Below are 144,179 nucleotides of genomic sequence, written 5' to 3' on the forward strand. Positions count from 1 at the left end.
CAGGGTCTGTATTGTGGGCTGGAGATCGAGCCAGTCAAAATCAAGGCGATTCAGGACATGCCATCGCCTACAACCCTGCGTGAACTTCGGTCTCTCCAAGGCCAGCTGGCCGACATTCGAAGGTTCATCTCAAACCTCTCAGGACGATGCAGGCCCTTTTCACACCTCCTGAAGAAGGACACTCCCTTCATATGGGCTAAGGCATGCCAAGCTGCACTTGACGATACCAAGCAGTACTTGTTGAATTCTCCGGTGCTTTCCACGTCGGTATTAGGAATACCTCTTATCCTATATGTGACCGCTCTTGATGAGTCACTTGGAGCACTCCTTGCAGCCAAGGATGTTATTAAGGCAAAACAGGAAATGTCCCAAGGTAAAGAATTCAAGGCTGAGAAGCAGGAGCCTGATTTCTTCGACTCGATATGTGCAAAGGTTGAACAAGTGGAAGACTGGAGGAAACCTATCATGAAACTTCATAAAGCACGGAAGGCTGCCTGAGGAGTGGGCAGAGCACAATGGTATACGACGGATGTCTACCAAGTACACCCTTCTTGATGGGGACATTCTCTTTCGTCGATCATGTGACGAAATTCGCCTTAGATGTGTCGATACACAAGAAGCAATAACGTACTAGAGGAAGTGCATTTTGGTGTCTGCTGGTTGCATCAATCCGGCCCTAAGCTATATGAACGCATATGCTGACCGGCTATTATTAGCCTTCAATGGTGGCTGATGCCCAAAACTATGCTAAAAGACGCCAGGTGTGCCAAATACACTTAAGCCTCAGTCATCAACCCCTAGAGCCTCTCCATCCTACAGTGACATCGTGGCCCTTTTTCCAGTGGGTCATGTCTTTGTCCTAGCAGCAACATATTACTTCTTCAAATGGGCTGAGGCGGTCCCACTCAAGCAAGTTCTAGGGGCCACGATGGTCAACTTCGTGCATCACCACATCATATACCGGTTTGGGGTTTCAGACCAAATAATCTCTGACAATGGCCCACAGTTCAGAAGCCATCATGTTGATGCTTAGCTAACCAGTTCGGCTTTGAGTAGAGGTACTCGACCATGTGCCACCCTCGAGCCAATGGTTTAGCTGAGGCATTCAATAAAACCCTGTGCAGGGTGCCCCAAAAGTCGGTCTTAAAGTCAAAGAAGAATTGACATGAGAGGCTACCTAAAACTCTGTGGGCTTATTGCACCACCACTCGGAATGCTACAAACTCCACTCCTTATTCCCTGATTTATGGAGGAGAGGCAGTTTTACCCCTCGAGGTTCAAATACCCTCAATCCATGTCGCTATACATTAGGGACTGACTGAAGATGAGAGGGTCAAGCTCTGTTATCAGGAGTTGGACGCTCTTGATGAAAAAAGGCTAGAGGCCTAGCAAAACCTTGAGCTCAATCAGGGGAGAATAAAGAGAGCCTTTGACAAGTCTATCAAGCTTCGCTCATTTGTTCGTGGGGATCTAATCTTAGCAGTCAAAAGACCGATTGTCATGCATGGACGCCGCAAAGGCAAGTTCGAACCTAAGTGGGAAGGTCCCTTCATAGTTAAGAAAGTCTCTTCAAATGAAGCCTACATACTAACACATCCTGATGGAGAGGAGGCAATGCCCACTATCAATAGACGATATTTAAAGAAATATTACTCATGATTGTACAAAGAAAGCAAGCAAGAAGGGCCAAACAAGCTTTAACTCTTTTTATTGCATTAAAAGGAGTTACAAGTTACAATCAAAATCCCATTGTTAGGGAGTTTACAAAGCTCTAGCATCTGAGGATAAGAGGACGATTACAAGCCGAAGAGAAGCGCCCTCATCATGCAGAAGAAGCAAAACCACTTGCAAGTCAACTTCAATTCATCTGTCGGGTGTTCTCAAAGAGGATGGTTACAGGCCAAAAAGAAGAAGCCAACCATTTCTGAGTCAGCTTCAATTCATCTGACAAGGCATGGCTAGCTTCCACGAGAGGGAAGAAGTACCCTGATAGAGTCCACTTCCCTGGCAAGGAATTGGCCCATGATGGATTCCCTTCCTCCAAAACAACATGGACTTCACTGTTGTGCTAGAGGACTTGGCTTCCAACAGGCCACAATGATCGGGCCTTCTCATTTGCCATCACTCTTGGCCCCCACGAGACATCGTCGTGCGCAACCCAATGTCATGCACAACCATCGTCGTACGGGACTCAATGTCGCGTTCTACCATCCCCGCAGGCAGGCCAACGCCACTCGCGACCATTGCTGCGAGCAGCATGTTACCAAGCATGGCTTTCACCGTGAGAAGCTTAACATCGCGCGAAGGCAGCACTATATGCTATTTAATGTCCCGCATGCCCTTATGCTTCAGTTCCCACCACCTCCATTTCCCAGGGGCATTAACTCCCACGCCTCTTCGGTCTCCCCAACCGTTGCTCCTTGGTAATGATCAACCTTCCCAAGGCCCTTCGCCTCCTCCACTGATACAGGCTTGCAACGCCTCGGGTTCTCATCGGCATTTCCTCTCCTCGTCGGGAACTCACTCCTACTCGTCGAGAAACCCTTCCCCATCTATTCCCTCCCTTCCACCGGTGACTGAAGCTGACGAATAGCCATCGAAATTCCTGAAAAAACTCCCCTGTGACCCTACGGGTTTCCCTTCTCCCTTCCTTGCACTCCTCCATCTGTCAAAAAAATCGTAGAGTTTCCAGCAGAGCCCCTGCTGCTCTTCCTTCTCTTTCGATAACCAGAAGACTTTCAGAGTCCCCTGACCCAAATGCAACTTGCTAGCGATCACAGAACTACCATAAAATCACTGGAATTCCGGCAAAGGACCGTTGCAACTCTCGCAGTTTCGCCAGAGTCTCGGTGAAGCCCTGAGAGGTTCCATGTTCCCTGCTTAGAAGGTCTCAGCGCTCTCTGAAGAAGTTCGCAAGCACTCTGTGAAGACCTACGACCTGCTGAAGTTTGTTGGAAATCTCCTAAAGGCCTGCACGTTGTGAGTTTTGGTCTGCACGTTGGAAATCTCAGGGGCCACAAATCATATAACTGGTAACTTGCAGTGTCTATCTAACCTAAAAAATAATGAAAATATGAACCATGTGTTTATTGCTAATAGTTCCTTGATTCCTATCCATGGTGTTGGTAAGACCAATTTCTTCTCCAAGTCACAAAACTTTGAAGTTCTTTTTATGCCATCATTTTCTCTAACTTGATGTCTATTAGTAAAATTACTCAGAGCATGAATTGCAATGTTATTTTTTCTTCCAACTCTATGACTTTCCAAGACTAGACCACGGGGAGGAAGATTGGTGAAGGAAGAATATCTCATGGGCTATATTTATTCAATCAAGAGAATAAGGCTTTGTTTTCCAGTAAATATAATTCTGATGTTAATAAAGTGTGGCATTGGAGATTTGAACACCCCTTAGATAAAGTTTTGAAAATCTTAATGCCCTCACTATATTTAAACTTTCATTCTTGTGAAGTTTGTAAACTCTCAAAATAAACAAGACTTCCCTTTCAGTTTTCTATACATGTTCCAACGGAACCATTTTATTTGATATATACTTATGTGTGGGAACCAGCCCCAGTTGATTCTTATGCTGACTTTAAATATTTTTTTACATTATTGATGATTTCTCTTGTGTTACTTGGGTATATTTATTGAAATAAAAACATAAATTTTTCATATGTTCAAAAACTTTTCCAAACTAATTTCCACTCAATATACTGACAAGATTAGAATTTTGCGAACGGATAATGGACCAAAGCATGTGAACAAAGTTTTTTCTGAGCATTTATGCAATCTTGGAATTATACACCAAACATTGTGTGTTGGAACACCTCAATAGAACGGAGTTGCTAAAAGGAAAAATAGACACCTTTTGGAAGCTACAAGGTCTTTGATGTTTTAGAAGCATGTTTCAAAAATTTATTGATTTGAAGCTGTTTTAACTGCTTGCTATCTGAGTAAAATCCTTAAAAATATATCACCCCTTGAAGTTTTAAAAAATAGAAAGATTGATTTGTCCCATTTGCGTGTATTTGGATGTGTCTTATATTCATGTGGTTGGGCAATACCGGGATAAACTTGGTAAATGTTCCAGTAGGTGTATCTTTCTTGGATACTCCTCTACTCAAAAGGGATATAAATATTATGATCCCCACATCCAGATAAATGCATAGTTCCAGAGATGTTCAATTTTTTGAAATAGAGACATATTTCAATGACACATTGGAGAGTAGTTTGAAAAATAAGATTAAGGGGGACTGTTCAAGTGATCGTTTGCCCTTGCCTAATATTAGTATCAGTGGTGTGTCCAACACACCGGGGACAAGTCATGATGATCGAGCCGAAGTTGAAGATACCTCTGAAACTTACCAAGCTAGTTTTGAAAAAGAAGACTCTGATGTGGCCCCACCTGATCTCCCTTTGCCCAGGTCTTCTCGTATCTCTCAACCTTCCTCTAGATTTCAAGATTTGTATACTTACCATGCAGTTTCTTTTCCTATTCAAAATCATATTGCCTATGAAAATACCCCTCCTGTATAGTATACTTACCATGCAGTTTATTTTCAAGCTGTAATTTCTTAACCTGTGTAGAGGAAGGTCCTAAAAGAAAAACTTCAAGCACTTAACAAGAACCATACTTGAGATATTGTTAAGTTACCTAACAGGAAGAAACCAATTGGATGTAGATGAGCTTTTAAAATCAAATATAATAATGGCCAAGAGATTTACTCAAACTTATGGAGTCGACTATAAAGAAACTTTTGCACTAGTTACCAAGATGAATACTATTTGTGGTCTTTTATCTATTATAGTTAATTGTGGATAGTCTCTACATTAGGTGGATATTAAAAATGACTTCTTACATGGTGACATTCATGAAGACATCGATATGAGTCCTCCATCAGGATATTCTAAAGAAAAGGAGAAAGGTCTTGTATGCAAATTAAAAAAAGCTTTGTATGGACTTAAACAATCACCTCACACATAGTATGTCAAACTCAGCCCAGCTTTGACATGTGTTAGGTTTTTTAAAAGTTTAGTTGATTCTTCGATGTTCAACAAAAGGAGAACTTCAGGTACAATAATTTTACTCATTTATATTGACAATATTATTATTACAGATAATGATAGTGAAACTATCATGAAGCTTAAAAATTATCTTGACAGGAAATTTGACGTCAAGGATCTTGGTCAACTAAAGTATTTTATCGGCACACATTAAAAAAATGAACTTTTTTTTTTTCAAAGAAAACATATATTAGTTATGTTGAAAGAAACTGAGAAATTGTGAGTCAAACCCGTTGACACTCCTGTTAATATTAATTGCTAACTTAATTCAACAAATAGAAAACCTCTTGAAGATGTGAGCCGATTTCAAAGACTCATGGGCGGATTAATTCATTTTAACTTTGACACAACCACATAAAATGTATGTGTTTAGTCTCGTGAGCCAATTTATGTGTGCTCCTAGATCATGTCATATGGAGGCTGTCAATAGGATTCTCAAATATCTTAAGTCGTTATCCGGAAGAGGTGTTTGGCTGAAACCAAATGGTCATACTAAGATTCTTGGTTATTCTGATGCTGACTGGGCAGGTTGTTCAATTGACAGGAGGTCCACGACCAGCTATTGTACATTGGTCGGAGGACACTTAGTTACTTGGAAAAGTAAGAAACAGAACGTAGTTGCTCGATCCCGTGTAGAGGCCGAATATAGAGTTATGGCTTCAACTACAAGTGAATTAATGTAGCTGAAATATCCATTTTGAGATATGGGGTTCCCAATGGTCAATCCAATTGAGATATTATTTGATAATCAAGCAGTTATGCATATAGCCTCCAATCCAGGTTTTCATGAAAGAACCAAACATATAGAAATTGATTGTCACTTTGCGAGAGAAAAGGTTCAGCAAGAAATTATTAGTACTCCTTATGTTCGAAGTGACGAGACGTGTTTACCAAAGGTATTGCGAAGAAGATGTCTATTGATATCTACTCACCAACTTGAGGGGTAGTGTTGACAATTACAAGAACCAAATATTGAGTTTCATATCTTGTATATTACAAGATATTAAGTTTCTTATGTTGAGTTTCCTATTTATGGGAATACAATTGTAATGGCATTTGTTTGTTTTCTAAAAAAGCAAGGTTGTAAGTCTATAAATCTCTAGTAAACTAGAGTAATCTTTATTAATAAGATATTAGTTTACCCTTTGTGGATGCAAGTACCATTGCCAAACCACGTATATGATGTGTTGATTTATTTTCTCTCTCTTCTCTTCTTGTCTCTATTTCTTTTATTACAACTTCTACAGAGAGATTTTAGGATAGGCAAGAGAGAAGAAGATGAGAAATAAATAGAGAAACACAATGGACATAGATAATTTGGAGAGAATATCTATCTATATAAATAAAAATGGTCAAATAAAACATTAGTCAATTCCACGGGCCACAAAAAACCAAAATCTATAGATTACGGATGAAACCAAACAATGAAAAAGGGCCACAAAAAACCAAAATCTACAGATTACTGATATAACCAATAAATAAAAAAAGAGTGTAATACATTCAAATAGAGAAGGAGAGATATAAAGGCGTACCTTTGATCCCGTTAGGGTTTCAGTCTTTTAGGCATTCATTCAAAGAGTGTATGAGGAAAAGTGAGTATGATTTTCAGTCAGAGATTGTGTGATTCAAAATTCAAATATCCAATAACTACCTTCATCTCACGTACCTCTTCTATCAAAATTCAAACGACGTATAATTACGTTCATCTCACACACCTCTTCCATCAAAATTCAAATATTCTATAACTGTCGCAATCAAACGACCCCTATATTGTTTTTTTTCCTTCATTTTCTCTCTCCTCATTCACTCTACTCTTGCTCATTATCTCTTTACTATCCTTTAATGTGAGAGTTTTAAGGCATCTTTTGGAAGAGGTGCGTGAGATAAAGGTAGTTATAAGACGTTTAAATTTTGATAGGAGAGTTTTAAGGCACCTTTTCATAAACATAGGTGAGGTCCTCTTCTCGCTTTTGATGAGAGAATTTTAAGGCACCTTTCCATAAAAATAGGCGAGGTGCTCTTCTCGATTTGGACGAGTTGCGTGAGATGAAGGTAGTTATAGGACATTTGAATTTTGATTGGAGAGTTTTAAGGCACCTTTTGGAAGAGATGCGTGAGATGAAGGTAGTTTTATATGACGTTTAAATTTTGATGGGAGAGTTTTAAGGCACCTTTTCAAATTTTGAGAGACACGTGTCATAAAAATAGACGAGGTCCTCTTCTGGCTTAATGTTTAGTAGATAGATAGATAGTTGATATCTGGAAGCCTTATACAAAGTTTTCTATTAAACTACAGGGGGAAACAAATCAAATTGTCAACAACTTCCTTGATAGACTCAAGAAACAAGATATTCATTGCATCCTCAAGATTTGCGCATCTCTCAAAGAAACAACGCTCTCAACAAGCCATTTAGTCCTACGATTAATTTTCAAGGACAACGCTAGAGAAGAGAGTTCCAGTCAGGAAAGTATTGCCTCCTCATAATGAAATGGACATTCTGAAGATCCGAGTTCATGCATTATGGTATATATTTCACTATTCACTTGTAAAGGGTAGCTTGGAAAGTATTGCCTCATCAATAATGGAATGGACCTTTTGAAGATATGAATTCGTACATTCTTGTATATATTTCACTATTCAATTGTAAATAAAAACCAATTATAACACTAGCCTAGATAATAATCAATATACATCTATACTACATCTGAAAGGTCTATTGAGTTACTTGCACATAAGCTGTTAGCCTAAAGATGGGCCTTGAGAAATACATTTCAGTGATTAACTTATAGATTTTGTTTATCGTACTTGTGTCTGGTCATAATTTATTTTACATATATGGATCACACTTGAATAGTCTTACTTTCAAGAAATTGTGTCATTTGTTGTGGCCTTCCACTTTAATTAAAGACGTCTTCTTCGTTTAACTTTTATATGACTTTGCATGTATGTTTTCACAGATAGGAATCATCTTAAGTACATACTATATTCAAAAGCTTTATTGAGTTACTTGTCAAAGAGTAGAGTCGTATTGGATACAAAGGAGAAGGATATAAAATATAGTCTTTTATAGCTTAAACTTCGAGGTTAGCAATAGATCTTGAAAGACCTATTTGATTTTATTCTTCTTTCTACTCTTTGGTGTCCATTTTGGTTCTTGAAGAAATTGTGTCATTTATTATGAACTTTTACTTTAGGTAAATATGAGCCCTTTCTCTAGCTTTGTAATTCGATATTTCTCAGCATTATCGTTCCGAATTGTATGCTTCATACTAGGGAGACAAATGATCCTGTTGCAAACTGTTGGTTTGCTATTTATAAGCTAGAGCTTGAGAGAATCTTGTTTTTCTCATGCTTGAAATTTATTTTTGTGTTCTAATATGCATTACATTGTGATACTATATAAATTTTTTGTATGATATCAATGCGCAAGATAGCTGTATGTGCTCAAGTAAGCATATATCATCATCATCTTCATAGTCTTTTCCCAATTATTTGTGGTAGGCTACATGAATCCTGATCCGCATTCTACTCTGTCAAGGGCCATACCCTCAATGAGGCTATAAATCCCCATATTTTTTCTCTAGGGGTGGCAACGGGTCCGGTATGGGTTGGATCATACTGAACCCGACCAGAAACATTACTTATGGACCCATACCCGAAAAGATAGTAAGGACCCAAGACCCCAACCCACTTTATAGCTTTCTTTTATGGGTCTACGTGTTTGATCATGAACTCTCGTGCCCTTTTTATAGAGCTTACGCCCCCATAAGTCTATTTACTTCTTCGATGTGGAATTAATCCCACACACTCATGGAGAGGGAAGGAAGGAGTTAGAGAGAGACACAAGTATTATATTCATTTCTCAAGGGAGAATGGGTATTTTCGCTATTATAGCATGTGAGCATAAGCAGTTTCAAGTCATATTTACATTTTGGCATGTGAGCTATAATGAGCAAGTTTCTTTTTGTCCAATAAACATGCTGGTGGTAGCAGTGTCAAGCCATAATAGCATTTTGTCTTTTCTCCATAGCCAGCCCTACACCTCACGTGTGTCACTTTATTAGGTGGTGGGTGAGAGGGGCTAAAGAGAGAGAGAGAGAAAAAAAAAAAATTGTGATTACTTTGTGGGTTAAAAACTTTTAGTCCCACATCCAAATATTTAGAAAGATAAGGTGAGAATGAAAAGTAGCTTCTTAAAGAGATGGGGAAGTTCAGGGGTCTGGGACCCCATCCGGTCGGGTATAGCCGTAGCCATACTTGTGCCTAAAAATATTTGGTTATGCACTGTAGGACCTGGACCCTACCCGCGGGTCCAAAACTTGGATCCATACCCTGACCCGAGTTGGGTTCCGGTCGGGTACGGATTCATTGCTACCCTAATTTTTTCATTACCTCCAACCACGTCCTTTTGGGCCTACCCCTTACCTTTTTAGCCTTCCACTTGAACTAATTCGCATCTCCTAACAAGTGTTGTATTGAGCATGTGTTGCACGCTAGCCCACTTAAGTCTAATTTATCGCATCTTATTGCCTATTCGAGCCATACTTAAGTTCTTTCGAATATATTTATTTCGAATTCTATCCGTTCTTATCTTGCCACTCATCCATCTGAACATCATCATCTCAGCTTACACTCATCCTATGAGTATGTTGCTTCTCGACCGCCCAACATTCCCCCCATAAATCAAAGTTAGTCTCACAACTTTTCTATACAACTCTCTTTTGCAATTGGTTTTGCGTCGAACCCTGCGTATGATGAACGGTTGGATTCGGCACACGAAGGTGTCAAATTTGCTACAGATTTTCGCTGCCGGGTTTCAAGATCCGGTCAAATACCCAAGATGACGAAATCTTCGTTCGGGCACGAAATTGAGTTGCGTTTGTTGCAACGTGATTGTGACAGCATGCTCAATGCAATTCAACGAAAAAATCAAAGAAAAACATCAAGAAACAAGCACACTATTGATCAGAAATTTTCAAGATTCATACAAATTTCAAGTTGTGTGATCGTGGCCTAAAAAGGCGATCCGTGATTCGAAGTTGGTATCAAATCGGTTGTCATGTCCAACCCGACGAGAAAATAATAATCTTTCGACCAAATAGGCACCGAAGCAACCCCAAATCATCCATGGAAGATCATGCATGTTCTAGGGCAACAACAGGGACTGTTTTGGAATTTTATGTATTGTTATGCAGGGGAAAAACTGTCATTTTTCACCTTTTTTTAAATTTTTATTTAATTCAAATAAATTTTAATTATCATCAATAGACTAGATTTTGAGCATCCACCCATATTCAAGCTCAATTCTATAAATACATACTAAACCTAATTGTAAAGGGCTTCCCTCAGTTTTCACTCTCATGAATAAAATTTGTGAGTTTCACATTGAAATTGTGAGCACGTCTTGGAGAGAGAGAGAGAGACGAGAGAAAAGAAAAAGTCTGATACCCTTCAGTAAAGGTAACTTTCTCTCTCCTCCTCTCTTCTCTCTCTCCTCCTCTCTTCTCTCTCTTTCTCTCTCCTTCTCTCTTCTCTTTCTTTCTCTCTCCTCCTCTCTTCTTTCTCTTTCTCTTCTTTCTTTCTCTCTCCTCTTTTCTTCTCTATCTTTCTCTCTGATCTTTCCTTTCTCTCTTCTCTCTAGTCATGCATGGTGGTGTCCATCATCGAGCATGACATCCTCTTTCTTCTCTTAATCTCCTAGAACATACACATTGAGCCGGACCTCAACCCGAATGGCGGGCCGAGCCACTGTCCAAGTTCCCCTATCTCCATGTCATGCACGGTAATGCTCATCGTCACGCATGACATGTATCCCTCTATTCTTTGACAAAGACATTGAACCGGGCCCTTTCCCAACGTGATGGGTCAAGTCGTGTTTGAGTCCCTTCTGACACGTACAGTGATGCCAATCACCGTGTGTGTCTTCTCTTTTCTCTCTCTAGTCTATTTCCCTCTGTCATAGACCGCGGAACCTCATCGTCGTTCATGTTTTCTTCTCCTTTCTATCTCCTCTGTCATGGATAGAGGAACCCCATTGTCGTCCATGTTTTCTTCTCTTTTCTCTCTCCTCTATCATGGACGGTGGAACCTCATCACCATCTATGTTTTCTTCTCCTTTCTCTCTCCTATGTCATGGACGATCGAACCCTAACGCCATTCATGTTTTCTTTTCCTTTCTCTCTCCTCTATCATAGACAGCAAAACCTTATCGTCATCCATGTTTTCTTCTCCTTTCTCTCTCCTCTATCATGGATAGCGAAACCTCATCACTATCCATGTTTTCTCCTCCTTTCTCTCTCCTTTATCATGGACAAGGGAACCCCATCACCGTCCATGTTTTCTTCTCCTTTCTCTCTCCTCTGTCAAGGACGGCATAACCCCATTGCCGTCCATGCTTTCTTTTCTCTTCTCACTCTCTGTCACGAACATCAAAACCTCATCGCCGTTCATTGTCCTGTCTTTCTTTTCTCTCTCTTTGTCATGGACGGTGGAACCTCATCGCCGTCCATGCCTCTCTCCCTTTCTCTCTCCCTATCATGGACGGTGAAACCCCATCACCATCCATGCTCCTCTTCCCTCGTCTCTTTGTTTATCTCTCTTCCTTCTCTTTCTCTTCTTGCTCCCTCTTCTTTCTTCTCTTCCTCTCTTCTTCCTCTCTCTGATCCTTTTTTCTCCATCTTCTTCTCTTCTCTCTTCTTCTCTCTTCTTCGCTCTTCTATTCCCTTTTCCTCTTCTTCTTCTCTCTCTTATGTCTTCTCTCTCAATCTCTTATCTTTTTTTCTCTTTTCTCTTCTCTTTTTCTTTTTCTTCTTCTTTCTCTTTCTTTCTTCTTTCTTATCTCTCCTTCCTTTCTCTTCTCTTTTCTTCTCCTTCTCTCTTTCCTTCTTGTTTGACCAAGGGAGACTATGTCAAGCACTGCCATGATGTCGTCGAGCAGTATTTTCGTTGTGCTAGTCTGAGTTACCGTGCCCGTCTTGCTGCCACGATAAGCTAGCCATCGTACCAGGCTAGTTGGTGTTGGTTTTTTCGTCGAGTAGTATTGCCACCGTGTCGGTCTGAGTTACCCTGCCCGTCTTGCTTCCACGCCGAGTCAATCACTTGCTGGTCTAGTTACTGTGTTAGTCTAAGCCACTTAGTCAAATTCTTCTCTTCCCCTTTCCTTTATTATATCTCTTTCTTCTCCTTTCATCACCCCAATCTCTATCCTCTTACTCTTTTCTTCTTCTTTTGGATGTGCGTGCCTGTGTGCATTCGCCCAGAGACAAGGTGGGGTCCCTCGACCCACTTGTCTTGTAAATTAACCGTGTGTGATATCAGAAACTGGAGAGTACAGGTCAAGGGAGGCGATTTCGAACCAGTTGTAGGACTGAAGGACTTTCAAACATGATCTAAGAGGGTGCCCACGTGAGTCAGCCCGAGTGAGTCACGAACCCAAGTGAGGTGTGTCTCACCTCACATTAAAATTCCTCTCTCATAGGTTGGTATACCTGCCCTTGTTATGTAACAAGGTTCCAGAGAGAGTGGTCTCAATTCCCGAGTTCCTTTGAAACCTAAGACACGTGCCACAAGGTCATCCTGACCCAGAATGTGAGATCGAGGCATCTAACCAGCTTGGCGACTCCACCCTTATTTTCTATATTGCACACACATGGCTTCCGGGTTTCTTAACCCATTTATCCGAATTGGAGGTTTTCTCATCCTCGCATTCATGAGCTTCCCCCGGGAACTTCCCAACTTTCCTTTTAAGCGAGGACCCAGTGTCTAGCTCTTAGGTCTTGACTTAGATAGATGTGAGGAGGGACTTAAAGGTCCTTAACTCCTCATCTCCTAACTCTGGTGGAACTTCCATCAAAGCACTTTGAATTGGTAGCACATCTGCTACCATTCACATCAGGCACCCTGTCACCGGAAGTCACTTACTAGTCGTATCGCTGAGGTTCGCCGAAAGGCTGCCCAGTCCTTTTCTATAAAAGGCAAGGAAGTTATCGTTGCTTCTATGGATCGCCGCAAGGCTACCCCCCACATTCTGGCACCACCTCGGGTCTCTATGCATAGAGGCTCAACACATTGAGGTGAAGCCCCAGAAGCCTCCACCTCACGCACACACCCTAAGGCTCATGGATCATCCACTCAACCCACACCTCGGGGCAACCCTCGTGTTACCTTGAGTAAGTGTCCAGGATCAAGCCTCCTTGGGCCGAAAGCTGTACATGTGCATGTGCATCCCACCACTTGGGGCAATGTCGTCACTGCGCCAACCCGAGTACACGGAAGACGACCCCCTCGTCCTCCCTCTCAGCACACACTAACGCACCCTGTAAGGGGCAGGCTTCCACCTGTTCCCTTACAGACACCTGCTCGAAGCTCTTGGCCTCCTAAGGCCAGACCACCTGTTCGAGCCTGGGCTGACCCTCAAGTCACCCGTTATACTTCTTCAAGTGGGGCACAAGCGTCGCCTTCACAGGCCGCCCCTCGCTCCCAACTCAGGCATCGTCATAAGTCGGCCCTTCCTCTGTCTGCACCTTCTCTTTCAAGCAAGCACCTCCGGCCTTAATACTCGAAGACCTTCCCCAATAGTACCATCTTGAGCCAGCCCCGTCAGCTTGGTCATGCATCTGGAGCCCATAAGAGAGCCCGGGGAAAAGACCTGATGGGAGATCAAGTCCTTCGTCCTCCCTGACCCAGGTTGACCTCAGTTCCTGACCCACACCCATTGCTTCACCTAATGGAGACGGCTCTCACTTGTGCAAGAAGGGCCAACCAGCCCCAATCTCGATCACAGTTCTGACATGAGGTCCATCAAAGCCTTAAAGCCAAGCACGATATGGGTCTGCAAATCCTCACCAGAGAAGCCACTAAGACAGTTGGGGCACCCAACTCTGATGACCCTCTTCACCAGAACCCCTTCTACCCTCTTCGAATCTCAGAACCCGAAGAGGAGGTGCGAGTATCTTGTACGGTGGTCAGCGTCAGAAAAGATGACCCAACCACCCAACAAGCACAGTCCCAAGACCGCCGAGAAACAGTCCTCACGCAATTGGCATATAAAACTCGAGTCCAGTGGGGGAATGCTAAGCCCTTGCTGACCGATCTGCCTCTCATGACTCGCCAACCTCAGAAGCCTTCAACCGCACCTAAGGCTAACCACCCTAAGGAAATGGTTAGCGTTATGGTTGTGATAGAACCTAACGACAACCAAGAAGAACACATGGATAGGTTCGAACAGATGGTGTGAGCAATGATGGAGAAAATTGTTCACATGGAAAGCATGCGATCTCCAGTCTATGTATCCCATCATGAGGCCGACTCTCATCACTCTGATGATGCAACTCCAAGGCAGCCTCCTCCTCCAGCCGCACAGGACAATTCCGTCCCTCACCCCATCTCACAGGCAGACATCGACACTATGGTAACCCATAACTTAAAGAGCAGACAGATCCCTGGAATGCAGGGTATAATGCTTTACCAGAGGCTATACCCCTCCTACATTGATCAGGTTCTGCTTCTCTCAGACTACAAAAAAAGAAAGTTTCCCCTGTTCAATGGTACGACATCCCCGCACCAGCATATCGAGAGACAATGGATGACGGGAGACTTCTCCTCCGCCAGTTCGTTGAAACTTTTGATGGTCAGGCCTTTCAATGATATACTCGGTTGTGCCTAAATTCAGTATATACTTGGGAGGAAATGGAGAAATTGTTCCACCAACGCTTCTATGAGGTCGAGAGAGAGGTCCAAACCATCGAGCTTCTAACCTTGACCCAAGAACTAGACGAACCCATGGATCAATTCATAGCAAGGTGGAGAGAATTGGCTTCTCGCCATCCTAATCCCATGCTTAAGAAAGAAGCAGTCCAGACTAGTGTGTACTTAAGATCGCTCTACATATTGAGGCCTCCAATCTGACCTCCATGTCAGAGCTGATCTCTAAGTCAGTTCGCATAGAGGGTTTGTCATGTCACCATAGCGCGTCACGACGACAGTCTTCGAGCTCGGGAAATAACCAATGCAATGGCAATTCTCGGACTAACACCCGGGGCAATAAACAAAAAGGGGTGATCAGTGCAGTTATCATCGTCAGTAATCCAAAGAAGGCTGCCTCTACAAAGGGTAGGCACAATAAAGACAGAGCCTCAGGGAGGCAAGCAGCAGCAATCATATAACCGGGTACCCCCACCTGCGAACCTTAATCGAGAAGATTATTGACCCAGGCATAAGAACAAAGTCTACCCTTTTGAAAAGGAATGGGTTCCCGCATTTCTTCGATTATTATTGGAATAGAACATGATCGAGCTTCCTGAGACCAAGTTCCCTTATCAACCTGGACTCGACACCCATGTGAACTACTGTGCTTATCATCAAAGGATAAATCACCCCACAGAGGAATGCTACATACTCAAGGACTTCATCAAGGCTCTAATCCAGAAGGGTCAGATAAAACTCGAAGAACTTAAGAAAGCATTCGGGGTAATTGAGGCTGCCCACGCGGTGACGGTACAGGAGATAATCGAAGGCCCACACTCTTCTGATGAGCTTCCATTAGATGTCCTTCAGGCTTTGTTCGGTATGATGCTCCAACAGGGACTCATCACGCGAAAGCCAGCAAGGCAGCCCAAGCGCCTTGCTCAGGAAATCGAGAATCACTGGTACCTGTATCATCAGATATGGAGCCACAAGCTGAGAAAATGTTATGGGTTCGAAGCCATAGTCACGAAGAAGGTGCAAAGAGGTCACATTGCCTACACCGTCAAGGAAGAACACCCACAAGTCAATGACCCCATCCATGAGGATACTTCAGTGCGAGAATCTCTTGATGCCTCTGATTCTGTTAAACCCTCGACTTCCTAACCATGGAGAGTCTATCACAGGCAGAGCTCAAGTCCTTAAGGCGAGAGGCAGTTTTCCAAGCTAGGGCTGTTCACAAACCTAGCAAGATGAATCAAGCACCTCTCAATGAAACCAAGCGGAGACGCGCGCCAAGGGCTGCTCACCGGAAGAATAAGATTCCTCAACCGCCTGTCGAGCAAGAATTTCTCAAGCCTCTTCCCCCATTGCCAACCTTACAGGCCTTCATCCTTGACATGATTATCCTTACTCCCTCACCTCACCAAGTGGACATCCACGTGCCATCTTCTACTCGGGGCACGTCCAATAAAGGTGATGATGTTAAAAGCACCCCCCAACAGTCTGAGCAAGGGAAAGGCTTAAAAGACTCCCTGCACACGTCCAAATCTGGTGATGACGTAAAATGCTGCCCAAATCGATCTAATAAGGGAAATGACCTTAAAACTCTCTCACCTAATAACCCCTCTTCTTCCTCTTCTTATTCTTCTTCTTCTTCCCCTTCCTCTTCTATTTCTCCTACAGGTACAAATCAAGAATGTCCAGACTTTGAGGCCCTCGACAGAGAACTAGAAGGAACCAATATACGCAAGATGCATCGGAGGAGACTGAGAAAGATGCTAGCTCAAGCGGCTGGATTCCTGACAATCGTAGACGCTCTGGTGGTTCGAATTAAGGTAGAGCCATCTTCTTCCACAAAGAAGCACAAGAGATCAAAACCGAAGAAACCCCAGTGGCCTTCTGAGCTTGGCTTTGACCAGAGGCTGAGAGAATCAAGAGGGCAGACCTTTTATTCTCAAGAAGTCTGTCACATGGTGGAAATCTCAAAAGCATCACCCAGCATGGAACAGATGAGCGTGAGATTGAGGAAAATGTTGCAACCTCCACCTTAAAAGCCAGGCATCTTAAAGTTTCCTAGTCCACCACTTCTTCCTCGCCCAAATACCCCAAACAATTTACACATTCTCAAACTCCCCGGGCTCCTTCCTCGCCTAAATACTCGGACAATCCACCCATCCTCTAATATCCTGGGATGCCTCTTGTCCCATATACCCAACCACCTTCTAAGCCTCAACCTTAAACCTCCACTCCACTTAAACAAATCCTTATCACTCAATCCACTCAGACCACCCAAACCAAGTCGGTTGTGCAACCAAGCTAGCCAGCAGCCCAAAATAAACCTCCTCCACCTAAACCTGAACCTCAACCTACCATATTACCTAGACCCATGGTGGATATAGGGGAACATCAAGAAGGTCCTCATGAGACACTGGGCATATGTACAATTGCTGAGTCGCAGCCATCCCAGGAACCTCAGAGTGAATTCTCTCAACCAGATACATCGGCTCTGCTCGAGGTTGATCCTTTCATCGACAAGCACGATGAGGATGCAAGAACCATGACCCATAGTGAAGCTTGGCTAGAAGAAGAAATGTCGGGAGTGTAGGTTTCTTCACTAGAGGTTAATGAGAGGTCCTCCAAAGCCAATGATGAAGAGTTGCCGGAGGCCTCAGAAGAATGGGAAGAAGGCACTCAAGCCACAGCTGATGAGCTCGATGAGATAAATCTAGGAGATGAAGCCAACCTCAGGCCCACTTTCATCTCGACAAAAATGTCGTCAGAAGAGAAAGAGAATTTTACTGCCTTTCTATGAGCAAACTGAGATGTCTTTGCCTGGCATTACCATGAGATGCCTGGTTTTGATCCTCAAGTCACAGCCCACCGTCTTGGCATCGATCCATCCATCAAGCCTGTCAAGCAGAAATCATGGAGGTTCAGCCTGATCTCAAAATGCAGATAGATGCTGAGGTGACCAAGCTCAGGCAAGAGGGTTTCATTCACGAAGTCAAATACTCAAAGTGGCTGGAAAACGTTGTCCCATTCAAGAAGAAAAATGGACAAATTAGGGTCTGCAATGACTTCTGCGACCTGAATATCTCTTGCCCAAAGGATGACTTCCCGTTGCCGTTTACGGAGATGCTCATTAACTCCACAGCTCACTGCCAGATCTTTTCCTTTATGGATGGATACTCCGGATACAATCAGATACGGATGGCGCCAGAAGATGAGGAAGCCACCTCATTCTTAACTTCAAAAGGGGTCTTCTGCCACATGATGATGCCTTTCGGATTGAAGAATGCCGGTGCCACGTATCAGAGAGCAATGACAACCATCTTCAAGGACATGATGCACAAGGAGGTAGAATGTTATGTGGATGACTTGGTGGTAAAATTTGAAACGAAAGATGCTTATATGCGAGACTTGGAAAAGGTGTTCCAACGGTTACACCTTCGTCAGCTCAAGATGAACAACTGAAATGCGCTTTTGGCATGCATTCAGGAACGTTCTTGGGGTTCATTGTTAAACACCAAGGGCTGGAAGTTGAGCCAGTTAAGATCAGGGTGATCCAAGAAATGCCGCCACCAACAACATTGCGAGAGCTGCGATCCCTCCAATGGCAGCTGGCTTATATTCGCAGGTTCATCTCAAACCTCTCAGGTCGTTGTAAGCCGATTACGTACCTATTGAAGAAGGATACCCCATTCATCTTGAATGAAGCATTTCAGGCAGCCCTTGATGACATCAAGCGATATTTACTCAATCCTCCAGTGCTCTCTACACCGGCGCTGGGAAAATCTCTCATCCTGTATGTGATCGCTCTAGACGAGTCACTTGGGGCATTATTAGCATATAACACTGACGAAGGGAAAGAGACCGAGTTATACTATCTCAGTCGCAAGATGCAAGGAGCAGAGAAGAATTATCCCCCTATAGAGAAGATGTGCCTAGCCCTAATCTTCGCAGTACAAAAGCTCTGCCACTACTTGCTCGGTTATGAAGTAAAACTTATGTCAAAAGCAGACCCCGTAAAGTTTCTTATGACACGCCCATGCTTGTCGGGACGCCTTGCTAAGTAAGCATTATTGCTGATGAAATTCAACATCACATACGTACCACAAAAGGCTGTCATGGGTCAAGCCCTGGCTGATTTTCTCACAGCACATCCTGTATTGGCAGAATCTATTTTGTGCAGAGCTTGTTCATGCGTGGGAGATGTACTTTGATGGAGGCTTCCAATCTCATCGAGGAGGAGTTGAAGTGGTATTCATGACTCCGAAAGGAGGAGTACTGCCATTATCCTTCTCTCTCACCAAAGCAGTTTCCCAAAACGAGGCAGAATATCAAGCCCTTATAATTGGGTTGGAAATAGCCTTTGATCTAGACTTAGAGTAGCTCAAAATCTATGGCGACTCTGAGTTGGTGATACGGCAGCTTAAGGGGATCTATGGTGAGGTTAAACTCGCAAGCTGATGCACTCGTAAAACTCGGGGCTACAAGTCAATTGTCCTCACCACGGCCCACCCTGTCTGGGTGGCAGAGTGGAGACACATTGAACTGAGAACCGAAGTGGACACGAATGATGAGAGAATTCTTTTCCCCGAGTGCCCACCTTATCCAATCGGAGCACTTCTATTAGCCGAAGAGGTTATTAAAGCTGAACAGGAAATAGCACGGAGCTAAGGGGCAGATGTCCAAAAACAGGAACCGGAGCTCTTCGACTTAATATGTGAGGAAGTCGAGCAGGTGGAAGATTGGAGAGAGCCCATTATTAACTTCATAAAGCATGGTAGACTGCTTGAAGATCGTGTTGAGCACAATAATGTGCGTCAGATGTCTACCGAGTACACCCTCCTTGAAGGAGATGCTCTCTTCAGGTGGCCTTTCGACGGTATTCTCCTCCGATGTGTAGACACACAAGAGGCAAATAAGGTGTTGGAAGAGGTACACTCAAGCATCTATGGATTGCTTCAGTTCGGTCCTAAGCTTTATGAACGGATACGAAGATTGGGGTACTATTGGCCTTCGATCACCGCCGACTCCTTAAACTATGCAAAGAATTGCCAGGTGTGCCAAATGCACTCGAGCCTCATTCATCAGCCTTCAGAGCCCTTACACCATGCAGTGGCATCATGGCCCTTTTCATAATGAGGTATGAACTCCTTCTGCAATGGGTCATGTCTTCATTCTAGCTGTGACAGACTATTTCTCCAAATGGGCTGAGGCGGTCCCATTCAAGCAAGTTCCTATGGTGGCACACTTCGTGCATCATCACATCGTATACCAGTTTGAGGTACCTGACCGGATTATATCTGACAATGGCCCTCAATTCAGAAGTCATCACATTGATTGCTTGGTTAACCAGTTCGGCTTCAAGTGGAAATACTCAATTATGTACCACCCTCGGGCGAACGGCTTGGCTGAGGCTTTCAATAAGACCATGTGCAGCGTTTTAAGGAAGTCAGTGTCAAAGATGAAAAATAACTGGCATGAGAAGCTTCCTGAAGCACTGTGGGCCTATCGCACTACCACAAGAAATGCCACTGATTCCACTCCTTATTCCCTGGTTTATGGGGGTGAAGCAGTCTTGCCTTTTGAAATTCACCTTCCTTCGTTGCGTGTCGCCATACATCAAGGACTCACCGAAGACGAGAGAGTCAAGCTTCGGTATCAAGAATTAGATGCACTCGATGAAAAGAGGCTAGAAGCTCAGCAGAATCTCAAACTCAACTAGGGGAGAATGAAAAGGGCCTTTGACAAGTCCGCTCATTCGCCGGTGGGGATCTGGTTCTAGCTGTCAAGAGGCCGATCGTTATGCATGGGCGGTGTAAAGGGAAGTTTGAACCTAAATGAGAAGGCCTCTTTATAGTCAAGAAAGTCACGCTAAATGGGGCTTACAACTGGCACATCCTGATGGAGAGGAGGCAATGCCCCCCATTAATGGCAATATCTAAAGAAGTATTATCCTTGACACGCTCTCAAAAGGCTCAATAGGCGGCAAAAAGGAAGTACGAATAGAAAAGAAGGCAAAAAGAGAGGGAAAGAAAAAGAAGCAAGACAGTCCAAACAAAGTTTAACTTTTTTATTGCATTAGAAGGAATTTCAAGCCAAAAACCCATTATTAGGGAGATTACAAATCTATCATGCAGCTTCGCCAGAGCGCCGCTCTTGCATCTGAGGATACGAGGACGGTTACAGACCATCGCCATACGTGATCATCGTCGAGCACGACTCAGCGTCGTGCACGATCATCTCTTCGCACGACTTAGTGTTAAGCGTGATCATCGCCACGCATGACTTACCACCGTTGTGAACATCGTTGGGCGTGACTTAGCGTCGAGCATGAACATTGTCACACATGACTTGGTGTCGTGTGCAACCATCGTCGTGCGTAACTCATCGCCAAGCATGACCACAGCTCGGTATGACTTGCCATTGTCCATGAAACGATCGTTGAGTGGCCGTGGGGACATGGTTACCGCCGCTCACGACGAGCGTCGTGCACAACCTATCGTCGTGTGTGTTGGCCTGTGATCGATTGGATGTCCTGTGACCTTTCATCTCCCCAGTGACTAGTCAATTCCTTGTGACCTTTTGGTCCCCGTGCCCCTTTGATTATTCGTGCCCCTATGAATACCGGTGACCTTTCAACTCCCCAAGACCCCTCGTTTCCCTAGCAACCATATACCTTCCCTGCGTCTCCCCCAACGACTGTTCATTGCCCTATGGCCTCTCAGTTTCTCACAGGGAAACCTCTCCATCACCGAAACCCATTGGCGAACCTTTCTCGATTCTCCACACAACCGAAAAATCCCCAAAAGCTCTTGGAAATTCACCGGCAAACACCTGCGGTAACTTGGGCCCTTTTTCCCTGCTCTCAAAAACTACTGTCGAAATCTCTACGGACCCCGATGAACTCCTTGTTGTTCTCACCCTGGCAGCAACCCTCGCTGGTAGACTTCTGCAACCCCTCGCGAAAGCCCCTGTGCAACCCCACCAGTGCTCTCTCTTCCCGACCAGAACTTTCTTGCCAATGGACTTCCCGCAACCCTCACCCAAGTACTCTGCGTTCCCACCAAAGTCCTCGTCGAAAAGTTCCCCTCTCTCTCTGCTGACCCCACTTTGTTTTACCTTCGGTAAAATGATGAAATGGGGTTTTATCCCCCTATATAGTAGAAACTTGCCCGAAGTACCCCTCGCAACTGAAAATGCCAGACAGGTCCCCAAATGCCAAATGACGATGGGTCGGACCGGGTCGAGCTCAGGCCTGAAGCTCGAACACAGGTCACCGCCTCCTATGAAACCTTGAGCATCAGTTGTTGAAAGAGTCAGGACCGGGTCAAGCCCAGGCCCGAGGCCCGAACTCAGACAAACGTCGCTTGTGACTAACGTCGCTCGTGAAAGACCATTCAGCGCCATTTGTGCAATTATCACCCACGCTAGCGTTGCGTGTGTTACCGATGCCCATGCTAGCACCGCATGTGTTAATGTCGCCCATGCTAGTGCCGCGTGTGTTACCACCACCCATGTCTGAACCCCGTTACTGCTGTATGTGCTACAGTCATCCATGCTAGCATCGTGCGTGCCCTTGTGCTAGGCCCTGTTACCACCGCAAGTGTTTTATCGGCATCCTCAATAGGAGTTACACTTGTACTGCAGCACGTCATCCGCAGTGGAGTTATGTGTATGCCAAAAAGAGTCATGCTTACCTCTTCAACCCCCAGTGGGTATGTTTTGTACCAAGTTATTACCCTCACTTAGACCCTTTCCCATCTTATCCCCAGGGAGTTGGGTTACTTTCCATAAACCTATTCTCCATATAGTCTTATCTTTTACCCCAAGGGGTCACACTTGCCCCCTAATCCCCGGTAAAGTCTGCTTCCGTTTGTCATCCCTTGTCAGGCCGCTATCTTCATCTAAGCCCTCTACTTGTGTATGGCCTTAACCATTTTATCCCTAGGGAGTTGGATTGTCATCCACAGACCGATACCCTATGGAGCTTCTCCCATATGGCAACCCACACAATGGTCCGTGTTGCATGACCCTAAACTGCACAGCCACGGTCTAGATGCATGACCCTAAACTACATAGTCCAAACTATATGACCCTAAATTGTAGTGGAGGTCTAGTTGCACGACCTTAAATTGCATGGTCTGAGCTGCATGACCTTAAAATGCATAGCCATGGTCCAAACTATACGACCTTAAACTGTAGGAGATGTCTAGTTGCACAACCCTAAACTGCATGGTCCTAGCTACACGACTTTAAACTACATAGACACGGTCTAAGCTATATGATGTTAAACCATAGTGCACGTCTTGGCCGCATGAGGCTAAACTTCTTTGCACAGGTCTCGGAGGCATGACCTTAAACTCGCCCCGACACATGCGCACACCCCTTTATAAGCGTCTTCACGCATGTCTTCCCTAACCGACCCGTTCACGTGCATGCATCACTTTCATCAACTCCCCATAAATCCAACTTCTTTCATTACCATTCATCATTCCCCAGTGAGTCTCACCAGCGCTCACAAATTGAGCCATCTCATTATCCATACTCACCGTAAGTAAGTGGGTCACCACTTTCCATCTTCCATCCATACATCATCCATTTTTCGTAGCCAGTTTCGTGCCATCTCCCCAAAGTGAGTCAAACCACCACCATAGTCACTTTGTGGCCTCCACAGACTACTGTTCATCACCACCATGGTCCATCTATACGACCTTAAACTATAGTATACGTCTTGGCAGCATGATGTTAAAAGGGTTACGCACAGGTCCCGAAGGCATAACCCTAAACACGCCTTCACAAAAAAGAAAAATAACATACACGGTGTATACCTGAACAAGGGAACGCCATGAGTAAAAATGACGGATGGGCATGGTCACGAAACCATGAGTAAAAGAGTTTCGTAAAATAAAAACCTGGGCACGATGAAAACCTCAAAGGGCACCGTGAGTAAAAATAAAAGAATACGGGTGGACATGGCCAAAAGGTCATGGGTATAAGAGCCTCGAATAAAAAGAGGTTGGTGAAAACCGTCTCTACGGCGCCACTTCCCACGTCCAAGTGAAAACCCGTAAAATGTGCTTAGATTAATAAGCAGGTTGATGCAGCGCACCCCTCATGGGTGGCTTCAACCAACATTCAAAAGAAAAATCCCTGGTGTCATAATGCCTTGATACAGAGACCCAAAAAGATGAGCATCAAGGAAATATTTTGACAGCCTGAGTCCATTCACAAAAGAACTCGAACGATAGAAGACTTTCCAAGAAGTCAAGACAAGTCTCATGAAGAAGTGCACGATTCCCATGAGGTCACTAACGCACTTCAAGATGCTGAAGGTGCCCCAAGAAAGCTAAGTCAGTCACACCTTGGACTTGTTATGCAACAACCAGGATTGAGCCCCTAGGGGTCGCCTCAGACGAAGAAGAGAGGTATCCTGATGGTTGAAACTGCTAGCAGTAAGCAGGGTTGTGCCCACAGCTGGTCACCTCGATAAAATGAGGTACCCTGCCCGCCAAGGAAAATCTGGTGCAAATAGGAGACGGCCGCCAACAAAAGGCCCTTCAGCAGACCATCCAAAAAAAACAACAAAACAAAGAAACCAAGACTAAATAGGAAAATTTCCCTTAGGCATGGCACTTGACCGCCAGACGGGCCTAATTTTGACCAACGAGGTCCGTACAAAGTCCTCAGCTATCAGAATCACAAACAGTCCCTTGAGGGCAAGGACTTCAACAGGATCCCTCTTCTCCCTCAAAAGTCTCCACGGATGGACTTGCATAATGCATCCAAACTTCTGAGCATTCTAGTTACAGCATTGCGTGGATATTTCCTTGGCATTCACGTGGTCCTGTGGCTAAGAAGAAAAAAGTAATAAACCCGAGGAAATTTTTTGAATGTTGTTCTTCTTGCTTCTCTCAAAGCACAACATTCAGCAAAGCAAGCTGTTTGAAGACATTTTTTAGCACCTTGGGTCCCCGATTCGGAATAAAGGAGAAGTCGATCAATAAAGCCCTAACTTACATTGAAATTTTTGACAGTCTCAGAATTTCCCCAGAATGGGTTAGAATATTCCTAAGGACTTCAAAAGGCCATATGTCAAGTTTCGTCACAATCTGAAATGTCTAAGGTAGTGAAGACAAAGAAACAATTTTGGAAAAATCAGCCTCTAGCACCCTGAAACAGACCCCATAACTAGAACTCTATTTTTGATGCTTCAAATAGTTGTGGGACTACCACCATTGGATTCGCAACGGTCAAAAAACCCTAGGGGTCAAGTTTTGGCTTAAACTGATGCTCCAGAAAAAAGTTATGGGTGAAACATTAAAAAGGGATAGGATGCACACTATTCTCATGCGGCCTCTCTGCACCAATCTCCATCAAAAGAGACTGGTTTACACACTCACGAGCACTAACTTTAGAGGTATGAGTCAAATCGTGCTCAAATTTTCTAAGCATGTTCGTCTTGTCAAGATGATCATTTTGATATGTGGAATGCCCCGTGATGATGCCCGAGCAAGGACAAAAACTAAAGAGAAGTTGGTGATTCGTGAAGACAGTTGCAGAAAAATCAGCAGTAGCACGACCCACTCGAGCGATCATATCATGGCGCTCACATACCCAATCGACGCCAAACCAATTGCATCATGTACGTAAGGTCCGAGGCTATGTTTGGTCCGAACCCCACGTTTGATGAGTGGTTGGATTCGACACATGAAGGCGTCAAAGTTTCTGTACATTTTGGCCATTGGATTTCAAGATCCGGCCAAAAACGCAAGACGACAAATTCTTCGTTCGGACACAAAATCGAGCTGTGTTTGTTGCAACGCGATCGTGACATCATGCTTAGTGCAATTCAGCGAAGAAATCAAAGAAAAATATCAAGAAACAAGCACATTATCGATCATAAGTTTTCAAGATTCATACAAATTTCAAGTTGCATGATCGTGACCTAAAAACACGATCCGTGATTCGAAGTTGGTATGAAATCGATCGTCATGCTGAGCCCAATAAGAAATTAGTCATCTTTCGGTCAAACAGGCAACGGAGCAACCCTGAATCACCCATGGAAGATCACGCATATTCTAGGGCAGCAACAGGGATTGTTTTGAAATTTCGTATATTATTGGGCAAGGGCAAAATCGTCATTTTACACCTATTTTTCGATTTTTCTTTATTCAAATAAATTGTAATTATCATTACTATATTTTGGGCCCAATTCTATAAATACATTCTAAACCTAATTGTAAAAAGCCTCCCTCAGTTTTCAATCTCATGAATAAAATTTATGAGTTTCACATTGAAATTGTGGGCACGTCTTGGAGAGAGAGAGGAGAGAGAAGAAAAATTCTAGTACCTTTCGATAAAGGTAACTTTCTCTCTCCTCTCTTCTCTCTTTCCCTCCCCTCTTCTCTCTTTCTCTCTCCTCCTCTCTTCTTTCTTTTCCTCTTCTTTCTTTCTCTCTAATCTTTTTCTTCTCTATCTTTCTCTCTCTAGTCTTTCCTGTCTCTCTTCTCTCCAGCCATGTATGGTGGTGTCCATCGCCGAGTATGACATCATCTTTTTTCTCTTAATCTCCTAAAACATACACATTGAGTCGGGCCTCAACCCGAGTGACGGGCTGGGCCTCTATCCAAGTTCCTCTGTCTCCATGTTGTGCACGGCGATGCTCATCACCGCGCACGATATTTCTCCCTCTGTTCTCTGACAAAAACATTGAACCGGGGGTCTGCCTGAGTCACTTCTGACACTACAACAATGCCCATCGTCGTGCATATTTTCTCTTTACTCTCTGCAGTCTCTTTCCATCTGTCATGGACGGTGAAACCTCATTGTCGTTCATGTTTTCTTCTCCTTTCTTTCTCCTCTATCATGGACGGCGTAACCCCATCGTCGTCCATGTTTCATTCTCCTTTCTCTCTCCACTGTCATGGACGGTGGAACCTCATCGTCGTCCATGTTTTCTTCTCCTTCCTCTCTCCTCTGTTATGGATGGTAGAACCCCATCACCGTCCATGTTTTCTTCTCCTTTTTCTCTCCTCTATCATGGATGGCACAACCTCATCGTCGTCCACATTTTCTTCTCTTTTCTCTCTCCTCTGTCATGAAGGGTAGAACCCCATCACCATCTATATTTTCTCCTCCTTTCTCTCTCATATGTCATGGACGGCAGAACTCCATCGTCGTCCATAGTTTCTTCTCCTTTCTCTCTCCACTGTCATGGACAGCGGAACCTCATCGTTGTCCATGTTTTCTTCTCTATTCTCTGTCCTCTGTTATGGATGGTGGAACTCCATCGCCGTCCATGTTTTCTTCTCTTTTCTCTCTCCTCTATCATGGATGGTAAAACCTCTTCGCTATCCATTCTTTCTTCTCCTTTCTCTCTCCTCTGTCATGGATGGTGGAACTCCATCGCCGTCTATATTTTCTCCTCCTTCCTCTCTCATCTTTCATGGATAGTAGAACCCCATCGTCGTCCATGTTTTCTTTTCATGTCTCTCTTCTCTGTCATGGATGGCATAACTCCATCGTCGTCCATGTTTTTTTCTCCTTTCTCTCTCCTCTATCATGGACGGTGGAACCCCATCGTCGTCCATGCTTTCTTTTCTATTCTCACTCTCTGTCATGGACGGCAGAACCTCATCGCCATCCATGCTCCTGTCTTTTTTCTCTCTCTCTTGTCATGGACGGTGAAACCTCATCGCAGTCCATGCCTCCCTCCCTTTCTCTCTCCCCTATCATGGATGGCGGAAACCCATCGTCGTCCATAGTCTTCTTCCCTTGTCTCTCTCTCTTTCTCTCTCTTCCTTCTCTCTCTCTTCTTGCTCTCTCTTCTTTCTTCTCTTCCTCTCTTCTTCCTCTCTCTGTTCCTTTCTTGTACCCTCTTCTTCTTCTTTCTTCTTCGCTCTTCTATTTCCTTTTCCTCTTCTTCTTCTCTCTCTTATATCTTCTCTCTCAATCTCTTACCTTTGTCTCTCTCTTCTCTTCTCTTCTTTCCTTTTCTTCTTCTTTCTCTTTCTTTCTTCTCTCTTTTCTCTCCTTCCTTTCTCTTCTCTTTTCTTCGCTTTCTCTTTTTCCTTCTTGTTTGACCAAGGGAGGCTAAGTCAAGCACTGCCATGGTAGTCTTGTCGTCGAGCAGTCTTACCATCATGCCAGTCTGAGTTACTGTGCCCGTCTTACTGCTACGATAGGCTAGCCATTATACTAGACTGGTAGGTGTTGGTTTTGTCGTCGAGTAGCATTGCCGCTGTGCCGGTCTGAGTTACCGTGCCCGTCTTGCTACCACGTCGGGTCAATCACTTGTTGTTCTAGTTACTGTGTCAGTCTAAGCCACTTAGTCAAATTCTTCTCTTCCCCTTTCCACTATTCTATCTCTTTCTTCTCCTTTCATCACCCCAATCTTTATCCTCTTACTCTTTTCTTCTTCTTTTGGATGTGCACCCCTGTGTGCATTCGCCCAGAGACAAGGTGGCTTCCCTCAGCCCACTTGGCTTGTAAATTAAACGTGTGTGATTACAGAAACAAAAGAGTACATGTCAAAGGAGGCGATTCTAAACCATTTGTAGAACTGGGGGGCTTTTCAACGTGATCTAAGAGGGTGCCCACGTGGGTCAGCCCGAGTGAATCACAGACCCAGGTAAGGTGTGTCCCGCCTCACATTAAAATTCGTCTATCATCAGTTGGTATACTTGCCCTTGTTTTGTAACAAGGTTCTTGAGACAGTAGTCTCAAGTCCTAGGTCCCCTGAAACCCGAGACACGTGCCACCAGGTCATCCCGACCCGGAGTGCGAGATCGAGGCACCTAACCAGTAGTATCTAGAGAATAATTTCTTTTCCAAATCCAACCAAATTAAATCTCAGAGTACACTATCATAAGTTTTCTATAGATCAAGAAAGACAATGTGAAGGTCATTTCCCTTCACCCTAAACTTCTCAATCAATTATATAAGTAGGAAAATAGCCTCAGTTATTGACCTCGATGGCATAAAACTGAATTGGTTTTCAAATGCACTCGTTTCATACGTAGTCATTACTCAATCACTCTCTCCCATAGCTTCATAGTATGGCTCATAAGTTTGATTCCTCAATAGTTCGAACAATTATGTATGTCTACTTTGTTCTTGTAAATAGGTATTATCGTACTTTTCTTCCATTCAGCTGGCATTTTCTTTGTTTTCAACACCTTGTTGAACAATTGGTCATCCAGTCAATGCCGATCTCTCCTATGTACTTACAAGCCTCAATCAAGTTATTATCCGGTCCTAAAACCTTTCATATCTTCATCATCTTCAAAGCTTCTTTCACTTTCGATATCCTAATCCTATGAATGTATCTATTACCTCTAGTCTCATTTATGCCAACAATTATTTTTACCTCTATGTTCTCATTGTGTTCGTCATTTAGTGATTTTTAAAAATAAACTATTTACCTTTCATTAATCATTTTCTTCATTCATTAAGACCTTTTGATTATCACTCTTAATGCATTTAATATGGTCTAGATTCTTATATTTTTTTTCTCTCATTTTTCCTAATTTGAATGCATCTTTTTCACCTTTTCTTGTTCTTATAGATTATAACATTCCTTAAGTTGATCCTTACTTATTATTTGTTTAGTATTTTTCTTATTCTTTTAAGTTTTGATCATTTCTATTACATTGCCAAGTTTTATAACCTGATCATTTTTTGCTAATGGTTTTCTAAACCCCATCACTCAACCACTATGTTTCTTTATCATAATTTCTTTTCCCTTTAGTTTCTCCTAAAACTTCTTTTGTTACTTTTTCAACACAGTCAACTATCTCATTCCATATAATATTGATATATGAAATATATGCCTCATACATAATTGAAAGGTCATAATCCATTTCCAGTTTGCAGCCTATAAAAATGTGAATAGTTGATTGACGACATCCTCTCTATGCATACTAATTTAATTAATTGTGTGCTCCGTATTTGCATTGCCTTGTTCTCTCCTAGAACATCATTATTTAGCAGTGGCAATGGACCCTATGATGACCCCAAAATTTTATTTTATTGAAACCAAAAAATAATAATAATAATAATAATAATAATGATCTTGTGAGACCCTCCCACACTCATGTGCCTAGGACCCCAAAGGATCACCATTAAATTTGGTACAAATCTCTAAAAAAAAGTCAAATCTCACACTCATGTGATAACTTTTCTAGAGATCTGTATTAAATTTAATAGCGATCCTTTGGGATCCTACACATATGAGTGTGGGAGGGTCTCATAGGATCATTACTCTAATGATAATAATAATAATAATATTATTATTATTATTATTATTATTATTATTATTATTATTATTATTATTGTTATTATTATTATTATTATTATTATTATTATTATTATTATTATTATTAATATAATAATTATAATAATAATAATAATAAATAAATATAAATACATCTATAAAGGAATAAAAATTGAATGATGATCACTTACTGAGTAGCCAAACTCATCAAGTTATCGTAAAAAAAATTCAGAGTAACCGCAGCCGCATTGTTCGTATGTACAGCAGAAGTAGTTTGAAAGAAGTTGTAGTCCTGGATGTACACTCCTATGTAACTTTTGTTTTGTCAAAGTTGTATATATACATAGATCTTCATGTTAATTATACGTTATAACTTTTGTTTTGTCAAAGTTGTATATATACATAGATCTTCATGTTAATTATACATTATGAATAGATGTTGTGCAAGTCTGAAAGTTCATGAATGGAAAAAAAAATTATTTTGATACAATATATGGTGAAAATCTTAAATTTGTCTTGTTCTTTAAGAATTGACTGTCACATCTCAGGAATTTTAGTATTATAAAACTTGGGGTGTGACAGAACCGGACCCGACCTAGGAACCGAGGGGTAGACCTGATCCAGGTCTAGGTATGAGTCTAGAAATTGGACCCGCCGGGTCAAGTCTGGGTCCAAATCTTGGGCCCAAACACTATTCGAGTCTGGTTCCGATAATATTTTTTAGGTCCCAATATATGAAATATATTTAAATATAAATACATAAATATTTTACTTTTTGGGTCAGATCTCGGTCTAGGTCCCACACTATATTTTTGGGTTCGAGTCCGGTGGTCAGATCTGGGTCTAGGATCCATATCAATTTTCTAGGTCCGGCTCCGGCTCAACCCATTGCCGCCCCTGTCATTATTTGTTGAGATGTAATTTACCCCATCATAATATGAAGTAAAATGATACTCTATAGCACTTATAGCAGCACATTTGCAAGTAAGAATCAACTTTTCTTCACCTTTTTTATTTAATATCTGAAATTTGTCTTTGAATAGCAAAGAAGAAAAATCATCGACAGGAATCATCTACTTGCACCTTCTTGTCTGTGTTTCTTCTTTTCTTTTGCAAAGGTCGTTCTTATCAACCTTGCTACACGTAATTATAGATCTTCCCGTTCAAATAATTGTTTTTTGGTTTTTGATTGCTAGAAAGATTTTATTGAATGTTTTAGATATTTGAAAAAAAAAATGAAAACATTTATTTTGATTGGAGTCATGATGGATTCTTCTTTCAGGCTGTGAAATTTTCTGGCCTTAATACCAGTTTGATACCATTTTTGGTATTATTATTTGGCTCTCTCCTCCCTTTTATCTCTCTGAAGTTTATGCCCATTCTAGCTTGTAAAATAGGTGTTGAAGCGACTGTAATGGTAGAGAGATGGGAAATGATAATGTGTTTCATTGTTTAATCATGTGAGGATGGCAATGGTGCATTATAAAATTGCAATAATCTATCATTTTTACGCATGATCAAAAGCCTTTCCACCATTATATTTGAGGTATATATCAATGTGTTGGATGTTCTGCATATATTTGATTTTGTACTAAGGTATATTATGTAGGTCGCGCCATAATCACGGTTAAACTTCTGATGAAAAATACATACTCCAGAGCCATTAGATGTAAAGGCTGATAATCAACACTGCAGCCATCCAATTTCTCAGTTGACAACTGAGTAGAATGTCAAATAATGTCTTCTAAATTTGATTCGGTTTTGGAGCACTACTAAACATCCAAATCGCTCCAACCCATTACACATAAAATTTGGTAGTTAAGAACTAGTTAGGCATTTCAAGTGATTTGTAACTTTTCAAGACCCTTTTAAGAGCCCACACCTAGTAAGAAGCTTTTGGGGTAGCTAGACTCGAATTGAGTGTTAGATAGAGAAAGAGAGAGAGAGATTAATGGTATAATATTGGTGTCCTCCTTGCCCATCCATTTACTTTAATGTATATACATGATTAATGTCAAGTACTACGGTTTTTCACTAGCAGTTTTTAAAGCTAGGGTTGAGTTCGGTGCTCATGAGAGAAAAAGAGATAGTCCGATGGTGGACCTTACACAGGAATTGAAATTGTTTTACAAAGCCTAAAATTAGGGTTCATCAAAGAAATCTTCAATTACATCTTAGTAACAAATTGATTTGCGTGCTACCAAATCAAACTATAAAGCTCCAATATGCCATGGACAATCATTTTTATATAGCACTCTCCCATTGTTAGGCCCTATTACAATGTAGACTATCATTTTGTCCAAATATATTATTGTCGTGTTCATTTTGATTAAGTATTCTAATATATTAAACAACAAATTTCCAAACAGCATGAATAAACTATGATAAAAAAATGAATCTCTCTTATTTTCCATTCATGATTCATGCATATTTCCTCGTATATGGTATGTGCTCTTCTCATAACAACTAAAAATAATAGTTATGAACAGTTTAGATTGCTAAATCTTCATAGAGTCGATCAAACTCGATCTGATTATATTAGTGTCTACTTACTCTTTAAACCATTTGTCCTATGATAAGCAACTACCATAAAGCGTTACAAAACTGATATAGTGCCATAATTCAATCTACTTATTGCCATTCTACTCCATTACCATGGTTCTCTCTTTATTTGTCATAAACATATCCCCAACATTTTCATAGAAAGATTAAAAATAAAAAAAAAATGCATAGCAATATACTTTCAATGATAAATCCATACACATGCCACAAATTCTTTCACACACATGCAGAGCACGTGCCCCTCACTAGTTCCCTCTAACCATGAATTTCATGGATTTTTTGTGCTCTCTCTAGGATTAGGCTCTTTCATTTGAGTAATAGTATAGAGTTCTTGATCCATGGAGGACGGACTCAGACTGGTTTTTTTCTTGTGATGAGTTACAATCTGCGAGCACTACCAAGCTTCCAGATAGATTTTGTGACTTCAGTATTTTGAAGCCATTTGATTTAATCGAACGGCTGGGAGTCCCAGCCAAAGATAATTTATATGTTGTTGGGGTCTCACAGAAAGGTTGCAAATGCAAATTTCTCATCTTTAAGAAATGGATAGCATGAGCGCGCACAAAAAATGTAACAGGGTACCATTAGGATCAGCTCCACTCATATGCAATGAACCCTAGAATGGGCATCCCAAGTCGTACAGCAAAGTACTGTTTCAAAAACTCAATTAGAGGATGTGGAGACCTCTTTTTTTTGTTTTTCTTTCCCATTAGGTCAAAGCAATGATTCAAAAGTCGGCGAGTCGAATCGGATTGGGAACTGGTAGACCCGATTCGGTTCCAATGAAATACCAGAAATCGCTCGGTTCTAGAAAAGAACCAGCGATGTCATGCCGTAAATCGCCATGTGACGTCATGATTCTCTCGATTCTTCGATTTATGGCGTCGTAGCCCGCCGATTCTTTAATGGGCATTTTTGTAAATTTTCTTCTTCAATAGGCATTTTTGTAAATTTTCTTCAATAGGTATTTTTGTAAATTTTAAAAAATACATCAAAATACATGTACCTTAAGATCCGCACACCTCATCACGTGACTCTCCTCACTTTGTACACGTTATCCTCGTTAACTACAAAGAGGTATTTATTAGCTACAACTTTCTACCTCTCCGATGTGAGATAATGTGAAGGTATTAACTTGAAACATTAATATATTATATATTTTGTTTGCGCTTTTAATACTACTAAGTAGCACGTGGCTGATGTGGAGGGCGTGGGTTTCATTCTCCTTGAGACGAAAGGGGGTTCTTTTATCAACTATTTTTCTCGTCAATTTTATTTTTTTCTTGTCAACTTTATATTTTTGAGGTCAAATTTTTTCTTATAAATATTTTTCTTGTCTATTTTATTTTTTTGAGGTCAAATTTTTTTCTTATAAAAAAAAATGAAAGGTTTTTTTATCAATTTCGTTTTTTGTCAAATTTTTTTATTACCAAAAAATGAAAGGTTTTTTTTATCAATTTCGCATTTTGTCAAATTTTTTTCTTATCAATAAAATAAAAATTTTCTTATAAAAAAAAATGAAAGGTTCTTATCAATTATTTTTTTTGTCAAATATCTTTTTTTTGTCAAAAAAATAAAAAGTTTTTGTCACAAAAAAAAAATTAATAAAAAGTTATTGTCAAAAAAAAAAAAGTTCTTATAAAAAAATAATAATACAAGAAGTATTTTTGTCATAAGAAAAAAATAAAAGGTTTTTTTATCAATTTCTCTTTTTTTCAAATTTTTTTCTTATCAAAAAAATGAAAGGTTTTTTTTATCAATTTTGCTTTTTGTCAAAAAATTTTCTTATCAATAAAATAAAAAATTTCTTATAAAAAAAAAATGAAAGGTTCTTATTAATTATTTTTCTTGTCAAATTTCTTTTCTTGGTCAAAAAAATAAAAGATTTTTGTCAAAAAAATAAAAAGTAATAAAAAGTTATTGTCAAAAAATTAAGTTCTTATAAAAAAACAATAATACAAGTATTTTTTTTCAAAAAAAAGATCCTTGCTAAAAACAAAAAAAAATGTCATACGACAAACATTTCTTGTAAAAAAATAAAAACTTTTTGTCAAAAACTAAAATGTTCTTATAAAAAAATCATTCTTTATTGTAATCCATGATTATATACTTCATTCATGATAGTTCTATGATTTTTATTTTATATGAAGTAATTTAATGGTTAAAATAAGTTCAAGAAAAAAAATATCTCAATATTCACATATTGATGAAAAAAAATAAAAATTAATAATATAATACCCCGATTTCTTATTAGATTCTTAAAAAACAACATTTATAATAAATTTTAATAACTTTTTTATATTTTTTTTACTACTTAATCTGACCAATTCTCGATCCAAATCGTCGATCTACCGATCCGGATGAGTTTTTGAAGTGTCCGACGTGGGCCACCGATCTGTTTTTTAAACCACAAGGTTAAAAGTATGCATATTGCTTAGCAAAAAAGCAAGCTTTCATGACTGAGGTTGAGCTGAATCGTTGATCATCATCCAGCGAGGGCCATATTCAAAAGTGAGCACAACATATGGAACACGGTACTAGATTTTTCACCATTTAGGCCTCAACTGGAGGAATCCCGGGTACAAAGAGAACCTAGCAAGAGAGCATCATAGTGATGCTACTACCATGGCTCATATGACCGTTGGGAAGTCTCAAAATTCCTCATACACTGACCTTATATCAAACGAAAACTCATGACCTCTGCCGAAGAAAAGCTATCACGAAGCCCCAATAAAAACTGTTGTTAATTTAATATATTTATGCAGGCAAATGTGTATCTCCTAATCAATGACCAGCCCCAGGAGTTCCCAACACATGCTTCTGCATAATAAGGCTGCAACAGAGAAGCCCTAACCATATAATTTTGAGCTCCCTATATCTGACATCATCACATTTGCAATGAATGAAAAGGAGATCAGTCTCAAACAAAGGAGCAATGCGTGCAGTAAGTATAGAGGGAAAGTACACTACAATTCAATAAACTATGGTATGCTCACAATCCTTGAGGTCATCCCTCATAGGGAACATGTTCTGTTCTGGTGGCCCAACCCTCCCCCATCACCCCAGAAAAAAAAAAAAAAAAACTCTCCATGCACAATCCATTGGTTGGAAGGTGATTGACGGCAATCAACTTTCATTTTCCATAGCATACTGGATTATGGTATCATCATCATCATCATCATAGCTTTTTCCCAATTATGATATACTTTTCCTACTGTAACACGGCACAAAATCAACCAGATGCATTCAGTAGTAAGATCTTGAGCCACCACCTCCAGACAAGTATTGGCTACCAGAGTCACGGCTTGAATAGGTGGAACTGCCATAATCATACCGATCTTCTGGTGCAAACCTGAAGGAAACAAATAAATGAAAAACTTTAAGATATCAAGATGGCCACACAACGGGTAGTTAATTAACTGCAATACTTTGCCCACAGTTCTAATCCCATGATGAAAGAAGCCCCCTCCCCCCCCCCCCCCCCCCAACAAAAAAAAAAGGCTCTGGGCTTACCTTGAATATGTCCCATAAGCTGGAACACCATGATGTGATTGACGAGTCACCTCAAGATCTTCACGACTTCTACTTCCCCGTGAAAAAGATCTTGATAGGACAATGTCCCCGTCCTTGCCAAGAAAAATCATAGAATTTCTTGCATCAATAAAACAAAGAATTTTTTTATAGTAAGGAAAGGTAACTATCATTATTCAAAAAGCACAGAGAAACTACTTACAAGGCTGGAGTAAGGGCGTTTTGAACCAGAAAAAGAATAATAATCACGACCACTAGGTTCCCTAAGCTCGTATTGCTCGTAACGAGGATTATAATCATCTTCAGGATACAGCCTATGAGAACGAATTCCCTCACGCGAATCCGAATAATAGTCAGGCTGATGCCCTGAGCTATATGTACCAGACAAACTGTCGTATCGATCTCTATATCTATCTTGCAAATATGATGGACCTAAAAATTTATGACGGAATTCTAAATATTAAAGCTCAACAGATAAACCCAAAAACTCAAAACTACAAAAACAGAGAAGAAAAGATCTGAACTCTGATAAAATAAGAGGCTTACCAGGTATATGCCTATCATCCCTCTCAGGCCTCAATTCGTATGTCCTTGAAACATAAGATGCCTCTTTTCTTGATTCCCTTACACCTGATTGATATTTACTACGGCCACGGTCACCATATCGATCATCATAACTCGTGTCCCATCGCCGCTCTCCTCGTGGCCTAGCTTGGTAAGAGCGGCCAGGTCCCTGGGGTCGTGTGTCCCTCCTTCCACGAAAGCTACTAAAGAATCCTCTCCAACCTCCTGTTACTGAAGGCTTGCGTTTTGGCAAGGGTTTCCTGAGAGTAGCCTTCACTGACACCTAAAATCCACAGAAAGTAGAGCAGAGGTGCAAGGTCAAAAAAAAGAAAAGGGTAAAAAGGAAAACAACCTTGGGGAAAAAAATTAAAAGAAACCAACAGAGCTTAGGATGGATCACTCAATAGAGGCTAGGGGATTCATACTTTCTGCCCATCATCCTCAATTCCATCTCTATTGACACCTTCAATGCATGACAATGCCGCATCCCTAGTTGTAAAGCTGATGAATCCAAAATCCTTACGCTTGGCAGTGGGCATATGACGAGCAAGCTGCACCTTTTCAACTTCTCCATATTTTTTGAAGTGCTCCTCAACTTGCTTTTCATCCCAAGTAGGAGGTAGACCATCCAAGAAAACAGATTTTACCTGCAATGATAAAAAAGACATTATTATATAATCCAGAGGAAAGATCACTAGAACAAACTCAAAACATGAAAAGAAATATTGCAGCGATAGACAAGGGACAGTACAGTATACCAATGGGTGCCACTCTCTCCCTCTGTTACCGTCCATCATTTCATTGGATGGTGATGAGCCCAATCGACCATGGATTTCCGCAGTCAATGAAATTATATTATACTTTGCTCTTTAACAAAATAAGGACTTGCTATTGCATGATAAAATTAGAATCTTATGACTGAGAAACGAAGCCAGTACCTGCGCCATAACTTCCTCATCTGGTTCAACAGCAGACCGAGCGAAAGCAACTTCTGCGTTTATGTTAGTGCCAAAGAAGACATCTCTTTTCTGAAGTTTATTACAGGCAGTAACAGCATCCATATGGCAGCTGAACTCCAGAAACGCATAACCTCTATTCATTCCTTTGTTACTGGGATCATCTATTAGATGAACGTCCACAAGGTTATCCACCTCATAAGCTTTGAGCCTTTCACTCACCTGTAATGTAGCAGGTATCACAATGGTAAGAGAAAAACTCAAGGTCCCAAAGTCTCAGATAGCTTCGATTCAAAAGACTTGCATGGTGTAAGAGTATGTAACAATGCAATGGACTTGTTGGTACTTTTGCCTGATACATAAATACAACATGAGAACTTACAGCATCTTTAGTCCAAGTTTTGCATATATTCCGCAGATATAGTGTTTCATTGTCGTTACTTCTTGTTACTCCGCACACTTTACCTCTCACCTGAAAAAAAAATAGTTGTAGTTTTTCAGTAAAGCGACATAAGTGTATGAATAAGACACAGCAACTTATCTTAAGAATGCATTTTGTTTAGCAATTTTACTCAATAGCATAGTTCTTTCTGTTAAGTACTTTCTAAATAGAAAGTTTCAATATCATGAAATGCCCATTTACCAAAAGTTGGTCTTATACTAGAAGACTAAGTTATACATGGTGTGTAGCTGTGAAGCGATGTTCTGCAACTTGTGCCTGGTGGTGAAATAAAAGACTCTGTGTTATCCCCATAAATGTTAATAAATATAATAAAATTGTATTAGTTGCATGGCAGAGAACAAGTTAGAAAATGGGTGTGAATGTCCCAATTGTCAATGCAATACCTCCATTCCATGCACTCAAAATCACCCCTTACCATTGGCTTCTTTACGAATACAAAGAATAAATATATTTGTATCAAAAGATAGGCGATCTATGGAATCTCATCGAGGACATCCACCAGTTATTAAGGAATGGTAGCAATTTGACTTGTTCATCACCCATGTTTTCAGTGGGTCCCTTTCACTGATGATTGAAGCAAAGGATGACGAAAACCTTTAGCCCAATCAAACGAAACTGTAGCCTTGCTCTGCAAATGCCTTCTGCAATATGCAGAACTCATCACTTACTAGACCCAACAAAATAATAAACGCTCTTTTGCCACTAACAAACATGGTTCAAAAACTCACGGATCAAACCAGAACTCCCCTGGTTTGACCAGGCCACCATGTCAGCAGGTGAAACATATCATTTACTTGGTCTACTTAAATGGCCATGCATTCTCTCAAATAAAATATAGTCTTCAATATTTGTTTTCCCCCAATCAATGGTAGGTTATTAATCGGACTTGCCACTTTCTATCTTAACGCTTAAGAGTATCTATTATAGTCTATTTTGTATCATAAAGTGGGCAGGACTGATCTTTGCATCTAGGATTCATTATCTGCATTCTTCTTCCTTAGGTGACAAATCGAGAGTGCAAAGTCAAGAATTTCATCCATGTATGCTTGAACAAAAAAATGTATAAAATACTTGATCCCTATGGCATTACAAGAAGATACGGTAGCTTTTCAATGTAAATCTATTAATTTAGTTAGCCGCCCTGATAACTACCCTCAAATAAGCAATTATGCACACACAGGCATACTTTAAAAGAGATTGCATACAATCAGACAGTTGCCTTAAAGTTAGATGCAAAATTGGATGGGTAAGGTGTGTCATTGCTCCGCAGAAGACCCATTGAAAATTTATCAGACTTCGAGAGTGGTCAATGTTACACCTCAGCTGCTCCATTTCACATCTAAAAGGTATGCTACTTTTTTAACATGCATTTATTATTTACTTAGCCGACCAAATAAGCACCTTCAAATATTCAATTATGCATAGCTATACCACGTAAAGAGATTGTATAAAGTGAAATTGTTACCTTTCGTACACTAAGGCCACAAACAACTCAAGCCATCAGATGTAAACTCAGACTGCTGGGGTGAGTCATTACTCAACACATAGTCCGAGAAAAAAAATTTTGGACTTCAAGCATGGTCAATGTTACACTCTTAAGTGGCTTGATTTCATATTTGCTTGCTACAGGCAATAGCGATCTTATTGTATAAAGCTAATGGTCCCATAGTATAGTTTTACCTGTTTATAATTCATTTAATATGAAAATAAGACCTCCTCCCTCCAATTCTCGCCAAATATATACAAACATACATCCCTCGGAAAGGCTAGCATACGCCAGCTCGCGTATGGGTTAGGAAAGGCCCACATAACCTACCCCAACTCGCACGGTTAAGTGTAAACTCTGACACTCAAAAACGAAAAAACAAAGGCTGCAATTCTCTCTCGCAGCCACTGCCATTCTCTCTCCTCCCTCCCGCTGCCATTCTCTCTCCTCTCTCTATCTCCAATCTCAAAATGGCTCTTTTGAAGGTGCCTGTATCTCTCTGCCCTGCCGCCCTCTCCCTCTCTCTCTCTCCCATCTCAAATTGGGTCTTTTGCAGGTGCCTCTCTCTCTCTCTCTCTGCCCTACTGCCCTCTCTCTCTCTGCCCTACTGCCCTCGGCCTCTCTCTCTTCCCTGCTGCCCTCTCACTCTCCTCTCTCTCTCTTAAAATGGGTCCTTTGCAGGTGCCTCTCTCTGCCCTCTTTCCCTCTCTCTCTGCCCTGCTGCCCTCTTTCCCCCTCTCTCTGCCCTTTTGCCCTCTCCCACCCCCTCCCGCTGCCCTCTTCCTCCCTCGCTCTCCCCCCCTCTCTCTCTTCACAGTTGTCATTCTCTCTCTCCCTTCGGCTGCCCTCTCCCTCTCTCTCTGTCCCCCCGCTGCACTCTCCCTCTCTCTCTGACCCCCTCTCTCCCTCACACTGTCATTCTATCTACATCTCTCTCTCTCTCACCTCGTCTCTCTCCCTCTCGCATCAAGCAAGCCCAGCCCTGCAGGCAGCCTTTTCCCTTAACAGAGTGTCAAGGCAGTTTGTTTCCTTTGAAAGGGTGCACGGAGTCTCAATTTGTTTTAAGGCAACCTTTAAAATTCAATTACGAAACACAACCGTGATCATTGGATCGGCCCAGATTGTTGGGCTTACACTGTTTCATCAGCCCATGGGCTGACATGAGCCTTTTCCTATATAATAGATATATATGGAATTAATTTAAGAAAAGAAAAACGGAAAAATGGAGTTCATACAATTTAGAAATCTTGGAATTAAAGAGAGATTCTACCCCTAAAAATGTAGGTGAAGAAATAATATAGATATGTTTCCTCTTTAGTGGAACCCTATCTTACATCCTTTCTAAAGATATGGGTTATTATAACTACATTTTTCTCAAATTTTCGAATAAGTAACATATAGTTAAAATAAGTACAAAATGGGTACTTATTCAGAGCACCAAAAATATTTCTCAAATTTTTAGGCAATTATTATAATTATGTTTTTCTAGTTATTAAAAATCATAATAAAAACAATAATATATTTATATTATTTATCATAATTATGATATTAAGTATGGTATTTTAATTAGGTTATAATTATTGCATTGGAACTTGTGTATTTAATTGTAAAATTCATATAATCAGATGGGTATTTCAATTTAATGGTCATCTATTTATAACACATTATAAATTCTAGAACTCAGTTATACTCTTGATAGATTATAAGATTATAAAAAGTAAATTTTCATCTATTTTACATCATCATCATCATTATCATCCAAGCCTTATCCAAGTCATTTGGGATCAGCTATATGAATCATGTTCCTCCATTCTTTTCTATCAAGGGTCATACGCTTAGTATCAATGTTTTAAACAACGGTGACCCGGATCATAACCGGACAATCCGGATCGGATATCGGCTAGGCCGTTCCGTATCCTATAACATATCGGATCCGGCTGGTTCCCACAACTTGGCACTTTCAAAATATCTATACTATATTATTACGCCAGAGTTAAGGGGTGGACGCATGTCAAAAGAATAAAAAATGATCCTATCTTTAGAGAGGGTGTAAGGTAAGTCATCTTTAAAACAAGGAGTGTAGGGCCATTGTTCCATAATGGATTCCATTTTCGTAGGATATAAAAGATATCTTAAAATATATTCATTTCTTAAATTTAAAGAACCATATCTCGCCCTTTCTTTTGTTTGTAAAATTAGTTCCCTTTCCATTAGACCACACCCTCTCTCTCATCCATACCAGAAATTCACTCCCAAAGCATCTATTTCCATAGGAAATATCTAGGGAAAAGATAGAAATTAAAAGATAAAGTTCTATTTAGTATGAAACATCTCTTGGTGTTTCTCTAATAGAATAATCCATATCTTTCGTCACCTACACTGCTTGGGATGGAATCTATCTTTAACACAATAGAAATTAAAAGATAGGGTTCTATTTAATAGGAAACATATCTTGGTGTTTCTCTAATAGCATAATCTATATTTTTCTTCACCTACACTGCTAGGGATGGAATCTCTCTTTATTTCCTAGATTTTCTAAATTATATGAGATGTAAGGTAAGTGACATTTAAAATAAAGAGTGTAGGGTCATTGTAGAATAATTGATTCTATCTTAGGATATAAAAGATATCGTAAAATATATCTATTTCATAAATTTTAAGTAACTATATCTCACCCTTTCTTTTGTGTTTCTAAAATTAGTTCCCTTACTATTGGACCGCACCCTATGTCAAAAGAAGAAAAATGATCCTATCTTTAGAGAGGATGTAAGATAAGTCACCTTTAAAATAAAGAGTGTAGGGCCTTTGTCAGATAATAGATTCCATGTTCTTAGGATATAAAAGATATCTTAAAATATATCTATTTCCTAAATTTTAAGGAATTATATCTCACCCTTTCTTTTGTTTCTAAAATTTGCTCCATTACCATTGGACCACACCATCTCTCTCATCCACATTAGAGAATTCACTCTTACAGTTTTCTATTTTAATGGGAACTATCTAGGAACAAGATAGAAACTAAAAGATAGGGTTCCACTAAGAGGAAATATATATTGGTGTTTCTAATAGAGTAATCTATATCTTTTTTCACCTACATTTCTAGGCTAGAATCTCTCTTGATTTCCAAGATTTTTTAAATTATATGAACTCCATTTTTCGTTTTCTTTTTCTTTTTCTTTTTTTTTCGTTTCTAAAATTAGTTCCCTTACTATATATATATATATATATATATATATATAGATAATCAATTTTGCACGCACACTCCCTTCATCTAAATAATCAATCCCAAAAAAAAGAAAATTTCAATTTGAACCCTAGATATGGTCAAAATGAGTCCCCTCCAACAACAAATCTAGACCATTCATTTGGTGAATTTCAAGATCTTAGCCTCTACAAACTCAAAATCATTTTTTTTCCTTTTAAACATTGTTTATCTAATGATAATAAAGCCATCTAAAAAAATTGGAAAAGAAAAATTCTTCTAAGGCATAGATCTAAACATCTTATCAAAATGGACAGCCTATGTTAATTAGGCTAAAAAAATACTTTCTAGGTTGCATTTTCAAATTTTCTTTTTTGTGATTCTTCATTAGAATGAAAAGGGTGTATATTTGAAATTTTGGATCAAATAAATGGCCCTAACATAGTTTTTTAAAGTTAGAAGAGGTTATGATGGGCGTATTTATCAAAAAGATCATTATTTTTTATTTAAAAACCTATTTTAATGGGTAACTTACCCATTAAACACGGGCAAATTTGAAAGTTTTATAAAAGTACAACGGCATTTTGAAAGTTATTGTCTTGGAATTTTATTTGTAGAGTGCTCTTGTCTTTTAGTAAAAATTTCAACGTTACCCTTTATGAAGATGAGAAAAGTAACCCTTGTCTAGTAGTAATATTTACAAAATTGCCAGTAATATTTACAAAATTGCCCTTACTTAATGATGAAGATATCACAAAAAGTAACTTTTTAAAAAAAATAGACCACAAAATTAGTAAATCCGCCCTTCACAACTCTCTATCTTTAACTTTTATAATTGGAAGGGTTGTGAAGTTTAGATTATCCCATACGCCCATACGAGAATGGCCCAGATTGAATTTGGGCCATTCTGTGGCCGATTTGATGCTCACAGATGTTCAATAGTCTTTAAATTTGAATTTTCTTTTTACAAATCCAAATCACTTGAAATTTTAGGCGTGTGTTCTTCTCATCAAGGCACACCTAATAAAAATATAAAAAAAATAATTCAAGTAAAAAAAATTGACCAAAATACCCCCCCGAAACGTTTTGGAGGTATTTTGGTTAATTTATTTCATGTAAAAAGGTTTTTTGATAGTTTTCGTAGATTCGCCTATTTTTGAAGAAAACACGCCTAAAATTTCAAGTGATTTGGATCTGTAGAAAAAAAATTAAAATTCAAACACTATCGGACATCCGTGATCGTCAGATCGGCCCAGATTCAATTTGAACCGTAGGCGTTTACTGTAGCAGTACGCACCTGGGCGCACAACATCTTTTCCCTATATATATATATATATATATATATGGGTGTAGTTGGCATACGGATGCACCTAGCCGTAGAGGTAAGGTGCACCTTCAAATTTTATCATGGTATATAATTTTGATATAAAATTTTTTTAGGATTATCTCAAAATCTATTTTTTATATCTAATTATAAAATTTTAAATTTCAAAAATGGTTAAAATCAAGGAGATCTATAAACATATGAAAATCTTGAAAATGGACGGTGTAGATAATATGTTGTAAAATGCACTATTTCTGAGACTTAAAATCTTTTTATTTTTCATGGTCATACATCTCGATGTCGAGATGATCAATCAAAGGATTTTTCAATATTAAAACTACCTTTTCCGATGGATTTTTGAGGTGCATCCGTATTTGTAAATTATAAGGTAGCATCCTTATATAAACTTTTTCCTATATATATATATATATATATATATATATATATATGTGTGTGTGTGTGTGTGTGTGTGTGTGTGTGTGTGTGTGTAGGAAAAGGCACCCATAGCTTAGTTTGAAAGTCCCCTCCTCCCTTATATTTTAAAAGATATTTTGAAATCCCAGATGCTCAACGATTATATTTTAAAAGATATTTTGATATTACAAGAGCAATTATGCTTATCTCAAACTAAACAAGTTGCAGATTTTTACAGAAACCCAGATACCACTTTTGAGTTTTATCAAGAATTAAATGCTCATATGGAAATCCCATATTTCACAAAATAAAACATAATTACAAAAAACATGGGAAAATTTTCTGAATTGTTAGCAAAACAATCAGTAAAAACCAGAGATCTGCAAAACCTGTCTTTTCAGATTATTAAACAAATGGACTGGGAAAAAGAATTTTCTTATGAAAAGATAAATAACTTTCTAAAAATTTCAGAACACCTGGATAGCCAATCCAGATATCCTATTTTTTAAAGAATTAAAAGAATTTGCCTTTATGAAAAACTAAAACTAGAACTTCCATATGACGTTTTTCATGAGCATATTGAAAATAGGCTAAACAAGCCCGAAAGAGATATTGTAAGAATACTAACCAAGTTTGATGGTAATCTTATTTATGAATCCAACAATAACCCAAAATCATTATTTTTCCTTAATCATGAAGATTGGGAAATTGAACTAATCGAATGGGGATTTGTGGATAAAATCATTTTTGACAATCAAGATCGGATAAAATTTAAAAAAAATTTGATGATGATCAAACTATGATTTATGAAACTACCAAAAACTGGAAGTTTCACAATTACATTACTTTCAAAATTTACAGTCAATAAGCTGGACTGGCCGAGAAAGGCTTTTTCAACCTTATCAGATTTGGCTTTTGAGAAATCAACCTTGCAATAAAAATCAACCTTGCAATAAATGCCAAGGTACAAGTTTTTCATGTACCCTCTGAAAGTCCACTATGCAAGTGAGACTTACTGTATGATCGTGAGATGGACGACTCGACTGCAAACACTGTTCAGCACACGAGTCTATATGAATAGTAAAAACACTAATCCGTTAAAAATACTATCCATAAATTTTTCATGAGTCACCTGGCCAAACACTATAGCCAATAGTAACCGTTTGATGAGTCATCCAACTGCCTTCACTATAGCCAGTACATGGCTTCACTAAAAACGACCGATGATTGTCCTTCAAATACATTCACGTGAAAGTTATCTGCATAAAATCAAAGATCAAAGGTCATCACCTAGCGGAATTGAAAGTTTTATTTGAAGTCTGAATCGCCCCCTTCGCCTATAAAAAGAGGATCCCCCTCTCAGTGAAAGCCTCGACCTGAGCCTCATTCCAGTTCTCCTCTCTCTCTCTCTCTCTCTCTCTCTCTCTCTCTCTCTCTCTCTCTTTGTAATAGTGTTTTAAATTCTCCGTTCTCATTATGTAAACCCATTCTCCAATAAAAAGTTACTTTTTAAGTAAGTTAATTCAGATTTCCTGAGTTTGTGTTCCGCACCTCATATTGATATCAAAGCATTGCTAATCCACTTCTGGGGAACAACGGTAAACCCTAAAGCTACTAATCAGTCAAGTGTATGGGATTTCAGGAGAGCGAAGACTGAAGCAGATAGTCTCTTTACAAAAAAATAAAAATTTTGGAAATAAAATTAAACAAGCAATTTTATCATAAAGAAAAAATTAGTGCATATGTTCTGGTGCAATCGTAGAGCATACTTAAGCATAACAAAAATTAAAGCAAAACATAAATAATTCAATTCATTCAGAAAAGTTAAGATACTATTACCTCACGCTCTGATACCAATATGAGGTGTGGAACACAAACTCGGGAAATCTGAATTAACTTACTTAAAAAGTAACAACTTATTATAGGAGAATGGGTTTACATAATGAGAAAGAAGGAGAATTTAAAACACTATTACAAAGAGAGAGAGAGAGAGAGAAGAGCACTGGAATGAGGCTCAGGTCGATCCTTTCACTGAGAGGGGGATCCTCTTTTTATAGGCAAAGGGGTCGATCCGGACTTCAATTAAAACTTTCAATTCCACCAGGTGATGGCCTTTGATCTTTGATTTTATGCAGATAACTTTCAAGTGAATGTACTTGAAGGACAGTTGTCGGTGGTTTTTGGTGAAGCCACATACTGGCTATAGTGAAGGCAATTGAATGACTCATCACACGGTTACTGTTGGTTAGGTGACTCATCAAAAATTTATGAATAGTATTTCTAATGGAATAGTATTTTTACTATTAATATGGACTCATGTGCTGAATAGTGTTTGCAGGCGAGTCGTCCATCTCACGATCATACAGTAAGTCTCACTTGCATAGTGAACTTTCAGAGGGTACATGAAAAAAGATTCCTTCTTTTGAATAATATACTGCAAAAAACCCGTACCTTAGCATTTATTGCAAGGTAGACTTTTTTACATATGCATTTAGTATATGCATATATTTTATATAACTAAATCTTTCATTCGATCTTCTTTATCTGGAAATTACTTGTTTAGTCTTGTCCCGGGTCCCATCTTGCTTCCGTGTGTCAGTCTTCCATTATATTTTGTATGTTGGCTTCGACTACACTATCGAAGCTGAAGCTCGACACTGGACTAGCTGGTCCTTCTGGTTCATCAAAAGGAATTACTTATTGTGGGACGTCCAGTTGGTGTTTTATACAATTGTCTATGAACTCTTGGACTTCTGTCAACTGTTGTTTAGTTCTTTTATAGGATACTTTAAAATTTGTTATAAAACAGTCTTCTACCATCCGTAATATTGAACCAGCTTTCATCATTTTCAAGTAAATTTTTGATCTATTAAGCTTCATTTTTTATGATTTCAAGGTTTTTTGTATAGTAATTTTCTATATCAAAAAGTATTTTATCGGCTTCATCCCAGTTTATAGAGCCAAAAGAGAAATCAATATTTGTGGCATTTCTCAAAAGCCAAATCTGATAAGGTTGAAAAAACCTATCTTGGCTAGTCCAACCTATTGAACTGTAAATTTTGAAAGTAATATAATTATGAAACTTCCAGTTTTTTGTAGTTTCATAAATCATAGTTTTGATCATCAATGGAAAATTTTTAAATTTTAATGGATCTTGTGGTCAAAAATTATTTTATCCACATGTCCCCATTCGATTGGTTCAATTTCCCAATTGTCATGATTAAGGAAAAATACTATTTTTGGGTTTTTGTTGGGTTCATAAATAAGATTACCATCATACTTGATTAGTATTCTGCCAATATCTCTTTCAGACTTGTTTAGCTTAAATTTAGTATTCTAAATAGTGTTTTGTTTTGTGAAATATGGGATTTCCATAGAGCATTTAATTCTTGATAAAACTCAGAAGTGATATCTGGGTCTGTAAAAATCGACAACTTGTTTAGTTTGGGATAAGCATAATTGCTCTTGTAATCTCAAAATATCTTTAAAAGATAATCGTTGAGCATCCGGGATTGGAGCAAAATGTTGATGCTGCTGAAAGGCTTGTCTAGGCTCTCTAAACTGAATGTTCCCTAGTCTAGGGATCCCTTCGTAAAGTTTTTCCTTCGTTTAAGGAGGTAATAAGGGTTGTTTACCCTTCATGAGGTGTTGCATTTGCTTTTGAACATGGTATTCTATTTAAGATGCAACATGTTGACATTAAAGCCACTCATCACAAACTAGTAGGGAAGTTCAAACTGATGCGCATGGCATTCACCATATCCACAAGTGTGCAATTTGCCTTTCACCTAAACCATTTTGTAGTGGTGTGTATGGGGCAGCAACTTGGTGAATGACTCCATTTTCTTCACAATAACTAGCGACGTCAGTGGAGTAGTATTCACCACCTATCACTCCAATAACCTTGATTTCTATATATAATTGGTTTTCGACCTCTGTTTTGTAAATCTTGAATTCTCAAATTCTCAAATACTTCATCTTTGTTTCTAATCAAATAAGCATATATGTATCTCGAGAAATCATCAATGAAAGTGATAAAGTATCACTTCTCACCACCAGTTTGTACATCTTAGATCACAAACATCACTATGTATGAATTCTTGATGGAAGTTCTTTCTGCTTTAGGAAATGGTTTCCTTGCGGTATTTGATTCTACGTACACATCACACAAAAGTATTTTCCAAATTCTCAACTTTTGGGAATTAGGTCGAGAGTACTCATTTTCATCAAAGTAAGATACTCCATCATATAATATCATGCCAAGCTGGACTTCGAAGTCTTTGTGTCTGACAAGTTCATCATGTTGAAGAACGGCGTCTGTGAGTGCCCCTACCACATTTACTTCAGAGATCATGTCAAAACCTTTCTTCACTCACAATGGCATAAGCAAGTTGCTTCTTTTGAAGCAAGCAAAAATTCTATGTGACCGGCTTTGTCGCAAAAGTGGCATATCCCAAGTTTCTTTCCTTCGTCTTGAGTTGTCTTTGGCTTAGGTACCCAGTCATCCTCGTTTTTCTTCTTTTTGATCTTGATCCCATTCTCAGTCTTACGTTTCTTTATTTAGGACCCTTGACTATGTGTGCTCTACCCGTCATTTACAACCTCTATTGCTTCACGTCTCGTAGTTCGCTTTCTTCTTCTATTTGCAAATGAGTCATCAATTGTTCCAAACTAACATCTTCTAACTTGTGAATGAGGACATTTCCATAATCTTTCCAAGAGAAAGGCAACTTATCCATAATGGTGGCTACATGAAAATGCTCATTAATCTTCATGCAGTTACACGTTATCTCATTTGCAATAAGTTGAAGCTCGTGGACTTAGGCAAGTATTGGTCTTTCAAGGGTGATATTGAAGTTCAAGTAGCAGCTTACCAAGTACTTCTTTCTTTTGGCATCTTCTTCTTTGTATTTCATTTCCAAAGCTTCCCAAATATCATTCGCCGTTTAGGATACAAGTCAAACAATGGGTCACTGAAAGCAGTTAGAATGTGATCTTTACAAATGTAATCATCTTCATCCCACTATTGAGTTTCTTTGACGGCCTGATCACCAGTGGTCTGATCGTCGATTGTTCCTGAGGTTGATGTGGCAGCTTTTATTCTAGTAGAGGGTCGCAGTTTCTTTAATGCGTAATCTACCCTCAAGTTCCTCAACAAAAATTGACACCATCACAACAATCTAGTAGCCATCTTGTGGGATAAACTCATTAAAACTTCGAAACTGTTAGTTTTTTTTAACTTCCTTGTAACAAAATTTCAGTAGTCTCCACTTAGCGGAAGTCAATTTTCTATAAGTATATCAGTAAGTACTCCTAATTCCAGTTAAACTCCAAAGGTCTAAGTTTGGGCTCGGAGTAATAGGAAGAGAGAGTTATAAATTAACTACTACAAAAATTGTAGGGGATACAAGGAACCTCAAGGTGCGAAATGGTCTTGCTTTCTTCAAAGTGTTAATCGCTCCCGACTCGATGAAAATTCCGAGATGCAATCAGTCCCGGCAAATACAATACCAGGATACAAACAGCCTGGCAATCTGTCACAAAATCTACGAGTTGCACACTTGATGATCTTCTTAAAACACTTCTGAATTTAGGAGTCAAATTGGTAGAAAAATCAATACGCTTCAATTTGACATTGTTTTCATCAAAAGACAGACTCATTCCCAAAAATTGAAGCAAAAGCTTTCCTTCTTCTCTGACGAACTTTCCCAAGCAACAAAGCAAAAATAATTTTTCTGCTCCCTTGGGAAGGAACGACATGGGTATTTATAATAATAATCTTATTTCATACCACCCATCAAATAGAGAGGGAGGTAAAAGGTTCCTGAATAGAAAAATAAGTTTATAAAAATGAAAGGCAATGTAAAATGACAGACACATGTCACTTACATAGGACACGTGGCATCACAACAAAACAAAAGGGGGGCAATACCCCATGACAAACTTCACATGTCACCCTCTTATGATGGTGACATGTGGATAGCAAAGAGGAGGCCTAAAGTGGCCTCAAAATTCATGCAGTAAACTTGTTCATTGCGAGTGAAAAAGTCCTCGCGGTGAATTTGTTCATTGTGAGTGTACAAGTCCTCATAGCAGGAGACACATTTACTTGCGGCTAACCGAATATACAATTTTTTTTTTTATGATGTACAAAAGCCTGATATATGATCATAGGGAAAACTAAATTTCAAAAAGAGAAACCAATAAATTAGGCACAAGCACTATTGTTGCCTCTCCATGTCACCTGCGTAGCTCGCAATGCAAGCATTGCTTAGATTTATTTTTACAAAATAAGTTACTAACAAAGCTCATAATTGTTTCGAAACACAAGTTACACTAAAAATTAACATATACAGGGATGTATGACGAGTCATAAGGACCGAGTCCATCTACGTCACCAAGTCATGTGGACCAATTAAGGTGCTAAGTCAAGTCAATTGCTCTGTTTTTTAACCATGCTGATAATTACCAAACGATACTCCTTCAAAATTAAGCTTCAAGCTCCCAAGAAGAAGGCATACCACATGTCCCAACCATGATCCTTGGAGCTTTGCTCTTCTTCTATTCCACACCATGTCCTCTACTCTTACTCAAAAGCTCTCCCAAACAAGGCTGAAGAAATTGTTTTTTGAGTACTAAATAAATCATATCTAGAGAAAGCTTATGATAGAATACCTCGAGATTTAATTTAGTAGGTGTTGGAAAAGAAAGAATTCTCTACATACTACATCGAGTTGGTGAGAGATATATACGAGGGAGAGATAACTAGTGCACGAATAACTAGTGAAGAGATGAGTGAGTTTTCAGTGACAATAGGTCTACACCAGGGATCAGCATTGAGCTCAAACCTCTTTGTCTTAGTTATTGATGACTTAACTAGACACTTACAAGATGAGGTACCATGGTGTATGTTATTCGCAAACGACATAGTTTTGAGTGATGAGACCCGAGACGGTATCATCACAAAGTTAGAACTTTGGAGGGATGCTTTAGAATCTAAAGATTTTAAAATTAGTCAGACTAAGATAGAGTATATAAAATGCAAGTTTAGTAATAATCGAAATGGAGACAAGGAAGTAGTTAAGATTGACAGCCAAGAAATACCAAAAAGAGCATAATTTTGATATCTTGGGTCGATAATCCAAAAAAACGGAGAGATTAGGGAAGATGTCGCACATAGAATTAAAGCTGGGTTGGTGAAATGGAGATGTACAACCAAAGTTTTATGTGATTGCCGCATACTAATGAAGCTGAAGGACAAGTTCTATAGGACAGTTGTGAGACAAGCTTTGCTTTATGGGGCAGAATGTTGGGTGGTCAAAAAACAACATAATCATAGAGTGAGTGTAGCTGAGATGAGGATGTTGAGATGGATGAGTGGCAAGACAAGAAGAATTAGAATTCGAAATGAATATATTTGGGAAAATTTGGGTGGCACCAATAGGTGATAAGATGAGAGAACGTAAACTTAAGTAGGCTGACCATGTGTGGCACAGACCCAACACAACACCTATTAGGAGGTGTGAGTTAGTTCAAGTTAAACACTCAAAAAAGACAAGGGGTAGGCTCAAAAGGACATGGTTAGAAGAAGTGAGAAAAGATATAGAGACTTATGACCTCACCAAGGGTGTTGCTGTTAATAGAACAGAATGGCAGACCAAGATTTGTGTAGCCAACCCAATTAGGTCGGAAAAGGCTCTAACGATGCTGATGATAACTAAGTAAAAAACATTTTCCAAAATCCTCTCACCTTCCAACCAATCCAAAATGAATGCATGAGAATAGCACAGTGTATGGCAAAATACAATGTTTTAAGAAACAATAAAAGAAACGTATACATATATACATGTATATATATATATATATATATAGAGAGAGAGAGAGAGAGAACAACTTTAAGATTTCCTTAGGACTCTCCTCTCTTTGAAACCACTAAAAGAAAAACCCAGTTAAAGCAGGTTGTTGGGATAGGGATCGGGATCAGGATCGGGATCGGCAGCGCGGGAGCCTGATAGGCTAGAAGCTCCCTATAGTCAGGATTGATATATGTACACCTTGAATTTTAGGATCTCAATCGCAACAAATCAAGAAGCTGGATCCCAACTTTTTGGGATCGCATGATAATATCTAAAGGTTCAAGACCATGTGGTAAGCGCATTCTCTTCTCTTTGAAAAATATATACAACATGATTTTGCAATATAATTACTTCCTTTTTTAATGAATATGCATTGAAGACCCATTTCATTATTAAAGACCAACCTAACATGACTGTGATTTATAATTTCTATCAATTAATCCCTAAGGGATTGGGATCATGTCCCCTCATATGGAAGCGAGACCTGTAGAAGTCCGGCTCTGGGATTGCCGGGATCACCACCAAGTTGGGAGATCCTAATAACTATGATTTGAGACCAGGTTTTGTAATGGAACCTATTCTAAGACAAATGCCGAAATTTTAACGTATTGAAAAGACCCCATCCTATTCCAAGGGTGACAACCATATCAAGTGGTTGACCAAGTTGTACCCCTTCACCCCTCCCTCCCTCGCTTCTAGAAAGTTGAGCACCAAGTCTCAGTCTCAGCCATAGATTCACAAATATAGATTCCTACAATGACAAATGTAGGTTACTCTGTCAAGTAGAGGAAAGGGGTTAAGAGTCGGAGTTTGGAAGTTGGGCATGTGAATGCATCTCAGGTCTATGGCCAAGAGTGGCTTCAATGGAAACAAAAATATTGTAGTTAATGATGGTAAAGGGAAGTAGGGAACAAGACGGAAAACGGGTGGAGTAGAGGGAAGCAAGCAAAAGAGAGAAGAATTCTTTGATGTCCCCCCATGGAATCTAGGCAGTGATATAAATTGGTAAACTCCATGCCCTCCCTCCCTCTTAGAGCCCTAGAGAAGGTTAACAAACCAAACATCTACACGAGGCTAACCCTACTTGAGCTCCTAGACATAATTATGTGAACTCAATCACCCTTTGCAACCCGTTTGTCTCCGAAGATTAGGACATTTGCAAGACCACAAAAAGGTTGTTGTAAACTAGGCCAGCCAAATTATCACCACAAACCACCTTGGCTAGATCAATTAGCCTCCTACCACAATTCTTAACTATCAAAAAAAATAAAAAATAAGAATAAAAAGAAAAAAGGACAAGTCCAATGCCACTTACTTCAAACACGACAGTCCCCATGTCAATTAAAGTTCGCTAAAATCCTCACCAAGATCAACATACACTTAAAATTATTTATTCCCACAAATTGAATCAAAACCAATATTTTTTATATTGATACCCCACAAGAATTCAAGCAAACATAAAAGAAGATTGTTGGGGATATATAGAATCATCGTGCGTGACCAAACAACAGATTTAGAGTAAGATTTCATATTTCCCTAAATTTCATCATTTTTCTGAAAGGTTATCTATAACTTATAGTAAACAAACCTTCTTAGGGTGGAAGCACACTATCCCAATTGTTGTCATATTATTGTATCTTTGGACGTCATTTTGCAACTTTGGAGGTAGGTGTGATCCATATCCATTTGAAATTTTTTATAATCTTTATGTTTTGGATTTAATGAGAGGATGGAAGGAAGTGGGCAATAGCTTGTTGCCAGAGCACCATATCCATCTTTTCTGGAGCAAACGTCCAATTAGGTTCTCAAGCTTAATTTTGATGGAAGCTTTGATGCAAGGAGAAAATAATAAATAAAAAATACAGGAAGAAAAAAAAAACAGTTGAGAGAATATACCCAATCTCATTGCCTACAAGGGAGCCCACGCCAAAGATCTCTTCACCAAATCCAAAAACAAACTATTTTATCTTCACTGAAGTAACCCTCCTCTTATCATGTAGATATTGATGCAGGAAAACTTGAGGAAGCAGTAAAATCGACATGAAATAAAACCAAACATATACATAATTCAAAGAAACCTAGGGTTTCTTCTCCATACCCCAAGTTAGGATTCCAAAAGCTTAAGCTTATCTCTCGATTTCTAAAAATCATGTGGAATTAACCCCCTCAAGGCCCCACATTATCTTATATATTATAGTTCAATGTTTAAAAACATTATATGTCCATAAAATGATTAAAATGACCTATATATTCTAACTTAAACTTCAATTTCGTAATGATAAGTTTACCCCTATAAACAGTACTCATGAATAGTACTTGTGAATGGTATTCATAAAATAAATAAACTATAAAAACCCTTGAATTCTTAAAATCCTAAAAACAAATCCTATAACCAAAATCAAAATACACATCCTTTAAAATTGAATAGAAATTAAGAATAAGTATAATTTCGCCTTCCATTAGATTATCCTTTCTAGCTCTCTCACATCTCTATTCACTTGAGTCCCTTAGATTTAGGAAGCTGCAATATATCTAACGCACTACCTTATCTTCTACCTTCACAAAATATATCCTAGCTAACTCCCATAGAAAACTTCCTTCTTACCCCTCAAATCTCTACAACAATAAAAAACAAAAATAACCCTAAACCTAAAAGAAATCTAAAAATAGAAAAATAAAAAAAATGAAAACTCATTGCATCATTCTCTCATGGTTGGAAAAAGCTCGACCTCGAGCTTTTTGAATTCATATATTTTCTAGGCTTTCTCAAAAGTTGGTAATGCAATCCACCCATTCACCTGGGTACATTTCTTCTTCAATAAAACAATTGATCAAACACTTAACATCCAGCTTGTAATGGACCGCTTAAATACAAACTTGATCTTGATTTCTCTTTCAATCTCAAAGGGTGGTATTTCACATATCACAATTAGCGTATCTTCTTCTTCATAATTGTCAACATATTTTTCACTGAAATTTACCTCTTCATGTTCTTCCTCCTCCTATTGCAATCTACTAAATAGATCTTCTAGACATATCAGGTCTTCTATGATTCACTTAAATTTCTAATCGCTCGAATATTTGTCTATGTGTTCTATAACTGGATCTCTAGATCTTTGTGAAAGCATCATGTTACATGGATCTCAAGGTTGTGATCTATTGCTCTAATACCAATTGATGCAAGAAGAAAATAATAATAAAAAAAAAGACAAAAATAAATAATTGAGAGCATATACCCTCTCTCAGGGTGTGCCAAAGTGTCCACATCAAAGATCTCTTCAAAAGATTCAAAAACAAACTCTTTTATCTTCACTGAAATAATCCTCCCTTCTAATCACAGCAATATCCTTTCTAAAGCTCCCATACATCTATTCACTCGAATCCCTTAAATTTAGGAAGCCCTAACATATCTCACGCACTAACTTATCTTCAACTTAACAAAATATATCCTAACTCACATAAGAAACTTCCTACTCTACCCTTCAAATCCTACAACCATAAAACACAAAAATAACCATAAACCTTAAAAAGAAAAATCTAAAATAACAAAATTAAAAAATTAAAAAACTCATTACATCAAGCTTGTTAGGCAACCTAGGCCCAAAGGGTGAAGGGTGAAGGGTGGGATTAGAGACAGTGTAGGAGAGACTTTGGTTACCTATGAAGGCTGCTGCAGCCCAGAATACTGCTCTCAAGTTTCTCGACAAGAAAGATAAGCTTAAAGTTTACAGGAGGAACCAAAAAAGGAAAATTAGTCATTAAGTCTATCCTTTTATGTATCATGATTAGATTAGATGGATGGTAATGATTAAGTCTTGTTTATGGTTTCCTTTTATAAAGGATGTACTCAAGAATAATGGATATGATTATGTTACGAACTTCTACTCAAAACCCTAGAGCAGCAAGTGCTCCTTCTTTTATCTCTAGTTTGTGAGTCTTTCTCTAATTTTGGATCTTCCCTATTTTCTTCTTTGCTAAACCCTAACCCAAGCTACTAGGTCTGCGCCAGGTTGGTATCAGAGTCAAACCATCAGTACGGGCAGTACTATAGCACAGTACTATGGCATGTACTATAGCACACTACTATAGCACGTAACTATAGCATGGTATTGTAGCATTGATTTTTGTGTCGTAGATCAACAACCATGCTTCCACGTAGAGGAAAAGCGATAACCATCAAAGCCTTTGATGCTAGTTCATGAGAAGGCATTGCAGATCTGAGGAGATTGATTGAAACCCTAGCTCTGCGTTTGGCGTAAATGGAAACCCATCTCAAGAGTATGAGATCAAGGCAAATGAAGAATCCATAAATTCCTTCCATGATCAAGCTCTAAGAAGAGAGGTAGTTGATCGTACAGATAGGGATAGCTGGAGGTGGGAAAACGGTCTCAAGGTCAAGTTTCCAAAGTCTTATTGAACTCTATTCAAGGACAACCATGGAGAAACTTTGTTCTCACCAAATGGTTTTCAAGATCAGCACATAGACTGGGACTCACCGCCAGTCTTTGACAAGTATTTGGATGAAGATTTGGGTGTTAAGAAAGAAGCGGGTGATTATAGCTTTAATGGTGGGAAAACGGTCTCAAGGTCAAGTTTCCAAAGTCTTATTGAACTCTATTCAAGGACAACCATGGAGAAACTTTGTTCTCACCAAATGGTTTTCAAGATCAGCACATAGACTGGGACTCACCGCCAGTCTTTGACAAGTATTTGGATGAAGATTTGGGTGTTAAGAAAGAAGCGGGTGATTATAGCTTTAATGGTGATCCAATCTTTAACAAGGAACCTTTTGATGGAAATCGTGATCATGTCTTTTGATAGTGATCCCATCTTTGATGGCAATTTGATGGGTGACAATTGCTACGGAGAACAACAAGGCAAAGAAAAGGAGGATCAAGGAGATGAAGGTGGCAGTAACTATGTTGCTTGTCTTAATGCCTTGCCTAAATATGGATCATCATGTGAGATGCGCCCCAAGGGTTTGGTGATATTTTCCTATGAAAGTTTTGCTAGTGAGTTCAATATAGAAGGTGGCCACGAATGGTCGCATATATGATTCCAGATGTTGGAGTTCAGCTTTCAACCATCTTTTTGTTTTGAGCAGAGAATATATCTAACCACTATGCGAACTGAAGGAAATCACAGGGGTAATGTATCATTAATCTTGAGCCACTTCAAAATTCATGGTTGAGTATTCTCTGATGTGGTCAGGACCAAGGGGGTTGTGCTTATGTACAAAAAGTATGGCAATTCCCACTAGGCCTAAAACGTGGTTAATCCAATGTCTATGAGGAATGTTGTAAAATGGAACGCTTTGATCCCAAGTCTCGTCAAGGTAGGACTGTTCAAAATTAAGAAGAAGATCAATGACAATGGCTACAAGAACCCATTTTAGGGAGAAAGAAACTTCAAAGAAACTAAATTTTGTGATTTTCATTGGATCGAAATGTTTCTCAAAGTTACGAAAAGCGGATCCAAACATCACCCATGTAGATTAGATTTAGTTTTGGAGTTTTATAATCCTATTACAGGGTGTTTTTTATTATTTTAGCACCTGAAAATATCTCAGAGGTGGGAGTTTAGAGTTCGAACAATCAAAGTAAGTGTAAAACTTTATTTTTAGATTGCTTGCTTTATTTTGATATGTCTTCTTCAGGATCTAGTTGAAGTGGAGATCCGGGTTGAAAATATGGATATAACCCGAATCCAAATGACAAAAATTGCATTAGATGCAATTATTGTGAAAAAGATACAAAAGGGGGGCATAAACCGGTTTAAGAAACATCTTGTCGGTATTAAAGGAGATGTTGCCCCTTGTAAAGATGATCCTGAAGCTATGAGAGAGGAGATTAAGCAATATATGAGTTCTGTAAAACAAAAACAGGAACAAAATCCTTGTCATTTGAATAGATCTATTTTTGCTTCTTCTAGAAGAAGTGATCCGGATTGGAAGTATGGTTATAACCCAAAACCAAACGATAAAAATTATATAAGGCGTAATTTTTGTGAAAAAGATACCAATGGGGGTATTAACTGATTCAAGAAACACCTTGCTGGTATTAAAGGAAATGTTGCTTCTTGTAAAAAAGTTCCTGAAACTATTCGGGATGGGATTAGACAATTTTTTAATTTAAAAGAACCAGAAAATGATGAAAATGAGCCTTGTTCTATGGAAATATACTTTTTCAAATTCTTCTAGAAGTGGTGATCCGAGTAGGAAGTATGGTTATAACTCGAATCCAAATGACAAAAATCGTATTAAATGTAATTATTGTGGACAGGATACTAATGGAGGCATCTACTGGTTAGAAAACACATTGCCGGTATTAAGGGGGATGTTGCCCCATGTAAAAATGTTCCTGAAGCTACAAAGGAGGAGATTATATAATATTTGAGTTCAGGGAAGCACAAAAAGATAGAAAAGGGTAGAGCAGCCAAGGCTCCTAGGGCCTCATCTGTACATACTAATAAGAGAGAGGTAGAAAAAAGGGAGGAAGATGCAGATTCAGAAGAAACAGAGGAGGACGAGTGTTATATTGAAGAGGGAGATGACTTTGATGATGATGGCCTCGAATCTGATGCATATGATGAGGCTTACTCTATTCCTTCTGATGATGATGATGATGATGATGATGACTGAAGACACTTGGTGTTGAGTGTTGACTGCTGAGTGTTGACTGTTGACTATTGACTATTGAGTGTTGACTATTGTTCCTAGACTGTAGTCTGTATATTTTCTGAATTTCTGTATATTTTCTTTTTTTATTTTTAGTTTCTAGTTCTACTATACAGTCTACAGTGTATCAGACTATCAGTGTATGCTTGTATGTTTTACTATTTTAGGCTTTTAGCATTGTATGAAAATATGGATTATCAAAATTCTCTTCTTGACTTCTATCTTTTTTTTTTCAACTGGGATTATAATCTTATGGATTATCAAAATTCTTATGGATTATCAAAATTCTTATGGATATCAGAATCTGACTATCTTTTTTCTTTTCTTTTTTTTCAACTGGACCGCCCAAGTTCAGGGCGCCCGCCTAGGCGATGGGCTGCCAGGACCCCATGGTCACCTGGGTGCTACCTAGGGCTTTTTGAAACTATGCTACAAATTGAAGCTTCCCAGCCATATTCGTACTTCCAATGTTTTTAATGTCATGCATCTCATTCCAAATCATGGTGATATCTCCGATGATGAGCCACCGAATTGGAAGAAGAATTCTTTTGAGCAAAGGGGGGACTGATGGAGCCTCTCAAGTATCTAGGCAATAAAGATCAGCTTAAAGTTTACAGGAACCTTTTGATGGAGATCGTGATCATGTCTTTGATAGTGAACCCATCATTAATGACGATTTGATGGGTGACAATTGCTATGGAGAACACCAAGGCGAAGAAAAGGAGGATCAAGGAGATGAAGGTAGTAGTAAGGATGTTGTTTTTCATGATGTCTTGCCCAAATATGGATCATCATGTGAGATGCGCCCCAAGGGTTTGGTGATATTTTCCTAAGAAATTTTTACTAGTCAGTTCAATATAGATGGTGGCCATCAAATGGTTGCTTATATGATTCCAGATGTTGGAGTTCAGCTTTCAACCATTATTTGTTTTGAGCGGAGAACCTTTATATCTAACCACTGTGCGAACTGAAGGAAATCACGGGCGTAATGTATCATTACTCTTTAGCCACTTCAAAATTCACGATAGAGTATTCTCTGATGTGGTCAGGACCAAGTGTGTTGTGCTTATGTAGTACAATTACGGCAATTCCCACTATGTGCGAACTGGAGGAAATCACGGGGGTAATGTATCATTAATCTTTAGCCACTTCAAAATTCACGGTAGAGTATTCTCTGATGTGGTCAAGACCAAGTGTGTTGTGCTTATGTAGTACAAGTACGGCAATTCCCAGTGAGCCTAAAACATGGTTAATCCAATGTCCATGGGGAATGCAATAAAATGGAATGCCTTGAAATCAAGTCTCATCAAGGTAGGACTGTTCAAAATTAAGAAGAAGATCAAGGACATTGCCTCCAAATTGAAGCTTCCCAACCATATTCACACTTCCAAAGTTTTTAATGTCAAGCATTTCATCCCATATCATGGTGATACCTCTAACGACGAGCCGCCGAACTGGAGGAAGAATTCTTTTGAGGAAAGGGGGGACTGATGGAGCCCAAAATATTACTCTCGAATATCTAGACATGAGAGATCAGCTTAAAGATTACAGGGGAAACCACATGATCATTGAGTCTATCCTTCTATCTTTTATATATTTCTTGAGTCTTTTTACTCACTTAGGGATATAAGTAGTAACGTTTAGAGTCTTTTATGTCTTTTTATTGACTTAAAAGTCTTTTATAATAAAGGGTCATGAATAGATTAGATGGATGGCCAAGATTAAGTCTTGTTTAGAGTTTTTTTATATAAGGGATGCACTCAAGCATAGTGGATGATTATGTTATGTACTTTTATTCAAAACCTTAGTGCAGCAAGTGCTCCTTTTATCTCTAGTTTTTTAATCTTTCTCTAATTTTGGATGTTCCCTATCCTCTCCTTTGCTAAACCCTAGCCCAAGCTACTAGGTCTGCACCAAAGGGCCAACAGGGATTGGATATGTTAATAGCACCAAGGCCCCAGCACTTCTCATAGAACTGTGCATATTCTTCCAATCTTTCTCAAGTCCTCTGCTAGTTGAAAGATGATTTCCTCAAATGTGATTCGACAGGCATCAAGGGAAAGCATAGTATCATGGCAATTAGTAAACACTTTGAAGGAGACATATGACCCATGCCAAGATCAGCAAGTGAGATTTCAGAATGTCTAGAGACTGAGCAATGATCTAGGTAATTCATTAGCTCACATAGGCAGATATAGCAGGGACCCTTTTGTGGGTCTAGGTCCCCCACCAATTTGATGGTTTTTTAGTTTTCTCTCTCCCTCTTCCCCTATTGCTTACATCTCACTCTATAAGCTCCATTTGGAGCAACTTGGAGCAGGTTTATCTCTGTATGACTGAAAAGGAAGAAAGAAAACTTTGGTCTCATATTGGGTTATTTTCTTAGATATGGAGACTTATAGGCTCACTAAGGGCATGGCTCTTGATGGAGAAGAATGGTGGACCAGGATTTATGTAGCTGAACCCCAGATAGTTGGGAAAAGGCTCTGATAATGATGATGATTCGGTTATTTTCTTAGTCATGTAATAGTTACTTTTTACAGCACTTTGGTGTCATATGAGTGGGACGTTTCCATCGTGAGAAAACTTAATAACTATGGTAGCTCATTTTTAGTGAATACATAACTGTAGGATTACTAGGGTGCACAACGTTCTAGAAGTAGAATACAAAGTCCTCATTAATTTTATCACTCCATATATGTATCGTGTATACGTTCAATGGTAGATATGTATGCGAATGCATGTGCCTAGGCACATATGCATTAAAATCGTTTAAAGAATTATAAATGTATAATCATACAATATGGAAAAGACTCTAATTTTGTCTAACCCTGACTAAGAATTATAGGAACCCACTTCATGGTGCTTGGAGCACCTAGGGGTGCAGCTCCTAATTTCCTAGGCACCACCTAATGCCTCAAATAAGATTGTTCAATATTAAGCACATGCACACATACATGTATACAACGAGCCAAGGCACTTACTAGCACCTTAGATGACACCTCGTGTACAGAATCACTTGTATGCATACTTAAGAGACAAACTTCTTTGCAAAAATATCACTAGAATATCTTGTATGTGAGAGAACTTCACATAGAATATTTTTTGAAATGTAATTCAGACTTTCAGTTGCTGTATAAAATACATTGCCTCAAAGTTTCTGAAGTCATATGGAACATAAGAAGCCACTGGTTCCACCCTAGTAAGAAAAAGATGAGATACAAAAAAATAGAAAAGAAACACCAGTTTCACATTCATTCTTAACATAGCACAAAACAAATATAAAAAATATAAAAGCATATAAGAAGCACAACCAATCTTAAGGCTTAATTTCAACGCCCATGAGGGCAATTCTAAAATATAAATGAATAAAATCCATTCATTAAAACCCCCAAAGAGGTACGAGGTTAAAAACAATGAACAACGAAATAATTAATTATATTAGAACCCCCCACTACCCACATGAGCACTACTATAAATAAATAAATGTAAGAGTACCCAACGGAACAATCAAACCATATCAGAAAACATGATAGCACGCTTAAGCAAATTTTAATACAAACTAGATTTCACTACCATAGCAATGAACAATAGCATAGCAATGAAAAGTGAACAATTAAGAGCGAGATGGGAAAGGAGAAACCACTGGGAACTTCAGCTCAGCAGCTGCCTTTTTTGCTTGCTCCACGGTGGCAAACCTCACAAACGCGAATCCTTTGTTCTTATCCGTATGTGGCTTCTTTGCCAGTCGAATTTCAACGACCTCCCCAACATCTCCGAAAACTTTCTCCAAGTCCTCCTCCTCTGCATCCTTGTCAAGCCCACCAACAAAGATCTCATAATCTTTTTGTTTTATCTTTCTAATCTCACTTCTGTGCTCTGAACCACCATCCCCACCATCTTCTTCTTCTTCCTCCTCCTCCTCCTCCTCCTCTTCAATTTCTTCTATGATTTCTTCTTCCACTTCTTCTTCTTCTTCCTGTTCTTCCTCTTTAGCTACATTTTCCATGGCTTGATCTTTCGCCGTGTCCACGGCTTCTTTAATAACAGAGGTCTCAACCACCACATTTGCCACAATTTCGCCCACTCTCTTCTTATTGGACACATCCTCAACAGCCCTGATTTCTAAAAACGAAAAAACCCAAGTTCAAAAACAACAGAAATTCAATAAAAGTTGAATGAAAAACCACAAAAATCATACCAGGAGATCAAATGAAAGAAAAAAAGAAACACCACATTTTGAATCCGTAACGAACCTTTTGTATCTGAATCTTTCACTTCTGGTTCATTTGAAGAGATTTTAGAGTCAATGGATTTAGAAGCTTGCTCTTTAACCGGATCCTTGATTATATGTTGAGGGGTTTTCGCTTGAGAAGGTGTTTGTTGCAGAGAGCGTTTAGCAGGAGACTTCGGGGACGAATCGGAGGGGGATTTTCCTGTTGCTTTCGAGGCAGTGGCTCGCTTCTGTGCAGCTCGTGGTGGCATGGCGGTGCATAAACAGAGCGTAGAGGTGAGAGAAGTGAGAGAGAGAGAGTAGGGTTCAGAGAGGTTAGAGAGAAAGAGGGTTGAGAGGTTTATCGAGAGAGAAATGGAAAAAGAAATGTTTTGGTAAAAAAGATTAAAAAGGGCGATAAACTGCGTGAAAGGTGAAAAATAAGAAAATTGTGCAAAATTCTCATCCCTTGCGCACGATCAATGTTTCGAAACCCCTGTAACTAGGAATATTCATAGCAGAAGTTGAAATTTCTAATTCACTGTAGCATTTCTGTATTAAAAAAATATACTCATCGCCTCACTCTCTCTCACTGTCTGGGATTTGTGGTAGCACACTATGCTACGAGGCGAAATTAGGAAGATTTTATGGGACAATGTTTATCTCAAAATCTATTTTTATATCTAATTATCAAATTTTAAATTTCAAATATAGTTAAAATCAAGTATATCTATAAACATATGAAAATCTTGAAAATGGATAGTGTAGATAATATATTGTAAAATGCACTATTTCTGAGACTTAAAATCTTTTATTTATCATAGTCATACATCTCGATGTCAAGATGATCAATCAAAAGGCTTTTCAACATTAAAACTACTTTTTTCGATGGGTTATTGTGGGGCATCTGTAGTTCTACATTATAAGGTAGTATCCTTATATAAACCTTTTCCTTAGATATTTTTTCTTTTCCATTTTCAAATGTGGAACCCATTTTCCATCTTGTATATGCCCTATTTTAGATTTTGAGCTTATTTATTTACATTTTTTATGATATATGGTCGCATCTTTCCCTCCCTATATTTATGGTCAAACCCATTTGGGTTCCTGAGCTTATTTCGTTATTTGCTACCCGGTCCCAGTTTTATAGGAAGATGAATAGTATTTTTTAGGAAAATGAAGAGAGAGAGATCATTATCATATCTTTTTCCAATTAATTGGAGTTGGCTATACAAATCCTAGTCTACCATTGTGTTCTATTGAAGGTTGTAGCCTCAGTGACGCCATAAGTCCCTGTATCTTTTCGGACTAGTTTCAACCACATTATTTTGAGCCTACTTCTTACCCTTTTCAAGACTTCCACTTGAACTAACTAGCACCTCATAAGAAGTGTTGTACTTGATATGTGTTACACATGACCAGCTCACTTAAGCCTACTCTCTCTCACTATCACCTATTGGTAACACACTTGAAGGGAGAGAGAAAAAAAAAAAGAAGCAAATAACAAATCAAATATATGTAATCGAAAACATCCATTTTGTTAGACTGACCGTGGATGAGCTACGAAATTGAAATATCTCTTTTAATAATTATTATAGTCCCATCAATGAAACTACAATGAATGGTTAAAACTAACTCATTTCTAGATATCCAGGTTTGCAAACTTCCAAGTTCAGCCAAACATTATTATAGAAATTTCTAAATAGGTTGTCAAACACAATATTTATCTATATCAGGTATCCAAATTCCCAGCATCCAAATCTCAAAAGTAGAAATTCTAGCTTCCATTTCCAGCTTTGTAGTTGCCAAGTACCCCCTGTCGGTCGGTGAAAGGGCCTTTTGAAAATTTAGTTTCGATTATGAATCAGTGTTCTAGATTGTTGATCATACTGGAATTAGTCTTACATCCCTTTATTATTGTAAAAGGCAATGTTTTTGCAAAAACTATGCAGAGACCACCTCCACCCCACAGCCTTTTTCTTTTCTAGAATTACCCAACATTTTTAATACCGATCAGGTGAGAAATCCCACAAGTTTTCTATTCTGTTCTTACTAAGGGCTTGTCCAATACTAGGAAAACCCAAGTACTTAATTGTTTGATGTTCTAATATTCGACATCACAATTCCCTTAGTTGTTCAGCGCTAACGTCGAACTTATAAGTAATTATTATTATTATTTAAAATTTAATATTTTATTGATATAATATAATTTATGTAAATTAATTAATTTTATTTATTTCTTATTTTATTTATTGTTATTTGTGTTTGAATGCATTTTATTTTCAATAGATTTTTCTTTATCTATTATTTTATCATTTACTTTTTTACTTCTAATTCCTATTTCTAAATTTGTATTCTATTTCTATTCTATATAGTTTTATATTCTAATTATAAATTAGAAAAAATGAAATAAAATAGAATTATAAAACTAATTAAAATTTAACTTAAATATCTAAAATGATAGAATATCAAAGCAACTCAATGCCTAAGGTGGACACTATTCAAACATGCGTTCAAAATATGTAAACAGATATTTTGCTACATATCAAAGCATTGAACCCCATTACCTTCGCCGACATGATCTCCAAGGCGGTGCGCATTGAGAGCCTACATAAGCAACATGGCGGCACCCACTCACATGCCTCTAGTGAAGTCGAAGTCTCAACAGCAACCGGTCCAATTAGCGCAACAACCAGCAAAGGGACAGAGTCAACGTGGCAGTCGCTACCACACTGACCTGTGCCCAAGTTCCAGCCGAACAAACCCTTATGAAAACTCTAAACATTGATACTTCCTTAGGAGTCCCACAGTTAAGACCCCAAGGGAAGCCTCAGCAAGGGCAGCGACATCCCCAATCTAATAATTAAGTACCTTCTCCAAATCTCAACCGACCATCCCTCAACGATAAACTTAACAAGCCTTATATCTTTGATAGGTCTTAGACCCTGATGATTCTACAGATATTGTTGGATGAAGACATGATATCTTTGTCGGAACCAAGGAGACCCGAGCAAGTTGGGCTCATAGACCGTAAAAAGTATTTTTGTCTTCCACATAATGTTACATAATGTTGGGGCATGTAATTGAAGGTTGCTTCCTTATCAAGGATCACATTATGGCTATGATTCGGAAGGGGTAGTTCCAATTGGATGGTAGCAAAAAGGATTTCGAGGCGAAAGAAGCCTCGCATACGGTCACTGTTGACGAGGAGTAGCAACAGAACATGCAATCAAGCAAGTTGGAACACGACCTTCTTTCCATAATCGACACATGTTCGTAACTGGCGAGTTGCATGCTTACTTGGTAAACCGGATTATGCTCGATGGAGGTTCCACGGTGAATCTCATTTCGAAAAGGGTCCTTACCCGTATAGGGTTGGGGGTCGAGCACTTAATGCCTTCACACCTCATGATCCAAAGGTTCAACCAGTCTGGGGAGAGACCAGCTGGCATCGTCCATGTTCGCCTCAAGATCCGTGATTGAATGCCTATGCTCAGCTCCATGTGATTGAGGGCCAATACTTCCTATGACATATTGCTTGGTCGTCCCTAGCTCCACGACCATGTCCCTAGCTCCACGACCATGTGGTGGTTCCACCTACACTCCATCAGTGCTTCAAATATAGCCGACACTAAAGACAACACACGGCCTATGCGGATAAAAGACTGTTTCCTACCACAGAGTTGCACTATGCAGATGCTAAGTATTACTTCACCAAAGCAATGCAACATAAAGAGCAAAAACAACATGAAGAAGCTATACCAAGGTACACCATGAGGAGAACTGGCGATTCCCACAATGAGGAGGTTGAAGATGTGACGAGAATGCTTGCGAAAATGTTCAAGGAAGAAGTGAGATGTTGAAAAGCAATCCCCTTGACCTCGATCAAGGCAGACTTGCCTTACTCTCCCTTAGAAGTACTACCTTACTACCATGAGGGACAAGCATCATCATCTGCCTACCACTTGGTCTCTCAGAAATGTGGATGAGTTAAGAAATGCGGAATGTTTAAACAAATATTAGACCCCAAATAGAAAACTAGAGGACATCACATTTGGGACCAAATTCACCCATGTTCTTCATATTAGAAACACATGCTTTATTATTTATACTGGGAACTGAGCAATTCTAGATATTTAATCATTTGTTACATTTTACATCGACTTGAAGTATTAAAATAAGTCAAACACATTTGATTCTGACTTTGAAAACTATACATTTATTTTTAAAATAGAAAATACAAACATGTTAAAGAGAAAAGATAATGTCGAGGGCATATTGGCCCATATACTTATAAAAATAAGTAGGACTTGTTATCCTTCGAGTCTGGTCTTCGGAAGAGAACGAGTCTCAAATGAGTCGTAGAAAACGATTATCTCTCTCTTCGTCTCTTGAATATCACTCTTTTTTTTTACTCTTGGTTCTTACCGAGTTAAAACCTTTGAAGAACTCTTTATCTCTACAAGATTGTGTCTACCAAAAGTGCGACCTTTCCTTTAATCGAGAAGTACCCCTTTTTATAGTGTTAAATTATGGTTATTCAAGAGATAATCATGCATTTTTCATCTTCGAATCTTCACCCTTCAGCTTCATCTTGAGTTTATCTATTTATTTGAATCACAGATCTTGCAGGTTGTGATCTTTATCTTCATAATGCACTTTATTTCTCGTATTTATCTTTTCAGATACAATAGCTGGCGCAGATGCAATCACTAAGTTGTTCTCATAAATACAATTGTTGGCGCTTGTCGTTCTCGAACCTTATCATAAATCATACCCAGCGTATGTTGATGTAGTGCCATATCCTTGACACCAACGATTGAAATTCCCAAAGTTTGATGGGCAAGGCTCCCTTCATCAACACTTGGCCCACTTCATTTCTGTGTGCGTGGACTCAGCTATTAACATGAACCTTCTGATGCGACAATTTTGTACAGTCACTATCAGAACCAACTTTCACCTGGTAGTCATGACCACCTCCTGAGATCATATTTACATGGAAGCAAATGCAAGAAGTATTCCTGGCAAGGTTTCACAACACAAAAAGGGTGATCCACTTGGTTGAACTACTCAATGTGAAGCAGAGGAATCATGAACCTATGCACGACTATATCACTCGATGCGCAATATCAGCATAGGGTAGGCAAACCCACTCCCTGAGGACCAAAAGGTGCTTATGTGCATTAAAAACATGAGATCTGACATTGCAGTACACTTGCATGCTTCCAATTCCCAAAACTTCAAGGACTTGGTAACTAATACAGCTAACCTAGAAAGTCTTATGGAAGGTTTTGGCGAAGGCCTGAAGTCAGTAATCATTAGGAAGGATGTGAATAGAGGTAAAGCCAAAGTTTTTCAATCCAAAACTTCCATGAGTACTTCGGTGCTCACCCAAATTGGGAATAGAAAGAATTATCCACCACCCAAAAGTTATGACTCTCCACAACTGATGGGACGTGGATGAAGAAGAGGAGGAAGAGGTGGATATCGCTGACGCATCGATAAAGATTATTCCTTCGTTAAAGACCAGGTTCTTGAGATCTTCGAAAAGCTTCTAGCGGCTGGGACCATTACGATTCCCCACTAAGATACCCCGAGTAGGTCGGTCAAACAGATCAAACTAACTACCGCTCATGCCATCGGATGGGAGGGCATGTAATAAAAGATTGCTATCCCTTCAAAGATACCATCGAAGGTCTCATCAAGAATGAAAATCTCAAGTGTGCTGAGCAAGAAACACCAATGGCCGTGACTGTGATGACCAACATGGTTTCTTTCGTGATGAAGGAACATAGACCCCTACCGGTAGCTGAGAACCTTTTATATCAAGGGCCCTATGACTTTGATAAAGCCATGGTATCGGCCATATATGAGAATCTCCTCATTATGGGAATTATCCCCCTGCAAAAAGGTGGAAAAAATTAAAAAGAAGGTCTCCCATAAAAGGAACTCCTTACTGCCAATACCATTGTTCCCGTACTGATGGGCTGAAAGATTGTTGGCCAATGAAGGATCTAATACATGAGTACATAAATGAAGGGACTATAGTCATCAATATTATCCCTCTTGAACATGAGACCTACCAGGTCCTTGTATTAGAGAAGGTCGAAGGTTGTCCTCACCCAGAGTTGTTCGAGCAATGCTCAGAATACTCTGGGACTCTCAACTCCTTAGTTGATACTGAGGAAGTATCGGATGACGGCTGGACTACTTTTGTAAGCCATAACAAGAAGAAGTACATGCAAGCTGAAGCTCTAAGAAGAGTCGGGTTGAAGAAGCTCGAGATGGGGTTATCCCACGTAAGCATAACTGTGGAGGCTCCTCCCACACCTCGAAATGTTACGAACCGGGGTAAGAAGACAAAGAAGGGAAGAAACGGAGGCCCCCATTCAACAATACAGCCTCATCCTACTTTGAAAGACTTTATGTCCAGACCCTTGATGATGAACGATCTTCATGAGTCGAAGGTACCAGATGAAGTCCTTCTGGGAACTACTATCAATGTGACTTAGGTGGTCGAGGCTGAATCCAAGCCCCAAACCATGCAGTTGGAGTTGAGATCCGACAAGAAGACTGCATAGATTAAACCACCTAAAGCCACTGCTCCTAAGAAGGTTATGCCTATGGCGGAGATGCGGGCCGAAGCATATAATGTTGCTGAACATTCAAAACAACCAATAGATGGAAAGACTAGTGATTACAATGTGGCTTTTCATTTAAGGAGAATCCCAACCGCCATAAGTGTCTATGATGCTCTTTTACTTTCAAAATAACTTCGGGCTGCTTTGATACAAGCCCTCTCATCTCCCGAAAAAATTTAAGCCAAAGTTGACCAGGTTGAACTTGACCCGGCAGTTCTGCTTGGCACTATGCCAGTCACCTTTTCTGACATAGATCTACAACTAGGGACAAAGCCCCATAATCACCCTTTGATGGTGGAGGGAATGTTACACAATGTGCACATCAATCGAATAATGATCGATGGTGGATTAGCAGTAAATCTACTTCCCCTAAGAACGTTGAAGTTTGTAGGGAAGGATGTTCATAACTTGCAGGAAGGGCACATGGTGGTACAAGATTTCAACCAGGCTACTCAATAGGCTGTCGAGAGCATTACATTGAAGCTCAAAACTAGCAAGTTGAAGTCTATGTGACATTTCAGGTCATCGAAACCGAGACATGCTACAATGTGTTGCTAGGGAGCCCATGGTTACATGACAATAGTGTCATCCTCTCGACTTTGCATCAATGCTTCAAATATTTTCATGAAGGGAAGTAGCATTGTGATGACCCTAATTTTTTTAAAAAAAATTGAAATAATAATAATAATAATAACAATAATTTCATATGTTGGTCTTGTGGACCATTTACATAGTTTGGTCCAAAAGGACCACTCTTTCTTTTTGCTTCTTTTAATTTTTTTTTTTTTTTGGGTAAGTCAGTAGGGGAATAAGTAAGAAATAATAAGCTTACAGCTCATTACCGTATAACCCTAAAATAGGGCACCTGTGCCAAATCATGAGTTAAAGCAAGGCAAATAAAATTCGACAGACGCGAACGCTAAAAAGTAGCTCCTTGATAAGATGTAGCCCTCTTTGCAAGAATATCAGCTACCATATTGGCTTCACGATGTGGGAAATGGGCCACCCACACTTAGAAAGACATTGTCAACAATTTACTGCGTATGTAACTTTCATGGAGGTCAGGAGAGTTCATGAATAACATTAACGAGCAATGCTGAGTCACTTCAATCTGAATAGGGTAGCACTGTAGCTAATTAGCTAGGATTAATCCTTCTTCCAAAGCGCAAAATTTCGCATTATTATTAGAAGTGATTCCAAAAGGTTTGGCAAATGCTGCACTAAAAGCACCATCAAAATTCCTAATGACATCACCTCCCCCTGCTTGGCCTAGGTTATGCAAGGAAGCCCCATCAATGTTTATCTTGAAGTGATTAGGGCTAGGAAATGACCATGCCACTGGAATAGTAATTTTATCTTCATGATACCATTTGAATTGTAAGTTATCAATGATCACCTTTTCTAACAAATGAAATGTCGAAGATTTAGCATCAACTAATTCCCGAACAAGAAAAATGATGTGTTTGACTAATTATTCCCTTCTGGTCAACCTACCATGGAAAACTCTTCAGTTGCATCCTGCCCATAAGTACCATATAGTTGTGAAGAATAAAGAAGTCCATATATTGAAGAAACCATTTGATTTGCATATGAATGATAACCATTTTCTCAACATCATAGGAATAGAAATGCCAGAGATGAAGCGCGTACCGCATCGCCAGGCAACCGACTTCCATATAGCCTGCAAAAAATCACAAAGAAATAATAGATGACATAAACTAGCATCAATATTTTTACAAAATGGGGATACATGAGGAGCCATAGCAATCCCACGCTGCTGCAAGAGAGAAGTAACCGATAATGGAGGGCCAACCAAGAAAACCATTTTACTTGGGGGTGACATTTTGCTAACCACAATGATCTAAATATCAGCTGAGAAGTTTCCTTGTTACGAATAAACTCCCAAGCTTCTTTAGTTGAGAACAAACTACTCGTATAATTAATCCATGCCAAATCCCTATGTGGCTGTAGTGGAAGAAAAGTGCTCTGAATATCCTTCTATATCTATGTCAAAAAACCTGACATAGGTAGGCGTAAAACTCAAGATTGAGGAACACCTCCAAAATAATTAGAGACCTTTGGCATAGCAACCTCAAGGTCTTGATGAACAATTGTACCATAAGAGTCCCACATTGACTTTTTGATAACCATGAGTCACAAGCCGATCATCACCAATAACCCATCGGACATTATCCTTCAAATGAGATTAGCCCGAATCGAATACCCTTCCAAGCGTAAAATGAGTATCTTTTGTAGTTTGTCTCCCATATGTTCGAATACCCATCAGACATTATATTTTGCTTCTTTTAATTGGCTTGTTAGGTCTTCTCTTTTTTTACTCTATGATGTGGCAGATTTTTATTCAGGTATGTTGGCTTCTTGACACATCCACTATGATGTGTATGCTATGCCATCTTCCATTGCATGTGTGAAGGACGTATGCACTATGAGGTGTTACCCTCTTAATCATGTTACATACACCCCACCATTCCCTTTACCTGCAACTCACTCTCTCTCTAGACCTGATGGGTCATCTCACCTTCATTCCTCATAAACTTTTCCCTCAATCCAATTGCATGGTCAAATAATATCATCACATAGAGCAATTGACTAGGGACCAAACCTTCTTTTACTTTATGATGTGGCACAATTACCTTATTGCAGGGTAGTACAATACAATTTTTTCTAGGCCTTCTCCCTCACTGATTTACCAAAAAAAAAGAAAAAGAGTTCCGAACTAAGACAAAAACTTGCCCTAAGTTTGAAAATCATAACAACAAACAATATTTATATATCTTGGTTCAAGTAAATTTTAACAATGCCAAATCACTAAAATTTCTTTGACTATTCTAATTTTTAAATCCCAACAATATTTTTTAGTAAGAAAACATTTTTTGGATTTGGAATTTGAACAAAATAATAATGAGGATATTTGTGTCATTTAGTTAAGCACCTAAGTGGGTCAAATGACAATTGCCTTAACAAGAGAGGGTTGCAATATTGGACATGCATACATGAAAGGAGTTTTTAGAAGGGAAAAGTTTATATAGAGCCGAGGCTCTAAACCATCAAATTGGGGCCCATCTCAAAAGGTTCACTAGAAGATGTTGTTTTGATGCCCAAATATCCTCAAATTGATCATCGACATCAAGATGCATGGACATGAGAAAAAAAAATAGATTTCAAGTTTTGGAAATAGTGTATTCTGTAATACATTTTTGGACAGTCAATTTTCAAGACTTTCAAGTTTTCATAGATTTGTCAATCTACAATATTTTTTGAAGCTTAAAGATTTATAAATAAATTTGAAAATATATTTTAAGCTTATCATAAAGATTTCTAGTATTGAAACCATATTTCTTAGCACTATTTGAAGGTAGGCTCTAATTTAATTGTTTAGAGTCTAGGCTCCATACAAACCGCATCCCTGTTTTAGAAAGTATTTGTATATAAAAAAAACATCAAAGTGGTTCATAACTATTTGTTACGGACCGTTTGATTTCTTGTAAAGATGAAAGGATAGATCAAAGTAATCCAGAATTGCTAGATGCAAACCCCTCACTAAAATTGAGTGAGTATTTAGGAACTACTAGTTTCGAAATACATATCTTTTAAAATTTTTTGAAAAAAAACACAAAATAAAAGACATATATGTAGAACATTAAGTAAGCTACTAGGAATTAGGGGTAGCAATGGGTCGGGTCCAACTGGACCTGAATCCGGACCCCAATAGATTTGGGTCTAGGTTTTGGACCTGGACCCAGACCCGAATAGATTTGAGTCCAGGTTTTGGACCTGGACCCAACCCTCCAAAAAATGGACCCATACCCGTACCCTTTGGGTCTCAGGTCTACCTTGTCGGGTCTTAGGTTCATTGTCACCCTCACCATAATCTTCTTCTTCTTTTTTTTCTGCCTATTTTTCTATCATCATATACCTGTATTATTGGCAATAAGGTCACAATCACCCGCAATTAGATTTGAAGACGTGTGATTTGCGGTTTAATAGCTAAAGATGACTATTAGTTCTAATTATGTATGATCCTTAATACACCCAAATGAATAGGGTTTAAAGTAAAATATTTTATCAACCGTTTACAGGTACGGGTACAGGTCGGATCAAGCTGGACCCGGATCCGGACTGATATAGTGTTCAGGTCCAAGTTTTGGACCTGAACCCAACCTATCGAGTCCAAATCTAGAGCCATACCTGATCCGTGTCCAATATACCTTACGGGTACTGGGTCGGGTCTCGATCAATTTCCACCCCAAATAGAAATTAATGGTTCTTAATGAGAGGCATTATGGAAAATGAAAAACAATACTATGAGATTTCACATCTTCCAACAACCATATAAACAATAAAATACCAGCATTAATTTCTTTTATTTTATTTTTTATTTTTATTTTTATTTTTTATGATGTTAAGTAAATGATTTAGTTTACACGCCAATGAGCAGGTGTAAAGTAATGAAGAAAATAGAAGAGCCAAGCACCTAAAAAAAAACGAACAAACTAAAGCAAGATGTCGTTCTCTCCTTTTCACACCCATAGAAAAAGTCACCCAAGCCTCTCCACAGATTAGCAAAGAAGACGAGGCCTATTTATTTTTGCAGTTTTACTTCTCTCCCTGTCAAAATGTCACATTTCTAAGTCCTTCACAGCTTCATCTTCCTCTCTCTGAACCCAAGTTCTTATCTCTCATCTTTCACTTTCCTCCTCTTAATTTCAAGATTCTTGAGTTCTCTTGATTTCCTTTTTGCCCTAAGTTATTCTCTTCTTACTCGAGTTCTTATCTTTTTTCTTCCTTTAAATTCTCAAACCATCTTCTGTTTGGTCTCTCTGGCTCTGAATCACATAGATACAGTAAAATCTCTTGAATTCTTCTGTCAAGTCTCTTGAATTCTTCTGTGACTACAAAGGTTTAGTTTCAGGAAGGCATCCTTTCCTATTCAGTTTCACACTCGTACTGTTTGTGAAAAATCAGGTAGATCCATCATCGCATCCTTCAATTTTGTTTTGTTTCACATTTTGAATTGCTTGGATCCACTCAGATCTCTAGATTGGGGTCAACAAGAAGGGCAGTCAACAAAATAGATGGCAATACAGAGAAGACCAACAGACGCCAAGAAAGATGGAAGAGGAGCTAAGGATTTGTGCCTCCTTTTTTTTGGGTGAGGCATGTGATTCTTCTTATTTTGGGTAATATCTATCTTAATAGACTTTATCCCTAATTGCAAATCCACACTTTCTCTCTCCTTCTCTCTACCATTAAGAGATTCAACCATACCATGGATTTCCGTCTCATTGTTAACTACTAAGAATATCGGAAATGTGCGTGTATAATATTGTCTTTCCTTGTTCATTTGATATCATAAAAGCTATCATGCAGGTTGAGATGGTTGTGATGTAAAGATGATCACAAGAAAACATCTGTCTAAGAGGGTGGCGTTCAAATTGGTGGTCTCACTACGAGCTAAACACGAAAGTAGTGAGACGGATTGCCGATCTGTTGATAAAACCCTATGCCAAAATTATTATCAAGAAGTCTGAAGATTTGCTCCTTGCGATTATTATTGTCTCCAATGAGTAATGGGACAGCGTGTGAGAGTGAATGAACTTGCAGCTTGCATTCAATGAGGTATGAGTAAATACCTACTTATTCTTTTAAAGTTCAGTTCAGGTATGATATTTGGAAATTTAGTTATGTTCATTTGAATGACATGTTGTGATCGTTTGAATGACATGTTGGTGAGTATTATTTTCTCAAACCGCACACTGTTTCCATAGGATTATTTTCAAGGCGGACACATTACTCCTAACGATGCATGTACTTTGATTGGAAGCCTTAAAACTGCATGCATGTTAGAAAATAGTTGCGATGGTGACAAGGTGAAGATGCATGACATGATGCGAGGACTAGCAATATGATTTTGTTGGGGCAAGGTCCAAGTTTTTAATGCATTTACTTGAATGCAATATCTCTAGAGGCCATTCCAACAATTTCTTTGAATGCATACATGTCGTTTGTATACTTCGAGTCAAATAAATGTTGTGGCAATCCCAGTTTTCTGGTCATATTCAGTGAATCTCTTCTGCATGAATATATTTGTAAATTAAATTATAAATACCGGGAAGAGTTAACCATAGAATTTGAAGAGTTCCAACAACTCCAAGTATTGGACCTAAAGAACTCTGACCGAAACTCTTAAATGCGCCAGAATCCCACCTAGGGTGTTTCCTAAACAAGCTAAGAGAGTCGGCCTACTTGATCTGCTTAAAATATGTGAATTTTGTTATGAATCATGCGATCAATGGTGATTGCTTCAAGCCTCTAGTTATGAGACATTTGGAATTAAGCAAATGCACTGTGACAAAAATGCCTTGGAGATATTTGAAATTAAGCAAAGGCTTAGCATACAACATTGTATGTTAGGTAATCCATGACTTTTATGGGTGATTCTCAAAAACTCCTTAACAAGAAAGAAAACTAGACTGTTGGAATAGGGTATGGATGAGATGTTGAAAATATGGAGATGAAGATGACATGGATTAAGAAAAATAGAGCTACAATGCCTCCCCAAATTTTATGATACATGTGACCATTTCTTGAACTGATCATCATTAGAGGTGATGGTTATGGAGTAAAAATCTCCCTCTAGGTGTTAGCAGGGTAGAAAGCCCAGATATTTTTATAAAGAATGGTGGGAAGGACAAAGCAACGACTCCCTTCTCTAACCGAATTATTAGATCATTTTGAGAACCAGGAAGAAAATGAGACTAAATCCGGCTTCATCGGGGAGGAAGAGGGTGAGACTGAATCAGATTTCATCAAGAAGTAACAAGAGAGTGGTCCAAAAGGCAGGATTTTGAAGTGGCAAAAGAAAGGGTTGATGGCCTACAGCCCTCTGATCAAAGACAACCGCGATTCGAGCTGCATGCATTTCTTTTAAGTGAATGTAACGCACGCCAATTGTATCGAATCACCAAACTAGTTTCAATAGTACATTCCATCCTTGAGTTTTTTAATACAAGAATGTTAATGGCCCCTGTTTCATTGCTTTGTAGGAGCTCCTTAATTTTGCAAGTTGGATCTCTCTCTCTATGTGTGTGTGCGGCCGTGGGTAGGGTTCTGTAAACACAAGTACACTACTTTTATTTCAATGCCTAAACATTTCATCTATGTACAAATGATAGTAACATGTATAAGATTTTGGTGCTAACATTTCATCAATGTACAAATTATGGTAACATGTCTAAGAATTGGTGCTATGGAATCCTTGCACAAGGAGGGTAGCATAGAACATGATAATTCATGGAGTACAGATGGTATAAGTCCTGAAAATTTAAAATTCGAATACCCCTTCATGTTGGAAGTAATCACATTTGGAGCTTTGCAAGCTCAATGTGGAAATCGTTTCCTCTCTGTGAGATTAAAAACAGAGAATTCTCTAAAGCCTGAGCACAGGGTCTCCAGAGAGAGCAAGAATAAATCAAAGGTTGCTATGGCCGTGGCCATGGCTTTTTAATGAAGGGGATTCAACAACATTGGACCCAAAAAAGGAAATTGGGAAAAATAGCTGATCGAAGTTCAAACGGAAGATTGAATACTTTCCACTGCTTTTAAAGTCGGCTTGGGCCTTGAACTCGTCCAACTTAGTAACTCGGCCAAGTGCCGAGCAATGTACAGTCCCTGAAAGTAGAAATATCTTTCCCGAACTCGACCAAGCCAGTTCCCGGACTCAACCAAGCTGGTTCCCGGACTCGACCAAGTTTTCAATCACTGGTTATTTCATTCACTTAAATATAAATATCTTTCCTCATTGACAAGCAAGAGTTTTTAGTGGGAGTGTTAAAATGATTAAAGTGCATTTTTTTAAAATCATTTGGTTTATTTTATTTTATTTTATTTTGAATGATGTCGATTATATTTGTAATTGTACAATAGAAAATTATGGACCTAATAGGTGATTAATAGTTATCACAGTAAATAGGTAGTTATTATTGTAAGTAGGTAGTTATTGTAGGAAATTAGATTGTAAAATCCTCTATTTAAAGAAATGTGTGTATTAGGAAAATTGAGTCTAAAAAGTGAGTCTTATATATCAAGTTTGTAATGTTGTTATGTACCTCAATTTTTTTTTGAATAAAAAATTATTTTCTTTCACCTCATATCATGGTGAGTCTTGTCTTAAGCTAGTGTGATTTACAGTAATTGAAAAGCAGATTGTTTTAGTATCGTGTCATCCATATTTCTCGACTGAAAATTCTAACACAACAAGGATTAGTGCTAGGATTATTTTTGCTCTTATAATGTCTAAAGACCTAATTGAAATGAGAGATTTGTGTAATCAAACATCAAGGCCTACAACAATGAAAAACAACAAATGAGTAGCTGATGGGAAATGGGCAAGGGCAAGGGCAAGGTTTTTTCCAAGAAAATCTATCATTGACCGTTAAATCGAAACCCCAAAAAATGGTGAATGTTGTAACATTATGTGAAAAATCAATTATCAATAATTCTTAGATCCGTCAAATCTAAAAAAAAATTGGAGCTTTAAATTTTTAATTAAAATATTTCTGAAAAATTATTAAATTATATATACGATATAAACCATTTAACATTTACCTATTTTTTATTTAATTTTAAAAAAAGCCTATCAAAACACACGACCATAAGTTTGAAATGTTGAAAATAGGCAGGGTGTTAAACAACTGTTCCTAGGCCTTATATAAACCACATGGGATAATTTGTTTTTTACTTCTTCAGGGGTGCGGTTTGTATATAGTCCAGGTTCTAACAATCAACTTAGAGCCAACCTTTAAATGGTGGTGAGAAATGTGGTTTCAATACTGGAAATCTTTGTGATAGCTTTATAATATATTTTTATCTTTTTTTTATAAAGTTTAAAGCTTCAAAAATATTGTAGATCGACATATCTATGAAAATTTGTAAATCTTGAAAATTGACAGCCCAAAAATGCGTTACAAAATATACTATTTTCAAAACTTGAAATCTATTTTTTTTTCACTTCCATGCTTCTTGATGTTGAGATGATCAATTTGAGGACATTTGGGCATCAAAACAATCCCTTCTAGTAAAATTTTTGAGGTGAGATCTAATTTGATTGTTTAAAGCTTAGGCTCTATATAAATTTTTCCCTTTTTTTCAAGCACTTGTAATGACGGTTTGACCTCGTTTTGTTGTCCCTACACTTTCCTACTAACATCCATAAAGTTTAAAATCGATCTATAAATTGCTGACTATAAATTGTTGAACACTTTGCATTTTATGACCCATTTGGTTTCTTGGATTCAGATTTCTAGGAGTCAATTTTTCTGAAAAAACTGGGCACTAATATTTGGTTGGTTTAGGATTGACATTTATGTTGGAATTGAGATTTATATGGGATTCTGAATATTTATTTTAGCCTAAATTTTTAAAATCTATATTTCACCAAATAGGTGGAATTGATATTTCATGAAAACGACCCATTTTGCTGCCGAAGAACAAAAAGAAACTCAAAATTTTACAAAGGGAAACTATATCAAATTTTAGAAAAAAAAAACATATTAAAATTTTAGAGAAAGAAAATATATCAAATTTTAGAGAGAGTATATGAAATTTTTTAAAGAGAAAATATACAAATTTTTTTAGAGAAAGAAACTATCTCAAATTTAAAATTTTAGTAAGACTATATTAAAATTTTAGAGAGAGAAACAATCACAAATCTTAAAATTTCGAGAGAAAATATATTATAGGGAACTTGAAATCACAACAAGATTTCCGTTCTTCATGCTCTTTTTCCCAACTGCTGTATTGGTTCTTGTGGTTTTTATCACTAGAAGTGAGCGTTGAAGCCCATGCATCGGTGGATTGGAAATCAAGTCTTGAAAATTACGCATTGTTCAATGAGACCAGCCATTGCACTTGCATTGGATTGGTATTCGATGCGACGATGGTGGAAGCATTACTGAGATTAGCTCTCGAGTTTCGCGCTCTCTCGAACTCTCAATCATCTTAACTCCGAATCGTTGCATTATGTGTTTCTATTATTTTAATTAAAATATATAAATACTGAGAACGTGCTTCATTTCTAAGTATTTGTTGACTATTACATTCATTAGTCAAAATAAAGCTTTTAAAATGCGTAATCAAATAGATATATAAGAACATAATTAAAAAAACTTACAGCATTGTCAAGTATTAAAAATCGAGTGAAAGCATAGTCAAGTATAAAAAAACAAGTTACTTTACAGAATGACACTCGCATATATATTGAGGCTCATTTAGCCGACCCAAAGATTTGGCCCAACTCACTAAATTATGTGAATATCAAAATGATAAATATTTTATTAAAATTTTCACCATGCCTAGAAATTAAGAGGTCGACGGCCTTTTGATTGTATGATAATTTTTCCTTTTGTTCTCTAGTTTTTTTTATTTTTTCTTAATGTGTTTTCGTGGTGTTTTAAAGAGGGAAATTGCCTGAGTTTATTATTTTTATATTTAATCTTGTATTTGCCTGATGCTCTATTATATGGATTCTGTCTGCTTTTTTTTTTTCTTTTTTGCAAAATTTCGGGTGTGAAATTTTTATGGTGAATAGGGTAGTATCCAGGTTTATTTGTATAGTATTTGGTGAAACTTTTGGTCGTTTATTTAAGAGATTATCTATAAAGAGGTCATTTACTTTTTGTACAAAGATGTCACAACTACTTACACTCATTAGATGTTAAATTGGATGACTTAGGGTGCGTCAGGAAGTTCCAATCATTACACTCTTACGACGACTCATTTTGAAATCTAAGGGACAAGAATGATTGTGACCACTTTGTACAAAAGAAAAACATGGTCTCTTTGTATATAATCCTTTTATTTAATTTACGGGTTCTTATTTTCTCGGATCTTGAAATTAAAAGTAGTAGTAATGATGTGTTTCTTAACAAAAGAAACTATGTATTGAATTCGTTTAAAAGATTTGGTATGGAAAATTGCATACCCATCTCAATTTCCCCATAAACAAATCATAAGTAGATGGCCAATATTTGAAAAGTGCTTTTCAAAGTTATACTGTATAGGAGGACTTTGGGTAGGCTTATCTCCATAATAATTCATAGGGTAATTATCTATTCTATTGTGGGAACCGTAAGCCAATTTATGGAGTTCCCATGAAAACCTCATTTGGAAGAAGAAAGAAAATGTCTTTGATGTGCTAAGGGTTTTAATCGCTTCAATTTTGAGGCATGACTCACCTAATCCGATTCGTGTGACTTCAATTTGGATTAAGCTATATATGAAAATCGCTATTTAAAAATTAGATCTCCGCTCCCAGAATTTTAAGATTGCGATCTCGAAAAATAGATTGCATGTTGAGTTGTCGAGTGTGCCCGTGCCCATGATCCATCAGGGTCTACCCTAACATACCAATCTTGAAATTTATTATTTTCAATTTCATATATCCTTGGTTGTGGTTTCTATAAGGTTGCAACCTTAAACAATCCAATTAAGATGCACCACCAAATTTTATCTATGTCATGTAAATTTGGTGTAAAAAAATTCTTAAGATTATTTGAAAATCGATTTTCATATCTAATTAAATACTTTTAAACTCCAAAAAAGGTTAAAATCATGTAGATCTATAAACATAAGAAAATTTACTGGGGATGTCCCACGGCCCAAATTAAATCTGGGCCAATCTGACGGTCACGAATGTCCGATAGTGTTTGAATTTTAATTTTTTTTCTACAAATCCAAATCACTTGAAATTTTAGGCGTGTGCTCTTCAAAAATAGGAAAATTTATGAAAAATATATAAAAAAACATTTTACATGAAATAAATTGACCAAAATACCCCTAAAAAGTTCTGAGGGGTATTTTATTCAATTATTTTTTTATATTTTTATTAGGTGTACCTTGATGAGAAGAACACACGCCTAAAATTTCAAGTGATTTGGATTTATAGAAAAAGAAAAATTAAAATTCAAACACTATCGGACATTCGTGAGCGTCAGATTGGATGACCCAGATTCAATATGGGTCATTCGCGTATGAGCATACAACAATGAGTCATATATATATATATATGAAACAGCCGGGATTAGCCCACTAGCTCATATGAACATGAGCTTAACGGTCCAGATTGAATTTGAGATGATTTGACGATCATGGATGTTTGTTAGTATTTGAATTTTAATTTTTTTTCTATAGATTCAAATCACTTAAAATTTTAGGTGTGCGTTCTTCTCATCAAGGTGCACCGAATAAAAATATAAAAAAAATTATTCGCAAAAAACAAAATGATCAAAATACCTCCGAAATTTTTTGGGGTATTTTGGTAAATTTATTTAATGTAAAGTAGTTTTTTTGATATTTTTCAAAGATTCACCTTTTTTTTATGAACACACGCCTAAAATTTCAAGTGATTTGGATTGGTAAAAAAAAATTTAAAGTTCAAACACTAACAAACAGCTGTGAATGTCAGATTGGCCCAGCTCCAAGCTGAGCCATGGGGCTCATATGAATTCATATGTTCATATGAGCTGGTGGGCTAATCTCATCTTTTTCCATATATATATATATAATACGAACTAACATAATAAGAAATTTATAACAATTTCATGTAATAACAACTTTATACAAACTGTTTGGATAACATCATTTGAAAGCTAAACAGTAAACAGAAAACTTACATACAACTGCGAGAGACTGATAACAAACTTATAACATACTGTGTACAGAAATAAAAACTTACAGAGTACAAATGCAGAAACTGCAAAAAGACTTCCACTCGGGTGGACAGTGCCTTGATAGAGACTTGTAGTGACAATCACACATTACACATACTAAAACTAATATTTACAAGAGAAGAGAAAAGAAGAAGAAGGCAGGAGAAGAGTATTCTTCTGATGAGCTTGCTAACACCTAGGGATCTTCGGATATCCTGCAAATGAGGAGAGTCCTCGTATTTATAGGCTTCGAACTCCAAGTAATTATCCATTAGGATGCATTCCGGACTTCAATTTATTTGGATGGATGGCTACGGGTGGTACGGCGAGATTCACTTCAACAGATGGATGGCGACAGGTGGTACAGTGAGATTCGCTGGAGGGTGAAATGGTTGGTGGCTTTTATTGCGTGGGAAGCTGATTGGACCGCTGCTGCACGGATGGTCTTCAAAAAGTAAGGGAATCTTTACTGTAGCTATTTGAAAATTTTGTCTTGTATGATGACTTAGGCATTTATTGTCATATCGATGTCGGTGGGGAATGGTGACTAGGCATCAGCAGGCATCTCGAGTCACTTCAAAGGCATCTTTGGTCTTGTCATAGCAGCTTTGGCATCTTTGGTTATATCAAAGGCATCTTTTATCTTTTCAACAACATCTTATGTCATATCACAGGTAAAGGTGTGTATGCTTTATCTGATATGGGCTTAGTATAATGATTGCTTCTGAGACATGCCGTGAGCAGATGTATCTCCTTCAGTGGCATCTGTTTCTATAGCTGTTTCTGCCTCTTCTGTAAAAATCTCATATAGCTGTTTCTCAAGTTCAGCTCTAGTGGCTTGAGGATTGTGTTTTCTTATGTGGGATATATACTTAGATAAATTATTTGGGTTAAAATAGGAAGAAGGTTTGAAACTAGTTGAGACTTGTTTCAGTATAATATGCTCTGGGTATAGATTGTGGTAGACAAAAACATCCCACCACTTTACAGCAATCTGCTTTCCGAGACATGGAATATATTCATAATTATTTATATTGTTATCATATATAGCAAATGACCATTTGAGAATCCAAGGTATTTGATAAAAAGCAACAAAATATAAATGATAGTTTATTTTGGGATCTTTCCCATTATGCTCAATGAATTTTTCTTGAGAGGCTTGCAAGGTGTCTTGCATTATTTAGGATAGAGATCCCAAATTGTGAACCAATTTAAGAACCAATTAGGAGCAGGTTCGGTTACCACCATTTTGAATTGGAGGAACCATGTATGGGATTTATATTGGTTTTGGATAGTAAGTATGTGATGCCAGGCATCAATATAATCAGAGTATCGATAATGCTTATTTGGGAAATCAGGAGATTGTAATTTTTTGAAGCGTGAAGAGTTTGAACCCCATTCACTGGAATTCAATATTTTCCGTATCTGCATTTTTGAATATGATATCATGTTTGAATTCTTATGATAATAATGAGTTAGATATATGGAGCATGTCTCAAGTAAAATCATTTCAAACCACTCTCTGGTTTTCATACCATTAGAGGGGTTCAGGTTATTGCACAGGCAATATTTGGCTACCGTATTTGGGTCTTCTGAAGCATGTATAGCATCTGCAATATTTTCATATGGCGATTTGTTTGTGGTTGTAGGCTTTCTAATAGTTGGAGATTGTATGAATAATGGAGTTTGAGAAGATAATGGTGCTTGGCTAGAATATTGTGGATAATTTGACGGACTATTTAGGATGCTAGGTGAATATGGGGTCAGGCTTCTGTTTGGAGATTGTACAGGGACAATATCTAATGATGTTTCCATGGGAGTCTTCTTTTTGGATCGTACAGTATTAATATTCATGATTTGATTCTCAATCGCATATTCTTATTGAATAATATTAAAGGTAAAGATAATTCAGGTGGATCAAAGTGATCAGTGTTGCCCTCCCTGCAAAAATTCACGAGTGAGAAAATCAGGAAGATGGTTTGCAGAACTTTTTAACTATTTAATTGAAAAAGTCGAATGAAGAGAGAATGGTTGCCAACGAGCAAATATCTGTTTTGATACCAAATTTTGCACATCTTTTTCAAGAATATCTTTTGTAGCTTTGCAATCAGTACGAATAAGAAAATGAGTATTTAATATATCACTTTGGAATTTAGTGACATAATGGACAATAGCAAGAAGTTCTTTTTTAACAGTAGAATAATTTTGTTGAGTAGAATTTCATGCTTTAGATGTATATCGTACTAATTGCTCAGTGGTATTGATTTTTAATTTTAATATACCTCCTAATCCTAATTCAAAGGCATCACATTCAATGATTTTGAAAGTATTTAGGATGGGCTAAAGTCAAGCAAGGCAATTCTTTTGCTTTGAGTTTAATCGTTTTTACAGCTTGAGTATGTTCATTTGTCCATTTAGGTGGATTCTTTTTGAGTCTATCATATAAGGGTTTAGCATCTAATGCTAGATTTTCATAAAAATCAACAATATAATTTAAACAACCTAAGAATCCTTGTAATTCAGCTTTATCTAATATAATATCTGGAAACTTATCAGCAGATTGAATAGATCTTTCTATTGGGATAATTGTTCCATGATAAATATGATGTCCTAATCTTTGTTTGACATATATTAATCTTTTTGGCAGAGACTACTAGTCCTGCATGTTTGACTGCATTAATAAAAACATTAATATGTTTGAAATGTTGATTTATATTTTCAGAGAATACTAAAACATCATCAATATATACAATCATGAATTTGTAATATGGATTGAATACTTCATTCATAATTTTTTGAAATTCTGATGGAGCATTTTTTAGTCCAAATGGCATCACATTCCATTCATATTGTCCGAATGATACATTAAATGTAGTTTTATATTTATCCTCTTCTTTTATTTGTATTTGCCAATAACTTGATTTTAAATCAAATTTAGAAAAGATTGTGGCAGTAGCCAATCGATCTAATAGGTCTTTTTTATTTGGGATTCGAAAATGATTTGTTATGTACGAGAATGATTTTTTTTTAGGGATCCAAAAATGATTTGTTATATACGAGAATGGTATTTTCGTTATAAAAAGATAAACTTTTTATATTGAGGGTATTTGTTAGGAAATATGGTTTTTAGGGGGAAGTTGCCAGAGAAAAGTGAGGTATTTGCTAGGAAACATCGATTTTAAGGGGAAATTGCTTGAAAAAGTCAGGTGGGAGTAAATTGATAGAGAGTCTATCTTGGGGGGTTTTATGCAAAATTTTCAAAATGGTATTGGCTGTGGGGGTGGTTTTCCTTAAAACTACCCATTACATAATTTGTTTTTTGGAATTGTTTATAAAGAGACGATTTATCTTTTGCACGTTATATGTCAAATTGGATGGTTTAAGGTGAGACAAAGTTCGAAAATAAAAAATTTTTCTTTTTTTTTTTTGTTTTTTTTTAGGTTTTTCAAGAACTAAAAAATTACTTGAAAAACCTAAAAAAAAAGGAAAAAAAAAGAAAAAAAAAAATTCTCGGACTTTCTTGAAAAACCTAAAAAAAAAGAAAAAAAAAATTTCTCGGACTTCATGACTCACCTTAAACCATCCAATTTGACATGTAATGTGCAAAAGATAAATCGTCTCTTTATAAACTTTAGTTCTTCATAAATTCACACCACAAACTCATATTTAATATTTTATAGATTACTTATTCGAACTGATCTGGATCGCCAAGCTAGAATACATATGTGGGATGACCGATCACCCCATCGATGTGGGATGTGAAACACTTGCTCATCTACTTACTAGGCTATCCCATGCAGCTTATCACACTCTTAGAAAGGGGATTAGTTCTAATAGGAGTGTAGGGGTTTTTGGCCAGAAAACCTTTGTTGTTTGGATTTTGATTTCCGTCTTTTCTCTTTCCTATTTTTTTTTTTTTTGTGTATTTAGGTACTCATATTTTTGTACTCGGATTGCTGCTCTGCTAGGTTAAAAGAAGTAACTAGAGGGGGATGGGATTGAGGTCGTGGTGGTAGTACCACTTGAGCCTCAACTACCGGTCTAGATTCCCATTACTACTTACACATTAAAAAACCACTAATGATTTCTAAAAATGAATCGAGGTGTGTATTCCCCACTGATCTATCCAAATAATAATAATAATAATAATAATAATAATTAACGTAATGACTATTATCCTCCATATATTGATGAAACAAGCCCTATGAGCGTTACCGAGTGAAAGAGCTATTAGAGCTTGTTGGAGCTAACTTAGTTTGTGACGGTGTGCTGGACCGCTCTCGTCTTGGCCTACAACTAGGCTTTGTCTAGACCATGTGGACCGGCGTAATGACTATTATCCTCCATATATTGATGAAACGGGCCCTGTGAGTGCTACGAAGTGAAAGAGATATTAGAGCATGTTGGAGCTAACTTAGTCTATGACGGTGTGCTGGACCGCCCTCGTCATGGCCTACAACTAGGCTTTGGTTAGACAATGTGGACCAACGTGTTGGGCTGGTTAAGCTTAGTCCCTATTATGCGCATTGCTAAAAGAGTAAGAAGGAGATATTAGAGCTTGTTGGAGCTAACTTAGTCTATGACAGTGTGCTGGACTGCCCTCGTCTTGGCCTACAACTAGGACTTGGCTAGACCATGTGGACCAGCGTTTTGGGCTGGTTAAGCTTAGTCCCTATTACGCGTATTGTTAAAAGAGTTAAGGTTTTAAAAATAGTCAATTCGGATCAGACAGGAAATATCTAGACAGGAAAACGACGTCTCAATGTTCATGTATTTTTGTAAAATAATAAAAATACATAATGTATCATCCCCAATTTTTTTTAAACTCAATTTTTAGGATTTTTTGAAATTCTTTTATGCTGAAACTCGCTGATCCGAATCACTGATCCACTGATTCAACCCGTTTTTTGGAGCGATCAATCCAATTCACCGATATGTTTTTTAACCTTGCTGAAAAGGGTTTTAAGTACCTTGTTGACATCAGTATTAGCCCAACGGTAGATGTGGTTCTAGGATGACACGAATGAGAGAAGTGGGACAAGTTAAAGCATAACCTCTTGTAGGATGGTCATGAGGAAAATTAGTCATTCCTATATTCTAGGATAGTGGCTTTTGAGGATAACTGTCTGAAAACCTTAGCATGTATCCTACAAAGCATTGAGCTGCTAGGAGCATTTGGTCTTTGTGAATCTTGAGATTTTGAGTTTGGTGGTGATCCATGAACATGCATATCCCTAAAAGAGGATTCTTGTGATGGAGAAACTAGACACTCATGTTTAGTACTTGGTCCTTTACCCATAAACTTATCTTTAGGGAGGTCACACAGAATCTATGGTCCATCTATGCCTTGACTAGTTTTGATAGGCCAATCATATATCTCATAAATAGGAGACATGAAGATCATCTTGATCTTCAGTGTGTTTGGTTGATAGGTTGTGGTCATATGATAGTCATGGAACATTTGGTGATATTGTTTCATTGCTAGCTCACTCTTCCAATGGTATTTCAAGTGACTTTTAGAAGTTTTTAATGAAAAATAAAATTGATCTTATTTTTCAATTCGGCCACCTATATTGGTATAATAATTTTTTATTTAAAATATGAGTACTTTTGGAAATTCTTGTTGTAAAATAAGAGTTTTCCTGGGATCATTTATTTGTTTAAATCAGAAACAAGTTGGATGCAATATGGGTAGTCATAATTTGGCATGTCCTTGTATCAAGGGGGCCCACACTTCTTTGATCCTTTGATTAAATGGACCCCATTGGCCATGGGAGCATGTGGCAATCAAAAAGAGAAAGGGGATCTACATGGGGCGCAGTAAACATCCCTAATGCGTGCATGATACTCCAAAATTGGTGTCATAATGCAAATAAGATTCCGAAGTTACCAGCTGGTTAGGCAGTTAAGATTTTGAAAAGTTAAAAGGGTAAAATATATTTGAACCTAGACAAAGAAGTCTAAATCAAATTGGAGCTACTTCCAAAGAATTCTATTAGAAATGAAATTTCCTAAAAATATTTTATTTGACTCTACCTTGAATTGCAATGTTGTTGGAACAAAGATTCCTCTTGAGAATAATTGTGGTATTTCCACCTTTGATCATGATTGTAGGGCAAGGATGCATAGAAGGCTATGTTACTTAGATTTATCTCTACTCCAAGTAGCCCACCCCTCTGCACAACACATGAAAGTTATAAGAGCCAAGAGAGAACATCTTATGAGGGAGCTCCAAGTACCCCACCCCTCTATACAACACATGAAAGTTCTAAGAGCCAAGAGAGAGCATCATATGAGGGAGCTTAAGGCTGGGTCACATTACGAGTGTCAATGGACCTGGACCCGACATGGAATTTGACGACCGACCCGACCCAACCAGGTATGGGTATGTGTTCAAAAAATCAACCGACAAGTCGGGTGCAGTTCAAAATATGGGACTCAAACACTATTCAAGTATGGGTCCGGGTCCATGTGGACATTGACCACGACCTCGATTCCCAGGACGTCCATGTTTCCAAAATCCATGTTCTTGTTCAAGTATGAGTATCATGTCTCTAGCTATCAGTCAATTTTTTTCCTAAATCAATGTTCTTATTTGAACTTTAAATCTTGTTTTTAGTTTACTCTGATTTTTGCTAATTTGTTTTTATTTTTTAACAATTTTTTTGCTTTTTTTATTTTTTAGTGGTCCCTTTTGGCCCATACACTGGAATCACCAAGTTACTTGACTCAAGCAGTGCCTAAGAGAGCTTGAGCCATGTTCCTGGCTCAAATTATCTTACCAATCAGAAACTCTTGACATTGTTGGCAACCACATTAATAGAGACACAGAATGGTGGTGTTGGTTGTGTTGTGAAGCTTGCTTCTTTTTAAAACTCGTTGCTTCCTTTCCCCATTCTTCTTCTTCTTCTTTTTCATAAATTAAACCAATCTCGTACATTAACATAGCTTCATCAAGTTTGGCATTTTTTGAACAAAATAGCCTTCATAATAGTTGTATTACCATAATGACTACTGTATTACGGTACTTTAGACCATGCTAAGCATTACGGTACTTTAAGTACCATAATGACCAAGCTAAGCATTACAATACTTTAAAGACTATAATGCTCTATGGGTCTCTTTCTCCCTCATTTGTCACATCTCATCATACTTCTCTTTTGAAGTAAGAACTATTTTCCCTCTTTTTTTATTGAGCAATTTTCAAGAGCACTTTGTAGCATTTCAACGAATTTGAATTTTAAGCATTACAGTGTGCTTATTGTCTTTAACGTATCAAAATGCTTGAAAATTTGAGTATTACGGTATTTAAAGTACCCTAAGGTTTAGCCTGGTCATTACGATACTTTAAAGACCGTAAGTCCTGAAACACTACTGGAAAACTATTGAAAATTTGAGCATTACGGTCTTTAAAATATCGTAATGCTTAGCTTAGTCATTACGGTACTTATAGTACGGTAGTGCTTAGATTAGTCATTACGGTACTTAAAATACTGTAATGCGATTGTCATTATAGTAATACGACTACCGTGAAGGTTATTTTGGTTTAAAAAAAAATTCAAAATTGAGGAAAAATGGTGCGGACGAGGTTTATGAAAGTTGAGGTTCTTTTTTTTTAATCAAGTGAAAATTAAGGTATATCTCTAATAATTTCCCAAGTTTAAATAACACAGTGAAAAACATTTTTTTTTTTTATAACTCACAACGATCGTTCTTGGCAAGGCCATTTTTGGTTCCCAATATACAACAACCCATTTTTGAAATATAGCCACTCCTATGAGGAACACTTCATACATTCATTGCATCTAGCCTGACACATATAGACGAAATGTTCCTCCCATATTGGGGAGCAATATTCAAAATGCCAAAGGCCGCCACCTAGGCAGGAGCCCAGATACCTGGGAAGCCCTAAAGGCAGGGGGTTGAAGTGGGGGCCAAATGTTGTTTTGTGCATGTGTTTTTGTGAATATGTGTGTGTCCATATACATACGATCGTATGTGTGTATGTAAGGCATTGTATAAAGTTCGTGAAGATCGTCCTTTTTCTTTTTTTTATTTTGGATCCATATTTGTGAGAGAGAGGTCTCGAACACTTAGAGGATGCTCTTCTTTTTCTTCTTCTAATACATTGAGAGAGAGCGAGAGAGAGAGAGTTTATAAGAAGAGAGGGACCTTGTGTAGAACACTTGGAGGTAGTGGTTTAAAAAACGGATTGGTTCCCTTGATTGAGCAGCCCATAGAGCAATCTAGATTAGTGAATTAGCGATTCGGATTGGGAATCTGCCGAATCGGTCAGATTTAACCTTAAAAATCTAAAACATTATTAAAATTCATTATAAATGTTGTTTATTAGGAATCCAATAAGAAATGGGGGTATTCCATTAAGAACTTTCATTTTTTGTATCAATATGCTAATATTGAGATGTTATTTCCCTGTATGAATTACTGTTAACTATTAAATTTACATCATACAAAAAGAGAAGCATATAATTATCATTGATGAAGCTTATCATCATACATAAACTACAATAAAGCATACAATTCGTAAAATACGACCTAATACCAAAATGAAAGACGATGTCATTCTTCATCTTGGTCACATTGGTGCCATTGATTGAATTCGTATGATAATTCATTGACTCGATATAGAAATGAATCATTCAAATTAATGGGCACCTGACTATACCCAAATCTCTGAGTGTTAGTATTTTGTTGCTCTTTTAATCCAAAATCCTCGAAGCTTATCCATCATTCATGCTCACTTATACTGTCGTGCTCGCTCCTACCTTCTTGTTGTTGGGACTCGGTATGTGAATAATTTGGGTAGGATAGGGTAGCCTCAGAATCATCATCTCTTTCATTTTCCTTTGTATCCCCTTCCCACTCTCCCTCATTAGGTACAACCAGTGTTCGTAAAATCGAACTAGAAAGGTTAACCGTACATGGGGCCAGAAGCGGTTTGACCGGCCCAACCAGTAAACTGGCCGATTCAACCGTTCTAACCGGGCAAGTCTTGGGCGGCCAAAAAATTGTCGAAAAAAATAAAAAAGATGCAAAAATCTACTAAAATATGAAAAACATATAAACAATGATTAAAACAAAACACATTCAATGAAGTTGAAAATTAATGAAAAAATAGATTTTAAAAGTGAGTATTAATGACGAAAAGCAATTTTTAGTATTTACCATAATGTAAAAAATATATTACAAATCAAATTCTTTACTTTTTAGATTTTATAAATATTTTTTTAAATTTTTATTTTTTAAATACCAACCCATCACCAAAACCACCCGAAATCGAAATCGGCAAAGGGCCGATTCCAATCTAACCGGGCGATTACCGGTTAGATTGAGCAGCTTTTCAAACAATAGGTGCAACACCACAGACATCTCCAACGAATTGTGGATATGTTGGCGGATTGCTTCCTCTTTCATGCTGCTCATTACCTTCTTCATAATCTTCCTCACCGATAGCTTCAAGGAATGCTCTCTTATGCAACACTTGCTCATCTTCCTCTATACCATTGTTCTACTGTATTTGTGACAAATATTGTGTCCAACTCTATCAGCCCGTAGTCTTCAAGCTTTCTTCTTGTTTGTCGCTCTCGGAGGTTTAAGTTGTAATGAACGTAGACTACCTTATGAAGCCTCTCCGAAGCGAGTCGATTCCTCTTAACAGTGGGCAACCATTAGAACATACTCTAGTTTCGCTCACACCCAATAGCAGAATATATTTGAGAGAGCACCTTGATTGCTATCCTCCTTAAGTGAGGTGCATCAATATTATATATCTCCCACCATTCAGTTGGAAATGCAAAAAGCATTGCAATGGCAAGAACAATTCATATGATTAAAGATATCAAAGAACAAAATATTAGTTAGGGGTTAATCTGGATCCATCATAGTTCGAGAATTCCTGACAAGTCTAGTTTCGAAGGATCCTACAGTATCTCTATGTATAGAAAGAAAAAACAAAATATTTCGTTTTAGTGCATTAGTTATTCTTCACAAATATAACAACTCAATAAAGCTCTCACCCAAATATTAAATCTTACCTCCTGTATTGCCTCTACCTAGTTTCAATGGCTTCTCTCCAACCTAGCCATAATTCATCTGACCCTTTTTGTAATCTTGTTGGGATCTTCGAGTGTTAAATAGAAAAATTTTGGGTTGAATTAGTAACCTAGAAAATACATAAATAGATAAAGGTAATTTAAATGCACATTAAATATATTTTGGAATTAAATATTCTAAGGATATAAATATATATATACTTGCATAATCAATGGGGAGGCCCAATATAGTGCTCAACTTTCTTTTGATAACCTCTATCACTTTATTAGCAAAACTACACTTCTCCCCAATAGCTAATTTGGCCATTTCGATACCTTTATAAAGGATGCCCAAAGTAGCTCTCTTATCAGTAGCCACCATTTTTAACATCGTGATCAAAGGAAGTGGCCTCTACGACACTGGAACATCGAGACTAGAAGTGTACTTCTCGAGGCGGTCTTTTAACCACTCTTCACTGGTTAACAATCTTTTCAATGCAACCAAGTAATCTGTTGCAAAACGGGTTATAACATGCCTAATTACCTCCTTTTTCTCAAATTGTTCTCTAAACAAAAAGAAGATTATAGAGTGGTTATATATAAATCTTGGCATGAACCTCATTGCCTCTAGAGTCTCCTTCACAATTTTGATCTCGCCGATCTCGTCTAATATAAGATTGATATTGTGTGCAGCACACGAGGTCCATACTACATGCTTCTTCTTATCCACTTGTTGCCCGCAGAAACACAAGTACTCGCATGTCTATAATAAATTGGACCACATGCTTATCGCCCACCTCTTTCACTATCTGGTCATATAGTCGTATCAAGAAGTTTGCATCATTCTTTTCCCCTAAGACGTCTTTGTTAGACAAGAAGGTTGTACCTTTTGGGAAATAGGCTAAGAAGTTAAGCTATTCATTCTTGCTAACTTATTCAACCAACCATCACTCATGAGAGTAACGTCTGTTGTTTGCCAACCCTATTTATATTCTTCAATCCACGTCCTAACTTCCTTTCATATCTTCATCCAAGATCGGCCCACTGAGCTCATATACAGTCCAAGGCTTTATGCGGGCCTGACTCTCTGGATTGCGTTAATCATAAGCGAGAAATATGGGCTATTGGCGGCCTCAAAGGGGATCCATTTATCGTAAAACCATTTACTAACATATCTGTCCAACATGTTCTTTGTACATTTCATCATGCTTTTGAAGGTCATCTATTGTGACTTGAGCTTTAAGATAAATAGATCTATGCGACCATGACCTATTGCTCTTAGATAAGCCAGGAAGAATTTTCTCAATGTCTGGTGCCTTTAGATATATATTGCCACTAACCCCTCCATACATATTCGGGCTGGGCTCGCCATACATGCTTAGCTAGGCTCGCTATGCATACTCAAGTTGGGCTCGTTATGCATGCCTATTCCATAACCACCAGGCATTCCAAACCCACTCTCCCTCTAGTACATTTCGTACAAGCTCATTCTTGTAGCCATCTCCAAGTCATGATTATATTGCTCTTCTGGATCCATCCCGTTCAATGACGTATATAAGCCAGCTATCTCCTCACTCATCATCTGGTTTGCGACTTTTTTACCCTTGATAGCCTTGAGAATGACCGCCATTTGCTTTCTTACATTGCTAGGGATACTATTGCATGGAAGATGTGCACAAAAACATCTTCCTTAACCCCAACCAAGTGTTGCTTGAACCTATATACCCTACTACTAATCACTTTTTTGCAATAATTACAAATAATTTTCTCTTTTTTGTTAGGATCAAGTCTGATGTTGCCATGCAGGGTCTTCCTTGGAATTTACCATGGTTAAACTGTTTTAAGATGTAAATAGTTAAAAATGAATCTGACAATTCAACATGAAAAATAATCACCATGTGTAGTGATAATGTATTGGGGTAGCTCAGGAAGTTATCTTTGTTGTTCATGCAAAATACTTCTATTGACAAAAATATTTTAGTTCCTATTAGCAAAAATATTTTATTTATGCAACATTATAGACGAAAATAGTTTGTATCAACCAAACCTAGAATCAAGAAAAAAGAATATTTACAACGATATAATATCAAAAAAAAAAAAATATTTACAATGATATAGTCATTCATAATGCCACGACCTGTAGACTCGTCGCATATCTTCATCTTGAAGATTAAATTAAAAAATACAAGTTTTATTGCATGATAATTATACATTCATGATATACAATTGGATCATAGATTATAATTAGAAGAATAGGAAAAAATATATATTCTTATATTGAGAGGAACAAGAACATACAATCGTTTGAAAAATATATATTCTTACCCTGAGAGAAACAAGAACATACAATCATTTGAAGAATATATATTCTTATACTGAGAGAAACAAGAACATTCAATCATTTGATATGTCAATCAACACTTAATTACATATCTAGATTCAAGAAGATACATTTAGTGCATAAAAAAAATGATGATAAAATTAAAAAATACAAGTTTTTATTGCAATATAGAAATATATTTGATGCATGATAAAAATACATTCATGACATAGAATTGGACCGTTTGATTATAATTATAAGACAACAGAAAGAAAAAAAAAAACAAATTTTTATACTGAGAGAAATAAGAACATACATACATTTGATATATTAATAAAATTTAATTATAATTATAATCACAAAAAAAAGAAAAAATTTATTCTTATACTGAGAAAAATAAGAACATACATCAATTATGTACCTAGATTTAAGAAAATTCATACACAAAGCATTTTCAACAATGAAATCTATTTTTTCATAGAGCATTTTCAACAAAGAAATTCATATAAAAAAATATCAAACGATAAATCATGATACTAATAAATACACGTATTGAAATAATGAGGATCATAATAAATACTTCAATTCAATCTGAATCGACGTATATTGATCAAAATCTTCAGATCCGCGTAAATTAGTCATGATTTCTTCAAAAATTGGTAAACAAAACTTTCCTAATAAAGTAAATAACTTACACAAAAATTTGAAGAACATCATGAGCTTTAAAAACCCTCCAATATTATCGAAAATGGTGTCCAATTTGTGCCAAAATCAACACTTCGACGGATAAAAATTTAAGGAAATGTTGCCGAAGCTCGATTAATAGGTGCTCTATCTCAAAAAATATAACTACAATATTCTGAACAACACTTTAAACTTCAAAACCCCTATGATTTTGATCACAAAAACTAGTTATTTCGCCTAAAATTAATCAAATGGCAAAAATTATATGAAAATTAAGGTTCTTCATGAATTAGTCACAATTTCTTCATAAATTGATGAAAATAATTTGTTAATAACAAAAATAACTTGTACAATGACTTGAAGAACATCATGAGCTTAAAAAACCCTTAGATATCACGCAATATGGTGTCCAATTTTTAGCAAAAATCATCATTTTGGCGGATCGTACTCAGAAACATTGTCAGAACAAGATTTCTTCAAAAATCGAGAAAACAAATTGTTGAAACAACAAAAATATGATTATAATCCTCTCAATAACACTTTGAACTTTAAAACCCTATGTTTTTTATTAAAAAAACTCTATAATTCACTTGTAACTCATCAAGTAGCAGAAATTTTTAGAACTCGGATTAGTTTTTCAAAACCATGAATCCATTCCACTATTTTATAACATTTTGATGCATTATTGTGAGCAATAATGCTCTGCAAAGCTTGCCATGGTTCAATAATGCAACCAAAAAGTGAAAATCACATGATTTTTTCACTGTTCATGCAAGGAGTCGGTGAGACTCACCTCAAAAACCAGAGAATTTCGTTGGACTCAAATGAATCCCATTTTTTTGCTTAATCTAGAACATCCTCGACTATTCCCGATCCGGATCGCCTGATTCCGGATCGGATTGCAGATTGTTTATCCCCGCTTGGGGGTAAAGATGGAACATATGGGTTCATATGTATCGGTATGTGTGAAAATGAGATAGAGAGGGGCCATGTATCAAATACTTGGAGTATCTTTATATGTAGAGTGCACATAGACCCGAGCGAGAGAGAGAGAGAGAGGGCAATACACATGCCTAATTTTTATTTAGTTGGATTTGGTTTTTTTTTTTAAAGGGTGGCACTAAATGGGCACTCAGACCCCAGCCTAGACAGTTTGTCGGCCAGGCCGCCTAAGCTGCATGGCGTCTGAATTTCCGTTCACTGTTGGGGAGATTCAACATGCTTCAAAGTGTCAAGAAATATCGATATAGAAAACCAAGACAAGTATAGTTTTAGATTAACACTACTTCTATGTAAAAGTATGTCAAGGTCCTGAACCAAACAGAACTTACCCATATCCACTTCAAGGGAAAAAAAAACCTTATAAAAAAGAGAAAAGAAACAGGATAGAAAGTAAGTTGGGGGATGGGATTGGAAACAACATAAATATTTCTCACCACTCAAATTTTTTTATTAGAAACTCCAAAACAATCACTTTTGATTCATGTACATACAATATGACAAACTAACTCTAAAAAAGCAAATCACTTAGAGAAAAGGGTCATATAAAGTTTGGTCATGCAACCGGCTGAACTGGTCCAAGAGCTAAACATTTTGATAGGGCCGTCCAATCAATAGAAACATAAACAAGGAGTCCGATAATCCGATACTGGATATTCATAGATCTAGGGGATACAATCTCACGACTTGAACTGCATTGAAATCAACACATACATCTTATACAATTATAACAATCTCTTATTTAACTAAGCTGAATATAACATTCTCGCTATCATGTGACGACAAAAGTCGCATATCAAAACCAATTGCCCATAAAAATGACCAGTGGGATTACGCTGATGAGATTTTTACACTTCGGCTCCTATTTGAATTAGAGAAACAAACAACCTTTTCGGATTTGCTAACAAAATGATAAAGTTGTCAGAAAAATTATGAACTAATATGAAGATGGCAAAAACAAACAGCAAAATCATGAAGATAGTAAAAATATAGTGAACATTCTATTACTTAATTAGTGAACATTGTAGAACTTAATTTATGCCGTCGTAATTCATGTACTTGATCAATGTGGACTGATGTTCTAGCCTTCAGAAAACTCCGCAAACATGTTTACCCATATATCTTCAATTAGCAGATGCTCAGGGATCAACTCACTTGTTGCCTCCAAGGTTGGATGAAGACTCAATACAAGAAAAATAATTACTTTAAGTTGTCTGAGACTTGCCTTAATGGTACATGTGAAAAATAAAGCAAAAAATATTAGAATGAGGATTAACCTCTCTAGAATGAAACCAGTTTATAGATCCAGTAAACCAGGCAACTTATATGGTGTTCCATTTAACATCAATTCTAATTTAAGGATCAACCTGACAAAATAATAAAGAGCTACACTGATCTTACTTATTTCCATCAGCTTTAGCAAGCATAACTCTGTACATTGGATCCCCACGATCAATCACGTGTTGCTCCCAGCCTGACTGAATGCCAAATGGATTATGTTTGAGCCATCCTTCTCCATCATACTCAACACCAATCCCATCTACATCAACCGAAATCTTTCCCCTTCTATATCTTATAAATTGCTATTTCATCCTTGGTGCAACTGATTTTATGTCAGCCTGTAGGAATACCTACATATGGAAAAAAGAAATAACTCCACTTCTGAACAATGGACACCACAGAATCCTGAAATATTTAACTTCCAAAACGGATTTCAAGATTTTCTATAGGGAAATAATATGATGAATAATTGGTTTGTACTCTACACTTTTTATTACTAATATAAGAGAAAATAAGTTGCCATCGGGGTTAAGTAGGACCAAAAACCATGACCCTTTTCTCTTCTTCTTCTTCATGTGACTCTCTCTCTCTCTCTCTCTCTCTCTCTTTCACCTACCTCTCTCTAACTTTCTCTTAATAGATCGTATTCTCTATTAAACTCTTTCATCTCTTACATATTACTTTGTATTTTATCTTAGTACCATAGCAGGAAGTTTCAGGATATTTGTTTGAAACCCTGATGTAAACTGACCGTGTGAGGGTCTCCAATAGCTGTACGGTTAGAAACCCTAAACCCAGTAAAATAGGTATGGATTGAGAAACCCTAATGTTACGGTACGCTTCTTCCCATGGATTTTTTTGATGTGGCTCAAAACCCAAGATCTGATGGTGCATCAAACCCTAATTTCATGGTTACTTTATATTTGTGTCGAGTTTGTGATGTCGAACTGAAGAACCTAAAACTGGCTGGGACTTTTTGGTGCTTCAAAATTGGTTGCTTGGCTTCTATAATATGTCGTGCCTCTGGTCATGAGTTTCAAGACTTATATTTTATCGAGATATCTTGTATGCATGGTCTTGGATCTCTTTGTGAAGTGACGTGTTGATATTGTGTTAATCACGAGTGTTTTATCAAGATATATTGTGTTAATCAGTATCAATCAAGTGGCTGCCTATATTAATCAGTGAGTGTTTTCTGGTGTATATAAGCTATGTAGTGGCTGATATGTTCAATACCAGTGGTTCAAAGCACTCTTCTACCACCTCTTGTACTCTAGGTGTGACCTCTCACATGGGTGTCCCTGGAGAAAATCTTCGACTGCTGATTACAACTGTTAAAATTGATGGGATAAATTATCTGGAACGGTCATAATTTGCTAAAATGTTTATTAGTGGAAGAAGAGAGTTGATATATATCAATTAAAAAATTAATGACAATGAAGAGCTAAATTCCTCCCATCGATTAGTAGGGGTTTTCTATTTCTTCATACTGCGAGAGAGATCTTGGATTCGAAGCCGGAACTTACTCCCAAAGCAAGAACATGTCCCATGTATTAATTGAGGCAGGAGATATGCCATCTTCAATAGGGGGAGTAGTCTCTATCAACGTATTTCTCTTCGCTTTGCTACCTATGGGAGGAGTTGGATGATTATCAAATGCTTAAAGAGGGCAATAAGCAAGATGGGAATAAATATAATGAGCTTGGGGCATACAATCATATCTTTGTGTTTTAAGTTGGACTGAACCCCGAGTTTGAGTTAGCTGGATTTTAAATCCTCAATGAGGATAATCTCCCCTCTATCAATCAATTAAATTCCTAACTCCAAAGTGAGGAAAGTAGAAAACATGTCATGTTGCCTACAAAACCAATGGATCGTTCTGCCCTTGTCCCAACCTCACGAACTCCTAGGAACAACAGGGGAGTGGACCTCAAAAATTTGGAAAAGGGGGTCCCTATCAAGGAGATAAAATTAAGTTGAAATGTGATCATTGTGGTAGAATTGGCCACATTAAAGAGAATTCTTGGGATTTAGTTGCTCAACCAGCAAAATTCAAAATCTCCCTAAACAATTCAAAGCACAGAATGCTTCATCTAATTATGGATAAAAAATTATTAATATAGATCAAGCACTACCCAATGAAGCTCAACCTTCATCTTGTACCCAAAAGGAGATGATAACGGTTCCTAAGGAGGATATTGAGAGCCTCATCGATTGTTTGCATAGTTAGATGGCTCATCTACTACCTCCACACCATCCTTTGCCCACTCAAGTATTCATGCTTCTGCGAATCATATCTCTCTTTATCAGTATGGACAATCCTAGATAATTGATTCTAGAGCTATAGATCATATGATGCCCCCTATTCTATTTGTTATGGTAGAGACAAAATTAAAATTGTTGATGGATCCTTTTCTTCCATTACTTGAAAGGAACTGCAAAAATTTCCCCTCAATTGTCTCCATCATCAGCATCAGTTCTTCATGTTCACCCTTCTTTCAATAGTATTACCAAGAGTCTAAATTGTAGTGCACCTTCTTTCCTTCATACAATGTTTTTCAGGACACGTATAAAAGGAAGAAATTTGGCAATGATCATGAAGCTAGCGTTCTCTATGTTCTTGACTTGCCTACTACTCCTCAAGATCTTTAGTCCAGCATTAATGTTAATAAAGATCGGATTTGACAATGGCATCTCCGACTTGATCATTTGTCTTTTCAGTCACTGAAAATTTTATTCATAAGTTCTTTATTTCGACTAGTGGGTTAAAGCTTCAATGTGAAGTCTGTGAATTTTTAAAACATTGTAGAAACTCTTTTTTTACCAATAATAATAAAAGTATTGTTCCTTTGTTATTGTTCATTCTGATGTGTAGGGTCCATCTACTGTTACTTCTATTTTTCGTTATCGGTGTTTGTTTCTTTTGTGATGATTACTCTCTCTATGCATATAGATCTATCTTATGAAGACCAAAAATGAAGTTCCTAGTATTTTCAAGGTGTTTCATATGATGATCCATATGCAGTTTGATACTAAAGTGATGGTACTTAGGTCTAATCAAGGTGGAGAGCAGTGCAACGGTGACTTACTATCCTATCGTGAAGAATATGGCATAGAATATTAGAATTTTTGTTAATATACTTCACTACAAAATGGGGTAACTGAATGAAAAAATAGACCTCTTGAAAATTAACCATGCTATTCTTGAGTATGAATGTGTCCAAGAAATACTGATAAGAAGTTGTGCTTACTACATCCGACCTCATCAATAAGATGCCTTCTCATGCTCTAGACATGAAATCTCCCTTTACACTTTTTGTGTCCAGATTGTCCACATTTTAGTGTTCCTCCTAAAGACCATGGTTGTGTTTTCTGTGCTCATGTTCTTGATCCAAATATATAAAGTTGGACCCTAATCTCTGAAATATATTTTGATCCAGTGTCTAGGAAGAGGTTTATTTTGAAGGATGTAACCTTCTTTGTGTCCACACCTTTTCTCCTTACCTTTCTTCATGGGGAGCAGAGTTTGGAAGAGAGGCCTCATGTTCCCCGTCATGTTCCCATTTTTCTAATTCTGGAGCTTAGGAGGATAGTAGGGGGTTTAATATTAGGATATTGAAGTTAGAAAGAAAGAACTATTAAGTCTACACTCCACATAAACAAAAAGAAGTGGAAACCACCACAACTGACATGTCTCTAAGCCAGTTACAACTTTGATCCAGGTAATTCTATTTCTAATTCCATCAATTTCTCAATGTGGTCCATTGCAGTACCAAAACATAAATGCAGTTGCACTAATCACCCGATCAACAATTTTATTTCTTATGGGTCCTTGTCACCTTCCTATCATGCTTTCGTGTCCTGTTTATTTATGTTTCTATTCCTTCCAATGTTACAGAGGCTTTAACTCATCCCATGTGGAAGGAGGCTATGTGTAAGGAGATGAGGGTATTACTCAAGAATAAGTCTTGGGAACTGGTAGACCCTCCTAAGGAGAAGAAGTTGGTTGGCTGAAAATGGGTCCACTCCGTGAAGCACAAGGCCAATGGTACTATTGACTGATATAATGCGAGATTAGTTGCCAAGGGGTTTTCTCGGACCTATGGAATAGACTGCCAAGCAACACTTTCCCTAGTAACAAAAATGAATTCCATTTCGGCGCTTCTGTCTCTTGCTGCTAACCTAGAGTGACCCTTGCATCAATTGGATGCCAAGAATGCATTCTTTCGTGGGAATTATAAGAAGAAGTGCACATGATATTCCACCAAGATTTTGTACTCCTGGATGTGAAGTAAAAGTTTGTTGATTGAGAAGGGCCATTTATGGACTAAAATAGTGCCCCGTGCCCTTGAGCTTGGTTTGTGAGGTCCAGTGGTGTTGTCCATAGAATGGGTATATTCAAAGTCATGCTAACTTACCTTAGTCATCAAACATACCTTGTTTTGACTTCAAATGATCTTAAGCAAGCAAGGCACAACAGAAATCTATGCACTATCTTGAAGGGAGTGTTGTGAATAATTAATTTTTTATTTATTTCTTTTCGTATTTAACTCCCTAAGGACTTATTTATCTTTTTCATTACTTAAGGGCAGTTTTGCTTTGTGGGACTCAATGTTTGGTGGTCAAGAAACAACCTACCCATAGGATGAGTATAGTTAAAATGAGGATTTTGAGATGGATGAGTGGCAAGACAATAAAGGTTAGAATTTGAAATAAATACATTCGAGGAACCATAGGTGTTGCTTCAGATGGCGATAAGATGAGAGAAACTGCACTTAGGTAGGTTGGGCATGTGCAGTGTAGACGCAATACAATACTGATTACGAGGCGTGATTTGGTTCAAGTAGAAGGTTCTAAAAGGGCAGGGAGAAGGCCCAAAAGAACATGGATGGATGTAGTTTGAAAATATATGGGAACGTTATGGTCTTACTGAGGGTATGGCCTTGACAGAGAAAAATGGCGAAACAGGATTTGCATAGCAGATCTCAAATAGTTGGGATAAGGCTTTGATGATAATGATGATGAACATAAAAGAAAATAAGCAAGGTGTGGGGGGTCAATAGGATAAAAAACCGTGACCCTTCTCTTCTCTTCTTCACATGACTCTCTGTCTCCCTCACATCTCTTTAACTTTCTCTCTCTTTCTAGATCTAAATATCTCTCTTACTCTTTTATCCCTCACATATTACTTTAATATATTTTATCTTTTATGGCATCACCGTCTATTGCTATGCAATGCCACAAGAAATATCAATAGAATTAGAATTTCAAATTTAACTATAGAAGCAGTTTCAATTGTTATTACTCAATAAAAAATCAAATAGACTTATAGAACATATGATAAGAAAAATTCAAATATAGAAATCTGGATAGGAGTAATGTTTGCACAAGGTTACTAAAAAAAGAAAAATAAAAAACATTATAAATGTAAAAAGGAATATATTGACAGATTGAATGGTAGGGGATGCTGCAACCAAAAGATATTACCTTTTTTTTAAGGTGAGAGATATCACCTTTCCTTCCACAGAAAGCAAGTCAGTGATTGCCTCGATGAGCGCTCTTTGCAGCATTCTCCACCTATTGTCACTTTTGTTGAAATCTGGATCTAGGCACTTAACAAACAAAGTCTAAGTTAACCTTGAATTTGATGCCAAATACTAATACCACAATAGCCTTTAGGAGAAAATTTATGGAGCACTTACTACATGAAAAAAGGCATATGTTCCATATTTCATAATGGATTATGGTAGAACCATTTTTCACACAATGGAAGGAACAATTCACTTTAATATTAACGTTAATTACTAATGAAATGATATGTTCACACAATGGAAGGAACTATTCACTTCAATATTAACGTTAATTACTAATGAAATGATATGTTCACCCAATGGAAGGAACTATTCACTTCAATGCTAATGTCAATTACTAATGAAATGATATAATACCTGACTCAGCAAGGATAAGGGACTTAAAAGTGCTAGATAAAATAGGTATTTTATCAGGCCAATTTAGTCAGCTTATCTGCATTATAGGAAATATGATCAATAGGTGGATTAATTGCATGCATTGAGTTGCTTACTGAATCACTATTTGGTCGTCATGCTTGAGTTCAGTAGTTCAATGTGAATGTCCCAAGTGTCAAGGGTTTTCATACAAATGTACGGGAGATGCTATAGAAATCTGATTTACTTATAAAAGTCAACTTGGGCGTATTTTGTTGCTTACTTCACAGAACTATTCAGCATTAAACTTAAGGAAACAATTCGGAAAGAAGGACATAAGCAGTTAAGGGAACACTCCATGCATTGTATTTCTGTATTTTTTCTTTGAAACTTCTTAAAACTCTCCTTTCCTTTCCTTCTGTTTGGAACTCTTGCTTAACTGGCAAAACTAACTGTTGCATCAATTTTACAGCAACGAAGACAAACATACTTGGATCCATATAATTTGAAATTTCAAGATTTCATTTCACATAGAAAAAGTCAAGGGCTTGTTTTCATGTGCTCTGAAGCATACTTTGGCAGAATTTTTGGGTTTGGCACCCTAGCAGTTGATCGGTTCCCCTTGGTAGCCTTTTTAAGTCCTAAGTAGGCCTCCGTAGTCTTCCAAATACCAAATATTTAGTCAATGTACAAAAATTTCTACTCATATTTTTGTTCCCTGAGTCTGTACCCATATTTAGGTATCTTAGAGCAAAACACTTTCTAGAAATGATATTTCAATTTTTCATAAAAATATCCTACACATATTTGTGGCAACCACTCCTAGTGAACTCATAAAGCCTCCTAGGTCGGTGCCTGATTTAAATCTTCTCAATGTTTCAACACTTCGTCGTCATCATCATCATCAAAGCCTTATCTTAACTATTTGGGGTTGGCTACACAAATATGTTCCACTATGCTGCTCTGTCAAAGGCCATACCATTAGTAAGGCCATAAGTCCCCATATCTTCTTTTACTTTAATTCATGTCTTTTTGGGTCTTCCCCTTGTCATTTTAGAGCTCTCCACTTGAACTACATCGCACCTCCTAACCGGTGTTGTATTAAATTTATGTTGCACATAGCCAACCCACCTAAGACTACTTTCTCTCATCTCACCACCTATTGAAGCCACAATGAAGCTCCCTCGAATATATTCACCCTAAATTATATACTTTCCTGTCTTGCCACTCATCCATCACAAAATCCTCATCACAACTACACTAATCATATGGGTACGTTGATTTTTGACCACCTAACATTCATTCCCATAAAACAAGTTGGCTTAACATTTGTCCTCTAGAACTTGCCCTTAGGCTTTATTGGTATCCAGTGATCACATCAAACTTTGGATGAATATCTCTATTTCGCCCACCCAGCTTAAATTCTACGAGCGACATCTTCCTCAATCTCTCTATTTTCCTGAATTATTGACCCAAGGTATAAAAAATACTCTCTTTTAGGTATTTCTTGGCCATCAACCTTAACTACTTTCTCATTTCTACTCCTAGTATTACTAGACTTGCATTTCATATATTCTATCTTAGTTCGACTAATTTTAAAACTTTTGGATTCTAGAGCATCCCTCCAAAGTTCTAACTTTGCGTTGACGTCTCTTCTAGTCTCATCGATCAAAATTACATCATCCGCGAACAACATACACCATAGTAACTCATCTTGTAGCGGCCTAGTTAACTCATCCATGACTAAAACAAAGAGATAGGGACTCAACGCTAACCCCTGATGTAGGTCTATTGTCACTGGAAACTCACTTGTCTCTAGTTGTCCACACATTAGTTAACATTTCCTCGTATATATCTCTCACAATGTCCATATAGCATTTGGAGACTCCTTTCTTTTCCAACATGCACCAAATTAAATCTATAGGCACTCTATCATAAGCTTTCTCTAAATCATTAAAGACCATGTGGAAGTTTTTTCCCTTCTCCCTAAACTTCTCAAGGAGAAGGGAAAAGACATCCTCCTTAACCAAGGTTTGACCAATTTTAACCTTTATACTTGATCACCCCATAATTCCCTATATTTCCAAGCTGTAGGAAGTCGATAACTTCCAAGAAAATGTTTATTTTAAAATAATAATTGACATACCATAAGCACCCTTTCTCTAGAATAATTGTCACTTGACAAAAGTCACCTTTACTCAGAAATGAAAAGGCAACAGTTAAAAAGCCACAGCTAACCCAACAAAACCATGAGTTTCCCTCAAGTTTGGTGGAGGCTCATGATGGTGTATGCAAGCCGAATTAACTCACAAAGTGCCTAATATCTTTTTGTATTTTTGAGAATGAATCCACGAAGGTGACCATTAAGGACTAATAGCCAACGCATAGCCAACAGAAACTCGTAGGGAAACATTCTCTCTCTAAGCACCATTAAGGCCCAGTTAGTGTGCCGTGATAAGACACACCACCATATCAAAAGATTTTAACGTATAATAAAGAACTTAAAAGATTATAGAGGTCATAATAATGAATCTGAAGCAGGACAAAGCCCTTACAAATTTGCTGCTTATTTCCTTCCAAATAGCCACAAAAAGGGCTAATAGGTGTACCTTCCAACGAAGGAGATCTCATTCAAGCAATCGCATATGGGAGCAAATATTCAGGAGACCTTCAACTAAATGGGACATCACCAAAGACACCTCAATTGATAATATCTAGGTCTTTCATTCACCATTAATGAAACTGAAGTCTAAGAAACCATGATATTCTGGAGGAAAAATATGGGGCCTGAACTCTTATAAAAACACCATTCTCAACTCTAATCCTTTTATGCCTACAAATCATACTTTTCATATTGGTACATTATTGATCTAGAAATTTTCCCAATTTACAAATGTTGAGGCAATGGTCAATCCAGATACATGTCCAAATGAACTTCTGATGTTAAGATCTGGGCAGCTGCCATCTGGATAGCTGCAACAACATTCAAATATATGCACGGAATGCTTTTACACCTAGCCAATTTACTCAATAAAACTTTGATGCAATGACAAATTATTGAGGGTCAATTTACATGAGGATTTTCAACATACAGGGAAGTTTGAGATAAAAGAACAGAGCAAGTATATACCATGATTGATCTTCAAGGAAATTTAGCAGAATAGAAATTGAAAATCAAATTCATATGAGAGATTGAGTTATTCTGAAGTTGGCCCCTAATTCTTAGAAGTGAAGTTACTTTAGAGCAAGAGATAAGAAACGGAAATTTTTTTTAATGCCTTATTAGTGAGATTATGCCATAGATGAATTAGTGAGTTATTCAGAAAATGAGTTAAAGTAAATTGTTGAAGCCGGAATGCCAGTGATTTGTTGAAATAGGAAGGGAAGTAATCATAACTAAAACACGATGATTAAAATTAATAAAGACTCTCTCTGCCCTTGCATGTAGGGTATACAATACCTGAAGTGAAACAAGCAGTAAAAACCCTGGATAACTGGAAACTATAGAGTGGTATTTGTCGAAATAAAGTGTCTGCAAAAGATGGTGCAAAGATCCATTAAAATATTTAGCCAAGCTAACTTATGCAGCAGATTACAATTTACAAATGTATATAATTTATATATCAATTATGTGATGGCCTCCTCCAAAGCCTAGTATATATATATATGGATGGTTTTAGCAAAGGAAATAATTGAACGAAACACCTCATCAAACTAATGCAAACCTTTATATACACGCATTATTTTGTTTCGGATAAATAGAAGACCTCAGTACAAGTAAGGAAGTAAATGAATGGGTCAAAGACCAAACTAGTGTGACAATACTCTAGTGATATACAATACTCTGATGAAATACATCAAAGACTTCACAGCATTTTGCATCCATTCATCTCCAGAAGATGGACATTTTCCTTATACAAGAATGGGAATTGACTTATTGGATCACGTCACTTTTCTGTAACATATGAACACTGGGAGAAGTTACTCCAAGTTTTGGAATTACAGGACGTTTAAAGGGCAAAGTGCACAAAATTTTACTCCTTTGAGTTGAGTGTGTGTCTCGAAGGGTGGATTTTGCTTTACCAGCCTACTCTTCGACCCATTCAAGTGTCATTGTGCTTAACTATTATATCAAATATCCCTGATCGAAATATCCCTGCTGAAGCATCACCAAGCAGATGCTTGAAATCACAGAAGACAAACAACTATGTCTAATCAACTGGAAAGTGGAAGATCTAAGTATCCATACATCTATGAAGATGTCAATAACTTCATACCTTGGTCCCAATCAAAATGATAATCCATCAGTAAGAAACATACTGTAGGGTACAAAGGTAAGTTGCTAGAGCCTCCAGTATCTGACTAAAAATGATAAATAGGAGGCTAAGAACTTGGTAGTTAAGACTCAACTTCCAAATTCTATGGCAACTCAAATTGATATTAAGTTGCTTTTCTTGCACATTGGAACAAAGACATGGGGGACAGTCGTAAACATTGTCCAGCAGTAGCTGGCTACAGCTCTAGGATTTTGCCAAGGAGATTTTGGACATTGTTTATTGGCTGTACCCCACAATAACTAAGCATTGATATTGCAATTAAAGATCCCTTCCACATTCTGGGGCCATCATATGAAGACTCCCTGAGAGCCTCAGTGCATTTCGTATAGCTTGTTTTGTCGCGCAACATACGCACAGCCCCACACTGCAAAGGTTTGCTTTCTTTTATGCTATGATACTGATAGTAATGGTTCCAAGTCTTCCGATCCTCATGATAGAAAAGAAACTCTTGGAAAGAAAGTTTTCTTGGACAAATATCTAGCTCCTCTCCCATCTCTTTATGAACAACACTGGTATCACCCTTCTCTTCCTATGAAGTCTGACGAGACCTCTGGTGAGCCAGATACATGTACTTCATTTGGATGAGACATGCTAAAACCTCGTAAAAGCATATGGTAAAGAAGATCTGTTCTCGCATCATTTTATGAACTCCCCTCAGTTTAAGAATGCCCACTACCAAGGTTTGGGAGTGCGAACGCAACCCTACTCTCTTCTCTTGGGAATGCATTCCCCATCTTCCTAGGAACTCTTTTCACTAATGTTGTTTACGAAGAATCCCTTCTCTCCTTCTGCAAGAACCATTGTGGGAAAGAAAGATGAACGGGCCAAATTTCAAAGAAAGCCCAACAGTCAAAATTGTTTTATTCATTTTTTTAGGTTTCATTTTGCAAATATTTTTGAATATTTATTGTATGGGCACAATGATCTAAACTTGGGTTGGAACAAAATCTCAGGGAAGAAACAACACCTCATCGCAATATAGATATTACATACCTCGTCGCAATAAACATTTCCAAAACATGCATCCTCACAATATACTTCTATTATTGGATGTCCCCTTTCATTTCAAAGAATGGGAATAGGCCAAAGCTGAAAGAAAACCCAACAATCAAGATTCTTTTATAAACTTTTTTAATATTTATTGTACGGGCACTCCCTTTCTAAGGAGCTTCTTGCAAGCAATGATCCGTCATTCGTCATCGCCCTCTTACTCCCAAAGCTATGATCTGAACTCGGGTCATTCGTAGACAAAAAACACAATCTCAGGAAAGAAACGACACCTCATCATTATGTAAAACCTATACAAACTCCCTACCTTGTGGTGACAAAAAGTATTTCCAAAACATGTATCCTCACATTCTATTTCTATTACTAGACATCCCCATTCATTTCAAATTTTAGCTCATTTTCGTTTATGCATTCATCAATGCGCACAGGGCCGTTAGCTCTACCATCGGTTCTCTCTCAACCTATAAAATAGCCATCATTGATTGGTGGCATACAGCAAGGGAAGACAAACTCTCAACCTTAGCAGTGAATGGTACCCTAGTAAGTGTAGCATGAAAGTGGGTCCTGGGTTGTTTTAAATGTACATGCATACATTACAAGACATTGCTACTCAGTTTTTTTTTTTTTTAAAGGAAAGGATAACTTCATTAAAATAGGAAAATTACAATATTTCTAGTCCTAAAGAAGGCAATCCCACAGATTGAGTGCTCAGATAACAAGAGAGAGAAGTAGAGATTGAGAAGAAAAGGAGAAAAAAAGAAAAAACTAAAGAAGAAAAAGTGCGCTGCACCCAATAAATGTATAAGAGATGAGGAAGAAAGAGAGAAGAAAAAACCTAAAGCAAAAAAAAAGGGGCAGAGCCCAACAAAAAACTAACAGATGCGATCACGATTCTAGGAACATAGTGCCTTGTGTTAAATGCGAGAGCCTCCAATAGTGGTTGCTGACAGCGGTGAATGTGAGTCCTCTCCGAGCTATCTGAAGTAAGATTTGGGCCTGAACAACCAAGTACAAGAACATCTGAGAACTTCAGGCCGCTGCAAGATGGTATAGAAGCTGTAATCTCAGATTTTTGATGACTAAGAGGCCACTCCGGACTATCCTAAATGGAAATTGGGCCTCTGCAGTCGAAAGGGTGAACGAGAGTGAGCTTTTGGGCCGCTGTACTATGATGATGAGCCTGTTGTCTTTGATTTCTGGTGAGATAAAGGTGTCACTGAAGATGATGGAAGTAGCCAAGGGTCGCCTAACGTGCATAGCGGAAAGTCCCTCCCAAGTTTGGGTATACCCATTTCTGAGATTACATTTTGATCGATTGCGAAGTCTACAGCTTCTAGGGCAGAGAGTGATGAAGTAACGATCGGGTCCAGAAGTCTTTGTTAGTTAAAGGCCCAGCAGTTAGGAGAGATTAACTAGAAACTGAAAGATAATCTCCTTTTTTTGTTTGTTCCCTCTCTTTTTTCCTCCCCAAATTTTTTTTATTTTTTTGTGGGGGGGAATTTTTTTTCCTTTTTTTTATTTTTTAATTTTTTAATTTTGAGGAGGAGTTGAGAGGGGTAAAGAAGAGAAAGAGTTGAGAAGATCAAGTTGGTTGCTGATTCGATTGACCGAGAGATGCTCCGTAGTCAGTTTTACTTAGTTTAAGTAGTCTGTAGATGAGATTTCCATAAGATGTTTGTTAGTAAAAAGTTTTTTAATGATGGTTCATGTTATATCTACATTCACGTGCATGTTCGTTATCTGTCAGATTAGTCTCTAATTAGTCAACTAAAAAAAGATATAAATGTATCAAGCAAGCATCACATGCTTACTTGGAGAGATTTTGGGCTGTTGTACTTTAAGGGAATTCTAGAGTGTCCTTATTCCATTCAACATGTGACTTTACTACAGTCTAAATGCAAGAAGGCCTCTAATTTAAAGTAATCATCGAACTGTACGTCAAAGATATAGATAAATGTCAGTTAAAAATAAAAGGACTCACCCATTTCCGAGCCCGAACTTCTGAACGGACTCTAGACAACAGTGCACAAGCTGCTTTAAGATAATTTGTCTTTGGACAACCATGTTTCAACAAGATATCAAAAGATGGAAAAATAGAAACAAAAAAAAACTACCTTTTTGTTGATCTCTAGCCCAAGGAAATTTAGGCTACTCCACATTCTGGCCATTCTTAGAAGGAACAAACCATTTCCTATTCATTTCAATAACAATATATGTTACAGATAATAACAACGTATGTTAAGCAAACGACAAGAAAAAATGATACAAAATATAACTCACTACAAAGAAGGGAATTATAAAGGCACGAGATATCTCGAATGAGCAATGATTTCTCAGTTGTAAAGCTTGTTCAAAATGAAAATAGAGATGGGGATGAATTTCTATAACCCACAAATCTGGAATTATCTTATACATGTGTGTGGGTGCACATGAATGAGGACATGCTCTACGAAGTCATTAATTGGGAAACATTAAAAGTATTGTAGGTGAGGGAATGATAAATCCTTGAGAGCTAAATGTTAATATACAAAACAATGCAATGATGGAGTATCCCATCACACCATAAGAGAAATGTATCAAATCGTGCATATTTTCTGCTCCAATATAGGTCTTGATTACTTTATATGATGTTGTAGCATCTCTAATCTCAAGAACCAGCTTTGTTGTAAATCTCCATAACTAGCTCAACTTGTATAAACATTTTTTCCTCATGAACCATGGTTCCAAAATATAGATTACAGGTTCCCCCCCCCCCATACAAGCAAATCACATGCACATATCGCTATAGTGTAATGGGGCCTCTCTCTATGTACATGTACCTGTATCCCTTTGCAAGGTTGTTTCTGGTAATGCAGTTACCATGCTACATGCCGTGCAGAAGTCTTTGAGGATTTAGACCTCACCCCCACAAGTTTATATCTACACATAGGAGACCATGATGCTCTCCAAGCTTATAAACTATCCCTTGGAAATCTCTCCGACCTCATAAAGGGATGACCATCTCAAAAATCTCTTTTGTAGTGCCATATGCCTGGGGGTGACACGACCAAGGCCATAGACCGCCTAACTTAGGTCAGTGAACCAACACATACACTCCCACTAAAGGTAGAATATATTGTAATTCTTTGTTCTCACGGCCATTAAGGACCACAAAACCCAATAGAAAATAAGGCAAAATACAATAGTAAACATTAGAATGTAAACAATAAACATGAAGTCAGAACAACAAGACAAGAATGGTACAGCTCCCAATGTCAACAATCAAAGGTCGAGACAGATCATCATATATAAAATTCCAGTTAAGTACATACGGGTAAGCCTGCAAAACAGTATCTCAGATCTAGAAAGACAAAATATGTGATGCCACTATACAAAAAATACAATGAGATAACATTGAAATAACATGATCAAGGCCCAAAAGTAGTACAAAAAAAGACTTCATGTTTCATGTTATGCATATTAGTTACTAACGTAACAAGAAAATCTTCCATTATAGTGACTTGAATATGAAAAGGCTATTACAATTGTTTGAGATACGAAGCCATAGTATACACTAACGAACATAATTTGAAAGCTCTACACAATTTCAAAATTTATTGGAAAGGAAGGTGATAAATACAAGAAATCAACCTTACCTCAAATGAACTTTTAAAAATAACATCTAAGAAATGCACTATCAAGATCAGCCAGCAAACCAAATTACAGATCAGGAATGAACTTTACAAGAAATTACTAACCAGACTCATAAAATGAGGTTACTTAAAAGGGGGGATTATCTGAAACATATAAGAAAAATGGGAAGTACGAGAGTTCATACTGTCATTGTCTTAACTGTGTAGCAACAACATTTGCAGTTTCGAACTACACTGTTGTTGGAGGATTTCTAGAGTCCAGTGCAAAGATAGGAAAATGTGACTCAAGAGATGCTCAAGCACCCCACCCTCTTTAGATGATTTTTAACTAGAGCTTTCCAACTATTCTTGGATACCTTATTAGTTACATTCACACATCAACTAATGTGGGGAGTGGGAAGGGGGGGGGTGCGGGATGTAAGGTAAAATTACTTTATTTAATTGATTACAGATTAGCAAAAGTTTGAAAGAAAATTATAGTATACTTCCTTTACATATGAAGGGCCTTCTTTTTCGTCTTGATGTGTCCTCCTGTATGTATTCTGTATGTATCCAATGTGTCTGTGTACGCAGATACCTATGTATGTCTCTATGCATTCTGTGTATCTTTTATTAGGAGGCAAGTAATTTTTTATAAACTCACATCGAACTATTATTTTAACATGCCCCAGAATCATGTAGTAGTATTTGGGAACCGAACCCACTAACTTATAACAAGTTCGAGGGTTGATGCCTATCAGACGTCGTCGTTGATGAAGCCACGTGCTGTTCTAGATAAGTCTATATTGGTCTTCATACATAATCCTTTGTCAAGTCTTGAAAACTGCAGGTGGAGGATATTTAACTTTTCACTAGCAGAAAATATGAATTTTGACTAGGAGGTTTCAAAATGTTTGGAGCCTTCAACTTCCCTCTATGATATAGCTTCTTGAACATGTTTTGGCCCTTATGACTAATTTCATGAGAAGTCACGAAACCTATAAAGTTGAGATATTACCAAAGGATGTTTAGAAAATAGCTTATCTTGGAGATTTTGACCAAAGAGAGGTTTTATCCCATTTGCTAGAGTGTAATAAACAGAATAGAGCCTTATAAACACTTTGCCAAAGGGTAAAAGCTACGACAAGGAGTTTTTACCAAAGTAATTTGGGTATAAAAATGGGGGGTGGGTGTGGCCAATGTACTAAGGGCTTCTGGTGGTTTTGTCGAAATATGTTACCATTGGAGATTTTATATTTTAAGTTAGTTTGAACAACTGTATATTTACCACTCCTTATATTATCCTAATCACGTGTGATTTCTCTCGAATTAGCCTAGGGTATGAAAGAAAAACTTTGGTCCTTTCCTGGATAGGCTCTCCAGTAAAGTCTTCAACGGGTGTCAAATTTTCACTAAAACAACTCTCTCTCTTACACAGAGCAATATAAACTATCAACAGTAAAACTATAAGAACAAATACAACAATACTAGAAACATGTATAAGGTATAGATCCATCATAAGCATGAAGATCTAAAACCAAAAACTAAAAGGTCGACATTCATGTGAAAAGTTTGTACAAATTGATTCCTATTTACAGTACAAAAGTCTCTAGGTGAACATGGATTCCGAATTTGGTAGCAAGGAAGATTGCCCCTTAATTATCACTAAACATAACAAGAAAAATTTATACAAAGGTGAGGCCCTAAACAATCAATTTAAGGCACACCTTAAAACTTTACTAACTGAGGTTATTTCAATGCTGAAAAACTCTCAAATTCAATCATCTTGACAAGATGTAGGACCATGAGAAAAAATGGATTTCAAGTCTTGAGAATAGTGCATCTTGTAATGTATTATCTAGACGGACAATTTTCAATTTTTCATAGATCAGGTCGATCTACACTATTTTTTAATCTTTAAAGTTTATAATTAGAGATTAAAATAAATTTTAGGCCATTATAAAATATTTTGCCACTATTTGACGGTGCGCTTTAATTTGATTGTTTAGGACCTCAGTTCTATACAAACCATACCCGAACATAAATGGGGGTTATTTTCTCAACTTTAAGATCCTTGAACAAAAAAAATATTACTTCAGCCTCAACCCAATAGGTAGTTAAGAATGTAAAAAAAAAATCTGCATGTTCCCATCAGAGCATGTCTAGTTTACCTTAGAGTGAAGCAGCAAATTAAAGCTTGACTACTACACCGATATGAAGGACAAAAGACATGATTCATTAGCCTAAATCCATAATGATAGAACCTCATCATCTCTCACTGCCCATTCTCACACTCTTGATGTAAGAGCATCAAATGTGAAAGAGGTAACAGCCATTAGCCTAGAACCTAGAGAAATAAGAGCTCACTTCACATCCGAACTAAGAAACACTATTTTACTATCGAATGGTGCCAATATTTAAATCTTTTCGAAGAAAATGACAATACATAGTATACAATTGAATCGCTAAGCATCTTCCAAGGGTGATGGCTCCACAAGCTAACCTTCAAAATATCTCAAATTCCATCACGAACAAAATGAAAATTCCACCACAATAGCAAATAAGTGGTTGAAATTATTACAAAAAAATTTAGTTCAATATTTATAGACATCTCATCCATAGTTTCTAGAAGCGAGAGAAGCTGTAGAAGGTTCATTGCTAGAACCTAGTTTAAGAGAGCCTATACAATGAATACATATAAACATATTACAAATAATAAATATATAAAATATTTTGAAACCAAAATAACATATAAATATTTATTTAGGTATACATCAAAAAATCCATAAAAATCATGCAAGCTAAATACAAATTTTTGAGCCAGAAGGACAAAACAAATTTGACATCTCCATTAGTAATCGACATCTTTTTTGCCTATCGTACAAGAAATCAACATTTCCTAGAACAATAAAAATACTTTTAGAGCAAGAGGCTATTGCTATCCTCCTTTCATGCCGTGTGTATGTTTATGTTGATATATGACTCGAAACAACCAAAGAGAAAAACAAAAAAGAAGCAACATCTTCGATATATCAAACAATTACAACCCTCGAATCCAAATATAGCAGATCTTTTTAGATGGCAAGATACCCTGATCACACTCCAAAAAGAAAATTGGGGTGGTCAAATGTAGAGATCACAGTAAAATCCAAAGGTGAGGAATATGAGTCTCACCTATCCGGCCCAAAGAATATACGCTTAGGGTGGGAGTATGCCCTTCACATCACACCAGCCAATATACTTTTTGCAATGGAATTTGATCCAACCTGTGGAGAAATGCGATGCAGTTATTGTTGCCTCAAGTTTCATCCAAAAACTCCACATGCCCATGGTGTTATGGAGATTTGATCGACTCAAAGTAATTTACAGCAATATTCCTTTTATTTTGCATTCGGGTTTCAATCAGGTTTTCAATTTTATGAATAAACATACAAATTGTTAAGTTGTTGTTTGGAGGATTGAGTGAGGAGCTTAACTGCAAATTTTCAGCTCCAAATACAATGTAATTTGGGATAAATTGATCAAAAGGAGGGTGGAGATCATGCAATTTGCAAACATCAGAGGCGCATGTCATCCCTACTTTGATCTTGTATCTGGTATCAATCCAAGAAATTAACCCCATTGAGATATATATGTAAATATGGAGGGAATTGAGAGAGGAATAATCCCTCCGCTCCAAATTTTAGTTCATTTCACCAAGGGGCTTGGGATATACAACCTAAAAAGTGTTGAGAGATTATCATGTGTGGTGGATAGAAAAGTCACCCACGCAGTGTTCATGGGCACCATAAGTGTCATGAAGTACCACCCACAATATCCTTTCAAGATCTCTCCGAAAATAGCAACAAACATTATCAAATTAATTTTTTTAACATAAGCTTTTTCAGGGGTCAATCCACCATCCCACCAAGTTTCAGCTTCATCAGCCACCATTTGCCGGTGGTAAATCAACCCACTTTTTAGGCATGAATGGAGCACTGTAAGTGACCTCCAAATTTAAAACATCATATCTTAGGCATCCAATATCATAGTGCCTTGATTTTTGGAGAGTTTCTTGGGCAGCTCTCAGAACTTTAGCCCAGTTTGGTCCATCCGGTTAGGGTTTGGTTGATTTCCCTTACTGACGGCTTGTGTGATAGTTTAGTGCCATGATGGCATCCTGAACCCACAGTTTCTGCAAGGGAGGCCTCATATCACACATCATGGGGATCCTCCAAAATTGGCCCCAGATCTGAGACCATTTTGATGGTTTACTGCAGATTCCAGAAGTTCTGGTGTACACGGTATTGTCTGCCTATTTGACTGGTCAACTATGTGCTTCTGCAGTTTGTGGGTTGCCACCACTCAGATACCATTGTAATTTCTAGATTTGTTGGGTAATACAGGATCCTGATGTTGAGCCTTGGATTTCAATCCTATGTCGGTGGAAATAGTGTAGTCTAATTTAGTACTCCATACTTCAACAAAATTGATTTGATGCCATATATGGTCTTTTGATATCATAGCTTATGTTTTGATATAGAAAGACATCCGAACAATTATATATGCACTATTTTATTTCTACTTGCATCTTGACCCATTTTTTAAGCCTAGGGAATTACATATGATTATTACAATTGCATTTACTTGCTTTCACTTATGGAAAAGTATGCAATAAGACCATTTATATTTGGTATATAGAGGTCACAATTAATCTTGCACTTGGATGTGAAATTGGGTGGTTGCGTTTGTTCCATTGACCAGGCTCAAAGTTTTAAAAAAAAAATTTCACACTGTGTCAAACCCAAGAAGTTAGATTTCACATCTAACAACTAGAGATGATTGTGACGTTTTTGTACCATGGTAAATGGTCTAATAATATACAATTGTTTTACTTATTTTAAATCAAAATGCGTAGAGTGTTGCCACATGGAAGACAAGTAAAACAGTATGATATTAACAAATACTTTTCACAACCACCTAAGGTCCATCATTTACTTAAGAATGCAAATATGTAATAATAAGCCATTTTAACTGTGAACAAATTTTTTTTCCCCCAAATTTATACTTAATGTCTTCCACCACATTGTTTTGAATAAGGACAGAACAACAATTATATCATACATGAGATCCTTAGGTGTACAAAAGCCATGCCATGCAATAGATAATTTAAGAATTTTTATTATTTAATTTAGAATATGCTAAGAACTCATTTTACCCATAAAAAACTCTTTTTCTTCCAAGTATGCACTCACTACTACATTCAAGAACATTTTTTTGTTGAAGTGATGGTATTTTTGTCGTTCATAAACTGTTTGGTGTATAGAAGCCACGTCATGTGTCAAACCAACATCACTAATTCTTGGGCAATCATCAGATCACATCATTAAGGTATGGATGGTCACAAGACAGCATCATTAATGCCTGGACAGCAGTGAAAAATCGTAATTACTATTTTGCCCTTTCTGCTCAAGGAATAATTTTTTAGTAATTGAGGTCAAAATAGTAAGTTTACCGTAATTGCAAGACAACAACATTAACAACTAGATTTTATCCCCAAAAAAAAAAAAAATGAATGCCTGGATTGTGCATAATCTTAATTTCTATTTTTTCCATTAGTTTAATATTGCCTAAAGAATCACTTTATACACCATACAAGGGGAAAAAAAAAAATTTCCACACCCCCCAACCCCCCCTCCCCAAAAAAAGTAAGGACAAAATATGGCAGCATTCCCATGACCTGTGGGAGCACGGTTCCCCTTTTAAAAAATTGTGCTCTGCCTGCAATTGTCTCTCCAGAATGCGGGATTGTGATACCCGAGCGGGACTGGCAATCTAGTAACCATATTTTCATTTCAAAAAGAATAAAAAAATCCATACAACTCTAGTTACACAGGTAAGAAATCCTAAGAATTAAATCTTTCCAAAAGGAATCATTAAATGGCATACCAACAACCATATAAGTAAATTGTGAGATAATTTTTGGCTAAATTAATAATTGCAACACCACTAGTAGAATATCAATTGAATATCAAATTTAACTCCAACTACCATATATTTTAGAAGACAAATAAATCCAAAAAAATAATTGGTCAAGTGCCGCTACACCAGGTGGACTTCGGCCTTTAAGAAATCTCCATACAACTGCAGCACTTTCAAAACAATACTGCATTGATTGTGAAGTCTCTACTTCCTTGATAGCTTTGCAAGCAGCTAGCCCCACAACAGTTAAAAGGCATCCATTTATACATGCTTGACCGAGGGTAAAAGCCAAGCGAGATGCTTCATTTTTATCTTGTGATGACCAAGTTTTACCGTACCAATCCAAAGAACCTTCTACAGAGACCAAAAAAAATATAAAAATCAATAATAATAATAATAGACAAGTCTAATAGGCCCCCAGAGAACATCTAAGTGTTTGGTATTGACATCACAATGTACATGTGCACAAATTTCTAGAAAAAAAGACAGTAATAGAGGGAAAAATTATTCTAATTTTAAATATTTGTTTAATTTCAAAAGAATATTTTTAGGGTTTAAAAGTTTTTTAAAGAATCTAGGAGTTTTTTATATTTTTTAATTACTATTAACTGATTATTATTAACAGGTACTATTCATGAGTACTGTTTAAAGGGGTATTTCTAAAATTTTAGTATTGTTTAGGGGCATTTTAGAGTCTTAAATTTTACTTGGATCTCAAGTTAATTTTTAGGTTTCATAGGCATATAAAGTTTGGATGCCACATTTTGGAAGGCTTATGTTATTTGAAAAGATTCTATTTTATGAAAGAAGAAAGTTCTTCTTTTGGCTTTAGTTACAACCATGTTTTTCTCCATTAGTACAGATTTTTATTTGTTTCAAATTCAGGAGAAAAGTGGATATAATTTCCCACCTCTCCTTCTAGCATCAAATGGTATCGGAGATCCGTTTGAAGACGGTTAGAGATTGCGATGGAGGTCTTAAGCATAGGGATGCCAATCTGATCTAATTGTGCAAGGAAATCAACAACTTAACGGAGAGGGCTACATAGTTGTTTGATAGTAATCCTATTTTTTATGAAGAGTCAGGTGATCCTATCTTTGATAGTGGTCTTATTTATTTTTTATGAAGAGTTAGGTGATCCTATCTTTGATAGTGGTCTTATTTAAGATAAAGAACTAGGGGATCCTATCTTTGATGGTGAAGTTGAAGAATTTAGAGCATCATGTATGTGATAAAGAACAAGTTACAGGTGTTGGATGAGAGGTGTGGATATGTGGAATTCAAAGATATAGTATAAAAAAATTTCTCTTTTTCTTTTATTGTTGAGTATGAATTCCACTTACAATTGCCACAACACACTGTTGTAAACGAAAATGAAAACCCTAAATACAACCTAGGACCTTCCTTATTACTGCCAAATCAAACAAATACAATCCAAGACTAAAATCCAACCTTCCACTATCAACTTAAATACAAAATATGTTTCAAAAAAATCAAAGTAAATTTGCAAATATAATTGGTTACAAACAAAAATAGCTAGGAAGACTTATGAAATCATGCCTAAGACTGACCCTATAGAACTTGGTACACCCCAAACCCGATTTTCTGACCAATGGTGCACTTTTATCCTATTAAGCTTGCTGGAATTTCAGAGATAGGGAGCTTTCGTAGGCAACACCTCTTAAAATTAGGGTTTTAGAGAGCATGAAAACATAACAAAGGCCTATAAGAACCTCTTGAGATCAAATTAGGGCATAATATCAATTGTGAAATTCTTCCAAGGCTTGATATATCTCTCTCCAAACAATAGACCCTATATTAGGGTTTGGCGCACTACCCCAATAGACCCTATATTAGGGTTTGGCGCACTACCCCCTCTTATTTTATTTTAGGGTGGCATACCACTAAGATGGAGAGAGGAGAGACAAATATAATTTGTAATGAGAGAGATTTAGTTTGAGGCGTGGAGGAGAGACAAATAACGAGGAGAGAGAGAGGCTCAAAATTTTATGGAGAATTAAAAGGGGCCAAACCACCTTTTATAGGTCACAAGTGCGCCCCCTACAAAAAATCCAGTTTGATCAAGAGCAATTTAAGAAATCTGTGAGGTGAGAGAGAATAACTATGAGCCTTCCATCCCATAAATTAACCATCATGATTTAGGGAGGAATATTATCCCCTTAATATTTGACCCATATCTAGTTTTAATCAAAATATGATTAAACCACTCTAGAATCTTCTAAAACTTCCTAATATCTCTTTAAAAATTGTAGGAAGTCAGAGAGTTTTTTATTTCAGTCAAAACTAACTCCCACAAAAAAAAAACAAAAAGAAAACATAATCTTTCCTTTTAAAAGATTATTTAACTAAACTCTTAAAGCATTTTATAATTAAAAACAACATTATGAATAAAAAGAAATTTGGGCATGCCACCCCATGGGCTCCACGTCCCACCCTTGTGGTGTAGAAAAATGTGGGGCTAGATCCAAGGGCCCCACATGTGGCCTTCCTATTTTTCATAATTACAAAAATACACTTTCAAAGGATATTAAGGTAGAAATAAATTTCAAAAAATCCGAGGTGAATTTCTAAAATATCACAAAAAAAATCTATTATTACAAACAAAATATCTAAAAGTATATTAGTACCAATGGATCAAAATAAAATGACTATAAGGGCACTTCACCTAACTCGATGGCTATGATCCACAACTGTCCTCTCAAACCGACCTAACAAAACCCATGACCCACAATCTCATATAGAGGCTCATGATTGGCTTGTCAAAACCGACCAATAAACAGTGGAACTACGGTTCTATAATGTGGATTACAGTCCTCACTCTCCTTCAAAGCAAGTCAAGCACATATCACTATAGTGCAAGGGAGACTCGCTCTATGCAGATGTATATATGTCCCTCTATAGGGATGCTTCATGGAAATGCGGTTGTTATAAAGACTTGTCATGTGGAAGTTTGTTGAGGATTTCACCCTCGCTCTCACAAACCTACAACCACAAACAAGAGACTATACAGCTCTCTCGGCCTACTTGGGCATCTCTTCGATCTCAACAAGGGAAGACCCACTATAAATCCTTTTTGATAGGTCCACATGCCCAATGGTAGGGATCTTGGACATGACCAGTGCCATAGACCACCCCTTAGTCAGTCAAAAACAATGTACACTCCCAATGAAGTGTACAATCCCCTGTAAATATCCTCTTACATGCTTTTACAGCTTGTAGGCCACAATTCTCAATATGGTAATGGTAGCAATGATGGTAATATTGGGGATGGTGGTGATGAATAGATCAAACAACAGGCAATTGAAGGTAGCAACCGTAAAGAGCTCTTTTTTTAACCCAATGGTGGCCTTTCCTATTTCTAACTTGAAGATTCCACCTCACAGTTGCACACTACTATAGTTGATTATGACAAAACCTTCAGTGATTGGTTCAAAGATATTTTAATCAGTCCCATAACCCATCAGTTCTAAGATCAAGCCCCGGGTCAATGTGCAATATTCGAGTTACGAGAGACTTTATGTCTAAAGGAGGATTCATAGTAACATACTTCAAAACTCGAGGATGAGCTTTTTCAACAAGGGAGACTAATGGAGGTCAAAATTATTTTAATTTTTAATATTTGTTTAAATTAAAAATATGTATACTTTAATTTTAGTTTTAGAGTCTATTTCAAAGATTTTTAAGTTTTTTAGGGATTCTAGAGTTTTTTTTACTATTCACTGGTTATTATTTGTCGATACTATTCACGGATAGTGTTCACAGGTGTCTATCCATAGGATATTTATGGGATTTTAAAAAAAATTCAGGGTATTTTAGAGTTTTAAATGTTTAATTGGATCTCAAGTTAATTTTAAAGTTTCATAGGTTTATAAATTGTTAGGTGTTACATTTGGAATGCTTATGTTATTTGGAATGAATGTTTTATTTTATGAAAGAAAAAAGTTCTTTTGTCTTGATTTACAACCATGTTTTTTCTCCATTATTACTGATTTTGATTAAACGAAGTGGGTTGTTTGTCTCAAATTGATCGTTTTGAATGAGGGAATTAAATATAAAGAAGCACTTAAACAAGGGAGACAGAAAGGAGCAATAAGATGCATACAAAGTACAAATCACATGCGTGTGTTCAGTACCCAAGGTACATTTAGTGCTAGGGCACGAGGCACACTTCGCATTAGCACATGAGGCACTTTTATCCTGGTGGTATAGGGTTGGTGCATTGCATATCTTTTTAGACCGCAATAATTTTGCTCAGCAACTGATCACAGCCCTAATAGTGTGAAATCAAGTGATTATTAGTATTTTTTGAATTTAGAAATTTAAAACCAACTGCCATGAATTGACAAAGCGAATGATGAACATTTGGTGTCTCATTTTGTTAATAAATATGACTGTTAACAAGAATTTCACTGCTAACAGTGAGAAGACACTAATAGTGAGAAAGTCTCTTCTATGAAAATCACAATAAATTCATTGTTCAATTGTGCACCTAAAGGCCCTATGGGGGCCAACAAACCTTGCATTTAAACATAGTCTCTCTCTCTCTTTTTGAATTTCTTTATTCCTCATTCCGGAGTAAGACTCAATCTTTGGTGCTTCCTGGTTTTAATGTTGGGCAAGCTTTTTATGTTTCTCCTATGGCATAAAACTTATATATTTCCCCTTATCCCACTATCCATTTGGAATGGGCGATTGAGATGGCCCCAATCACAATGTCATGTCTCTACACTATTTTATTTAAAAAGAATTTCTATAAAATATTTTGAAACCAAATTTTGGTCGTCCGCTCTTCTATTAAACTCGCACTTGTAAGATATATAAAAAATATTCTCAATAAAATAATATGTTCAAAATACCCTTGAAAGTTTCAAGAGGTATTTTGGTCATTAAATTTTTCAAAAAATTCTTTTTAATATTTTTTTAGATGCACCCCACTGAGAAAATGACACATACCAAATTTCATAGTCAGACAATTTGTGGAAAAAAAAACTAAAAATAAAATAATCTAAGGCATCGGATCTATAGACCAAACGGTGAGTGGTTCACTTGATCTAAATTGGATGGATGGATCAAGGGGGGTATGGGGGAGTATGCTATTAGGGAAGTATAGAAACCTTTTTCTTGGTTCTTGTACTTTCAAATGCGAAGAACTTTGTTGCTCCTTGGGATCATTGTATACGAATTACACAGTTTCCTTAATCACTTACTTTACTTTACATTGAGATTTGTCTTGAATAGGAGCAAACATTATTTTGAAAATGTTATCTCTCGAAAGTGGTCGTATCTTGCAACAAACTATCTGGACCATCTATTTTCAAGATTTCAAATGTTTATAGGTCTACTTGATTTGGACCATTTTTGGAGTTTAAGATTTTATATTTGGAGCTCAAAAATAGATTCTCAAGCCATCTACCAAAATTACATTTTTGATAAAATTTGGAGGAGCGCCTTAATTTAATTGTTTAAGATTGCAACTTTATGCAAACCACACCCTTTGTTTTATACCTCCATGTTGTGCGTCGATTCTTTGTTTTGTGCATTCATTATCGCATGTTTCTTCTTGCACAATGATTCTTATGCGTTTCTTCATGTGCATTTATATTCCGGATCCTTTCTTACCACCCAAATCGACAGTGTTTTCAGAATGAAATACTAGAAATACAAATATCTCACAAAGTCTTTCTAAAGATCATTTTGGTTTTGGATGGAGGTAAAATGGAAATTGCCCTTTTCACAATACAAAACTGTTACGTGATAGGCTTTGTGAGTGTATAGCAAAGAAATTAGATGAAACGTTAAATAGTAAATCCCGGGGGACGTCGTTTGATAAATCCCATAAATTTCTTTATCAACTATAGTTGTGGTTTGGTCCATTTCTCGTATAACCGAACTTAGAAAGTCCTCAAATTGCAAATTAAATTTTGTTAAGAGGTATTTATTTAAAATTTATGAGGACTGGTTCCGTAGAAGAATGTTGGATGTGGAAAATTACCTATTGGCGTTAATATGTAAAGGAAATGTGTACAATAAGGACATTTACTTTTCTTATTAGGATGTTCATTATTGACCAAAAAATATAAAATTGGGTAGTTAGGGGTATGTCATTAAGTAGGCACAAGGTCTAAAATAAAATCTCTTGAATTTTGTGATGTACTTCAATCTTGTATTTCACATCCAATGGTTAAGAATGATCTTGACTACCAGGAGTGAATGGTCATATAGTATAGGGTGTGGTTTGTAAAGAGCCTAGGCTCTAAACAATCAAATTAGGGCCTACCTTCAAATAGTGTCGAGAAATGTGATTTCAATATTGGAAATCTTTGTGATAGCCTTGAAATATATTTTCATATTTATTTATAAAGTTTAAAGCTTCAAAAATAGTGTATATCGACATATCTATAAAAACTTGAAAATTTTGAAAATTGACCATCCAAAATAACATTACAAAATACACTATTTCCAAAACTTGCAATCCATTTTTTTCTCATGTCCATGCATCTTGATGTCGAGTTGATCAATTTGAAGATATTTGGGCATCAAAACAACCTCTTCTATTAAAATTTTTGAGGTAGACTGAAACTTGATTGTATAGAGCCTTGGCTCTATATGAACTTTTCCCTATAGTATATAATCTCACAAAATGATTGATCTCACAAAATGATTGGACATCCTATATCTATTTTATGTTACTTGGAACTTTTGAAAATCAAAAGGTTTAAATCAAAAGGTTTATAGCAAAGCCGCAAATTCTAAAGTTCTTGTGCAGTCACGCCTAAACATGATTATATGAAAAAGATGTCCTAGAACCATAGCCAAATTCTAAGAAAAATAAACTATACATTTAGAGCTCAACTTAGCCACCATAATAATCGCAACGTTTGGTTTGAAATTTTGTCAACTAGTATTTTCTTTTAGTTGTTTAAATGGCAATTTAGTAAAACTTGCTTTCTTGGGGTTTCTTATTGTTTAAGTTTTGAATTAACCAACGTGATAGCAGTGGTGGTGGGGATGATGTTGTGGTGGAAATATGAATGTTTTGGTGGTGGTTATGCTATTATAGTGGCGGTGGCACAATAGTACTTGGTTATAGACGTGGATCTAGATGAGTGATGGCGGTGCAGTAAGATGTGGCAGTTGTCTAATGGTGGTGATTGAGGTGGCAGCGATAGTTTATGGTAGAGATGATGCCAGAGTAGTGTTGGTGGTTGTCAGGCAGTGGTGGTGGAGGTGGTGGCACAAAAATGACACAGACTTACTGTGGAGTGGCAATGTGTGAGGAGTGTCCATGTTAGTGGTGTTAGCTCAGTTGCATTGCAGCAGTGGTGTAATGGAGAGTATGTAGTGGTGTTGAAGACTGCAGCAGCGTAGTTGTGGCTAGGAACTGGGGTGGTCGCAGTGACGCAATGGGGTGCCTGATTCTATTATCTTGTAGCTACAAAGCCTCTTATCGCTTTTGGAAACTGTTTATATCTTACCTAATGAGTTTGATGAGGTCGTATGGGACAGTGAAATTGACGAAATTTTATATGTGAGGTCTGCCTCTTGGATGTTCTTTCATGACGGTGCCAGATGGACTAGTAAAGAGTTGCATTAAGTGTGGAAGTGGCATGTTCCTCTTAAGATTTAGGCATTCTTATGGGTTGCAGTACAAGGGTGAATGGATGACCCAAAGAAAATTGGGCAGCCTCCCGGCGTAGCCTTTCTTAAAAGGTATTACCGGAGAAACAGAAAAGTACTAGGTACGAAGCCTTGGTACCTAGAGGGTTTAGAAAGTGGAGTTACTGGACTGAGCCTATAACTATGTCACTAAACCAAAAAGCCCCCTAAAAGTGATCAAGAGAAAGAAGAAAGTGAAAGAGAAAAAGAGAGAGAGAGAGAGAGATGAAAGTCTCTCACAACCCGAACACTGTATGACTCGGTGCTTAGAGTAGTGAAAGGATCGGAACTCTAAAGAAAGCTAACTCAGAACGACCCAACCTAAGTGACCGAATGTAAGAGAATCAGTGTCTCTTATGACTCGACTTCACTGTACGAGTTGATGGTTAGAGTAACAATCTTAGAGTTAGAACCCTAGGGCACTATCTCAGGACGACCACGAATCGAGTGCTCAAGAGGTGAAAGAATCGATGACTAAAGAGAGAAATAAAAGAATGATGAAGTAAAAACAAAACAAAGCAAAATGAATAAGAAGTTAAGATATGATTTAGAGAAAGAAGAGAGTGGTAAAAAAAAAAGACGGAAGATAGGTGAGTGGGGTCAAGGGATTATGGACCTGCCTTTGGTGTGGGTTTGGACTCTAAGGGGAGATGAGAGAGCGAGCGTAAGAGTAATGCGGATAAGGTGTGAGTGTGATGAGTAGGGCAGATACGGTGAGTATGAAGGTAGGGATGATAAGGGAATGTGGTGAAAGTAGGGCGGATAGAGGTAGTGTGGTGAGAGTAGAGTGGATAGGGGAGTGTGATGAGAAAGGGGGCGGATAGGGTAGAGAGAGGTCCTGATGAGAGAAAGGAGATGAGAGAAGAGGGATGAGGGGCAGATGGGAGAGTAGAGTGAGAGAGAGGGCAGACGCGAGAAGAGGGATGAGGGGTGGATGGGAGAGTAGAGTGAGAGAAGGGTGCACGGGAGAGTAGAGAGATGAGAGGGGCAGATTAGGGTAGAGAGAGTAAGAGATTGAGAGAGGGAAAAGAGAGAAAGAAGGGCGGATCCGCCTGAGGTACGGGTCTGTAACCCGAGGGAGAGGAGAGAGAAAGAGACGAGAGAGATAGGGAGTGGCCGGCCGTGCCTTAGGTGTGGGTCTGTGCATGGACGAGAGAAGAAGAGGGAGAGAGAGAGAGAGAAAGAGAGAAGGGGAGGAGGGGGGCTCGAACCCAGGGCTGAACCCGCCTTGGGTATGAGCAGGAGAGAGAGAGAGAGAGAGAGAGAGAGAGAGAGAAGAGAGAGGGAGAGAAAGAAGATAGAGAAAGCACTACAAAAAAGAAAAAAAGAGAAAAAGAGAGAGAAAAAGACGAGAGAGAAATAAAAAGAGAAAAAGAGAGAGGTCTTAGTCATGGGTAAACGTTGAAGTTAAGGTCTAATGTCTAGGTGTCTAGCTTAGGTGGGTTAGGTTGAGGTATGGTGTATAGGAACTAGGGTATATGGAGCAGGCTAAGGTATAGCCTAACTAAGGAGTATAAGATGCTATGGTATAGGCTAGCTAAAATGTATAGGATAGGCTAAGGTGTATGGTGCACTATGGTGTATGGTGCATGCTAGGGTGTAGGCAAGCTAAGGTAGGGTGTAGGGTGTATAGTGTAGGATTGGGAGCTAGGGGTTCTAAGTTGTATGGGAACTAGGAGTTCTAGGGAGTATGGAATTGAGGGTTGGAAATCCTAAAGAAATTGGAATTGTGGGATTCTATAGAGTGAAGGGTTCCTTGGGGTATTTTCTCTCTCTAGGATATGTTTCGCTCTCCTCTCATCTTGAGTCTTGAACTTGAAAGCAAAGCAAAAGAACAAGCAATAACAAATGACTACGAATTGAAGAATTTACTTCAAATGCTCAAGAATTCAAGAGCTTGATTACCAATGACCAGGAGAGTTATTACAAATGACTTGAGTTCCTTAGATAGAGCAACCACAAAAATGGTGGAATGCTAAAAAAACATCCAAAATTATAAAAAAAATACACATTTTATGAATTAAAATATTAATTCCGTTTTTAGACCAAATGACCAAAATACCCCTAAGCACTTTTCAACAAATGACAAAACCATCACTCCATGAGGGGCCTCTTGCCATTGTTAGAATTTGGGATCTTTTTTAAATGCTTACAGTGGTAATTCGGGTGATCAATTATCATATAATCGATGCTTGAACTATTGTGCACATTTTAATATCATTTGGTCATCTTGAAATGGATTTTTAAGGAAGAACCCAAAATCCGGCCAAGCTTCATAAACTTGTGATTCTTCGACTACCAATCCGGCACGATCTATGATGTTCCAAGCCTTCATTTTGATCACAAACTGAAGATGATACTATCACGATCATTTTGTGATAAATTTTGTCCATTTTGGTCTCCGTTAGAGCACGTTCCAATTTTGGGAAGTCATTAGAAATGGGATTCCAGCGACCGAAAAGGTATGCTTTCTTTGACCTCTAAATCCATGTCATCTGACCTCCGATCTTACACAAAAACTAATTCAAGCTGTAGCTCTTTAAAGCACAGTCGTAACAAACCCATACATGCGACGATCCGACATTGGGATCTTGAGCAATGGCCTCTCAAAGAATTGGATGTTCTTCTTTTTAAAATTTGAATTTTCATGTTTAGAGCTCATCTTCTCTATAGACATTCTCTCGTTTCGGGTCACCTCATGATCTATGCCATATGTCAAAAAGAGCGTATCGTTGAGATCTAGCTTGTGTCCGAATTTGAGCTTAATTGGACCCAAAAAGAGCAAGTTATAAGCATTTGAAAATCATCCCAAAATGAGAAACACAATTTCTATAAATGGAAACTGGTTCACCAAGGCTGCATCGCAATAGTGTAAAGCCCATCCTTTTATGGTTAGTTAGGTCCATAATGGTCTCGAAGGGTCCAATTGAGCCGAAATTTGGTACCTAAGGGTTTTTCAATATTTCAGATCCAATGGAGGTGGTATGATACCGTTTTGAGACCCAAAAAATAGGGCTATAGTTATAGAATCTATTTTTAGCATGAAATGAATTGGATTAGAAAACTCAGTTTTGTTCTAATCAACTCAAAACTTGTCAAAATGAGACGAAACTTTACGGGTGTTCTTAGGGTATCCAAAAATACCCTATCACAAAATCTAAGTCCATTTTGACACTTCTTTAGGGATCGCCCAATTTTAGGCTTATTGTTACAATCTTCCCATGATCTAGCGGCGTCTTGGGCACCGGCAGGACCTGGTTACCACCGACTCTTTCATTATTCGTCTTGGGGATACAAGTACATCAAAAGTGATTTATAACACCTATGCCCCACAAAAATCTATCAAAGGGCTAGCATTGGCCGATTTCTTGGCCGCTCATCCCTTGCTTGAAGGGTCCCTTTGATTGAAGACTTGCCTGATGCGGAAGTCATGTGTGCAAATCAGATTGCCTCATGGAAAATGTTATTTGATGGTGCTCCCAAGCAAAAGGAGATGAAGCAGACGTAATAGTCGTCACATTGAATAAAGGACTTTTGCCTTATGCTTTCTCATTAAATGAGAAATGCTCAAATAATGAAGGCGTTGATCATCGATCTAGACATGGCGCTAGAACTAGACCTAGAGTTCCTCGACATCTTTGGTGATTCCCAGCTGATTTTCTGACAACTAAAGGGGATATATGAAGTCGGCAAGGATGAGCTTAAGTCGTATTATAACACCGCAAGATACCTCCTGGGAAAGATATATGAGGCCACTCGGACCCATATTCCCCGAGGATCAAATGTTCAAGCTGATGCAATAGCTAAGCTGAGTGTAGCCATGATCATCAAGCCCGGGGTACCACTTCAAATCCCCATCCAAGAATGGCGATCTGTCCCTGTGATGGTGGAGGCAGATTCTAAAGACAAAGAAAACCTATGGATGGGATTTCCTCCCTACCCTCAAGGAGCTATGCAGAAATTGATCAAGGAACCTGCCCTTGATGACATCGTTGAGTGGCAGAGGACCTCTAGTTAGATTAGCGTTAACATTTCCTGGAGTGTGGCCAACTCCATGAGGTTAGAAAAGACAAGCTGGCCCTTAAAAGGCGAGCCACAAGATTTACCCTCCTCAATGATTAGCTATATAGAAGGTCATATGATGGAATGTTGCTAAGGTGCATTTCATATGAGGAAGGACAAGCAGCTTTAAAGTGAGTGATGGGGTATGCAGCATGCACCAGTTTGGACCCAGGTTATACCACCAATTGCATCGCATGGGGTATTTCTGGCCCATTATGACTAAAGATGGAATTAAATATGCAAAGAAATGTCACGCGTGTCGAATCCACGCCGACTACATTCACCAAGCATCAGAATTGTTGCATCCCACTCTTATAGCTTGGCCTTTTTCTCAATGGGGAATGGATATCGTTGGACCCATTACCCCAACATCAGCAAATGGCCATTTATATATATTGGCATCTCCTGATTACTTCTCTAAGTGGGCTGAAGCTGTCTCACTACGAAGAGTCACTAGCAAGATAGTGGCTGATTTTGTTCGTCACCATATTGTGTATCAATTTGGGGTACCGAAAAGGATTATTTCCAACAGCAGCTCTCCGTTTAAGAATGATCACATTGGCCAATTGACCAGTCAATTTAATATCGACTGGAGGTATCCTTCCATATACAATCCCAGGGAAAATGGACAAGCCAAAGCCTTTAACAAAAGCCTTTACAAGGTATTGAAAAAAATCGTAAAGAAGGGTTAGTGCACGAAAGACTCCCCAAGGCTCTTTGGGCCTATCGAATGACTAAAAAAAATGCTTCTTTAGCAACCCCATATTCGTTGGTCTATGGGGCAGAAGCGGTGCTACCTTTGGAAGTTCAGATACCCTCAAAGGAATTTATGCAGCGTCTCGCCAATTAGCACGCATTTTTTACTACGTCAAACATAAGGTGCTAAAGCATGATCCCCTAGAGGACTTGGTTGCGCTTGCTGAGGATCTCGAGAGCTTTGTAGAGTTAATGCTCAAAGATCCTTCTTCAATCGGTAAATTTCATAGGGAGATAAGTGTAAGTGTAGTGAGAACACCCATCAGAGCGATTGGGAACAATCTAACCTTCAAAAGATTTCCTCAACAATCACTTAGGTGATATTATGGGTCAGGTCAATGGGAGCTGATGAAGAGAGCTCCGATAGCTAATTGACTAGGTCACTCATGATGCCTAAGTCATAGCTTCTGACCAAGAGAAACTTGCTCATACATTCCCTATCTTGATAAGTGACGGAGAAGAAGCCTATGCTAAGCTCGAAGAAGCATCTATAAAAACAAGGCAGGGTTAAGAGGTCGTTCAAAGCTGGGTGGAGAATCGTCGTGACCAATATGATCAAGCGGAGGTCGCAAGACCTTAATTCTAAACTTCATTGATAAACCTGAGACCCTACTATAGGCACAAAAGAGGGAACTAAAGAGGGTCGTGATCCATTTATGTCATCTTGCCGAAAGAGTGAACATCTCCTACCCTTAGGTTACCGACCAGCTTCATCGATCGGATAAGGTAACATCTATAGCCTCCATTGCTGAAGAGGGCCTTGCAAAGATGATGGCAGACATGGAGACAACCAAGCAGCGTGTGAGAAAGAAGACCCGAAGGTTGGAGAAACTCCTGCATATCTTCAAGAGCTTTTGAATCATCTTCAATGTTTTTTCTTTCTTTCTTTCTGAATTATGTGGTTGTTTGAAAAGGAATTGTGCTTCCTCTCGGATGCTTTTCTTCTTTTCTCTTTGGCTTTTAAACTCTACAAAGCTCTCGGGATCCTCAGCAAGCGCAACCAAGTCCTCTAGGGAATCATTCTTTAGCACCTTAGGGAATTTGGTAGTTGTCGATACCTTGGGAACCTTGATCTCAACTCCTTTCCAAATCCAGTACCCGAAAGGTGAGTTACAGAGCTTACAGCTTCAGCGCTTGCCACAGTGGCAGCAACATCCTCCTTTGGAGCTCCTTGCGGCACAACAGTATCAGGAGCGGCTTGAGTAGCCTGAATCCTAACCCCGTCTGTGGTCTGAGTGAAGACTGGACTTGAAATCACAATGGAAAAGTAAGGAATAGAAACTGGATTGATTAGGTCCTTCTCAGAGAATAAAAGAGGAGTTTCCAAATACCTGGAAGTTTGGTCCTGTCAATCCTGACTAGCGAAGCTGGAAGTTCAGACTCTATCCAATATACTTTGGACCATCGCAAGCCCTGCATTTACGTCAGCTTCGGTGAGTAATATGTATCTAACGAGCCCTCTTTCAACACAACAACTACAGTTGATGAGTCAACTACTAGAGGATCTTTTTCCTCAGTGTGTGCTTTTTCTTTTGCCTTTCTCAGTTCATCCACCGCGGGTTCAATCTTCGAAGGGGAACTTTCTATCCTACTATGATCAGAAGAAGAGCTCTCACTTGACCCTGGGGAAGGGCCAAGTCCCGTCAAGGCATCAATAAGAACATCTTCTTGATCCACTGAAGTTCATTTCCTCGGCCTCCGTTCTCTCACCAATAACTGGAGAACTTTCTCTAGACACCTCTGAGTTTAGAGCTGGAGAGTCTGGAGAGGAAAAGGAATATATTTCAATAACCTCTGGCTTTGAAGATTTTCTAGTCATCACCTTCTGACGAATCCCTGGCTCAAAAGGAGCTTCCCTAGCGATAGAGCTCCACATGATTTTGCTAGGAATGGCCAAGGCCGAAGTTGTCCATGGTGGAGGAGTAGCAGATGTTTTCCTGGTTTCTTCCTGGAGGTCTGAATTCTTTGCCTTGGAGGACCTCTTAAAAGGAGAAGAGTCGTCTGGCTTCCTCTTACCTTGAGAGTCTGTGTCAGCAGACTCCAGAGCCACCCGCAGGATTATGTCTAAAATAAAGGCCTTCTTGGCCAAAGGAACGATATCATGAGCCACACTCGACCCTTGATCTCTAGACTTTCGGCTCGAATCACGAGCTCCACTGGTTTCTTTCAGAACGATGGGTGAGAGGGAATGTCCCTTCCCCATTTTCCTTTCCACCAAGCTTCTCGAACAGAAGGAGGGCTTGACCCCTCTTTCTTTCTCTCCCTCCTGTGCTCAGATGGAAGTTTGCTTGATGGAGCATCTAGACCCTTCCATGACTTATCGCTCCTAGTTTCGACTAATAAAACAAGGACCTGGTGAGGTCCGCCAGATCCTCCTCTTATCTTCTAATAGTCCTGTGGCTGATGAGAGTGCCCTGAGGTCTTCCACTTAGGAGCCAATAAGTCATCAAGGTGATGACAAAAGGAGGTTTGAGTCTCCTCAAGTACCCCTTCTGGAACAACCACACCCTGAGGCTGATCAGCGCTTATCACGTTCTAGTCTTCGACGAAGCACAACCTGGGTGCCCAGCTTGACGGAACACTCTTGCACTTTGTTTTGAAGTGAGTTCGAGGAGTACCATGACTCTCATTGTCTCGAAAGTCAGGCATACAGTCAATAGGACATTGGAAGAACCATCGTTGATGTTCTTGATACCAAGAATATTAGTTGAGGGTCATGAAGACTTTTCGATGGTTGTCGGAAATGATGAACCGACAAGATTAACCCAGCAATGTCCAGGAGTAACATGCCGACTTCACATGCAGATTTGACCAGGACCCATGCTTTGGTAAGGTCATAGAGAACATGACAACCTTGGTCCATCCGATGTTATCTTGATAAGCGATGAGGGTAGTAGGGCTCAATCAACCTACGGTTGCCCACCCTCAAAGGAAGTAAATACCCACAGATTTTCATGAGGGACATAACCTCCTAATCAATACTTGGGGTCCTCGGATTAATCCCAAGGGCATACTCATTAGTGAAGAGTCCTTCTCGGGTACTCCCGACGGGAAAAGGCTTGAATCAAAAGAAATTATCCTCCCAAAACAATCTCTTTGCTTGGACAGATGAATGGGAGACCACCCTGCAGCCCATCAGGCAGAGCAAGAAAGGGAAGGTGTCGATATTGAAGGTTAAAGAATAGTTATAAGTGCCCAAAAAGTAGGCACCAAACCAACCATAAAAGTAATGGATAGGGAAAGGAGTTCGGGCATCTCCCAGAACCATCTCAGGATCCGCTGCAGAGGTTAGCCTATTGTAGATGCAACACAGCAAGGGCTGAGCTACATCATATCTATGGCCTTTGGCCATATTGCAAGTAGCATATAAACACTCTGATTTGACCACATGGCATCTAGAGTTTGGAAGTGCGAAGTGGCATAAGAACAAAGTGATGTAGGGCGCCAAATAGCTGGTCACAGACGTCAGGACGATAAGGCATCGGCACAGTTAGAGGGAGAGGAGTTTCATAACCATTGTAGAGGGGATTATTTGGCTCCCCTTTAGCCTTCTCTATGTTGAAGAAGTGGTTGATCCAAATTTTAAAAAAAATGTCTTTATTATCGCTCACAGCAGCTAATTTCATGTATTACACTTCTTAAACAACTGGGCCTTTAAAGCTCAGGATATGAAACATTCCCGAAGATGATGCCATTTTCTGGGGTGAATTCCTCATAACGCTCTCCCAGAAGGGAGAGGCCACTAATGAAGTACAACTCCAAGAGAGATATGCTGCTCTCTCCATAGCCGAAGAAGTTGATGTTGGTTTCAGCACACCAGGTCTTCAAGAAGACTCGCACGATGTTTGAACGGTGGTCGTATGGAAAGGCCGAGCATGCGCAGGCACCAAGAAGCCCTGCACTTTCAAGAAGAGCAGGAAATTACTTCCATACATCCTAGGTCCAGGAGTAATAGCCCCAGATGGACCCGCTCTCGGCATCACATCTGAAGCCTGCTTCTAACCAAGAAGCCTTATAGTCACGGATTTTAAGCCCTAGGAGGTCTCACGCTTGGTAGTATTCACATGAGAGAAATGAAGAAGGAGATCTCTTTGAGGGAAGGCATGATAGAAGTTGGGTCTAAATTCCCCGCATTCAACTTGGTTCACCAAAAAGTTGATGTCTCCAAGCCATGAGAGGTGTATTGGAAACTTACCATCAAATTGGCACACGGGAGAGTTCCTAGATACTGAGATGTCGGTGAACTTTTTCTTCCATTTTTCATCTTCCTTTGGGAAAGGAATGAAGCGCGTGATGTATGCAGCAAAGCAAAAGAAAAGAGAGGTTATATGACCGAAAGATTAAAGATATGACTCCATAAGTTTTTTAAACCTACGAGCAATGCCTTTATGGCTCGGATCGAGGTACGACTCTCTGGTCCTACTCATATCAATCAGGATTCAAAATTTTTAAACCTACACCCGATGGATTCATGGATCAGGACAATGTCTAAACCTTTGAACTCAGAAGGAAATCGATGCTCTTATCAGACTAATGAGCAAAGGTAACCAAGAACATCACAAGCATAGATCTAAAGCCTAATAAATTGGAAACAGCTGGCTTTAGTGCCATAGTCTATCAAAGGGATTCAATGGAAGCCTTTTGGCTAACAAACCAACACATTAAGAAGATTTAAGCCTGACTCTGAAAGAACACCAAAAGGGAGTTGAACAAAGTCTGATCAAATCTCCTAAGAAGTATTGAAAACCAAAGGTAATCCCCTGATACCAAAAGATTGAAGGTCGAATCATGCTTTTGGAAACATCAAACCCAAACAAATAGGGGAAATCGATCCTAAAGATATTAAATCCTCTTTCCGGTATTAGCATATGCTTAGGGGAAGAAAAAAAAAAGATTGCAGGCAGAACAATGTAAAGAAACATGGATGAAAAGAAAGAAAAAACTTACCCTGAGAGATTTAAAGATCAAAGGGTTGAATCTATTAATATCCTAGAAAATTGGAGAACAAGCCTCAGAACTCATGGAGATGAAATGATGTGAAGGGATGGTGTTTTAAAAGAGCAATATGATGCATGGCCTCCTCATATTGAAACTGAAGAGTCCTGATGGTGGGATAATGATGGCTTATGGACATGTTATCAAAATACACCTCGTGGAGTATGAAAAGCCGTTTTTGTCTTATTATCGCATTTCCTAGTTGCCCTTGGCATTGTTTGAAAAGAGGGTGAAAATTTCAAAATCGAGCTTATCTTGCATGAAATAGGCAAGAAAGTAGGAGGGTAAACCGGTGGCATACGAAACAATATGCATATCCAAAAGATGCAGGAGTATGATGCAGAATGCAAAATTATGCAGGGCAAGCCATTAATAACCCAAAGAAGATTCATTGATAGTAGGCCTTACATAAGAAAAAAAAATAGAAAAAAAAAAAGGAGAAAAAGTAAGAAGAGGAAAAAGAAGCTCCACCTGCTTACACCTTAGGACATTACACCCCAAGGCAGATTTTCCTGGTGACCCTAGCCAGCTTCCTCCTTATAAAGGACAGGAGGTCCTTCACTCGTTCGACTTCTCCATGATAGAAGTCGAATATATTCTGGTGATGTTCTACCTCTTGACGAATACACACCACCATTTGCTTGAGGTTTGCAATTTCCCTAGACTTTGGGTCCAGAATAACCCCAGCATCAAGAACCTCCTTAGCAAGCATGGAGGCAATTTCAGCAGCTTCATCAGAAGAAGAAGCCAGACCCACAACAGTAAAAGTTTTGGAGTATTCCATCTCACCCTTGGTTAGGCCAGCAGTTGTAGGAGTGTGCAGCGCCTCCTCGCTCGCACTGCCACGAAGAGCGGCAATAAGTTCTTGGTTTAGAGAGATGGAGCGACATCTGGGAGGAACAAGGGAAGACATTTTTTTAAAGAAGGATATGAAGAGTCGAATACTACTGAGATGATAGATTGACCACCAGGGTAGCCGATAGATTTATAGAGCCCCGTGAAGAAGCCAAGGGGTCATTTATACGGAAATGAAGACGACTGTATATAGGAGTGACAGATGGGATGATTATCCGCTCCCGCATTAATTAAGGCGTTTGAGAAGAGGCGTGCATGTGTTGCCTTAATGAAGGTGTAAGTTGTATGATGTTAAGAAGTCCACATGAGATTGGTCAAACACTACACCCCTTTTAAAGTTTTCCTCTCTCATGTGTGAAGCGTTTGGGGCAGTTTTGTTGGGTGTAGTTTTATCACAAACAAGATTAAGAACATTGATCAGGTTGTCGATGATTCATACTTTCCCCTTGGAAAAGTATCGACACTTAGTCCCAATGAAAGAATAAGAATAAAACCACTTGGAGAAAAACAGTGAACCTACGGAGGATGAGTATGGTTCTCGTCGTTCAAGTGCGTGTCGATGATTCATACTTTCCTCTTAGAAATTATCGACACTTAGTCCCAATAAAAGAATAAGAATAAAACCACTTGGAGATATACAGTGAACCTACAGAGGATGAGTATGGTTCTCGTCGTTCAAGTGCGCCCTGTTGGACTATGATTAGAGCATGACTTAGTCTATGGATTTCAAGAATAGGCTAAGGATTATCTCAATGGTAGTCTAAAGCTGCCAAGAGATGGCTTAACAAATCTCAGCCTCAACAGCAGTCTAACGCTGCCCAGAGATGGCTTAACCCTTCTCAATCTCAACAACATCTAAAGCTGCCTAGAGATGACTTAACCCATCTCAGTCTCAACGGTAGTCTAAAGTTGCCCAGAGATGGCTTAAATCATATCAGTCTCAACAGCAGTCTAAAGCTGTATGAAGTTGGCTTAACCCATCTCAAATTCAACAACAGTCCTGAACTGTCCAACAATGGCTTAACCCATCGACAATATCATTGTCCGGCAGTTAAAGCTTTAAAGCTTTACGGTTAATTAATTTTTGTAAAGAAGGGAATTGTTTCTTCGTGAACAAAGAATTCTCTCATCTAATTAGTGTCGTTGAATTCTAGGCTCCTTGCTCTTATCACCCGTAAAAGGTTAGCATGGATTGAGTTGGAACAATGGAAGTGGCTACATCCCACTACCAACAATGGAAGTGGCTACAACCCACTACGATCAATATTGATGATAACAATGAATTTTTGAATCTGCTCTTGCAAAATCATGGGCTTTGAAGGTTCGAGAAGCGTAGGCGATTGCATTTTTGAAGATAACCTATCAGAAAGATCAACAACGTGAGAAGATAAACAAGAGGTAAACTGAAGGTAAACATAAGAAAGTAAACTGTGTATGAAGATAAAGATTGTGCCCTGCAAGATTTATGCTTCAAATGAGTAGATAAACTCAGATGAAGATGGAGGGTCAAGATCGAAATGCATGATTATCCCTAAATTAGCATTATAAAAAGGGGCGCTCCTCGATTGAAGAGGAGGCCGCACTTTTGAGAGAGTTTAATAAAGAGAAGGAATTCTTCAAAGGTTTTACCTCAGTGAGAACTAAGAGTAGAACAGAGAATAAAATTCGAGGTGCGAGGTGATAGAGATAATCGTTTCCTACGATTCGTTTGAGACTCGTTCTCTTTTGAAGACCAGACTCGAAGGATAACAAGTCAATGCTTATAGATATATCGGCCGAAATACCCTCAATGTTATCCTTTCCCTTTAACATGTCTGTATTTTTTTCTTTAGAAACGGATGTATAGGTTTCAAAGTCAGATTCAAAGGCGCTCAGCTTATTTTAATTCTTCAAGTCCATGTAAACGTAACAAAGGATTAAACCTCTAGAATTGCTTAGTACCTAATGTAAATGATAAAGCATGTGTTTTTTAGATGAAGTGCATGGGTGAATTTGGCCTCGAAGGTGATGTCCTATGGCTTTCTATCTGGAGTCTAATGTTTGTTTAAACATTTCATATTTCTTTTCAACACATCCACATTTCGGAGCGACCCGCCATCTCTGGGAAGCTCTAGACTATCATTGAGATTGAGATGGGTTAAGCCATCTCTGGGCACCTTTAGACTGTCTTTGAGATTGAGATGGGTTAAGCCATCTCTAAGTAGCTTTAGACTGTCCTTGATATTAAAATGGTTTAAGCCATCTCTGGGCAGCTTTAGATTATCATGGAGATTGAGATGGGTTATGCCATCTTTGGGCAGTTTTTAGACAGTCCTTGAGAGAATATGTAGTCTAATCTCAAAATCCATAGATGAAGCCATGCTCTGATCATAATCAAACAAGGCATACTTGAGTGATGAGAACAATCTTATCCACCATATGTTCATTGCATGTCTTCAATTGGTTTATCCTTAGTCTGTCATTGGGACTAGGTACTCATACTTTCCAAAGGCAAAATATAAGTAATCATCAACTCGATCTTTGTTAAGTTGATGCGAATATATCTGGTCTTGTTTATGATAAAAGTACACCCAACACCACTTTTAAGAGCCGCCCCCTATGGTGTCCCAAACAGAGTAGGCCATGGAGTGTGATGAGATGGTTATCACATTCAAAAGGCTAGGCTAGCCCAACAAGGTGACGTATGCCAAGAAGTTGAAGACCATGATCGATCCGACCACTATGATGGAAGAAGACATTGGCTGTCGTGATGTTCCAACGTACTCTTCCTTTGCCTCTCAAAAGGTCTAGACCATCCCGATCCCTCTACTAGAAACAAACGTTGCACGTCATGCTGCTGCGGCTACTTCTCTCTTTACTTCTCAAAAGGTCTTAACCATCATGATCTCTCTATTAGAAGTGGACATTGCATGCCATGATGCAGCGGCTAACACTCTCTCTGCTTCTCAAAAAAGGTTTTGGCCATCCCAATCCCTCTACTAGAAGAAGATGTTGTGTGTTAGTCTGTTGTGGCCAACCCACCATCTCTTCCCGAGATCTTCCCCAATCCCAGCTCTCCAGTCAAACAACAAGGAGCGAACTAGTATTGCTGAATTGATGCAGTAGGTAGAATATCTTCTTGCTAAGATAAACCTCATGAATAAGGGTAAAGCAGTCATGGAAGAGACTTCGTTGACGTTCATCCCCTCTAAGCCTTTACCTAGGTTCGTCCCAGAATCTTGGAGACTTGATGAACTACAAACCTCTCAAGGGTTGGTATTTGTGGACACAACAGCCATCCCAAATGGGATCTCTACAGTCCTCAAACTCATCAGATAATAAAGAAGATGGACTATAGGCATGCCCCTAATCAAGGTGTTTATACTCGAAATTGCAAGCAAGGGACTTCGCCCCCACCTTGGTTTCGCCCTGACGGAGAATCGGGTCCTAAGAGCTTATGTCTCTCGAGTCATGAACAAAGTTAGCTTCCCTACTATCTTAACCTTAGAACTCAACAAATAAAGTTTTCGAAAAGAGGTTGAGATAAAAATAAAATTTCAAGAAAATAAGTTTAGAAAGAAAACAAGGGAAGAGGACCACAATAAGCATCTAAACTAGGGAAATAGAAATAAACAGGAGTAAAGAATCTGACTATGGAATGCAAGAAGAATAAAAAAACTAAATGCATGGAGACAAGAGAATAAGGTAAATCTAGACATGCATAACATAGAATGAAAGAGAGAAAGGGGCCTGTAAAGATGCAAGCATGATTATGAAGAAGGAAGGAGATGAGATCCTCATCTATGAGGTTAAGAGATATAAGTATGAGGTGAGACTAAAGATAATAATACAACATGGAAGGGAATAAAATGAGAGAAATGAGCAAGAAAACTAATATTAATAAATAACATTCAACAAGAGTAATAAAACTAGATACAAGAAAGAGATAGACGGAAAGAATGTTGGGTTGCTAGAATATCTAAGATAGAGAGAAATAGAGAATGAAGCATTGAAATGAGGAGAGAGGAGTAGATGAACACAAGGTTCTAATAAAAAATAATAAAAGACAAGAAAAGTAGATACAACAAGAAGAGAGGGGGATGAAAATAAGTGAAATCTATACCATAAGATAAAGGGAGGCTGATGAGAAAGGGGAATGAGAGAAATGAGAGAGATGAGATTTGAACTATGAGATAAGGTAAAGAAAGAAAAAGCGAAAGTAAAGATTCCTAACTAAAATGGTAAGAAAAAAATGAAGAATAGAAAATGACCATTAAATAAAAGAGATGAGAGAGAGAGAGAAGGGAAAGAAACATAAAGAAATAAGGCCTAGCTTATAAGATAGGGGAAAATAAGAAAATAATAAAATAAGAGTAGATAGCATTATCTAAAGAGCATAGCAAAGAAGAGAAATCAAATACTAAATAGAAGAGATTAGAAAGGGGGGAGAGATCCATATCATCAAATAGGTCAGAGGGGAGAGAGAAACAAATACATTATACTAAAAGAAACAAATGTAATAAAAAGAAAGAAAATAATCGTTTGGTAAAAGATATGAGGGATTGGATGGAGGAGAAGATCAACACAACTAAATAAAGGGGATAAGAAAGAGGAACAAATGTAACAAATCCAAAAAAACAAATTCAACAAACAAAAAGAAATATGATCCTGTCATAAGAGGGATAGAAGGAGTAAGAGACTATTAAATCTACACTATGAGATAAACAAAAATAGAAAAGAGAAATAAATATAACTAACTAAGAAAAGTAAATGAGAGAGGGGAAGATATCTACATCATAAAATGACAAAAGGGGAACAAGAAAGAGATACAACAAACCTATTGAGAAATTTGTAACACCAAGAAAAGGAGGATGACTATTTAATGAAGAACATGGGAGATAGCAGTGAAAGAATGAGATCTACACTACTAAATAAAGAAAATATGGGAGGGAAATAAATATAAGAAGCCAAAAGATTTAAATGCAAACCAATAAACGGAAAATGATAATGAAATAAGAAGATAAAAGGAGAAAGATGCAATTAAATATAATTAGCTAGAGGCAATAAGCACCACATTGAATGAAAAACAAGACAATATAAATTAAGTGGTAGATAGGGGAAAATATGAAAAAATATAGGAAAGTAGTTAAAAGAGAAATAAACACCAAAATCAAAAGAAAAGAAAAGAAATAGATGATTTAGGTCAGGCCCCCAGGCTGGACGCCTAGAGTCGATGCCGATTCTAATCAAGTGGTTGCACAGTCAATCCTGAACTTTCTCGATTTTTAATGGGGAAAATAGAAATAAGATGGTCTGAAAGTTCTGATTATCTGGACCACCTCCGGTTTGTAATGTAGCTTGAAGGGGTTAGTAGTTTTAGTATTGGATTGAAGAGGTTTGGTAGAATGGGGTTGCTTAAGTGGGCTCACCTTGGGGCATTTCTCACAACCTTAAGATTGAGCTCAAGATCAAGGAGGGTTTGGGCTTAGACTAGTACTCAACAAATTTGGGCATAGCTTAGGCTAAAATATTATCAAGAACCCCTAACCTTAAGCTTGAGGCAAAAAGGGCTATTTATAGGTAAAATGGACCCATGACAACATGTAGGTCGTTTTGTGTAATTTTTAGGCCATCAGAACCTTGACAACACTTGGATTGGCGTTGAGGCTAGTCGGAATGGCTCCATGTCATTAATGTCGCAATAATGACGGTTAACAAATATTAATTACTCATTATTGCTGCTTGGTACGACCTGTCAGAATCTGACGCCATTGGCAATGGCACCAACGACATTCTGACTACCTTCAAATTTTGTTCTGGACATGTGTCACGTTTTGGTGACTCTGATCCGGTTCTGATGGACCAATCACAGCTTGAAGCTATTTCGACTAGCGTCGGTGGCACTTGGAATGGAATCAGATACCAGCTGGCACGTCACCTTCAGATACTAGCTGGCGTGTTGTCTTGGTTGTACCTTCATCAATTCATCAGTTAATGAAAATTCTACAACCTTGAGTCGTACTAACATCTGACATGTCAGTATGGGTCTGCCATAATAGTGGGTATGGACTGACATGTTAGCTTATCATCTCATTTATGTTGGCCAGGTTGTTGCCCGCCTGGTGGAAGTCTCGGGACTTAGAGCTGGTTGGAATATAGCTAACAGCATTGACACTACCGTCACGCTTCTGATCATTTATGGATCTTTTGAGGGGCCTTGTGTTTGGTGCCATTTGGAATGGAGCGTGCACCATTGGGAATGGCACCAGACTTATGTTCACCTTTGAAGCTTTTAGAGAGGCCTAGAGTCTAGCGCTAGTTGGAATGGAGCTGACGCCACTAAGAATGGTGCTAGACTTCTAGTCTTCCTGACCACATTTTGTGACTGCGGTGCCTTTGATATTCTGCCATTAGACTTTTAGTAGGCTTTGGTGCCCATTGAGGTAACATCAGAGCCTTTTCTTCTGAAATGCTTGATAGTCAGGTCGCTTTGGGTTTGTCTTGCCATGTTTCGCCTCTTGACGCCTTTGGTCCCACTGGGGCAATAAGGGTTTGATAGAAGCTAGGTTTACAGAAAAAGGGTTCCGGTGGGGTGAATGGTTTACAATATCCGGGTGGTCTTCCTTGGACACTTCAACCTATCAATAATTTCTCCAATCGAGACCGGGGTATTTACAATTGGCCCTCTTTATCGCATGTGTCTCACTCGAGCGGTGAGGCACAAAGTGACAAAACGTAGATCCTTACAGTAAAAGAGTTGGATGGAAGGGTGAATCTGGACTCTTCATCCACAGAGTCATGGCCTCATGAGACAGAGGCCGGTCATGTATGGTGGTCTCGCATGGGACCCAGTGGTTGGTTTGCTTAGTTGATCATTTGGGGCGTCGTAGGTTGGTCGCTCTCAAAATCATAGCTTGGGACCCAGAGGTTATAGCTCTATTTGTAGATTGTAAGCCAATGTACCACTTCCCCAAGGACATTGAGTCAAAATTATATTGTATGGAATGTA

At 38.0% G+C, this 144,179-nt stretch overlaps 2 protein-coding genes and 2 long non-coding RNA genes across 12 annotated transcripts; 2 read left to right on the forward strand and 2 right to left on the reverse strand.

The window, feature by feature from the left end:
- Positions 1 to 35,514: 35,514 nt before the first annotated feature.
- On the reverse strand, positions 35,515 to 63,574 carry LOC18438971 (uncharacterized). 3 transcript variants are annotated; one of them, XM_020670252.2, is made up of 9 exons: positions 63,323 to 63,574; positions 62,713 to 63,191; positions 38,028 to 38,117; positions 37,628 to 37,867; positions 37,115 to 37,336; positions 36,672 to 36,972; positions 36,328 to 36,557; positions 36,108 to 36,220; positions 35,515 to 35,946 (listed from the first exon to the last, which is right to left on the reverse strand). In XM_020670252.2, the coding sequence occupies exons 1-9, from the start codon at positions 63,549 to 63,551 to the stop codon at positions 35,841 to 35,843; spliced, it is 2,010 nt and encodes a 669-aa protein (XP_020525911.1). In that variant the 5' UTR covers positions 63,552 to 63,574; the 3' UTR covers positions 35,515 to 35,840. The 3 variants fall into 3 exon arrangements, with proteins under 3 accessions (XP_020525911.1, XP_011625178.1, XP_088702670.1); XM_011626876.3 differs by having other exon boundaries at positions 62,710 to 63,191; XM_088846544.1 differs by lacking the exons at positions 38,028 to 38,117; positions 62,713 to 63,191; positions 63,323 to 63,574 and having other exon boundaries at positions 37,448 to 37,635.
- Positions 63,575 to 74,563: 10,989 nt separating this feature from the next.
- Positions 74,564 to 89,523, forward strand: LOC105421028 (uncharacterized). Of its 4 annotated transcripts, none has more exons than XR_016040574.1 (4): positions 74,564 to 74,906; positions 74,974 to 75,093; positions 75,312 to 75,560; positions 88,763 to 89,523. It is a non-coding gene; the product is annotated as an uncharacterized LOC105421028 (long non-coding RNA). The 4 variants fall into 4 exon arrangements; XR_016040573.1 differs by lacking the exon at positions 88,763 to 89,523 and adding an exon at positions 84,298 to 84,570 and having other exon boundaries at positions 74,974 to 75,098; XR_966828.3 differs by lacking the exon at positions 88,763 to 89,523 and adding an exon at positions 84,298 to 84,570.
- A 2,083-nt stretch (positions 89,524 to 91,606) lies between these two features.
- LOC105421038 (uncharacterized) lies at positions 91,607 to 112,786 on the reverse strand. Of its 4 annotated transcripts, XR_016040578.1 has the most exons (4): positions 107,390 to 112,786; positions 103,472 to 103,596; positions 98,105 to 98,334; positions 91,607 to 97,928 (listed from the first exon to the last, which is right to left on the reverse strand). It is a non-coding gene; the product is annotated as an uncharacterized LOC105421038 (long non-coding RNA). The 4 variants fall into 4 exon arrangements; XR_016040577.1 differs by having other exon boundaries at positions 91,607 to 98,334; XR_016040576.1 differs by having other exon boundaries at positions 91,607 to 103,596.
- Positions 112,787 to 130,926: 18,140 nt separating this feature from the next.
- Positions 130,927 to 132,199, forward strand: LOC110007692 (uncharacterized). The gene is made up of 2 exons (XM_020670211.1): positions 130,927 to 131,247; positions 132,038 to 132,199. Exons 1-2 carry the CDS (start codon positions 130,927 to 130,929, stop codon positions 132,197 to 132,199), a joined length of 483 nt encoding a protein of 160 aa, XP_020525870.1.
- The last annotated feature ends 11,980 nt before the right edge of the window (positions 132,200 to 144,179 follow it).

This window comes from Amborella trichopoda, chromosome 9 (genome assembly GCF_054954075.1).
Source record: "Amborella trichopoda isolate Santa Cruz 75 chromosome 9, AtrichopodaSantaCruz75HAP2 v2.0, whole genome shotgun sequence".
In the NCBI taxonomy this organism is placed as follows: Eukaryota; Viridiplantae; Streptophyta; class Magnoliopsida; order Amborellales; family Amborellaceae; genus Amborella; species Amborella trichopoda.

Bases quoted from the DNA above. Each gene is read 5' to 3' on its own strand.
- LOC18438971 (XM_011626876.3), bottom strand. From the start codon at position 63,551: ATGCCACCACGAGCTGCACAGAAGCGAGCCACTGCCTCGAAAGCAACA. The intron at 38,118-62,709 runs GTTTCTCCTTTC...TTTTTTTTTCAG, and splicing joins CTGAGCTGAAGTTCCCAGTG to GTGAGAGGTAAAGTGTGCGG. The intron at 36,221-36,327 runs GTAAGTAGTTTC...TTTCTTGGCAAG, and splicing joins AACGCCCTTACTCCAGCCTT to GACGGGGACATTGTCCTATC.
- LOC110007692 (XM_020670211.1), top strand. From the start codon at position 130,927: ATGGATATCGTTGGACCCATTACCCCAACATCAGCAAATGGCCATTTA. The intron at 131,248-132,037 runs GTATTGAAAAAA...TCCTACCCTTAG, and splicing joins TTAACAAAAGCCTTTACAAG to GTTACCGACCAGCTTCATCG.